Source organism: Lacerta agilis, chromosome 2 (genome assembly GCF_009819535.1).
Source record: "Lacerta agilis isolate rLacAgi1 chromosome 2, rLacAgi1.pri, whole genome shotgun sequence".
NCBI lineage: Eukaryota > Metazoa > Chordata > Lepidosauria > Squamata > Lacertidae > Lacerta > Lacerta agilis.
The window spans coordinates 11,877,322-12,020,482 of NC_046313.1; the positions used below are offsets into that span (position 1 = coordinate 11,877,322).

Consider the following 143,161-nt stretch of genomic DNA (forward strand, 5'->3'; position numbering starts at 1 on the left):
TTATGGGGATGCAGTGAGCGACACATAGTGCTTGTTAATATTTATGGGCTCCCACCCCCCTTCTCCTTCTCCTCCATGCTGGAGTTCATGCGCCTGTTTTACCCAGTCCTCCAAACAGCTTTATCTTTCAAAAGGAGTCTACACAGGCTCAGGCGCCTGCTGGAACACTCGAGGCAGTCAGTCAGCCAGACGGCTTGTTTCCTGTCCTCTGCATACGAAGCTGAAAGCAGCACAAGTGTTTATTATCACTCCAACCTGGATAAGGCAGTGGGTGGGTGGGGGGCGTGAAGGAAGGAAGGAAAGTAAATAGCCTCCACTGTCCTTGTGAGGGGCTCCATGGAGGAGTCTCGGTGCTGATTCTCCATCTCTGATGGATGCACAGGTGACTTTAAATTGTGGGAGCTGCCCTCTCTATGGCTCCATACTCCCCAACATTTCTCCGATGAAAATAGGGACGTCCTATTCAACAACAACGGGACACGGGTGGTGCTGTGGTCTAAACCACTGAGCCTAGGGCTTGCCGATTGGAAGGTCGGCGGTTCGAATCCCCGTGATGGGGTGAGCTCCTGTTGCTCGGTCCCACCTCCTGCCAACTTAGCAGTTCGAAAGCATGTCAAAGTGCAAGTAGATAAATAGGTACCGCTCCGGCGGGAAGGTAAATGGCGTTTCCGTGCGCTGCTCTGGTTTCGCCAGAAGCAGCTTAGTCATGCTGGCCACATGACCCAGAAAAACTGTCTGCACACAAACACCGGCTCCCTCAGCCTATAGAGCAAGATGAGCGCTGCAACACCAGAGTCGTTCGTGACTGTACCTTACGGTTAGGGGTACCTTTACGTTTTTATTCAACAACAACAGGAAGAAATTTATTATTTATACCCTGCCCATCTGCCTGGATTGCCTCAGCCACTCTGGGTGGCTTCCAACATATATAAAAACATAACAAAGCATTAAACATTTAAAAACTTCTCTATACAGGGCTGCCTTCAGATGTCTTCTAAAGGTTGCAGAGTTACTTATCTCCTTGGCTTGGGGGTCACATAACTCCATAGCCTCTAACATTTCTCCAATAGAGATGTCCTAAGGAAAAGCAGGACATTCCAGGATCGAATCAGAAATCGGGATGGCTTCTGTAAATCCAGGACTGTTCCTGAAAAATAGGTCTGTGGCTCATTTGTAACTCTGGTGATTTTCTCCACGTCCTCAAAACCCTCACACAAACTTTTCTTTCTTTCTGTGTGACCCTCCATAGCACATTGGAGGAAGGCATGGGGAGCACATGGTGTGAGTGTGTGTGTGGGGGGAGAATGGGAAAACCCCTCTGCGATAGTGGGAGTCCTTGTGCTGTCTTCTACCATCTTACCTGGTTAGTTGAATGTGGCCTGTAATGTTTGTCTCAGGAAGAGTCCTTTAAAGGAGCCGTTTCTACATTGGAGGTTGGAAGAAAGAACCAGGGTTTAATTAGGGAATGTATTCATTATAAATCATAACAGTATATAAACATAACATAAATCAGTAAATGTGGGGCTTGATCGATGGATTTAGCAAGGCCTAAAAAACGTCAAGCCAGCTTCCTCAGGAGGCTGGCTGAGACTGGTGCCATTAAACAAGCGATGGCAAACCCTGAGCAAAGGTGGGACATACAGTGTCAGACAAGAAGGAGGGATGGAGTCCTTCTCCCAGCTGAGTGTTAGTTAGCAAAAGACAATAGTAGAGTTGGGAGGGAAAGGTTGCTAAGGTTACAGGGGGCATGATATCACCACAGAAAAAAGTGCCCTTTTTGCATGAGGCTTGGGTTGCATTTTAGCAAGGGCTTGGGAGAAGAAGAAGGGTGGGACCAGAGACACAAAGATGTTTTGGCTGCCCTTGATGCTGCGCCACTGTGGGAAGCAAGCCTCTCTTGAGATGTGATGCTCAGAACCCTCTCTCCATCCAGACTCCAGGTGTATAAAAACCGTATTTCATAAAGGCACTACAATCTCCACTGTGCCTAATTTTCCAATGAAAACACAAACCCAGGTCAAGTGCTGAAAGCAACAACAGAGAATGTTGGTGGTATTTGCTGGATTAATTTCCGTTGCGGACATGGGATGAAGAAGTGAATATCAGCAATTTCTGCTCCCATCAGAATTCCTCAGCACCCCTGTTTGCACAAGAGGTGACTGTTCCAGATGAGGTCAGGAATTTCTGTGATTTTAATTGTCTTTGAAATGGGATGCAGGGACAATTTGTCACAGAGAGGTGGAAAAAAATCAGGCATCTGGTCACCTTCCTCGTTCAGTATATCATCCGTTGCACCAAAAGCAATATTAGGCTCCTGAGGAGTCAACAGGCATTAGTGTTCTATAGAAAGAAGCTCTGTTTGATGTCATTCCTTCCATTGTCACAATGTCAAATTCCAGACTTGGCCTGTAATGCTCTCGCTAGCTTTTCTTAAAGAAATAGCTGTTATGTCCCACCCAACCTTGCTTGATTAGCTTTCCAGATTTTTGCCTGCCACTGAGGAGAGGGGGGCGGTTTGCAGGAGAGAGCAGCCACTTTTGCCCAGATGAAGCCTCTTTTCATCTGCCTCTCTCCTTCCAAAAACAAACATTTTTCTTATGAGCGGGCTGTTTTCATCGCGCAAGTCCCATTTCTTAAAAGTAAGCAAATTACACCACCATCACGGACCTTTAAACCCTCTCTATCTATCTCATTCATTCTCTTTTCATCTTCTCGGAAGGGAAAGATTTAATGTACTGTATGCACCAGAAAGAGTGATGTAAAATAAGCTTAAGAAACAAGCAGGATTGGGAGGCTGAAAATCCTAGCCAGCATCTTACTTAGATGAAGAGGAGGAGGAAGAGGCTGGGGATTTGGACTGTGGACAACATGTGGTCTTCCATGCCAAGAAAGGCAAGTTTTAAAACACAGCATTTAAAGACAGTGTGGGAATTGCTGAATGAATAGGTGGTCAATCTCAGAGCTGGTGGATGGCACTGGAGAATACAAAGGTGGATTTATCCCTCGCTCCGTATGAAAGGCAGTTCACTATATTCCATTATCAGGCTCCAAAGAAGCCTTCTCTGACGTTAAGCCCTCCAGATGTTTTGGCTGACGTGACCAACGGTAAACTCTTATTTCCTGGATCCAAGAAAGCACCTATCCACAGAATCTCTGCCTTGTCAGGATTCAGCATCTGTTTATTGGCTCTCATCAGTGGCAGACTTTGGGCTCTCAAATTTCAACAGCACCCTGTGCGACGCTAAAATTTGGCACCCCCTTCGTACTCCATTCTACAGCATCATACCCTCCAACATTTCTCCAATGGAAATAGGGACGTCCCATTCCACTCTGGGCAGCTTCCAACATTTATATTAAAACATAATTAAACATTCAACATTTTAAAAAAACACTTCCCTATACAGTTACAGGTAGGTAGCCATGTTGGTCTGCCATAGTCAAAACAAAATAAAATAAAAAATTCCTTCCAGTAGCACCTTAGAGACCCACTAAGTTTGTTCTTGGTATGAGCTTTCGTGTTCTCATACCAAGAACAAACTTAGTTGGTCTCTAAGGTGCTACTGGAAGGAATTTTTTATTTTATTTATTTCCCTATACAGGATTGCCTTCAGATGGCTTGGTGTGTGTGTGTGTGTGTGTGTGGATAACTCCATACCCTTCAACATTTCTCCATTGAAAATAGGAACCACAGAGCCTAGGGCTTGCCGATCAGAATCTCTGCAATGGGGTGAGCTCCCGTTGCTCGGTCCCAGCTTCTGCCAACCTAGCAGTTCAAAAGCGCGTCAAAGTGCAAGTAGATAAATAGGTACCGCTCTGGCGGGAAGGTAAACAGTGTTTCTGTGCGCTGCTCTGGCTTCGCCAGAAGTGGCTTAGTCATGCTGGCCACATGACCTGGAAGCTGTACGCCGGCTCCCTCAGCCAGTAAAGCGAGATGAGCGCGGCAACCCCAGAGTCATCTGCAACTGGACCTAACGGTCAGGGGTCCCTTTACCTTTACCCTTTAAGGAAAAGTGGGACATTCCAGGATAAAATCAGAAACCGGGATGGCTTCTCTAAATCAGGGACGTCCTTGGAAAATAGGGGCACTTGGAGGGTCTGCAGTATTGTTCTGGCACCCGCTACAGTGCAGAACCCAGTGTGGCCAACTAGCGGTGGTACCCTAAAACAACCTCCGTTCTCACCCACCCCAGCAATGCCTCCACACACTGGTCTGTCATCTGCCAGACTTCACCTGATCCAAATGGCAAGGAAAAATAGAGATGAGTGTCATCCTCATATTGATTTCATTCCCTGGCTGGCTAGTTGCGGTGAGAACAAGATTCTGGACTAGATCCTGCAAAGCTGCTATTTTTATGTTCTTACTCTTCAAACATGATGGCTAGCCATAAATTACTCATTGCGATCTCCCTGAAATGCTAAAGGGGCACTTTGGTGTGTGCTGCCATACTGACACATGACATAATTTCGTGGGTCTATGCTCAACTGATGCAAGTCTTTCTTCTCTTCCACTACACCGTAAGTGGTATTCCTACAAATGTTGTAATTAATAGAAGGTTTCTACCACCAGAGGGCTCTGTTACACTTGAAGGTACTAACGCGGGGGTCAGCGAGAGACAAAGAGGCAGTAATTTTTAATTTTAATTTTTATCCAAATGAACGCCTAGTCGGTGTCTTTCCATACCTCCATTCCCAAATGCTTTTGCAGGAAATGCAATGTTAACACTACAACCAATCAGGGATATACAATTAAGATATTCCACTAACTCAAAATAGAGTTTAAGCCTCAATCCACATTGTATGTTTAAAGCAATATTATACTGATTTCTGTTGTTGTTGTTGTTGTTGTTGTTGTATGGTATTATATAATAATAATAATAATAATAATAATAATAATAATAATAATAATAATGTACCATAATATTATTGCTCTGCTTTCCTTTGGACCACATCAGTGAGACCAATGGGACTCAGCTACCCTGGCAAAGAAAAAGTGCTTTACATTACAGTATATGCGTATATGCATTATAACACTGTGACACCAGATGGCGCTGTGGAGATCCATTTTTTTGCCAACCCGCTTTCTCATACAAAGTTTAACTGAAACGGTTGTGCTGCAAGTTGTTATTCCACCCAACTCTTCTTTCTGGGGAACGCTGGGAATTGTAGCTCTATGACAGGAATAGGGGTCTCTGATCAACTCTCAGCATCCTAAACAAACCACGGTTCCCAGGATTCTTTGGCGGAAACCAGCAAGCCTGTTTAAAGTGGTATAATACCGCTTTAAATGTAGATTACAGATAATTTGCTCTGTTCCCCAAAGGAGTGTACATTACAGCTGTTCTCTGTAATATTATAATGTAAGTATTGCCTTATTGGACTAGACTGAGGTCTATCAAGTCTATTTATCCAATCCAACGTTGTGTGCCAGCCAGCTTCTGCAGGTGCACAAAAGGGCATTAAGATTATGGGTATCCTTTTAACTTTCAGTGCTAATACCTAAACCTACTCATCAATGGCTCCAAGTTACAAGAAAGGAGATTCTGACTAAACATACAGAAAAAACTTTCTGACAGTAAGAGCTGTTCAACAGTGGAACGGTCCTCCATGGGAGGTTGTAGACTCTCCTTCCTGGAAGGTTTTTAAGCAAAAGTTGGATGGATGGCCATCTGTCATGGATGCTTTAGCTGAGATTCCCGTATTGCAGAGGGTTGGAATGGATGATCCTTGGATTCCCTTCCAACTCTATGATTCTGTGATTCTATGAATAACAGTGTGCACCACTGCATGACTGAAAGCTGAGACTATCTAGTAATACACTCAGTGACTTCTGATTGTTGCCATGGTTCAGCATACCAACCACCTGCAATGGAATTACCACGCTTGTTCAAATCAAATCAGGCTTTAAATAGCTATTTATGTGTGTCCACTCATACTAGCATGTGTGCATACTCCAAGTGCACATCGTACTGAAACTAAGGCAGTGAGGAGAGATGCACATCTACCCTTTGATGCATCCAGAACTGTTCTATGTACATACCCTTTGATGCATCCAGAACTGTTCTATGCATCCAGAACTGTTCTATGCATCTACATTCAGCGAGGGAAGCACACTTGCATTCATGAATCACCTTAGCTGGGAAGGCCTGAGGTTACTTGGCCGTGCCATTTTTGGACTTGCTTTACTTGACTGACCTGAAAGGGGGGGAAATTAAATATTTATGCTTCAAATTAAGTTCACACTAGTTTTGGGTTCTAAGACAGAGTGGGGGGGATACAAAAAGTGTTTCTTTCTGTCTTTTAACAATCAAAGGAATTGTTGTGTTCAGTAAACTAAGGCATGACACTTCCCGATGTATCTCAAATATACCTTTATTGATATTTGGGTCCTAATTGATTAAAATGTAGATAATCAATCAGTTAAAATTCAATCTCTTGACAGCCTTACCTCAAGCCAAACAAGTTTAAGACTGCATTTTCTTGCCTGCTTTGAATGTATGTCTAGGAGGATGGCTTGAATAATCGAAAAAGCTCTGCACCTGGACCCCTGTGTCAGGAATAATGTTCCTCAACATCTTCGCCTGTCTTTGCTTTTAATTATTAGTGATGGGCAGAGCTTTCTTCCAGGGTTGCTGTCTGGTGTAACTAAGCCCATGCACCTGGATCACGCATTCCTGAGAATACAGCAAAAATGTAGTGGCAGGAAAGTTAGCAGTGAGGGTTGCCAAACGATCATATCCACAGATACAGCGGCTGCATAATTTTTGGAAACACTCCCAGCAATCTAGGTTTTTAAAAAAGGTATATTTAAATCATGGGCAGCATGATGTGAGATGGCTCAACTTGCCCTCACTCCATGAATTTACCCCCTCCCCAAGAATCCTGGGAAATGTAGTTTGTTAACAGGGCTAGGAATTGTAATTGGGTGAGGGGTAAACTACAGTTCCAAGGGTTCTTAGGGGTGTGTGAATGTGCTTTAAACTTTGCCTGCCGTGTATGCAGGCAGCTCAGATAGGGGTGCAGGCAAGACCATCTGGGCCCTCACTCCAGATTCTGAAAGAGTCACTCTGCATGTACTCAGAGACACTCTCTTTCTTAGTACCTAGGTGCAAGACTCTATTTCTCCCAGAAATCCATGCAAGCCGACTGTGGAGCTACATATTCTAATTATAATTAAATCTCCCACTGTTCTCAGGTTGGAAATTACTGCTTGTTGATTTTAATGGTTTTAGGTTCATTGTGAATTGCTTTATATAAAATTATGAACAAGTTGCATATGAGGGTTTTAAAAATAAAAACAATAAAAGCCTAAATTAGTGTTACCATTATACCTTGTTTAATTTCCCTTGTATTTACAGTGCAGTCCTGGGTGTGTCCACTCAGAAGCAAGTCTCACTGAGTTCGTTGGGACCCAGGTAAGTGTGTATGAAATTGAAGCTTCAGACCCTCCAAGTGTCCCTATTTTCCAGGAACGTCCCTGATTTGGAGAAGCCATCCTGGTTTCTGATTTGATCCCGGAATGTCCCGCTTTTCCTTAGGATGTCCGTATTTTCGTTGGAGAAATGTCAGATGGTATGAAGCCTTATTGTTACTCTTATTTAATGTTACATATGCCTTTAGCATTCTATCCTTATACAAAACTAAAAGTTGCATTCTTGGTTTTTTAACATTCTTGCTGAAATGGAACGGTCTCCCTTGGGAGGTTGTAGATTCTCCTTCCTTGGGGGGCTTTAAGCAGAAGTTGGATGGACGGCCATCTGTCATGGATACCTTAGCTGAGTTTCCTGCATTTTAGGGGGGTTGGACTAGATGACCCTTGGGATCCCTCCCAACTCTACAATTCTATGAAATATATACAGAAGTCCGAAGGAGGAGCAGGAGAGAAAGCAGGTTCTAGGGCTGACTCCTGGTAGGTGCTGCTTAGTAAGAGCATTGCCTCTGAAGTGATGCTGAAATTTGGGGGGAAAATCAGAAATATCTCTGTGCTCAAGAGTTGTGCTGGGCCTGCCCCAGAGGCCACCTGGCCTCAGTTGCCTGGTAGGTTCTGACTTGCTGAGACAGGCAGATCCCACCAATGAGCTGCAAATCACTGTGCACAGCTGACGTTCCGCTACTGTGCAGGGTACACAGGAAAGGAAACATCTTGTGCACTTTTAGGCACCCTCCGTGTTTTAGGGCTTTCATCATTAATACCAGATCCATCCCAGATGGGCATATGTTCCCCAAGGTTCCCAAAGGTGAGTGAGAGCTCGGAGCAGACCCAAGGGAAGGAGGAGCTGGGAAGCACATTCTTTTTCCGTCTGCTTTCATCTTTCTTAAGCAGGGGCAAAGGTCTGAGGCTCATGCATTTTCCCACAGCGGCTTGGAGCTGTGGGATCTTGCAGCAGCCTTTATACCAGCATTCAGATTTCTTTCCTTTTTAAAATCTATGTAGGTATAATATTTAGAAAGTGACCCCCTCTCCTGGAAAAATGTTTGTCAAGAAATGCACAAAACTCCTGGAGCACAAACATTGTTCAGAAATCAATTCCTTCACAATCTCCAGATTGCTAGGATTGACTTGGAAAGCATTTTATTTATTACTGTGTAGTCTCGTGATTTATGGGTGCTTTCCTTTTTTTTGTATCTGTTCCTGCTTTGGCTCAAGCCAACTCTTAGGGATTGTGGGGGCTTCAGCCACCCCAATAAAATATTTGAGGGGTCCAGTCCCCCACAATGTTGATAGGCATTCTCATTCAAATGGGGTGTGTGCACTGCGTCATGTGATCGATTATGCAGGGCGTGCCTTACCTGAGCCCCCACAATATTTTATCCAAGTTGACACTCCTGCAAAGGTCAGATTCTGTTCGATGATGCCCAGACGTACATTCCCATTAAAAATGCTACTCATCATGTTTTCTCTTACGCACTCACGATTTCTGAGCCATCAAAATCTTTTTATTTTAAAAAATCACATTCATTCAGGTCAATTTTTTGGTGAAAATCCCCCTCTTCAGAACTCCCTTTGGGACAGAAATACCTGTGTTTTCTAAATGGATTTACATCATATAGACAAAACCTAGATTGGGTTGCCTGAGCACTGTTTCTTTGCCAGGTCGGTGAGCCAATGAAGGAACCTTTACCTTTTCAAAAATAAGTATTACTAAGAGTCTAGTTCCTAAGGAAGCTGTAGGAATTACTGGGCAAGAATAGGTGGGACAAACCAAATCGCATGCATGTATTAAGGGCAGATGCAAATGATATGTGAGGAAACCAGATGGTAGGAATGGATTAATCCAGTGGGTTTTTTTCTGTGGGGATGCAGGGATATGCATACCCCTAAACATTTTGCTCACTAGAAGGACAGATCCTGAAGTTGAGGCTCCAGTACTTTGGCCACCTCATGAGAAGAGAAGACTCCCTGGAAAAGACCCTGATGTTGGGAAAGATGGAGGGCACAAGGAGAAGGGGACGACAGAGGATGAGATGGTTGGACAGTGTTCTCAAAGCTACTAACATGAGTTTGGCCAAACTGCGGGAGGCAGTGAAGGATAGGCGTGCCTGGCGTGCTCTGGTCCATGGGGTCACGAAGAGTCGGACACGACTGAACGACTGAACAACAACAACAAACATTTTGTGAATCTAAATTTGGCCTAATTTGGCAAGTATTTCATTATGAGTAGGAAAATGAGAGTACCCCTAAACATTTTTTAAGAAAAAAGCACTGGATGAATCTGTCAATCGGTTTCTAATTTTTCCAGTTTGATATGCAATTCACCCCATACCTACATCAATTTTTTTTAACTCCGCAGAAAAAGCATTACAAATTGTTATGGACATTTCTCCTAACCTGTGCATTCTTGTATGCAGTTTGGACTAATATACTCCTTTTTTGCAACATAAGGAAGCATTGCTCAAGACCTTAACCAAGGTGGTACTTCCCTTCCCAAGAAAGGGTAGACATTGCCACAACTAGATATTGTACACATGGGACAGCCTAGCACCACACCATTTTTTTAAAAAAGTGGTCTGGGACAATAACCTATGTTTGATATAGATATATATAATAGGTCAAGATGAAGCGAAAAACAAAATTAAGAAGTAGAAACAGCAGCTACCCTGGACTGACCCCTACAGGGAATGATTGGTAATGGTGTAGAACTTGAAGATGGCTTCCCAAACTCCAAGGCAACACTGACAGATAGACTGCTCCTGCTATTCTGCTCCTCGGATACTGTTGGGCAAACAAGCCAACAGACCAAACACCCGGCTTCTGGCTGCTGCCACCCACTCAGCAGAAACTGGCCAAAGACACACGATGTCTCTCCAGCTTTTCGCTTTATCCCTTAACAGTGTTGAATGTGCTGTACTGTGTTAGGCCGCCGCCGCCAATGAGAGACTGCAGCTACCCTTACCTGGCTCAGTACCCTCACTAGGCCTTGGAGAAAGCTTGCCTTTTATTTTTTTAACCTACCACCTTGAAAATATGTGTGTTTATGTTTTTGAGGGAAGAAGCAGCAGCCCAAGCGGGAAGGAGTGCTGCTACCACATGCAGTTCACCTGCCTCAAGGGGGCTTGGTTCGCCTACTGGGAGAGAATGCAAAAGCAGTACGTTGCCTATGGTATCATCTGTGTTTTAGGAAAGTAGTTGGGACGTTTGGAATGTGGCACAGCTTCCTAGAGGATGATGAAAAGCCAAAAGGACCTCCTCGCAAGACTCGGGCACCCTTTCCCTTGTCCCCTCTGTGGGTGCATGTGGGTGCCACTCCAGCTTCTAATATGTGCCTATTTAGTGGGATGTCCATTTGCCTACAGCTGCATTTGCAGAGATTTTCCATGCCAGTGCTGTTGTAATGCGTTCTGAACTGCAGCTGCACAGCCTCCCCACTTCCTGCAGCCCTGCTCCAAGACTACGCAACAAAAATGAATGTTTGTCCAGTGCACATTTTGTTGTTGTTCAGTCGTTCAGTCGTGTCCGACTCTTCGTGACCCCATGGACCAGAGCACGCCAGGCACGCCTATCTTTCACTGCCTCCTGCAGTTTGGCCAAACTCATGCTAGTCGCTTCGGGAACACTGTCCAACCATCTCATCCTCTGTTGTCCCCTTCTCCTTGTGCCCTCCATCTTTCCCAACATCAGGGTCTTTTCTAGAGAATCTTCTCTTCTCATGAGGTGGCCAAAGTATTGGAGCCTCAACTTCAGGATCTGTCCTTCTAGTGAGCACTCAGGGCTGATTTCTTTAAGGTGGATAAGTTTGATCTTTTTGCAGTCCATGGGACTCCCGAGTGCACATACTATGGTACAAATACCAAGCACATGTAAGTGAAAACAATGTATTGAATGTGATGCATTATATGGCTTACATAAATGAGTATATATGGGTGGCAGTCAACAGATTGAGGCTGAATCCCTACAAGACAGAAGTACTGTTTCTGGGGTTCAGGGGGGGGGCGGGCTGGAGTGGGGGATTCCTTGAATGGGGTAACTGTGCCATTAAAGGACCAGGTGTGCCACCTGGGGGTCCTTTTGGACCCATAGGTGTCCATGCAGGTACAGGTCAATTCTGTGTCCAAGGCAGCTGTCTACTAGCTCCTTCTGGTATGCCAGCTGAGACCCTACCTGCCTGTGTACTGTCTCACCTGAGTGGTACATGCTCTGGTTGTGTCCCACTTGGACTACTGCAACACTCTCTACATGGGGCTATCTTAGAAGGCGAATCAGAAACTACAACTAATCCAGAATGTGGCTGCCAGACTGGTGACTGGGAGTGCTTGCCGGGACCATATAACACCGATCCTAAAAGATCAACATTGGCTCTCAGTACATGTCTAAGCGCAATTCAAAGTGTTGGTGCTGACCTTTAAAGCCCTACATGGCTTCAGCCCTGTATACCTGAAGGAGCATCTCCACCCGCATTGTTCAGCCCACACACCAAGATCCAGCTCCGAGGGCCTTCTGGCAGTAATAATAATAATAATAATAATAATAATAATAATAATAATAAATTTATTCCCCACTCATCTGGCTGGGTTTCCCTAGCCACTCTGGGTGGCTCCCAACAGAATATTTAAAAAGCGGTAAAATATCAAACATAAAAAAATTCCCTAAGAAGTGAAGTTATAGGGAACCAGGCAGAGGGCCTTCTCGGTAGTGGTGACTGCCCTGCGGAATGCCCTCCCATCAGATGCCAAGGAAATAAGCATCTATCTGGCTTTTAAACAACATCTGAAGGCACCGGTAAGTTTTTAATGTTTGAGTTTTTTGTGTTTTAATATTTTGTTTGAAGCTGCCCAGATGGGCAATAGAAAATAATAATAATAATAATAATAATAATAATAATAATAATAATAATAGAAATTTGCACCACATGCGGATCTGCAAATGTCAACAGGTGAAGCTTTCTGCAGCATAGAAATAAGCACTGTCACCTGCTAACCTCTGTAGGTCCAGCTGCTTGAAAAGCACAAGACCACCAGGGGGTTGGTAAAGTAGCCGGCAACCCTCACACTGGTTTTTTTTTTATAGAAGTTTAAATAATATCTCATTCTTTGTTAGCAGGAGAGGGATTTGCACGCACGCACCCTTCAGCCACCTCTGGAAGCCGTTGCCACAAAGCACATTATTCAGAACCCTGCATTCCATTCAGTCCAGATCTGCAAAATGGAGGACAAAGGGATGACTTTGTTGCTTGCCTACTGCAGACAGTGGAAGTACGGTATCTTTGAGGCAGGCTCTGAACTGGCCAAAGGGGGAGAGGGAGAGAGAAACTCATGAAAAGCTGAAGTGTGTGCTAGTGGGCAAACGTTGCTATGGAGTGGTGCGAACCTTCACCAGAAATAACCCACAGGGCTTGTCATAAAAAAGACCAGTGTGCTGCTTCGCCCATGTTTGGCCATGGATGCTAAAAATGTGCCCTATCGATAAACCAGCAGCAAAGCCATCCCATTCTTGTGCACACAGCTAGATGCATCTTCTCGCCGCACTGAATTTAAACAAGCGAGCTATTCTGCCAAGCCTTAGAAATAACCATAGCACTTGCCGAGTGCAGCTGCCTTTGACAGGACATCAAGCCAATGTGTGGTTTGTGCCTCCTATTTTTATCATCCCTTGCAGCCTGTCATTAAGATGTCCCCATTTAACTCACTACATCCCCTGGCAAGGAGACGGCCAGCTCCAAATTCTGGGACCAGAGCGCTTTGCTCACTTCCTGATCAACACTGTGAGAGAGGGTCGGAAACTAAATAACTACCTTTTAACTTTGGCTCCAGTGTGCTCCCACCCCTGGCGTTTGATGCTGAATAAACATGACATTAAGCCACCATCCATATCTATCCCGGAGTTTCTTGCGGTGTGCTGCTGTTTGATGCATTTTCCCACAACCAGCTTCCATCCGATTTGAATGCAAACTACTTCGAGTGAACATTAGATTCAGGTGCGGACAAGCCCTGGGCCAACACGCACACACTGATAGCAGAGATTGACTCAGGTCAATCTGAGAAAGCTGAACTTGGCAAGAGGGCATCTCTCAGTGAGTTCTGGGCAAGGGCCCATGTCTGCCGACTTGCCGGAGAAAAAAATGTCCTGGTTTGTTTCGTTAGCTTGTTTTTAGGTCAGTTGCTAGAAAACAAGGAGCAAAGCTGTTTGTTTTTTTCCTGCCCCAGCCTTTAAAAAAAAAGCTATACACTTTAGGTCAGGGGTAGGGAATCTGTCCCAGCCTGAGAGCTGCATTCCTTTCTGCGCAATCTCTTGAGGGCCACAAGCCAGATATGGCATCAGATGCAAAAGTTTTGTGCTGGGCTCTGCCCCTGGATCCATACTGAACTGCTCACCCCTGTTGTATCCAATCCGGCAGGCCCCACCACAGGTATCAGAAATTTTGATTTCATGAGTCTGCAGCTTAATATCAGGCTGCGCTCACCACCTTTGGAGCCACCCATTAATTCTGGACTCTGCTCTAGAATTAGCAGTTATGAGTAAGGGAGAGCGTTTCTGGGCATGTGCAGAGTGTGCTTCTGAAACCACAGTACATTGCATATTAGGGAGCATGACTTCCAGGTTGGACAGCACAGCTTTTAGGCAGCAGTGGACTGGCTATTATTTTGATCTGATCAGCATATATGGGATTATTTGCACATTGCTGAGTGCTGTGGTGCTGATAGGCATGAAACCATCTTATTTTTCTGGGTTGAAAGTGTCTGTATGAATAACTGAACTGTATATTCTGCTGCTAGATCAAAATAAACGCATTAGGTGATTTCCAATGTTAGTCACAGAGTAGACCTATTAAAATCAGTGGAATTAAATCCGTTAAGTTCAGTGGGCCTGCTGTATGACTTAGTTGGCTTTAGTGTTGCTAGTGTTTTACACTTGCCAAAAAGATGTGATAGGCAAGACCTCCCCACTCCCTGGGCATAGTGTGCATAGCACTGGCAATTTGGAAGTACTTTTTCTGGGGGTACTCAAGGGCACTTTTTATTCCAGAAGAAAAGCGCTGCTTATTATACGCCATCCTCCGTGCTCTCAACTCTGTGTGCCCACTGGATTGTTTTCGGTTCTCTCCCTGCTTAAGAGTCCCTCCACAAAGTTGTTCTGTTCTTTTTGCAAAGCTTGGGGTTCCCCCAAGTCTGCTGTTACTGCCCTCTTGTGCTTTGGCTACATTAGGATAAGCCCTCCGAGAATGAGTTTGTTATTATCATTACCATGTTAAGAGTGTCTGTGGAATCACTGACCATCGTGAACCTGAGTTTGGTGGCATCTTTATGGGAATTGTACCATGTCATTTTTTGTAATTCATTAATTCTCAGGATTTAAAAATCCATTTTTTAAAAAACCGAGCAGATAAAATTCCAGTGGTTGTAGCTTGACATATTCACCACAGTGGGGATGGCGGCACTCTGCTCACTCTCAAGCATACTCTTTTCTTTATTATTACTGTCCTGACTAAAGTATTGTGTTCATCCTTAAATGCAATGAAGAAATTCCAGTATGGAAAACAGCTGCAATTTGCTTTCAACATCCCATAGGCATACATATGTTCTGCATTTGCAAGGACAATTTAAATGAACTGGTTCCTAGCACCATCACCCTTGCCCATTTGTCTTCTGTTAAAGCAAGAGAAGGAAAACTCTGTCTGATCCTAAACCTCCACTCCTTTGTGGGATAACTTCAGGAGAAGAAAGGGCTAAGGAGTAAACCCTCAACAAATCTGGAGCCCGTGATTGATGGCACCTTGTATGCAGTGTTCAAAACTCCCATTATTCTAGGCACATTTTGTGACAGGGAATTTCATTAGCGCAGTTTCTGAGCTTTGGGCGCATTACTGTGCCTTAGATTTCAGATTAAAACTGCAGAGTGGAAGGAACGGAGAACCTTTCTCTGCCTCACCACTTCCAGCTACTCTCTGAAGACTGGAGAAAAGACCATCTTAAGAATATTAGGGGAGTGGGCAGGGGAAGGACAACACCATGTGAAAAATGAACATAATATTTCAGCTGCAATTCATTTTCAACTTTGTATTTTTGTTATTAAAAAAGGGTGCCTAGACATTCCATTGTTGCGCCCATAACCTAGGTTTATGGTGCCATTTAGCGCCTACCTTCTTGGGAGAAAAGCAATGACAAACCTAGACAGCATCTTAAAAAGCAAAGACATCACCTTGCCGACAAAGGTCTGTATAGTTAAAGCTATGGTTTTCCCAGTAGTAATGTACAGAAGTGAGAGCTGGACCATAAAGAAGGCTGATCACTGAAGAATTGATGCTTTTGAATTATGGTGCTGGAGGAGACACTTGAGAGACCCATGGACTGCAAGAAGATCAAACCTATCCATTCTCAAAGAAATCAGCCCTGAGTGCTCACTAGAAGGACAGATCCTGAAGTTGAGGCTCCAGTACTTTGGCCACCTCATGATAAGAGAAGACTCCCTAGAAAAGACCCTGATGTTGGGAAAGATGGAGGGCACAAGGAGAAGGGGACGACAGAGGATGAGATGGTTGGACAGTGTTCTCGAAGCTACTAACATGAGTTTGGCCAAACTGCGAGAGGCAGTGAAGGATAGGCGTGCCTGGCGTGCTCTGGTCCATGGGGTCACGAAGAGTCGGACACGACTGAACGACTGAACAACAACAAAGCGCCTACCTTTCATATCTATTTCTAACACTGCTTATATGCCTCCTTCTGGCAACTCCTGCAGCCAAGCTGGTTCAAAATGTATTGCTCTGCTTTCCTTTGGAACACATCAGCAAGGCCAAGAGGTGGGGTCTTGCGGTCTGGGCACCCCAGGACCTCCACACACACTGCCCAGGCTCGCACCCTGCGAAGGTCACTTTGGTGCTGCTGCTAATGCTGTGGTTTGACTTAACCCCCAGAGGCACGCTCCATTGCCTCTCTAGACAGATGGGATGCCAACAACCTATTCCAAAGGTTTTCAACCTTTTTGTGTCCACAGCTACCTTGACCAACTACATTCTTTCTGCAGCACCCCTGTGGGGCTCAGGAGCCCAGTTATGTCACCCCTTTGCCTGCAGAGCTGGAAGCCCCTCACCCCCACCCCTTGTGGAGTGTTCCTTTCTCCCCACTCCTTGGGAATCCCCTGGGCCTCCTCACACTGCCCTATGGGGCACCACTGGCTTGGGGAGTTTGTAGCCAGGGCGGCTGCAACTAACAGCTGTGCAAGCCTTTGGGAGGCAGAGACAGGAGGGCATCAGAGGAGGGAGGGAAGGAAAGAGGGACAGAGGCCAGTGTTGCCCGTGGCACCCATGCCCAACATTCAAGGCACCCCAGGGTACCACGGCACACTGGTTGAAAACCACTGCCCTATTCAGCCAGCATTTCCTAACGAGGGAATCTTCCCTCCATCCGCAAAGGCGGGTCTCTTTTGACGCGCTCTCATTGGATCCCTACGCGCCAGCCACGTGCGCAAGGGAATTCCGGGCTCGCGTTGAGAAAACAAAGCTCCCCTTGGCGGCTGCGTCCTGTAGGGCATTTGCGCAGCAACGCCGCCGAAAGCGGGGCGCGACGCACGCTTCTTTAGTAAGCACTTACAGGGCTGGTGCGATCCTGCGCGCGCTTCATCGAGAGTAAGCCCCTTTCTCAGAGGGACTTACTTCCGAGTAAACCCACGCATAGCGGTGTGGCGCGTGCGTTTGCACCGTCTTTTCCTCCTGCACCCGCCAGACCTCAACACCTCTCCTCTTTTTTTCCCCCTGCCCCAGGAGATTCCAGTAGCCTACCGGGGCGGGGGAAAGGAAGGAAGAGGCAGGCTGGGTTGGGGAATCGATCAATAATCGGACGCCGGAATCAAGGCACGAAGCCCCTTGTCTAGCGTCGCGCTTTAACAGCAGAACCCTGTGTCCGTCCCAATGATCTCAAGAGCTCTCCGAACCGGGTTTAGGATTGCCACCAAACATTTAAAGAGCGGGGGCAGAGAATGAGTGGGGCAGATCCTGTTGTCTTAAGGGAGTAAACCACCCTATTTTCACTACTGTGATTTGTTTTAACCCTGATTTTTAAATTGCTTGCAACCTGCCCTGCTGCCTTAACAGCAGCAACAACGATAATAATAATTATATATATCCGCTTATAATTATAAATATATATATCCGCCTGTCTGGCCTAGGGTTCGTTGCCAGAGACATAACTCTTCCATCCGTCGCCATGCAGTAGCGGCGCTGCCATGGATTGTCTTCAAGCTGAATTCCCGCTTCTGGTGGGAAGAGTTGTCCCGGGATCTTTGCGCGACCTGATCTTTAAAAGCGATCTCACACCTTTAGGCCAGAGAGCCACTATGCACTTGGTGCGTGTGTAAAAATCCTGAGAAAGGCAGAGTGGGAAGGGTCGATGGAAAGGAGGAGACGGTTGGATGGATCCGTATTGTTTGCAAAGCGAAGCGAGAAAAAGGAAATAGCGCGAATCAGCTCCGAATTGTGAGAGCGAAGAGTGCATTTGGAGGCTGGGGGTGAAACCACTGGGGGTGAGTGGAGAACGGGGTGTATTTGTGTAGTTAGGCGTTAGAAAACCCAGACCGCGAAGGCGGCAGGTGTTCCCCGCACTCCTCGTTGGCGGAAGAGCCGGGGAGCTGCGCCGCGCCAGGCTCTCTGGGAGAATTCGAAGTGAAACCGGCTGCAAACTCTGGAGCAGGTGCCGGAGGCGCAGCCGCCGGTGTTCGCCGAGGCCCCTCTTGATCCTGGTTCCGTGGCACCACCACGCACCCCTTTGCGTGGCTTTTCCCCGGGACCCCCCTCACCCACCCCGGGGGCACGCAGCCTCGTCCCTGCTTCTTCCCAGGCGGAGGGAGAGTAGCTTAGCGTAGACGAAAGTCCAGAAGCAGCCGGCTCTTGCGCATGCAGAAGGGGAGCGACCCTGGAGCGCTCTGCAACTTGCAGTCCCACGGTGGAGGGACTGATTAATTTCGGATCCGCCCGCCGTCGAGGTATCGAGATGGGTGTTTCGAGGGCGGGGGGAAGGAGCCGCAGACCCCACCCTCCCTCTCACCCGGTTGCCACCCGTTTTGGCTTGCAGGGCTCCTGCTGCACTTGAGGAGATGGGCCAGGAGGGAGGGGTCTCTAACGTCGGGGACAAGGCTCGGGGCTCAGGTTACAGCTCAGCTGGGGGGCAGGGGAGGACGGGGACCTGGGCATATACGCTGGCTGCTAGAAGGGAGAGGGGAGCATAAAGCCGCGGTGCCTCAGACCGGAGCACACGACGGCAGCAGCAGAGGGACTTTCTGCTGGGCCTCCGGGGGGGACTTTGGATTCTCCTGCTGTTTCCAAAGAAAAGGGAGGATCGGCTGCATGAAGGCTCGGTAGCCACTGGGGGAACTACCATCACCACCTTTTCCTCCTCCACCACCACCACCACCTCCCTCCTCCCCGCAAAGGTCCTGCATGTCTAACATTTAGACATGTTCAGCTTTGTGGATTCAAGGACTCTAGTGCTCCTAGCAGCCACGCAAGTCATTTTATTAGCAGTTGTCAAATGTCAGGATGAGGATATACGTAAGTTGCACCGTTCTTCTTCATCTTCTTCTTCTCCTGCTGCTGCTCCTCCTTCTGAAAGAGGGCGAAAAGAAAATCTATCCGGATGAGGTGGGAAAATAACAGGGAGGGAGAGGTGTTTAAAAAGAAAGATCTGGAGCAAAGACCGAGAGTTTGAGGGTTTGCACAATTAAACTTTATGTTCCGAGTTGGCCTGAGATGCCTTCTTGTGCTTGGATTTCTCTCCTTTTGCTCACCAGATTCTTTCCTTCCCATAAAAAGCTGCTCTCCATCATCTTCTTTGGTATGAGATACTGATATGCCTGTTGAGGGGGAGGCTTCACTGTGGTGCCTGCTTGGTTGAGAAGAGAGCTCCACTTACCACAATCCCAGGGTTTTATCATTTCTTCTGCCATTGGCCTTTAGGGGAGAGGGGTGACGTGGGGGATAAGGTTTCTTAAAGAGCCTGCCAAACCATTATATTCCATCCAGGACTCTATCTCCCCCCCCCCTCAATTCCCCAAAGTCAGAATGACAGATTCTGAGCTCACCGAAGAGGGCATCAAAGAAAGTGGTGGAAATGCACTTTCTGCCTGTGGTGGTAGTGAAAGAGTTAACTGAATGTGGTGGGGATGGGTTCAAAGGGGGATCCAGACAAAAGAGAACATTGGGGTTAGACAAGCAAGACTCATTGCATTCTCCCCCCCCTTTTTTCTTTTTTCTTTTTACAAAGAAAGATCTTTGTGCAGAAAAATCTGCCCTCCCTTTTTGCTCCCTCCCCCAGTTCAGTTAGGGATGTGGGGTAAGGTGCATATGGAGATCTCAGGGAATTTGATAGCTAACAGATTTTTTTTGTTGTTGTTGAAAGGAGCAGAAGGGAAAATTTCCCCCCAACTCAAGAGGCCACCTGAAGGGTGCAAAGCATTCCAGAGACACATCAGTCTGGTTTGCTCTCTTCATCTCCCCCCCCCCCCCAATATGCATGAACAGTACATGCATGCAAAATTTAAACTCGGGGAAAAACGTTTCTCTTAAATTAGGTGGTTGGAAGATACAGTAGTTTTTTTCCTTGTGGCAATGTCCTCTCCCTGCTCCTCCCCAATATATATATTCCAATGAATTACAAAATAATCACAAAATGTGATACTATGAAAGATGGCAACCATACAGTCAGGGCTGTCCCTTCCCCATTACCCAGAAAGCTTTTGTTGTCTGGGATATTATTCAGGGATGCAAGACGGAAACTTTATTAGGTAGAAAGAACTTTTTTCTTTTTTTAAGCTTGTTTCTTTGGGTAGGTTCCCTATTGCTCGAATTCCATGCCTGCCTCCATATGCTCCAGACTGTAAATCAATTGCAGGGAATAGAGCTCGAAAAGCAGGGTGAGGGTGGAGGGAGGCCTCTCCTCTTGCTTTATATCGCAGGCCATGCTTGATTTTTCTCAGTTCAAGCTTCCAGAAAAAGGAGAAAAGAAAAAAAAAGATGGGGAGAGGCCAAGGAGTTGAATTCCTTTTTGCTCATGTGGAGCAAATCTCCGCAGTTGAGTTTTCCAAGTTAGTAGCAGAAAGGGCCAGTTGTGGGAGGTGGGGCAGTGTACCTGGTCGGGGCAGCCAAGTGGTGGTGGTGTCACCAGTTCTGGTTTTCTCCCCATCATCCTCAGTGAGAAGATTACTGGTAAGGCTCTGCCACATGACCAGCCTCCCCTGGAAAGGGTTCTGGGTTCAGGCATGAGCTGGGGTGCCCTGTGGAGAGATGGCCTTGACCGTCTCTTTGGTAGGTGCTGTGCTATGTCAGTCAGGTGCCCTTGCTTCTCTTTAAAGTTTAGACAATTGTGATCAGCTGGCCTGACTGCACAGCAGTGCAGCTTAGCACACCCCTTTCCCTTCATTGTGTCCAGCGATTTCAGGTCAAGCCTTGCGTCTGAATTTCAGAGGTGCGTGGCAAGTAAGGGAGCGCAGATATCGCCCTTTACCTTTTAAATTCCTTTTTTTTAAAGGACCTATCGTTGCATTTTTATTAGCTAAGGAGAGAGTGGATTTGCCTATAGCGTTGCTTTTTCACTTACTGTAACCTTAGCATGCCTTTGGGGAGTCTTGTCTTTTATTTATGTCTTTTATTTTATTTTTAAAGTGTGCTCCCAGGTCAGGGAGCGAGCTCAATTCCCGCTTTATGAACATTTGTTTGCCTTTGGCGGCAATAGCTTCCAGATGCTGAAATGCTGCCCATATTTATTTAAACTAGTCCCTAACTGAGCCATGTGAATCGCGCTCTGTGTGCACTCGAGAAAAGGCCCATTCATGAGTGCATGGGTCCCTTGGGCTCCTGCAGGCTCCCCCTGCTCAGGGCACAATAAGCCCCCTGTCATCTTGCTGGTGCTGTCAAGCCTTCACTGGGATGTATTTTAGAAAGTGGGGGTGGGGTAGAGGAAAGCATGTGCCAAAGGGGCATATTTTTAATGGGTTTCTAGTGACCTCTTCCCCACCAATAATCATTTCTATTTAAGTCTCCTAATGGGGGATAAACATTGTCAGTTCTTCTGATGAGAGCACTGGGGTTTCTGCCATCTATTACTCGAGCCTTCCAGTTCCAGAATGCACCCCCCCTGCCAACTTCAAGATCTCACTTCAATTTTGTCTACCGCTGCTTTAAAAAACCCAAACCACTCACTATTTTTTAATTGGAAAAACAGCTTTAGTCCTCTTTTGCACACACAGAGAGTCAGATAGGGTCATTGCTCTTTCTTGGGTGCACTCTGCTGTCTGCGTTCCAGATGAGAAGCAGATGAGAAGCATTTTAAAGGGTCTCTAGCATCACCCCTTCCCCACGATTGCCAGGTGGTGGCAGTTGCCATTTTGGCCAGAGGTTACAAACCTGAATCGACTGTGTGGCCTAGTGTAACGCTGTTCTGACTAAGAAATGGCTGGTCTGTTTGACTCTCTTGCACACCAGGTGCATCCAAGAATTCAAAATGCAAAGCTAGTGCCAGACCAGGCTCAAGCTTTCCTGAGCATGTAGGCCTTCGGGAGGCTTTTAAACACCAGGGTTTTTTTTGGGGGGGGAGACTTGTTCCCCGCTGCATCCCCATCATCTGCCAATTCAGCATTCTTGCTGCTGTGGACAGAGGTGTGTATGACAATTGTTAAAAGATGCTCTGACGTTGAGGCTGAGGCAGAATTGGGCCTAGAATTTGCCAGATGCCCTCTCTGAAAGTGGCATTCTGCACGCCGTGCCCCCAGGCAGAGTGGCACAGCGGTCAGAGTGCTGTGTTTCACACTGTGGCAGAGCCAGGTTCAAAATCCTGTTCATCTCGCAGAGAGGCAACTGGGGAGCGAGTAGCTATGACCCTTGCCTAGCCCTTACCTCACTGAGAATTACCTCACAAAGGGTTTGTTGTGAGGAGCAACCAAAGTAAAGCTATGTCCTGTATGGAGCTCCAGAGATCATATAGGAAGAAAACCTCCATGATTCTACAGCAGGGATGCAGAAGAGCCCCTGGCCCTCCAGACATTGTTGGACTACGACTCCCATCATCCCTTATCACCATAAGGGGACATGCTAGTTTGGACTGTTGGGAAGGCCACAGGCTCCCCATTCCTGTTCTGTAGTGTCCCTTTACCTGGTAAAGGATCTCAAGCCAGCATTGTGAGAACTGAGGGGTCTGTGTGTGTGTGTGTGAGAGAGAGAGAGAGAGAGAGAGAGAGAGCAGATTACTAAAGCCCTCCCCCCCCTTTTTGTGCTTCTGGATAACACTGCCAAAATATCATAAATCTGGGGAAGATGGAGAGATGTCCTTGAATGGAGCCAGTCTGGAACAGAAGAGGCCACCTTTGTGCTCATTACTAGGATTGCTATAACCAATGCTGATGTTATTACCCTGTTTCTTTCTTTCTCCCCTCCTTTCTGGTTTTTTCTTCTTCCTCTTTGCCTCTTTTGTCCCCCTACCCTACCCTGCTCTTTCCCTCCCCTTCTGGCACAGAGGAGGCAGGCAGCTGTGTACAGGATGGGCAGAGGTATAGTGATAAAGATGTGTGGAAACCTGAGGCCTGCCGGATCTGTGTCTGTGATACTGGGACTATCCTCTGCGACAACATAATCTGCGAAGATCTGAGAGACTGTCCCAACCCTGAGATAGGCTTCGGAGAGTGTTGCCCCACCTGCCCAACTGACCAGCCCGCCGCCAGTGGTCGTAATTTATTTATTTCCATTCCATATAAATAAATTACTTGAGAGATAATAGCAACAAAAGGGGGGGGGGGCTTGTTTCCTAAAGGCCATGGATGCAAAACCCAAAAAGCTTTGCAGCATCCATGGAAAGGCAACTGCTAGGAAAGGCTACTTCTCATAGTTGGTAAAGCAGCTTCAGGTGCAGAAAACGTGGCTTATCCTCTTATTTGAGCCATAGTTTATGTGAAGGAACTTGGATGGGTAGCAGTATTGACAAAAGATTAACTTGTCCATGTAAGCAAGCCCATAAAAATATGTAGCCCACAGTTGTTTATCTGTGTTTGTGACACACTGATGGGCTAAAAGAAAAAGAAAAAATTATCTGCCAGTTTACAAAACATTTCCTGTCTGGTCCCCTGGAGAAGAGTTTTACTCCTTCGACGTGACCAGATAAATGGTTTATTTTTATTTTTAAAAGCCTGGTCTGGTAAAGTACCAGATCCTCAGACATGCAGCCTTGAATCAAGCTTTTCTGTGGCCCACTTGCCATTGCTGTATATATTTTTGTGAGTGCGAAGGAAATGAGAAGAGCATTGCAGTGCTAAGTATATGATACTCTCTCCCCCCCCCCCAAACTGCACAGTGTTTAGCTGTGATTTCAGTGTCAGAAATTACAGGGCGAGCTGGACAAGGACAGTTCCTTTACAGTTTCACTCAGATGAGAAAGGTCTCATTAAACCACCAAATTAAACCTTTCCCCCCTTAATGGGGTCTTTTAAATGTGAGTTGTCCCATCCTAAACACATTAGGGGCATGTAAAGCTCCACTTAAATCAGTGGGATTTGCACAAACTTTATTGTGTGCAGTGGCTGCAATCCAGAGAAAGCTAAATACAGTAGTGATGATAAGAATGTTGATGGTAAATTACTGTATAGTGCTTTAAAATAAGTGCCTCCAGTACATTCCCCCCCCCAGTAATAATGCACCTAAGTCCCATTGAAATCAATGGAATTTGAGCGTTTCTTAATCCCATTAATGTCAACGTGACTTTGGCATGCCTGCTTTTTCTGGATTGCACCCATCATGCATTGCTCTTCAGCCATTTCCATTTTATGTGCTGGCCAGAGATGTGAAAAAGCCTCTTGCAAAGTGTAGGCTTTGGAGCTAGTAGGAGTGAAACACTATCCTCATTTTTGGGGAACCAGCTGCAGTGTAAAACTATGTAAGATGTTGGCAGATACACCCCCAACCACGTTTTACTCCCTCTACTTTTGCAGCCCCTTGATGCTACTGCCTTAAGGGACTCTGAGATTTTAATATTTTTTTTAAATGGTCTCAGAACCAGCAGCTCAAGATTTAGCCTTGTGAGAAAATAGTCAGGAAGCGAGCGGGTGGGGGCTAGCTTTCATACCTGAGATACTGGGGGTGATTAATAGTGCTTTGCTATGTCTCAAAAGTGCTGCCCAGGAGGCATGGTTTGCAAAGTGACTGTGATTTTTAGTTGATGCAGGGAAAGAATCCAGCATTATTTCAGGTTCCAAAAACTGAGTTCTTTTTGTATGTGTGTGTAATGTGACCGCTCTATCCCAGGAGTCATGTTACAATTAGAAGTGGCCTTTTTTAACCCTTTTACCTTTGAGGCTCCTCTACTTCAAAAAGTAAAACAAATGACAGTGTGAGGCAGCCAGAATGAGTAAAGGGTTGAGCTTTGCAAAAGTTAACTGTGTCCCTTCCACAATGTTTATTTGCTGTTAAGTTGAATGTGGCTTTTAACTTCCGCATTTTGTGTCACTTTGCTTTTAAATATATATATATGTGAAAAGCATGCTTTCCTCTAAAACTTGTTCTGTGCACACTTGCAATGGCTTAACAGATCGATCCTAATCATGCTTGATTGGCGACGAGTCCAACTGATTTGTAATTTTGGTGAGGATTTTCTTCCAAGGAAGTGCGCTTAGGTTTGGAATCCATCTCACATCACTCAGTGAGACTTCCAGCTGCACCCTGTGCACATTTGTTTGGAAGAAAAATCCCACTAAGTTCTGTAGGACTTAGTCCCAAAGATATCTGCATAGGATTGCAGCCTTAGGCATGTGTACTTGTGTGCAGGATCATGGCCGAATGTATGCTGCTGCTGCTTCGATAAACAGAACACTTAATTCCAGTGGGGCAAAATGGAATTAAACTGAGTGATCTTGCAGTATGGCTTTGAACATGCAGTGATTGGTTTGGAATCCTATTATTCTGTCTGTGCTTTCCTGCTCTGCCACTTTGCATGGTGCTTTCATTCCAAGTGTGAAAGTCCTGTGCCTATAACTTTTCTGGGGCGGCAGTATCTCCAGCACAACAGATGGGTTTAGAAAAGCACAGCATCTCCTCACCACCACCATCGAGTCACAGAGCCTCTTCCTTATCTTCCTGCCCCCTTGTCTTATTGTGTGCATCTCATGCGTACGGTTGAAGGTACTATAATGCTCATATGATTTATGTTGACATGGTTCTGATGCTTTCTTTCTCTCCCCTCCCCCCGTTATTTCTTAACAGGGCAACCTGGCCCCAAGGTGAGGCAACTGAATGCTGTTAATAACCATGGCTTTATTTAATTGCCCCCTAGGGGTGCCAACTTTTACTAGCGCCCTCAGCTCCTGTTGCCTTTGACAGTGATCTGACCTGTAGATTTCTTTCATAGTTTCAGTGTTTCAACTCTTGCCTTTGCTTTTCTTAAAAAGATGGCATATCAGTGGAGGGCATTAACAGGGCGATAATGCTTACCACTTAAGATGTCCTAAAATAATTTGCTTGCTGGTTTCTGCATAACGAGATGCTGTCAAAGGCACAGGAACATGTCAGTCGGCAGCCCTTGCTGCACACATTCAATTGGCATATAGGGTGTACCTCATTTCCTGTCCCCTGCAAAGAACACAAGGAAATCTGGAGAAGCCAATGGAGCTACTGCAACAGATGGTTATTGTGAATTATTGCAGAGCCGAGTTGTCTCATGGGCATGAAATGTGAACTGCAGTTCTCATATCCCAGACCTAGTGAAAAAGCCGAAACGTTTCCTTAACTTAAAAGCAATGAATACTTCCATTGACTTAAATAAGGCTATTCAAAACTTAGGCTAAGTTTATGCATACCTCTTGTGCAAAATTGGGGCCCAGATGTTCTTTACCCCTTTCAAGTACATAGGCCTGCTTACAGTTGCACAGTGTTTCAAGCAGGGAGCCTAGATAGAATGTCAACATTGTGCATGAGTTGAACACGGCATCATTTGTGTGTAGGGGAAGCCTGGCTTTGGTGTTTTGTTCTGTTGTCCTGTTAAACCTTGTGCACACTTTGCATTTTGCAGGGACAAAAAGGAGAACCTGGCGATATTAAAGATGTAAGTGCTACACTTTCTGTGTCCGCCTTCCTCATCCCTTGAATGCTGGCAGTACAAAATGTGCTTGCAACATAACCACCTTTGTGTCCCCCCCCCTCTTGCTCTTTCTTGTCCAGGTTGTAGGACCAAGAGGACCCCCTGGACCACAGGTAGGGAAATGAGCTCTTCTGCTACGGTATTTAAATGTTTTGGAGGAAAAGGTTCACCAAAATATCTAACTGAGTCTCTTGTCTTTACCTGCTTAAGGGACCTTCAGGTGAACAAGGACCAAGGGGAGAACGCGGAGATAAAGGAGAGAAGGTAATGCCAACTTCTCACACATTGGGCAAAGGATTAAGATTGAGATCCTATGCATGCTTACCAGGAAGCGAGTCCCTTTGTACACCATGGGACTTACTCTCAAGGAAACATGTATAGGATTGCATTGTACATCATGACTGAAAGCACCTGACTGCCATTCTCAAGTCTTGGATTTGCTGGTTTTTAAAATATCAAACCTGTCATCTCTTCAAGTCAGGGGCATCTAGATGATTTACACACATTAAAGTAAAATAATAATAATAATAATAATAAAATTCCTTCCAGTAGCACCTTAGAGACCAACTAAGTTTGTTCTTGGTATAAGCTTTCGTGTGCATTCACACTTCTTCAGATTCTTCAGATTCTTCAGGTATCTGAAGAAGTGTGCATGCACACGAACCTATACCAAGAACAAACTTAGTTGGTCTCTAAGGTGCTACTGGAAGGAATTTTTTATTTTGTTTTGACTATGGCAGACCAACACGGTTACCTACCTGTAACTGGAACACATTAAAGTGTTGATTTTGGAAGGATTTTGGAAAGTTAGTTATAGAGGGTACAAGATGAGTGCTTAATAGTCTGCTTTTTGCGCTTAGTTGAGTCAGGGAGTAAGGTTTCAGTATTTTTTCAAACGAGAGTGAGTGATGAAATGGTTAGTGTTGGATTAGGACGGGGAAGAACTGGGTTCAAGTTCCCCTCACCCATGAAACTTACTGCCTGACCTTGGGCCAGTTGCTATCATTCAGTCTAACATTCCTCATAAGGTTTTTGTGGTGGTAAAATGGGGGGGGGAGAGGCGGGAGTGGAGCATGGTGGGAGAGGATCGTCTATGCCATCCTGAGCAGTGTACCTGGAGTATTAAATGTAAGATTTGTACCTATGTGAGATTAAAGCATACTGTTATGTGCAGTCTTGTAGTCCAATTTGCAAAAGTTGCATGCCCGCACAGTTGCTTTACTGCCTCACCTTTCCACAGACAACTATGACGGCTATTTGTGGTACGTCGAAGGTCTGAAGCAGAAATAAATACAACTCATTTCTGAATTCATAAGAGCTTTTCTGCCTTGTTGCCTGGAAACAGTGCTTGCTCACCATAGGCAACTAGGCAAATATTTTTGGAGGAATTCAGCATTGTGCTATGCTGATCAGTGCAAGCATTTTAGCTTGCTAGGCGGAACAATTTCCCCTCTTCTCCCCACCCTCACATACTGATCTGGGGGTTCCCCTGAACACCCCACTGTGCTGATTTCAGGGGGCACAGTGGAAAGAGTGGGGAAGCCTTGTTGCATAAGCACAAGTCCTTGTGTAGACTTCTGCTGATGGGACTCATTAGGTGAATCCTGCTCGTGGTGTTGTGGGTTTTTGTCTATTCATGGTCCAATGATCCTTTCTGGGTGCATTTCCTCTGTCGTGCATGACATACTCTCCCATTTGCAGTGACTTCTCAGTGTGTTGCTAGGGAGGAAGTAGTATTCTTTTGTACATCTTTGTTCCTTGGCTGTCTCTGTTGGATGGATAGGGCCATCCCTAGCATGTGAAACAAGTCCCTGTGTGCATCACATTTTTGATCGGAGAACATGTTTGTATTTTAGGGTGACTCAATAGGCCCATAGTTTTCAGGTCATGAGAAGTAATCGTTCGACTTTGCTCTGTACCAGCCTCATCTTAACTACTGCACCCAATGTTGGGTACTATACTCTAAGAAGGAGGTAGACAAATTGGAAATGGGTTTAGAGGATGGCAGCAAAGGTGATGAGGGGGTGGAAATCACATAGAAGGAGGCAAAGGGTTGTTCTCTGCTGCCCCAAAGGGCAAGACTAGGGTCATATCTGCACTATACATTTAAAGCAGCATCATACCACTTTAAAACAGTTAAAAATCCTGGGAACTGTGGCTTGTTAAGGGTGCTAGGAGACCCCTGTTCCCCTTCACAGGGCCTACAAATTCCCAGAATTTCCTGGGAAGAACAATCAACTGTTAAACCACTCTGCAATCTAATAGGATTATGTTACAGGGAGGTAGATTTTGCTAATGGTCACAGCAGTTTGACAGTGGAGCCAACTCCAGGTTCAGTAGGTGGGCTCTCTCTTGTTGGAGGTATTCCAGCAGAGGCAGGAGAGACATCTGTTGGGTAGTGAGAGGTGCTCTAGTTTGAATTCATTGTATTGGGCAGGGGCTTAGACTAGAAGTTTCAAAAATCTGTCTTAAAAATAAATAAATAAAAAAAGGCTTCCCAAAGCAGTTTACACAAATGCGCACAACCAAACAGTCCATTATGGCCCTCTCCTGCATCCTAAATAGTTTTTTCCCTTAGAAAATCTGACTGTTGTACCATCATAACTATGCACAGGCCACAGATTGCTACAACAGAGCAGTAGCATGTACTGGCATCACTGCTCGTACATCACTGAGCATTTTTATGTGTGTGAGCATAACAATTATTAGGACTGGGCTGTTAATACACAGATGAAATTAATAGAGAAGACTTAGCAATATTTTAACTAAGTCTGCAGTCCTGTGAACCCTTAGGCCAACTCAGTGAGATTTACTTTTGAGTAGACGTGTCTAGATTCGGACTGTATAAGATGCATAATACAGTGGTACCTCTGGTTATGTACTTAATTCGTTCCGGAGGTCCGCTCTTAACCTGAAACTGTTCTTAACCTGAAACACCACTTTAGCTAATGGGACCTCCCGCTGCCACTGCGCCGCCAGAGCACGATTCCTGTTCTTATCCTGAAGCGTTATTTCTGGGTTAGTGGAGTATGTAACCTGAAGCGTATGTAACCCGAGTTACCACTGTACCAATTATGAGGGTTAATTGGACCATGTGCTGTTGTCGTTTTAAAACATTATTTTCCCTTGTAATCTTGGATGAGCTGATACAATGCTTTATGATCTGACTCCCTTGGGACATTTTTCTTCCTTTTTTAAAAATAGGGTGCTCCTGGCCCACGTGGCAGAGATGGCGAACCTGGTACACCTGGCAACCCTGGGCCTCCTGGACCCCCAGGTCCCCCAGGCCCCCATGGCATTGGTGGAGTGAGTATCCTCTACTTGATTCACCTCCCCCCCCCCCCACAAACACACACATTTCTTGTGTGGTTACAGAATGAAAAGAGCTCTTTCACTGTGCTACCTACCAAGAATTCCTGGTGTTCTAACTCTGCAAAAGCCTTAATTCAGCTCAGCATACATAATATGCTACCTTAAAAAAATGCCACATATTCAAAGTACAACAGACTGCTGGGTTTTCAGTGGCCTAGATTGCCTTTGCCCTCTTTTGTCATTATCTGCATTAGAGTTGTGGTTTTCAAACCTTGTTCTGGGGGGATCCTCTGGAAATACCCCCTCCCCACAATAACGTGTTTCTGCAACAAGTCAGAATCTCTTGAAACATGTTTTACTCTTCACTGGCAAGCTTATTTTGCCAGAAGTCATCTGCAAGGGAGTGTTGGGTAGAACACGCCACCCCTATCTCTGAGCAGTGTGAGGTTCCAGGCATTTACCCAGGCATTTCTGTTTCCTTTGAAATGAGGTACAGTGGAGATTGTAGTGTCTTTATGGCATATGCTTTATTTACACATGTACAACCTGAGCCTATGATGGAGGGGTTCACAGCATTGACACCTCAAGCGGGTCTTGCTTCTCCATAGCCACAGAAATCAGGCATGTCTCTCTTTCACAGGCTTCAGTCTGCTTCTTCCTCCATCTTCTAGCTTACCCTTACACAACTCTGTTCTGGCCTTTGCCTTTTCTAACTAACAAATAGTGAGTTGAGGGAGCCCCCCCCCCATTTGTCTGGCACAGAGCCACTTCCTTTGATACCTTAAAAGGTAAAGGTACCCCTGACCGTAAGGTCAAGTCATGGGCGACTCTGGGGTTGCGGAGCTCATCTTGCTCTGTAGGCTGAGGGAGCCAGCATTTGTCCGCAGACAGCTTCCAGGTCATGTGGCCAGCATGACTAAGCCGCTTCTGGCGAACCAGAGCAGCGCACGGAAACGCCGTTTACCTTCCCGCTAGAGTGGTACCTATTTATCTACTTGCACTTTGACGTGCTTTTGAACTGCTAGGTTGGCAGGAGTTTGATACCTTAATGACCTATATTTACAGGGCCATTATCAAAAAACTTTTCTGGCCATTCCAACAATTTGAATCCTTCCTTAGATTTTAACACTTGCTGGATCTAGGAATTAGAACGGTCTTGGCACACAGCCTGCTCCTCCGGCCCCCCGACTCATAGCAATACATTCTCAGTTCATGCAAGTCTGACAGTGTGCTCAACAGGCTGGGCTATGGCTTTTTTCTAACTGTGAGATGTCATAGAATACTGTGGCAGGGACATAGATAAGTTCATAGGAGATCATAGAATCATGGAATTGTAGAGTTGGAAGGGACCCCAAGGGTCATCTAATCCAACCCCCTACAATGCAGGAATCAAATGCAGATCAGTTGATGTAGAAAAGGTTCCCCCAAGGTAGAAAACTACTGTGCTAGAGAATGGAGGAGGATCATCAGGGCTCATCACTGTCTATAGACTTGGATCAACAGCCCAATATAGAATTAGATGTGCACAAGCCCACTGGTTTCTGTAGTCTTAAGCATACCTATTTCCATACTCCATTGTGGGTCCAAAATACATTTGTAAATTCCTCCGCAAAGCACCTTAAATTCATTCCTAGTTAATTACACACAACTTGTCTAGGCAACTCTAGTTTTGAGAGCCATTAGGTCTGGTGGCCTTTACTAGCCCCAGCAGATTAATGGCTACGCCAACCAGTTGTGTCTATTTCAGGGAAATTGTTGGAACTGTAATTTTCAGCTGGGGAAGCTAGTTAGCAGAGGGTAGCAGTGACAGTGTTGCTAGGACTGAGCAAGTTTTGATTTTGTGTCAGGTTATGAAACAATCAGGCAGGTTATGAGATAAAGGCAGACATTCCATTAGTGCATTTCCTTAAGGTTGTATTTTAGAGTCGCTAAAGCTGTAATCCTATGCCCTCTTACCTGGGAAGAAGTCCCAGGGAACTTAGTGGTGCTAGACTACAACTCCCATCATTCCCAGCCAGCTTGACTAGTAGTAAGAAATGATGGGATTTGTGGTCAAACATCTGCAGGCCCATGTTTGAGGAACACTACACTGTAACATAGTTTAATGACTGTTTTTTGTTTTTTTTTTGCAACCCTCACTTGATTGCTATTAGGGGCGTGTGAACAATATCAAAGATTGGCATACTGGAGGATATTAATGTGTAGAATGTGTTCTTTGATTGCCATAACTAACCCTGCTTTTTGAATATTACTCCACACATAGGACACACTCACCAAGTCATATTCCTTTACTCCAGGTTCTTATAGGATAGCCAACAATCCACATTCTTTGCTGAGTCACTACTGGTAAACATTAGAGTTGCTACTCTGTATGGAAACACCTACTGAAAAGAGTGGAAAACGTCCATTCTTCTCATTCCCCTCAGTCTTTTGTGGACACGGAGGTAGAGTTAAAATGTTTTAAGGACTGGAGTAACTGAATTTGAGGTTGTTGCTCCGAGTGAGAAGGAGCTGAGTCTTGGCTGGGCACTTGTGCCCGGCCACAGCTTGGCCCTCGGGTCAGACTTGACCCAGGGGAGGAGAGCAGGAGAATGGGTGGCAACACCCACCCTCCTCAGCTGTGGTGCACCTTGCGCCCGGCTCCACCTCTGGGTCAAACTCGTGGGCATACGCTCCACCACTGCCTTTGGACAGGCATCCTTGTATAGAGGTGTATTCAGTGGTTTCATAATAGGATTAATAAATAAATCTGATGAGGTTGTTCTTCTCTCCTCAGAATGCATAACAGTCCTTTTTTGGAGCGAAGTTCAACTTGTCGGTGTCCAGTTTTAAGCCACACTTTCTAATTATTCCAAGTGCACTTGAATATTGTTTAGATTCAATGATGTAGCTCTGTGTTACAGACACCCTGTCTCTAGATATAATGAACAATGTTTTGTGTTTTCGATAACTTGTTGGAAACTTTGTGTACCACAAAGTTGATTTCTATCCTTGCAGACCCCCTGCTTGTTTACTGTCGTGGAAAACCCCAAAACAATGACTTGATAATAGGGTGGGCAAAAAAAAATACAACTTAGAAAGCCCCCTTCCTTTTCTCTCCAGATGAAATTCTGCCTAAAAATATCACCCTATGCCTGGAGGTATAGTCCCCAAGGAGAGTAAAAAAAAATGTAAAACGAGCTTGCCCTAATTTCTTCCTCCATGGTGTGGGCACACTTGCCCATCAGATACTACGGGAAACTCTGGACTTTTCAAAAGACTTCTTGTATTCCTCATTGTGTGAATGTTCTCTGTCAGATCACATCACATTCCACTGAAACTGACCATGTTCTCTCTGCACTTTATCTTTGCAGAACTTTGCTGCTCAGATGGCTGGAGGATTTGACGAGAAAGCAGGCGGTGCTCAGATGGGAGTGATGCAAGGACCAATGGTAAAGACCACAGGAGAGTCTCCCCTAGTTGTTTGAGCTCATGTCTGCACTACAAATGTATATTGCAGGGGTGGGTATGCTGTGACTCTCCAGATATTGTTGGAATACAACCCAGCCAGCACGGCCAATGATCAGCAACAATGGGAGCTGTAATCTATCAGCAACCTACATCATGGGTTGCCCAACTTTTTAGACTAGTGGACACATTTTGAATTTCAGGAGAGTGCCGGGGGCGCTAGACACAAAATGGCTGCCATGGAGGGAGTGTGGCATAACACAAAATTAGCAAGGCAACTACTCCCCGCAGTGATGTCCTGCTGGCCCTGATTGTGGAGATCTCTCTCTCTTTTACACACACACACACACACACACACACACACACTGTTGCTGTCTAATAACAACCAGAAGCATTCCTCAGTATCATGAACTATATTCAAGGTAGTTACACCATTTTCATTGCACAGAAATTGCTTAGAAAGTACCTGCACATTTCACCTCATAACTTACTTTCTTGAAGGGCTAGAGCTCTTTTAAAAAATGAAAGCTCAAAGTCTCGGGCACCTGCCCAGGGGTGCCACTGAAAGCCTTCTGGTTTGGCGATCTCTGACGTAGAGGTCCATAGGTTCCTCACCCCACATATATTGGTTTTATGGCAGTTGGCTGCCGTGGGATGATGTTCCATGAAGAATCCTGGCAATTGTAGTCAGTGGCGTAACATGGGTTGCCAGCACCTGGGGCCCATGCAGAGGAGGTGAATGGAAGGCAGTGTTCGTGTCACCCAGGAGATTCCAGCCCCACAAGTAAGAAAAGAGCCATTCCGTTGTCTAGAGAGGTCACCTCCTAGTTCGCATGGAGAAGCCATCAGCGACGAAACCATGCACCTGTATTGAGGCAGCACTGGGTGTTGAAATTTTGCACCCCTAACAAATTTTCACCTGGGGCTACTGCCCCTGTGACCCCTCCCATACTATACCACTGATTGATGTTTAGTGATGGTGAGAACTCTTTTAAGAGACTTTTAGCTCTGCTCGCACAGCGGTATTTTCCTAGGTTCCCTGCAGACAGTGCCACCTGCAGGGTTACGAGGCTCTCAGGCAGGACTCAGGGCTTCATTGGCCCTTAGCCTGAAAATGGTGGGTGCCTCGGGGCTTCTTGGGTGGGTGCCCCATACAAAATGGTGGCACTGTTGAGTAGCACTGATGGTGGATCATTCATTGGTCCTGTGAACTTGGCAAATGCCACCCTCTGGAACCAGTCTATCCTGGGGAGGGGGAATTGTCACGTTCAGTTGATCAGAGATTGGCCTAGTAAACTGAGATAGGTATGAGCTTCAGGCACCTGCACACAGCTGTGTCACTCCTTCCTCCGCGTGAGTGATGAAACAAGAAGCTATAGATAACCATAGCTTCAGGTCATGTCCGAGCCAGGACTACGGTTAATGACTTCCAAGCTAGCCAGGCTTCAGAAACCATCTTCGAATGATGGCTTTACATTTTGGCTTGTGTGAAAGCCATTAACTCCAGTTTCCTCGTTCAGATGTAATAGGAAGCTATGGTTAACCGCAGCTTCCTGCCTTATGCCGGTATCTGAGACTTATTCATAATATTGGCTTTTTAAGACAACAGTTGATTGTTGGAATGTGACCAGCTACTAATGGATATTATATTTATGCTAATTACTACATTTATATCCCACTGTTCCTCTAAGGAGCTCAAGGTAGCATACATGCGTCTTCCTCTATTTTAACCTCAACCACAACCCTACGTGGTAGTTTAGGCTGACTGGCTTAAGTTCACCAGTGATCTTTGTGGCCATCTGTGGATTTGAACCTGATCCTAGTCCAGCACACTTAACCACCACACCTGCTTTTTATTAAACCTGTGAGAGATATGTGCTGTAGGCTAGGCCAAGAGCCTCATTTTACATTGAAGAATGCTTGACAAAAGATGCCTTTTGCAGAACAAAATAGAGAAATTACGAAACCTAAAGACATCAATGAGACCAGTCAAGGTTCTGGCTTCTTTAGAACTAGGTATGCTGTACACCTGGGCCATAACCCTTAGCACATTTTGGGGCTGAGTTGCATTGAAAGTGTGGTACTTCCAGTGAGTAAATGTTACAGGATGGTGGCATTTGAGCTCTTCCAAATGGCCCTTAATTTGTAGATCTGGTGTGGTGCTATGTGTATTTGATTCCTCACCTCTGCTCCAGACATGCAGAGAGCTTTATAGCCCATACTAGTTTCTCTGACTGAGCTACAGTAAAACACACAAGCAGACACGCCATGAGATGGAGGGCCTGTTGTTGGCTCTCCGAGGGTACAGTATGAAGCCACCTGAGGCCACCATCTGGGTTTTGTCAATGTCTGGATGGGGGACTGCATGCGAACCCCATGTACAGTGCCTTGGGTTCTGTGATGAAAGGAAAGTGGGATATATAAATGTTAAGAAAAGTCAATAAAATGTTCCAAGGTAACACTGACATTGTGTGTGTATAGATCTATTGATAGATAGCTAGATAACATTTTATTATTTGATATTCTTATTTTTAAAAATAAATCTTCTGCCTTTCAATCCAGAAAGATGCTCAAGATGGTTTGAATAAAATAATATACTACAATAAGGAAGGGAAAACTTGTGACCCTCTGGATTGTAGTTGGACTCCTGCTGCCATCAGCCCCAAACATCATGGTCAATGGTCAGGGATGATGGGAGCTGTAGTCCAGCAGCATCTGCAGGGCCACTTGTTCCTGATCCCTGCACTTCTATAACACTGGGACTGTTTCTGTCCCCTTCGCAATAGGGTAACCAAGTCACCAGCACAGCTCTATTTGGCACCAAAGGAGCTACACCTTTTGCTTGCAGCACCTCAACCAGCGTTTTATTGAAGCCCATAGAGTCCAATCCATTCCTGATGTTAAGCCAGAGCGATGCCATCAAAGTCTCATTGCCGCCACCTTCCTTTGTACCCAGAGCTCCAGAAAACCACATTTCTTTTCATTATAAATGAATTTCTTTGCTTAACTTAACTTTCTAAGCGTTTGTTGACCTGCTATTCCAAGATTGTTCAAGCAAGCCGCTTTAACGGAAAGGCTGACTTCTAACAAAAAGAAGAAGAAGAGAGAAAAGGTCTTTGGGCCTTTGCATCGCTTGCCAGAACTTCCCAAGCCATGTGCCAAAATAGTTGAAACAGATGATTATGGACAGGGAAGTAATAGAGAGATTTGTTTTAAGGGGCTGGGTCACTGTTGCACTTGGATCGAGAGCTGAAGTATGCAAAGACAGACAGCAGCTACTGTTCTTCAAGATCCCACAAGACTTCCAGCAGGAAATTTCTACTCTCTAGCATTTCTTGGCAAGCAGTAAATGAAATTCGGGCTTAGTAAACATGGACAGTTTCCAAGCGAAAGCATGTGTGTGTGTGTTTCCCCCCACCGCCGAATGACTTCTATAAATACAAATAGCCCTGGATGGTACAAAGAAAGAGAGGGAGAATTAAATAAGAAGAAGCCATGGAAGAAGCTCTGCTCTGGTTCTTAATGCCTGTACAGCCAGGGCCTAGTGTATCCTGTGTTGGGATTGAATCTTCCTTTCTTTTTTGGGGTAATGATTGCTTAATTTTATTTTTTTTCTATTATAGGGACCTATGGGACCACGAGGACCTCCGGGACCTCCAGGATCTCCTGTAAGTATCAAAACCTTTCAACTCTTTTTTTGGATGATCTCTCATGTTTGGGGAAAAAATGAGGCAGGTGGAAGAATTGCCTTTTTCCAAGGGGACCACTGTGTATCTCTCTATGCCAGGGTTCCCCAAACTAAGGTCCGGGGGCCAGATGCGGCCCAATCGCCTTCTAAATGTGGCCTGCAGACGGTCTGGGAATCAGCGTGTTTTTACATGAGTAGAATGTGTCCTTTTATTTAAAATGCATCTCTGGGTTATTTGTGGGGCATAGGAATTTGTTCATATTTTTTTTTCCAAAATATAGTCCGGCCCCCCACAAAGTCTAAGGGACAGTGGACCGGCCCCCTGCTGAAAAAGTTTGCTGACCCCTGCTCTATGCTCTTCTTTTCAGGGCCCTCAAGGATTTCAAGGCAGCCCTGGTGAACCTGGTGAACCTGGTACTGGCGTGAGTATCTAGGAAGTGTACACGTTTGCGGCACAATTAATGCGCTCATGTTTTCCTCTGTTCTCTCTTGCCATGATGCACCTGCAAATCCCCTCTTTGCTTCTGGGATCCTCGACCTCCCGAGGAAGCCTGTCTAAAGTATCAATCAAAAGTACTTAGCTTAGGGGTTCTCAAAAAGTAAGGGCACAAGCAAACTGAAAAGATTTATTGAGCTTTGCAGTTGAACTTGGGTCTAACAGTTATCCCATGGAGAGACTTTGCAGCTTTTTAGTTGTGGGGGAATGACGAAGGGTGGACATGATGGGGTTTTAGTGGATTGGAGAGGAACATAAAAAAGATAAGAACAGCCATGTTTGATCAGGTTAAAACCCCATCTAGTCCAGCATCCTATTCTCCCAGTGGACAACCAGATGTCTCTATAGCAGTGTTTCCCAACCTTGTGTCTCCAGCATAGCTGTCAACCTTCCCTTTTTTGCGGGAAATTCCCCTGTCAGTACTATACTATATAGTACTGATAGGGGAATTTCCCGCAAAAAAGGGAAGGTTGACAGCTATGGTCTCCAGCTGCTTCTGGACTACAGTTCCCATCATCCCTGACCGCTGGTCTTGCTAGCTAGGAATGATGGTGGCACCTGCTGTGGACAGTATGTTACGTAGGAAGGCTTATGAACCCCAATCCTTCATGAATATGCCCTCATGTCCTGCTTGGGGGGTTCCCAGAGGCATCTGGTTGGTCGCAGTGAAAACAGGATGATGGACCACTAGGTAGGCTTTTGGTCTTCGTAATTTTAGAAAAACGGGGAAAGCTTTTTGAAACATTTCAGATTGCTTTTTGGAGGCAACCATTTGATTTGCTTGTTCTTAAGTTTGTGTTTACTCTTAGTTGTTTGTGGCTGCTTTGATACCTTGTTGTTTAAAAATTTGGGGTTTTTTGTGGGATGACGTGTTTTTAATGAATTTTTATCAAATGCCACCTTGAGTGGCTGCTCCCCCCCCTCTCTCTCTCTCTGTGTGTGTGTGTGTGTGTGTGTGTGTGGTTTGTGTTGTGTTGTGTCCTTGAGCTTCAGTAAGAACAGACAATGATACTTACTAGTGGAATCTAACTGTTTATTTTACTATAAAACACAGTTGAGGCCTTGAGCCTCCAAAAGTGATCAGTTTTCTTATCATTAATGCAAAAAGCAACCAGAGGCGGTCCTTCCTATTAGCAGATGCCCCCGCTACAATTATTAACTCTTCTCTCACCTAGCACTGTTGAATTACTACATTACTCTACATTATTGCATGATCTTGATTTTTCTTTTCAAAAATAAAACAAAAACTTCTGTTTACTTTTTCTGAACGCTTTTAAGCCACTTTGGGTACATCTTAATGGAGAGAGTTGGATATAAGTGAGATTAACATGTCCTCAAAGCTTCATTCACAGCAAAATCAGCTGTGAAGTAGGGCACATTTTAAAGGCCTTTAAAGATGCTTTCTTGAAACAGCATCATTTTCAGCCTTTGTCTAAAAAATTGGGGAATGAAGGCGTGTCTCCTGCGGGAGACCATTCCACAATCTGGGTGCCATACCTGAAATAGCAAGGTATTTCTTTATTTATTCAAGTTGCATCCTGCCCTTGCTCCCAAAGAAGTCCAGACTGGACCAATGAATCTATCTGGGATAGGGTAGAATGGTAAAATGGGTAAAAGAGTTGCTTTTACAGTGGCAAACAGATGCTTCAGGTTACAAACGCTTCATTTTACAGACTCCACTAATCCAGAAAGAAATAGTACCTTGGGTTAAGAACTTTGCTTCAGGATGAGAACAGAAATTGTGCTCCGGCAGTGCAGCAGCAGCGGGAGGCCCCATTAGCTAAAGTGGTACCTCAAGTTAAGAACAGTTTTTCAGGTTAAGAATGGACCTCAAGACCTCCAGAAGTTCTTAACCTGAGGTACCGCTGTATTGGGGTGGTTTCTGCTGGTGGCTAGAACTACAGTTTCAGAGTTTTTGAAGGCTCATGGAAAAAAGAGTGCAGCAACCAGTGGGTTAAAGTGTGTGACTCAGGAACTGCCGAAGATGACTCTCGCCAATTTTTAAAAAGCATATTCTAACTGTCTGGGGTGTAGTTAAAATACAGCTTAACTGTACTTCATATCAGTGCTGCTCAGGAATATTATCTGCACATCCTGCATTAGTACAGCACAATGCCAGGGGCCTTGTTGCATGTTCTGTTAAATCACGGTTTAGGGCTTTATGCATAAGTTGGAAGGAGTTGCCGTGAGCCTTAATCTCACACACTCCACCTTTTTTCAGGGCAGCCACCAATTTCAAGCTCCCCTGATGCTCTAGAATCCCATAACCTGATACACAGCAGCCACCGTGCTGCAGTACAGATCCCCGTGCCGCCCTAAAGATCTCCGTGGTTCCCTATGACACCCCCTTGCCCAGCCCAGCCCAGGCCGGGTCAGACTGCCCCCCCCGGCCCTGACTACCTACACTACTGCTGCCTCCCCTCTGCTCCTCCCATGTCGCTGGGAGGAGGAGTCTGGTAGGGTTTAGTTTTCTGATTCCTACAAAGCCTGGGTTGTCTTGAAACTTACCAAGTTTGTTTTCAGCCGCAGTCCCTGGCTTGTATGCAACGATTCAGGTCTTGTGGGAACTGAAATGAGCTGTATGGGAGGAGGAGAGGGGGCAGTCGTGAGCCCAAGGCTCACGGCACATCTGCCTTGCTTGTGCAAATAACACTAAACTGCATGTGTGCCAAGGGGAAAAACCCTTACGCTTTTGTCATTCTAATTGTGAATGCAATATGGTAACTAGAAACCCTAGTTAAGAGTGGGGGCGAAGCAAAAGCCATATGATGCCTTCTTTTAGAAGCTTCCTCTAGTTTCTGCCCTGTGCTGTTGGCCTCTGGAACTGACCATCAGCTGTGCCACAGGTTGGCAAAAGACATGCTTTGGATCCTTTGCTCTGCCTGCTAAGAGATATAATGAATGGAAGGGAATGAATATATGAATGAAGAGTGAGGGAGATGAATGAACTGTTTTGCCTGCCTCCTGAACTCTTTCCCCGAGGGAATGTGGCCCTTGAACCCTGTCCCAAAAGATGTCCCATTCCTGAACTTTGCAGTGGTGTATTAGCATGCATGTCATGGAACTCTCTTAGCCAAAACCTACGCTAGAATAGTTTTCTCCTGATATGGAAGGACAGATTTCAAGAAGCTGCATAGATGGGGATACAAGAAGCACCAACATGACTAGTGAATTGGGGAGTCCACAGTTACAGAAAGGATGGATCCCTGCATATACTGTCAGCATATTCACCTTGTTAAGACTCCCTAGCCACTAACAGGTGTCAGCAGGTGGTGAACAGGTAGAATATACAAGAGGCTGTATCTCAGACTTCTAATATATTTTGTTTCCCCCCCCCCTAGGGTCCAATGGGTCCCCGTGGGCCAGCTGGGCCACCTGGAAAACCTGGCGATGATGTGAGTATTCTATCTCTTGACATCTGCCCATCATGATGTTGGTAGACTTGAGCAGCTTAGCAAATACATAGCAGAATGAGGAGTTTGCTACAAAAGTTAATGCTAAAGTGAAATACAAAACAGTTGATGTTTTAAGGCACAGAGTGTTTATGTCTCTCTCTCTCTCTCTCTCTCTCTCTCACACACACACACACACACACACACACACACACAATATCACTCAGGCTAAAATTGAAGTCATTCTTGGAATGTGGGTCCTAATATACAGCCAAAATAGCACATGCTGCCCACAAGAGGAAAGGTATCAAGTAGGAAAACTCAAGGTTTGCAAAAGTATTAAAAAATAAACCTGAGGAAAAGAAGCACTACAGATTTAAAATGGTTTAACAGTCATTGCTTCACAATTGGGAATTCTGGGAGCTGTAGTTCTGTGATACAGGGCTTGTAATTTCTTACAGACTTCTCAGCATTCTCTTCAGACTACAATTCCAAGGATTCTTTGAAGGGCTTGTTAAACTGGTATAAAATTGGCATGCCCTTTGTAACAGACCTGCAAGGAATGGGGGCTTTTTACTGTAATGAGAAGGTTATATTTTGTTGCCTGAGTTACTGAAGGTGATTTGACCAGGGTAAATTTGAAAAATCTGAATCTAGAAGGGCAGCTTCGGGGGGGGGGGGGATATATGTCAAGGGAGGTATAAAACGAAAGAACTGAAACTACTTGTACTGTTTTCTTGTGGGTTTTGTTGGGTAGCTGCTGCTAAGTAGGGAATTTTTTACTTATATCATTTATTTGAACCAACTATTTTTAATGCAGATTTCTACTCTGCTATTACATCAGGGTCGGAGAACCTTTTTTGCCCTCCAGAGGTTGCTGAACTACATCTCCCATCAGCCCTAGCAAGCATGGCCAATAGTCAAGGCTGATGGGAGCTGAAGGGCCAAAGGTTCCCTGCTCAACCTGGTGTCCCAATATGTTTTTGGACTGCATCTCTCCTCATAACAACCATTCCATTCCGGAAGTCCATTTGACTTGCAAAATGTTTGGAAAGCAAGGTGCGGCTTCCGATTGGCTGCAGGAGGTTCTTCTAGCCAATCAGAAGCTGCGGAAGCTGCATGGACATTTGGGTTCCAAAAGAACGTTCGCAAACTGGAACACTCACTTCTGGGTTTGCAGCTTTTGGGAGCCAAAACGTTCAAGTCATAAGGCACTTGTGATTCAAGGTACGACTGTAGTTTTTGTTGGAGACAGAACAGCAAACTAGGAAGGACCATGGAGTTAACTCAGCAGCTTTAAGTTATTCAATTCTGATGTCTTCTTCTGACCTTGACATTTGTATAAATGTCATCCTTTTCTTAAAGAGTATGTTTTAATCACTTTTGTCTCTTTCAGGGTGAATCTGGCAAACCTGGCAAATCGGGAGAGCGTGGGCCACCTGGGCCTCAGGTATGGCTTTGTCCAGCATATCTCAGATATCTGTGCGCGTACAACCAGATAAAGAAATGCAGCAGAATTCACATTTATTCTGAGAATACATTTAGTTGACACAAACAGGCACAGTTTTGGAGGAAATATTCTGTGGTTTTGGATGAAGCGATCTCCTTAGTCTTCCTGAAGATGAGCTTAGAATTTCAGGATTCTCCACCAGAGCAAAGCCTTGATTAAAAATAAAAATAGTATGTTGGATTTCTGGCTTAGGCTACTGGATATATGTGGGAGTCTCTGCTGAATTTGACTTTGAAAACCACCCTGGCTCTCAGGTTGTTTAGAGAGCCAGAGAATAACTAACTCCTGTAGCAGGTAGGTAGCCGTGTTGGTCTGCCATAGTCAAAACAAAATAAAATAAAATAAAAAATCCTTCCAGTATCTGAAGAAGTGTGCATGCACACGAAAGCTCATACCAAAACTAACTTAGTTGGTCTCAAAGGTGCTACTGGAAGGATTTCTTTTATTTTTTATTTTGTTTTAACTCCTGTAGCTCATTGCCACATGCCAGTCACCAGGACTTTTATTGCATTAGAAACAGATTGCAGACAAAATTATCAGTGTTGAACAACATTAAGACACACAAGATAAAATTCTGTATCTTATTAAAAACTATTTTTTCCGATCTGTCTGCAATATTCAAATTAAATAAATCAACGTTTATTTTACATTTTTATGAATTTTATTCTGCTTCTGCCAGCCATTGAAACTCTGCTCCCTGATCACTAGAAAATCCTCCACTGCCATCATTGCCTGAACACTTTGAAGCTATAAGAAACTTGTTTTAAAAGAAACGATCTGCATACGGTTATTTTGCTCTGCATACAGAGACTTGCGTAAAGGGTTAATCACCCCACTATTATTATCTCACCTGGGGTAACTTTTCTCCCGGAGGAACAAGATAAGCTGGTGACAGCAAAGGCTGCAATTTTTTAGCTATTGCCATTAAAATAAGGCCCACAATTTTGTTCTCTGAGGTTTAAATTGTATACTTTTTAACATTTTTATTTTGTTTGGCAATTTTATCTGATCTGTTCTATACCGTATATATTTGGACTTTGGTATACAAATTGCAACAGCAAATATCTACCTATATATCTTCGAAGCCTATCTTTGCAGCCGTAGGAAGCTTGGTTTAAAACAAAATTGTAAATTCTGTGACTAGTGTGGAATTGCACAAACCTATCTGCAGACGGTATTAATTTGAGACTGGGCTGTGTGTGGAGAAAAGGTTAGGGCATGCTTGAAACTTAGCAGTCACTACAGGTGTCATGAATTGGCATTATGATGTCAGCAATTTTGCTTGCCTCCCGTTTTAAGAGGGTCACTGAATCAAAGCCTAATGAAAAGGGGGAGTGAGTGATGGGGAACAGAGAGCTTTACATTCTGAGTATAGATAGAGATGGAATAAAGGGCTAAAGAGGCCACAGCTTAACATGAGCAAGTTGGTTTTGCTTCCTGTTTCCATACTCTAGTGCAGACTTATCCATGTATGTGTTTTGGTTAGGTCTTCCTTCAATGTAAATGACTGATAGGCCAGAAACCTGGCCGTTTGGCTTCTACAGTGAGCTGTTCAGTAGTCCAGCTTTTGTGCAGTTATCAGCATCTGTTTGAGAAACTTTATTTATTTACCTGAACTGATCTCCCGTTGACTCTTAGGGTGCTCGAGGTTTCCCCGGGACCCCAGGTCTTCCCGGCGTAAAAGGTCACAGAGTAAGTATGCAAGCTTTAAATAGGCTGGATTTTTAGTAAAATTCTCTGCCAAGGATATGCAATGAAACTTCTCCATGATTTCCTCTCTTTTTCTAGGGTTATCCTGGATTAGATGGTTCCAAGGGAGAAGCTGGTGCTGCAGGTGCTAAGGTAAGGAACATTAGATTTTAGTAGCCATGGGCACCTATGGCTTTCCCATGCCTCCCACCCCAACCAATGAATACCGTTTTAGTTTTTTTCTAAATATTGTTAAGGTCCCTTTGCAAACTCAAGTAACTTCTTCCAATCAACGCCCCCTTACCAAGTTTCAGATTGTAGGCGCTTCCAGACTATCACTATTTTCAGGTGCGATTCAATCACATCCCTGCAAATTCAAGGTGTGCAATTAAAGCTGACTGAGAGCTTCTGTTCCTTTAAAACAGAAGCCCTGCACATCAAAACCAATGTAAATTTGCTTGCCAGGGTGAAATTAAAAGTTCTTAAGTGAATTTATTTCTACCAGTGTACGGTTTTAAAATTTCCCTGTAGACTTTTCTTTTCAAAGTAAAACACACTGTATTCCCCTCCCCCCCCCAAAGAAATCATTACAGGTAGACCAATTGATCTAGATGTGTCAGGAAAAGAAAACACTTTCTTTATATAATAATAATAATAATAATAATAATAATAATAATATATTTATACCCCGCCCATCTGGCTGAGTTTCCCCAGCAACTCTGGGTGGCTCCCAGTCGAGTGTTAAAAACAATACTTTAGTTGGTGTTAAAAATCTGTTCTCCAGGGAAATAAATGGTGCACACCAAAGAGAGCAGGATTTTCAAAGCAGGGAGCTGTTTCGGTTTTCAGCAGCACCCAAGAATGCTGATGCTGAAAATGACCATGTTCTCTTAGCACCCAAGTGCATAATTAGCAGATTGCTGTTTTCCTGTAGTAATTAAGCACACAGTATTTAAGAGCAATGAACAGCTGTACGTAGTCTATCACTATCCTTGTCTCCGCCAACTGGTATGTCTTTTGCTAACTGCTGTTGTGGCATCATGGATGCCCACTACACATGACACCTCTAAGCTTCCTAGTCTGCCTGGAAGCCTGCTGCCCCCCCCCCATGCCTAGGAGCCTAAGACAAGAAGGAGTGGGGGAAGCTGTATGAGGATTCCTAACGGTAACTTAGGACCTTTTTATAGTATATGCTCATTTCATTGCATGGGATCTAGACGTCTTCCCTTTCTGCAGCCAGCAAGTATCACAAGAACTTGGAGGACTTTGCACTCAGCTTTGTATGGGTGCTGAAACTGAGTAGGCTCCTTACAGCTGTGCAGCCTCCTCATTGGCAGCAATAGTTCATCCCACTCAATTCCACCCCAGCCTTTCTGCCAGAAATGGGGTTGCCAGTTGAGATGCATCTGCAGGCAACCGTTTGCCATTGATACAGTTGTACAGTGGTACCTTGGTTCTTGAACCACTTAGTTGCCAAACAAGTCGGCTCCTGAACGCTGCAAACCCGGAAGTGAGTGTTCCAGTTTGTGAACCTTTTTCGGAAGCCGAACATCCAACGCGGCTCCTGCGGTTTCCGCTTGAGTGCAGGAAACTCCTGCAGCCAATCGGAAGCCGCGCCTTGGTTTTTGAACAGTTTTGGGAGTCGGACGGATTAAGTTCGAGAACCAAGGTGCCACTGTATGTGCTAGTGGAGTGCCCTCTAGTGTTCAACTAAGTGGAATGGCAATGAGAATTGTTTCCACAGCATCCATGGTGCTCCCAGACTATCACTGTTTTCAAACACAGACCAGCAAATTCAGGTTGCCAGCAAACCAAGGACGAATGCTCATTAAATAACCTGTGTTGTCCTCACAAACAAATCAGAATAAAGAGGTCATTTGGAAGCTCCTTCAGAGTCTCATCTCCCACCCCTGACCCACACAGGTGTGGGGTTTGGTTGTTGTTGTTGTTCAGTCAATTACCATGGTCTCTCTTACTCTAGGGTGAAGCTGGCGCTGCTGGAGAAGCTGGGTCACCTGGTCCAATGGTGAGTATCCACTGCTCAACTTCCTTTTAATCAGTAATAACAGCACTCTTAGCCCTGCAGGGTGGGCATTGCCTGTCTGTATTTGACTAATAATAATAATAGTAGTAATAATAATTTATACCCCGCCCATCTGGCTGGATTTCCCCAGCCACTCTGGGTGGCTCCCAACAGAATATTAATAATAAAAAAGCAACAACATCAAACATTAAAAACTTCCCCAAACAGGGCTGCCTTCAGATGTCTTCTAAAAGTCAGATAGTTGTTTATTTCCTTGACATCTGATGGGAGGGAGTTCCACAGGGCGGGCGCCATAACCGAGAAGGCCCTCTCCCTGTAACCTCACTTCTCGCAGTGAGGGAACCGCCAGACGGCCCTCGGAGCTGGACCTCAGTGTCTGGGCTGAATGATGGGATGGAGATGCTCCTTCAGGTATACTGGGCCAAGGCCATTTAGGGCTTTCAAGGTTAGCACCAACACTTTGAATTGTGCTTGGAAAAATTCCTGAGAGTTTGTGCAACTCAAATGTACATACTCAAGACCTCCCTGGAATTTGCGGTGACCTGTGCCAGGTTCACATGTGGCTCCGCACTCATCCAGACATGGATCAGACCCATGCTCGCTTAGCTGCAGCAAGTGGTGATCTTTTCAAAGCCAGGTACAAACCTTTTTATTATGCCAGGCTGTCTCATTGTGCCTTAAACTAGCCTTGGGGTAGGTGTGCCTAGTGTGCTCTAAATTCAGGCTATATAAGCTATTGATGGTGTCTTGTCACGAGGAATGATTTGGGGGGGGGGGATGATTGTGCTGGATCAGAACACTGGCCCATCTAGTCCAGCGTCTTGTTCTCACAGTGGTGTTTGGTGTCTCTTATTGTTAGGGTTTATATTTTATTTTTGTAACTTCATATTGTATTTCCAGTATTGTCTTGCTTGTAAACTGCCATGGGGGATATTTGCAAACAGACAGGCAGCTATTGAAATGAAATAAGTAAAAAGTGTATGTCGTGTGCAGAGTGCTTGGATGCGGATGGTGCTGTGGTCTAAACCACTGAGCCTCTTGGGCTTGCCGATCAGAAGATTGGGGGTTCGAATCCCTGCAACGGGTGAGCTCCCGATGCTCTGTCCTGGCTCCTGCCAACCTAGCAGTTCAAAAGCATGCCATTGCAAGTAGATAAATAGGTACTGCTGCTGCGGGAAGGTAAACAGTGCTTCCGTGCGCTCTGGCTTTCATCACGGTGTTTCATTGCGCCAGAAGCGGTTTAGCTGTCTGTGGACAAGCACTGGCTCCCTCGGCCTGAAAGTGAGATGGGTGCCACAACCCCATAGTCACCTTTGACTGGACCTAACCATCCAGGGGTCCTTTACCTTTACATTTACATATGAACAAAGCGCGCACACAATCTCTGTAATATACAGGCCCTCCCTTCATGCACCACACCTACTCACCTGTCATTTATTTATTTATCATTATCTGTAATAGCCCACCTTTCCTCGACAGGTCAGGGTACTGTACATGGTTCTTCTCCTTCCTATTTTATCCTCACAACAATCTTGTGAGTTAGGTTAGGCAGAGAGACTGTGATTGGCCCACTTGGCTTTGTGGGGATTTGAGCCCTGGTCCACTAGAGCCTACTGCAACCCTTTTAACTGTTACACCACACTGTCGTGCTGATGAGCATTTCACTAGCCATAATGTTGAAAAGTAGGTTCCTCCGCACTCTAAAATCTGCACTCTGGAAGATTAGGATGTTATAATGATGCCCTTCTCACGTTTGTTATTGTTTTTTCCCAGGGTCCCCGTGGTCTCCCAGGCGAGAGAGGACGTCCTGGCCCATCTGGTGCTGCGGTAAGTAACAACTTACTTGAATTAACTTGAACACTGCAAGTCCTTTATCTTGGAAGTGTTGCTAGTGCAGAATAAATATACATACCCATGACTTTAGTGGAAAACCTCCTGCCCCTTGCGATCCCCCTACCCCATTTGTCATGGCCTACCATGTTTCCGTAAAAGTAATGATGGAATTAGATTTCTTTGCCCTTTTCAGTATACTTGCTGTGGCTTTTGGTTGTTGAACATCTGGAGGCAGAGGTGGCTGGTGCCTATTGGGCCTGGTAGGGCAGAAGGCAAGAAGGCCAGCAGTAGGAGGCGCTATAGCCAGCAACAGGCAGAGTCAATTAGCTATAGTTTTCTCCCCATCCACCTCCCTGCTGAGTTCTGCTACAGCAACACTGACAACCAAGGAGGAGGAAACAGAAAGCCAGGGTCACGCCCTGGACTGGTTGTAAGTAAGAAGGGCAGGTGGGCTTGGTGGAACCAAGGTTGGTGGGGCAGTGCCCCATTTGCCCTAATGGACTAGTTTCCAATGCCTGGAGGGCATAAGTTGGCAAAGGCTGTTTAAGTTGCTGTGCCCTAAGATGCATGGTAATGGTCTTTTGCCCACCAGCCAGCAGATTTTTACTGCAGTGGGCATCTCACGAAAGATGGCAATGGGCATCTCCCTAAAGGACATGTCATGCTTTATTATGTTGACTGTGGAGGAGAGAAGCAGAAAGCAGCCTCTGCTTAGTAGCACCGAATGGGGCTAACTTCTAGTTTAAGTACAGCTTGGGGGGGGGGGGAACCAAACTTTTGTTTTGTTAAGTGCAGAATTTCTTCTACACAAATTGCTGTGAACATGGTGGTGGGGATCTAGAATGGGAATTCAGGGCCTCTAACCTTTTGCCCCCTGCTGTGGTTCCAATCCGGAATGTGCCGTTTGCTTTGCAGAGAAACATGCATTTGCTTAAATGGGATCTTTTTTCCTTTGCAAATAGAGGCAGAGGTGGGGAACCTGTGGCCCTTGGACTACAACTCCCATCATCTCTGACCCTCAGCCTTGCTAGCTGGGGCTGATGGGAGCCAGAGTCCAACAACATTTGAAGGTTCACGGGTTCCCCATTCATGCTGTAAAGTTGTAGATATGCTGTGCAGGAAAGTGCCAATGCTTTTCAAAGGATAGGAAGTAACTAGAGTTGCCATCTTGGGATTGGTCCAGAAGCTGCAGCTGATTCAGAATGCTGAGTCCAGGTTATTGATTGGAGCACCTGGGCATGCACACATTACACCTGTGCTGAGGTGCAACTTTTTGTATGCCTTGGATACCGGCCAGCTATTGGGCCACGTTCATCATATTGTTGTTAACTTAGTCCTGAGTTATTCAGGGCTTTATATGTTAAGTCAAAGACTGTCAGACCGTTTAGATCATTGATGGCCAAACTTGGCCCTCCAGCTGTTTTGGGACTACAATCCCATCATCCCTGACCACTGGTCCTGTTAGCTAGGGGTGATGGGAGTTGTAGTCCCAAAACAGCTGGAGGGCCAAGTTTGGCCGTCACTGACTTAGATCATCTGGAGAAATTCTACTTGTGGCACCACACTGTTTTACTGGTTTTAGGTTGCATTTTTGTTTTACTGATATATAGCTTGTTTTTTTACGTGCTATACCATTTAGAGATTTTTCGACTATTAAGCAGTATAGAAATGTTTTTGAATAAATAACACAAAACCTTGTAACCTGGGCATCAGATGGAGCGGATAGTGTGGTAGGGTGCCTCCACTCATAGAATTGTAGAGTTGGCTCGAACCCACAACCCTGGGATTAAGAATCTCATGCTCTACCAATTGAGCTATGTTGCGCTCACTTGACCTCTGATTGGTGGTGATGCTGCTGCTTACTTTGGGAGTGGGTAGAGGGCGATGGATGAGGTGGTGGTGAGATCAGCGCAGTGCAAGTGCACCAGCAGAGCCTGTCTGGTGCTCCTATTGGTGAGCTTCCACCGTGCTGACCTCACTGCTACCTCGCCCCTCCCTCTCCAGCTCTGGATAAGCAGTAATAACATGATTGAGTGGAGGTCAGATGAGTGGCTAAGGCAGGAGCCGAAACAGGTCCTCCTGCCCACATGTTGCATGAGTCTGTCACCCAGACAGTTCCTCAAATCTGTAGGTATGCCATATACACAGAGCCATATAGTGCCAGAGAGGGGAAGAGGAGGCAGAAGGAACTGTTCCTGCCTCTTCTCCCACTTACTTCCACTGTAAATCTAAAGTTCAGCATTGGGTATAAGAGAGGTCACAATCCTAGAGGCTATGTTTAGATCAGAGTTTTCCAAACTTGGGTCTCCAGCTGTTGTTGGACTACAACTCCTATCACCCCTGAGCCACTGGTCCTGCTAGCTAGGGATGATGGGAGATGTAGTCCAACAACAGCTGAAGATCAAAGTTTGGGAAACTTTGGTTTAGATGATTGGGTGCAAAATTCAGGGGTTTTGGTTAAACTGGAAAATTAGTTTAATTGATTGGATCATGGGGGGAATGTGGATGCCGAGAAGTGTCACACCAGTAGTGTTTGGTGCTGCTCACCTGACCTCCCTCCAGCTGCGTTGCTACTACATATTGGGATCGGGGGTGGCGGCAAAGAAAGCGCAATGGAAACACTCCTCCAAAGCCAATCTTGCTGTCTTGCCAGCATGTTAGCCCTGTGCTGACCAGAGCCGTCTCATCCATAGAAGCCGGTGGCGCGGTGCGCCAGGGCGCTGGGCGCCCCAGGGGCGCCCCCGCGAGCCCACCGGCATACCGGGCTCCTCCTCCCCAACCCGCCCCCACGGGCAGGCGGGCACTCGCGCGCCGGCGGGCGGGCTGTAAGCCGCCCGCCCTCGCCTCCTAGAGCCCCAGCTGGAGCGCTGGAGCGGCGCGGGGCTTTGCGCGACCTTCCAGCACTCCAGCTGGGGCTCTGGGAGGCGAGGGCGGCCGGCTCGCGCTCCCGCGCGCAGCCGGCCGCCCGCCCAATGCAGCGCGAGCTGCCCAGCAGCGCCGCGCCGTCCAGCTGCGCGCGGAGCGCGAGCCGGCCGCCCTCGCCTCCCATCCCGGAAGCGCTGGAAGGGCGCGCAGAGCCCCGCGCCGCTCCAGCGCCACGCCCCTCACCCCCCGCTCGCCCACCCCCCTCCCAAGGGGCGGCAAGCGCGGGAGGGAGGCGGCGGAGAGGCGGCATGGCGGGGGCGCCGGAGGGATAGCCGCGCCAGGGCGGCAGATCCCCTTAAGACGGCTCTGGTGCTGACCTTGCTGCTACATTCCCCTCTCCATCCTGGTATGCAGCAGCGACCCGTTTGGTGGGAGGTCAGGTGAGTAGTGCAGCCGTCCACTGCTGTGTCACAGTCTACTTAGCAAAACTATGTGAACATCCACATGTTTGTTGATTCACTTTGCTTTTGTCCTGCCCTTCAAGAAGCTCAGGGAGTTGTGTCCTACACGGCTTCCTTCATTTTATTCTCCCAGCTACTCTACATGATACATCAGGCTGAGAGTTAATTACTGACCCTGTGTCAACCCATAAACTGTGTGGTTGCATGGGTATTTGAACCTGGGTCTTTTGTGAAGCAAAGCTAACAGGAATGGCTGTGCTCAGTTTAGCAAACTAGCAAGCCAGATACATCATGCCCGGGCCCATTTCCAGCATTCCATTCTACGTCTCCAGAGATTTCAGCCTTCACTTGATACTGTAATAAACGTAGCGTGAAATTCCCTCTGGCTGTTTATTGAACAAATGTCAAAGCCCCCATAGGGCTGGCTGTGAAGCTCAGCGGGAGCGTTTTAGCTCAAAGCTCCAGTCTTCATATTCTTACAGATTCAGATAGTTGAGAGAATTAAGGAGATAAAGTAACCAAGACTGTTTAACAGCCTTGAAGTAACCAGGTTTAACTTAGCAACTCTAAACATGTTCAGTGAGCACCCATTGGAAGGAATCAGCTCCCCTTTCTGCCTCAAAGTGTCAGCCAGACTCCAATTAGTGGGGAACAGGAAAACAAGTTATCCAATTACAATTTAGTGGCGGAGGGGGCTGCAGAGAGGAGGAGAGGAAGGAGATGCCCTGTTGCCTGAGTGGATGTCTGCTCCTGTTGTGTTGGGTCTCACACAAAAATGGCATTAATTCAGAGGAATACACATAGCCAACTTCCTATATGCAGTGAAGCTGTTCTTTCCTCACCCCTCCAAAAAGCAGCCTTGTGCACTGTTTGACAAGCTATTTCTGTCTGTTTGCAACTTCATGGGGGGGGGGGGGAGTTCAAAAGTGGTTCTTGATACAGGCACAGCGGGGGCGGGAGTGAAAAGCTTCTGTGCACAGACAAAAGTTATCTTGAACATCTGAGTAAGCAGTGTGAGTCACAGATTTAATTTCTAGCAAAGCTTTTCTGTAGGAAGAATTATGCCACATTAACTATCCCATCATGTTGTTTTTGCAAAACATATATCAACCAAGAAGGCTGTGTCATAGAAAAAAGGCCTAAAACTTCATCACATGCACACAGTTATTTATTAGTTTATTACATTTGTATCCTGCACTTCCCTGCAAGTGAGTGCAGGGTTGCAAATGTCAAATCAAATCAAACTTTATTCATGTAGCCAACATATAGTCTGCAAATGTCAAAACTATATGTGTAGTATATACATGGCAGCAAACTCATCTTCCATTGCCCTCATTGGATCTCTGTCTTATGAACAGGACAGGGGTGGCAGGTGTAGGCTTATCTTGCTATCCTTCACCTCCTTCCCCACCTACTCTAGATTGCTGGGACTTGGTTGTGCATTAAACTAAAGGGCAGTGGGGAGAAATGCAGCCATAGACCATGGAGGTGGGAATAAACCCACCAGGTTGATGCTTGCAATGAAACACTGCAGAAATTCCTGGTGAATTGGGGAGGTAGTAACTTTAGCTGGATCCAGATCTGATAATGGAGGATGTCTTGAATGCACAAATGATCCCCTAGCCATCTCTCTGGAACTGAGGCTGTAAAGGCAAGTCTTATAAGGGGGTGGGGGACCACAAGCTCTTCCCTGAGCATGTGCACACCCAAATTCTGCATATGCTTTGGGACTCAGTATTATTTATTATCTTATTTCATTTATGCAACGCTTCTCCTATAAAAAACGCAGAAAAGCAATTTCAAGTCCAGTATACAGTACCAGGATTGTGGGTGGGGGGAATCTCCCCATGGCTATGTGCCATTCTGCTTGCACAGGAGACTAAAGAAGGATTTCCTAGACAAGGATTTGAACCTGCAATGCTGCCTTGTACTGAGTATGACCATTAGGTTGGATTAGACCCACGGATGCACAACGCAAAGCCTTTTCTGATGTGACTACAGGCACTATTCTAAAAAATGTGCTTAAGTGCCACCTATAGTTCTTTGTCACACCTTTGATGGTTAGTGGGGCCTGTACCCCTTTACCCTTGTATTTTATTTCTGGATTTATGTTTTGATTTTTGTGTTTTGTTGCTTTGATTTGCTTTCATGCTTTCAGTTCTGTTTTTCCTGTATTATAAACACATGTAAACTTGTGTTTGTTTATATGCATTTTAACACCAGAAAACATTCCGTTCAATCTCTAATTGAATCGCCAAAGAATGTCCTTTTTTAAATTCCATTGCCATTTAACTCCTACATATCCCCCACTTTATGCTCATGTTTGTGTAAACCTGCCACCTGAGGATTCCATTTCATACATCGAGTCCAGTCCACAAAGCTCTCGGCATAATACATATTAGTCCTTAAGGTGACCCAAGACCCTTGGTTGCTTTCACAGCAGCAGACTAGTTAGTGCATTTATGTCTCCTGATACAGTCCTATGCAGTGGCTTCTATATGTTCCACAAGATAGATTTACCCAGGGCTCCAATTCAATTTGGTGGCATAATTGGGAGCACAGCTGCAATGCTATTTGATAACACTTACTTTTGTGACTCGTGATCTCTTGTTCCCACAGGGTGCTCGTGGTAACGATGGTCTCCCTGGTCCAGCTGGTCCACCCGTAAGTAAATTGCTTTTTGAAAGATTATAAATTGCTTTTTAAAAGATTTCTGAACATGCATTTATTTTTAGGTTTTTTTCCTGCTAAAATGGAAACTTACGAATTGGATATGTTATTGTTCAGTCGTTCAGTCGTGTCTGACTCTTCGTGACCCCATGGACCAGAGCACGCCAGGCACTCCTTCATGGATCACTGCCTTGTTGTGGCGAAGGGGCTTGAATAACTCAGGGAAGCTATGAGCTATGCCATGCAGGGCCACCCAAGATGGACAGGTCATAGTGGAGAGTTTAGACTAAATGTGATCCACCTGGAGGAGGAACCGGCAAGCCACTCCAGTATCCCTGCCAAGAAAACTCCATGGATATGTTATTACTGAAATACTAAATAGTTCTAAAATTATTAATTTTTTAAAAAAGAATTCCTGTTCTCCCCTAAATTGTGTGGCGTTTTTTTTTTAAAAAGACATAGACTTTACAAAAAAAAAAAGTGAGGAGACAAAAGAGAGCTGGCATGTATATGTTCTGCAAAAGACTTTCAGGCATAAGGGGCCATTACATAACTTGTATGGCTGCCATGAAAACTGTGGAGGCTAAATAGTTAAAATAACTCTGTCCTCCTTTTCTCAAAGTTATTGAAACCCTTTTCTCTTTCTTCAGGGACCTGTTGGCCCCGCTGGATCTCCAGGTTTCCCAGGTGCACCAGGTGCAAAGGTAAGTAGAGCTTCAAGGCCGAATGAGTGTGTTTGCAGCCGCTGGCTTGTCATGACACACACACACACACGCACACATACACACGCACACACAAACACACACTGCTTTTTCTAAGCAACTGTGAAACGCTTTCCTCCCCAAGCCCACTGAGTATTTTGCTCCTTTTATCACTTTGGAAAGAGGCCTGAAGCATTTCATCAGGTCTTCCTGCCTGCAAAGTAAGGAGAAGGTGGAAAGATTGACAGCCCCCGAGAAAAAGCAGCCTGTGAATACATGTCTATGAACATCTGTGTGAGAGGAAAGGATACTAGGAAAAGGAGTTTCAGAAGGTCTGGAAAAGGCCTGGATAGAAATCAACATATAGGCATTTGTGAAGGAAAATGGAAGCCGAGTGTGTGGAGAGAAGCACAAGTTATAGGAGTAATGTTGCAGAAAGTCCTAAAACAACACTCCTGTTTGCACTCGTCTTGTTAAATCTTGACAAATTAACTGTCTGTAGATCTCTTTGGAAAAATGGTTTGTGTGAATTGTTCTTCGAATGTATTGCTTCCACCTCAACAGAAAACTGAATTACACTGAAGCAGTTTGGGCTTCTAATCCATCATTCCCTGGAGATTTAACTACTTTTTTGTGGACCATTATTTAGCGCTGTGAAAACCCAGTGACACCAAAACAAACCCATTGCAAGGAAAGCACACAGGGTATATGTGCATCATGCCCAGAGGACTGTGTAATTTCCAAGGGTGTCAGAAATACCCTTCTGCTATTAGTGAAACCATTTAAGATGGGGGCTAGTATAAAATTTGTTAATTCCCTGGAGGGCCAAATGCTTGTATATTGCTTTAAACTAGGAGCAGGGGTTCCATTTCAGAGTTCTTTAGGAGAGAGAAGAGCTTTGGGTTGGAGGGGAGCAAGATTCTCCGCACAGCTTTAAGACTCGGGTATATTAATGATGAAAAGCACAACCATATGCCTATCTACACTGAAGTAAGTTCTACTGAGTTCAGTGGGACAGACTCAGGTGTATATGTGTAGGTTTGCAACCTAAACTGATGTGTTAAGAGAACATAGGTCCAAATGTCACTTCTGGTTGCAAAGGGATTTCTGTTGTTCCTCTGCTTTCCTTACACAGGACTGTTTTTACTACATTGTAGTCAATATGGCGCTGTGGGTTAAAGGTGGCGCTGTGGGTTAAATCACAGAGCCTAGGGCTTGCTGATCAGAAGGTCGGCGGTTCGAATCCCCGCAACGGGGTGAGCTCCTGTTGCTCAGTCCCAGCTCCTGCCCACCTAGCAGTTTGAAAGCAGGTCAAAAGTGCAAGTAGATAAATAGGTACCGCTCCGGCGGGAAGGTAAACAGCGTTTCCATGCACTGCTCTGGTTCGCCAGGAGCGGCTTTGTCATGCTGGCCACATGACCTGGAAGCTGTACGCCGGCTTCCTCGGCCAGTAACGCGAAATGAGCACCGCAACCTCAGAGTCATCTGTGACTGGACCTAATGGTCAGGGGTCCCTTTACCTTTAGTCAATATGTGGAACTAGTAACCTTCCATAATAAGTCACATGTGGTCTGAAAAACATGTTGAGAAGTCCCCTTGGCCTCTCTTGCCCATCATTGACTTTGATTTGAGGACATACAAGGAATATATCTGGTCTTGGATGTTTTCAAAAAAACGGTGACAACTGAATGCCTTGTCACTCACATTCAGCTGGTGGTGTTTATTGTATGATTTGTTCTTATTCTTTCTGTGTTTTTGCCTGTGCATGCTCCCATTTAAATATTACAAGAAGCCCCACCACCTGATTTAAGTAATGAGTGCGCCTAGCGCCTAGCAGCGCTTGTTTCGATGACGTTTGAAGCCCTTCTCAGTTAAAATGCCACCTGGGCAAGAGATATCGTGGCAGTCAAATTCCGATTGCATTTTGCCATGGTCTTGAAAGGAGCTCAGGTTTTGTCCAAAGGGTCAAGTCAAGCATGGGGGGGGGTGGGCGGCACTGCTGTGCTTCTCCTCTGTCTGGGGCATGAGTGGTATGTGTTTCAAAATCTCAGGACAGCATATCGGGTTTCCTTAATGGTGGGGTCTGTTAGGGTAAGGTGGAAAAGAGGGAGATGGGAGGGAGAGAGAGAGAGCTTCCTTTGGGAATTCCCATTGCCACTGGTGAGTATGGGTTTGGGTTGCTAATCTCCCTGAGGACTGGTTTCTATGGTAACCAGACAGTGAAGAGGCAGTAGGGGAGAGGGGGAATGAGGCCTTTTGTGGGATATCTGACAGCAATTGACAGTGGGCCTTCAATAACAATCAGCGTCCTCATTATAAAAAGATGAAGTGGGGAGCCTTCTGAAGAGGAGGGCCGCACATTAGTAAGATGCACAAAGCAAGAGAAAGTGCAGAGCGCAAGTGTTCCACAAGGAATAGCTGTTTTCACTGAGGGTTGCTTCTGAGAGCAGCTAAGGCAGGAATCGATACTGAACAAAATAAAAATAAAGTGAAAAGTAAAGGAAGGAGCTGTCCATCTTCTGTACAGTGCAGTGAACTCTTCATCCCTGTAACAATAGCAGGAGATAGCATGTAGTGGCGGCCACTTAAAATCGGCTCCCCATTAATATGGAGTCCCAATGGTGTAAAATCTGGAAATGCAGAAAGGTGGGATGGAAAGTGTCGGGCCTCAAGGACACATAGCTCAAAGACTGAGAGTGTTAGGCAGGCTGCTTGGATAATAGCTCATCATTTGACAGTCACCATAGGTTATGAAGCATCCGGTTCTACTTCTTGTGGCATCCTCGTGGATACTTCTGTCATGTTTCCCTTTGACCTCTTAATGTTCCTTCTCATATTTGTGCAGGGTGAAGCTGGCCCCACTGGCGCTCGTGGCCCTGAGGGCGCCCAAGGCTCTCGAGGTGAATCTGGAACCCCCGGCTCCCCTGGACCATCGGGAGCTCCTGTAAGTACCTGGTTCTTCCGGCGAGAACCAGAATTTCCAGGGGGGCATGGAGATGGTTTAGCTTGATTAGGGCATCATTAAAAGATTTCCACATCTTTTCCTTCTGAGGTCCCCTAACTCAAAGTTGGCTAACCTTTCTCAAGCTGAGGGCCATATTGACCCATGATCAGCCCTTCAGAAGTTGTGGGTGAAACTGAGCACGGCCAAAGTGTAAAACATGGATGTGGCCAAAAGCATTAATTTTGTTTTCAGAAACAAATTTGGGTGCCCTGGGGGCATGTCACAACAACATTTTCACATCACAGAACCACAGCAGGGGAGCAGGGGGAATGCCCAGTTTAAAATTATATGATTTTAATAATAATAATAATAGTAATAATAGTAATAATAATAATAATTTATTTATACCCCGCCCATCTGGCTGGGTTTTCCCAGCCACTCTGGGCGGCTTCCAACACAATATTAAAATACAATGGTCTGTGAAACATTAAAAGCTTCCCTAAACAGGGCTGCCTTCAGATGTCTTCTAAAAGTCTGGTAGTTGTTTTTCTCTTTGACATCTGGTGGGAGGGCGTTCCACAGGGCGGGTGCCACTACCGAGAAGGTTCTCTGCCTGGTTCCCTGTAACTTGCCTTCTCGCAGCGAGGGAACTGCCAGAAGGCCCTCGGCACTGGACCTCAGTGTATTACTGTTATTATTTTTATAAATGACAAAGGGGAGGCAGCACACAAAATCTTTAAGCTGGCTGTCTGTGTTGTCAACGAACAGCACGGTGGCGCTTTGAAGCCCAGACTGTCAGCTGGTTGTCACTTCAAAGTGCCATGCACACCACGTGTTGTGCAAATAGGTCACCTGATGTCATCAGGTGACTGACAGCTGGGCTGGACAGATCCAGTTCTTCATGCTGCATTACAGTATCACAGTGGGAGGCTATGGGAGCAGTCAGTAATTTAGAGAGAGAGAGAGAAGAGTTGAAATATGGAAATCTTTTAGAGGAGCATTGAGAGCCACACACACACACAAAAAACACCTGTTGGCATCACATTGTGGGACCCATTGGTGCACTCAAAAATAATTGTTGCTTTTAAATGACAAAACCCCATTGTTTCAATGGTGTATGAACTTATTTGACCTGGAAAAACGTGCCTTGGGGCACTGTTCTGTAGAGTATATAGAATAATGGTAATCCAGCTCTATGATCCTAGAATGGTGGAGTTGAAAAGGACCCCAAGAGGCATCTAACATGATTGGATTTTTCTTTGTGACTAGCTTGGTTGACACATTCCACTTAGCAAGTGGAGAAAGGCACCCGCTGGATAATGTTACCTCACCTGAATAAAAGTGTTGTCCAAGTACTTCTACCGGGATGCAGGTGGCGCTGTGGTCTCTAAACCACTGAGCCTGTTGGGCTTGCCAAGGTTGGCGGTTTGAATCCCTGCGACGGGATGAGCTCCCGTTGCTGTGTCCCAGCTCCTGCCAACCTAGCAGTTTGAAAGCACGCCAGTGCAAGTAGATAAATAGGTGCAGCAGGAAGGTAAACGGCATTTCCGTGCGCTCTGGCTTCCGTCACGGTGTCCTGTTGTGCCAGAAGCGGTTTAGTCATGCTGGCCACATGACCTGGAAAGCTGTCTGTGGACAAATGCCAGCTCCCTCGGCCTGAAAGCGAGGTGAGCGCCACAACCCCATAGTCGCTTTTGACTGGACTTAACTGTCCAGGGGTCTTTTACCTTACCTTTACCAAGTACCTCTACCTGTGGTGTGAGGGCAAAATTATCCTTGAGGGAGAAATCATCCTCATTTTTAACTTACAAATTATTTCTAATCGGGTATAGGGTTCAACTTGATTATTCTGTGGTTATTTCCTCTTTTCCCCCCTCAGTAGATACATGCAAAAATATTCCCTGATTTCCCAGCTGCATGTGTTTTAACAAGCAATGGGAAGTGAGCTAGGTGTAAATACAGGAACCACCAGCAGATGGCAATGCCAAGTCAGGATTTGCACAACCTTTCTCTGCATGAGTACTTGTTGCGTATACAGTGGTACCTCTGGTTACAGGTGGGTAGCCGTGTTGGTCTGCCATAGTCAAAACAAAATCAAAAATTCTTTCCAGTAGCACCTTAGAGACCAACTGAGTTTGTTCCTGGTATGAGCTTTCGTGTGCATGCACACTTCTTCAGATACCTGAAGAAGTGTGCATGCACACGAAAGCTCATACCAGGAACAAACTCAGTTGGTCTCTAAAGTGGTACCTCTGGTTACATAAGCTTCAGGTTACATAGCCTACGCTTCAGATTACAAACTCCGCTAACCCAGAAATAACACTTCAGGTTAAGAACTTTGCTTCAGGATAAGAACAGAAATTGTGCTCTGGCGGCACAGCGGCAGCGGGAGGTCCCATTAGCTAAAGTGGTGCTTCAGGTTAAGAACAGTTTCAGGTTAAGAACGGACCTCCAGAACAAATTAAGTACTTAACCAGAGGTACCACTGTATTTCATAGCATCATAGACTTGTAGAGTTGGAAGTAACCCAAAGGGTCCTCTAGTCCAACTTCTGTGTGGGCCACCAGCCAAAATCAGGTGCAAAAATATGCTGAACCATGTACATTCACTAACACACATTCCATGCCCCACCTGTTAAAATGTGGGTACAAAAAGCCCATCTACTCACACATGCACATAGTTAACTACAGCTGGCCACTTTTTACTTGCCTTTTGATAACGGGGCAATCTACATATTATGGATGGCAAGACTATATTAAGGAAACGGAGGACAGGAAGCAACTGGGAAATTCTAGACAATTAGGTTGTAGTAGCCAAAGTCACATTTTGCCTGGGGCATATTCATCATGATTATTAATCTTGCCCTTGCCTATATTTGGTGTGATGACCCTAAGTAATATATCATTTGAGCCCTTGTGCATGGACACAAACTTAAACCAACACCATACCAGGGGTATCAAAAGACAGTGTGCTGGTGATTGGCCAAAATGAGTCTTTTGGTGCCTTAACAACTAATCAATGTTATTGTGGCATACATTATTATAGGTTAATGTTTCTTTCACCATATGCATGAAATATAGTCTTTGGTTGCAGGTTTGCACTTCATGCATCTCATGAAGCGGATTCTAATTCACGAAAGCATAATTAAATTTGCTGGCTCTTTACGGCGCCACAGGGCTCTTTGCTGATTTGGCTGATACAACCTTACAATAATAGAATTGTAGAGTTGGAAGGGACCATAAGGATAATCTAATCCAACTCCCTGCAATGCACAAATCTTTTGCCCAACGTGGGGCTCAAACCCATAACTCTGAGTCTCATGTTCTACCTTGACGTGTTCTTCCCCCTGGTAATCAGTGTTTTTCACCTGCTAGGATAGGTAAAATAATAAGTGAGCTGTGCATCAATAAGGTCATGTGAAGCAGGTGTCTCTTTTTCCCACCCACCTGGTTAAACTGCAGTTGTAAACTTAACGATTGACAATTTGCTAGCCTGTGGTGCTAAAAACGTTGCATAAGGGGGGCTGTCTCATTCTACTTGCTAGGAGGGAATCCCCACCCAGCTGCTACAGTGCCACTGTCCTTATTCATGCTTCTAAATCATATCTGTCTAGATTTCTAAATGATACCTGTCTAGACCAGACAGAAGCTCTCCGCTGTGCTCCACTCCCATTTTAGGCTTGGTTGCCCTCAATTTCTCCTTGTATATTTGTAGTTCAAATATGCTTCCTTCTCTCAAGGGTGTGGATCTGGGTCTTGCTTTTCCCCCTTTCCCCCTTTTAAAGCTAAATTTGTGCACTGATAGTGGCACGAGCATGTGCACATCAAGAACTTTGCTTTTAGTTTTATGATTGTGGAGCAAAGCAGAGAATTTTGGCATGTGGTTGTGAAATTGCTGGGGCTGTGCAAGGTAACAAACAACAACAACCCCTTTCCTCAACAAGAAAATTAGAAAAGTGTCTATAGTAAAGTTGGTAGATATATGCGAAATGTGTTCTATCTTTTTTTTAAAAAAAGATGGAAGAAAATGGCTCTGATAGTGGGCAGGATGAGGGAAGTGCAATATGTTTGTCTAAACATAATGCAGGGAGACTACTAAATGTTTGGTGACCTACTAACTTTCCCCATGAAGAATATGGATGTACTTTCTTTCCAGGCTCACTATTCTTGGTACTCTTACCCCTTTTCTGAAAAAAACACCATTTGCCCCAAGACCCATGCTTTAATAATCTGCCCATTAATATATTGGGTAGCTCTCTGGGAAGCCAACCATTCATTGGAGGTTTGATCAATGCCTTCTTTTTGCTTTTAGGGCAACCCTGGAACTGATGGGATCCCTGGTGCCAAAGGATCAGCGGTGAGTGCCACATTACTTGGGTGCATGGAGATGCATTTGAAAGGTAGAACTGATGTTGTCTGCCGAAGATCTAGTGAATGTTCAATAACCTCTGCCCATCACATGAACAGTATCGACCAAGAAATCTGTACAGTAGTTTGCTGAGTAATTTACTGTTTCTCAGACCCCCTGCACTTTCCCCCTCCTGTCCTTAATTGCTTTCTCGATTCTGTCCATAGGGTGCTCCTGGCATTGCTGGCGCTCCTGGATTTCCTGGCCCACGTGGGCCACCTGGGCCCCAAGGTGCAACTGGGCCTTTGGGTCCCAAAGGCCAGGCGGTAAGAAACTCAAACGGATGCAGAGCTAATGTGAAAATTTAAGGTGTCTGGCTCTCCAGACTGATAATCCTGTGCTCAAAGTGTCCTGGTTACTAGGCACAGCCTCTCCCTGATGCCGATATTCACATTTTAACTAAGCTTTGGGAAAGTGGATAATAAGATGTGAAAGTAGCTAGGAACCCACAAATTTTGGCTGGCTTTTATAGCCAGTCATTATCGATGATCAGCCCTAACCCCACCAGTCCCCTGAATTTTTTTGCCGTGTGGAGAGGTCAGTATTTCAGTGCACATGGGGCTTCAGAAACAGTTGGGTTAAAGGACATGGTTCAGTTGTAGAGTACCTGCTTTGTATGCAGAAGTTCAGTCCCCAGCATCTTCAGATAGAGGTGGGAATGTTCCCTTCCTTAAACCCTGGATAACTGCTGCCAGTCAGTGTAGACAATACTGAGCAAGATGGACCAACGGTCTGACTCAGTATAAGGCTGCTTCCTATGTTGGATGTGGTGAGAAATTGTTTTGGTGCATCTGACTAACTTCTTCCTTAGTTCCCCTTAGTTCTCTGTGCATTACAGAGATCTTGCTTAGCAGGGAAGGATCACTCTTTCCCACCCAGCAGCACGAAGGGAGAGTCCTTGGACCTCAGAGTTCTCTGTGACACAAAGAGAAGCGGAGGGGCCTTTCACTCTGTGGTTAGCAATGAAAAGCAGGCAGCCTCTAGATCAGGCATAGGCAAACTCGGCCCTCCAGATGTTTTGGGACTACAACTCCTATCATCCCTGACCACTGGTCCTGTTAGCTAGGGATGATGGGAGTTGTAGCCCCAAAACATCTGGAGGGCCGAGTTTGCCTATGCCTGCTCTAGATAGAAAGTATATTATGGAAGAGTTTGTGGGGGAGCCTCAGCCGAGATGGAACAAAGCAGCCCAAGTGATGGACTGTTGAGAAAAGGGTGTGACAACAGCATGGAAGAATTACTAAAAGAAGCTAAGGAGATTGCATAGAAGCTAAATGAATGCTTTGCATTGGTCTTCACTGCAGTAGATGTTAGAAAGAGACCTACATCTGAGCCACAGTGGGGTTGGGGGCATCTGAAAGACAAATGCTTCTGTCCTAGACACTTACACAGGAGCATACTTCCAGCTGAACTCAGAGGGATTTAACTTCTGAGAAAACATGCTGAGGATTATTATACTGGTGACAAAGAGGTGCTTTGACATCTGAAACCACACATGTCAGTGGGTCTTGGGTGGCAGATGCCCAGGTATTCTTAAAGAGTTCTCGAATGTGAAGATTGCTGGGCTCAGGGTGGCTAACAACAAATATAAAACATTAATTAAAAACGACTTTAAAAACAGCTTAAAAACAGCATAAAATACAACATACCGGTAAATGTAGCATCGCCAGGGCTAACTGGCCAAGTTAGTCGTGCTAGGGCCAGCAAGGAGACCAGGGAAGAGTTTAAATGTGGGTTCTCAGAAGGGTTTCTTCATAGAAAATGGAAGGGGAAAAGGAATGAAGGATCAGGCTAAATTGAAGGCCAGGTGGAATAGCTCTGTCTTACAGGCCCTGCGGAAGGAGATCAAGTCCTGCAGGGCCCTAGTCTCGTGGGACAGAGCATTCCACCAGGTCGGAGCCATCACTGAAAAGGCCCTGGCCCTGGTGGAGGATAATCTGGCTTCTTTAGGGCCTGGGACCCTTAAGCTATTATTATTCATGGACCTTAGGGTCCTCTGCAGGACGTACCAGGAGAGGCGGTCCCGTAAGTATGAGTAAATCTTCTCTTTCCCACGCCTCCCAATTTTCACTCATTAGTGTTTCCCTTCCTATACTCCATATCATCCCAGTCCTTCTGCCTCTTATCTGCTCTTCTATTCAACGGAATGCACTGTTGAAAACCCTTTGGATCAGACACACAGAGGATGCTGAGTTGGAAGTTCTGCTGACCAGATCAGCGAGTTGCTTGATGTGATAATAGGAGCTCGACTACTCTTAATATGTTTCCTTTTCTTTCTCTGTAGGGAGAACCTGGGATTGCAGGCTTCAAAGGTGAACAAGGTCCCAAGGGTGAACCTGTAAGTATTTGATGACATGCCTTTATGCCTGGCATGCTGTCTCTTCTTTGGATGTGCCATATTTACTCGAGTCTAATGCGCCATCGAATCTAATGCGCACCTCAATTTTCAGAACCTTGAAACAAACAAACAAAAAAGTATTTGCTGGCAAATGTAAATTTGCCATCAAATCTAATGGGCACCTTAATTTTCGCAGCATAATTTGGCCAAAAAAGGTGAGCATTAGATTCGAGTAAATACGGTATCAGTCGCTCCCTGTTCGTCCTCTACACTAGGAGTGGCTAACCCTTTTTGATCCGGGGGCCACATTGACTTTCAGCCACCCCTCCAAAGGCCATATGTCAGTTGTGGCTATTTATTTATTTTATTTATTTATTGAATTTATATACCGCCTTATAACTGGGGGTCTCAGGGCAGTTCACAGAAAAGATCACAATATATAAAATAAATATAAAAACAATAATCCAATAATACCCCCCCAAAAAAAAAAACAATAACACCTTCCAGCTACCCCCTGCTCTGGGCATTAGAGTGGATGCACTGAGCAATCTGATCCGAGTTTCAGGGCCATCTGCCAGCTACTGTGGTAGCCTGTCAATAGCCCACGTCATGGTATGTGCACCTAGGGCTTCTGGTAGAGACGAAATTCTGCTGCGTCATATTCCTCTCCAGCTGCATGTTTCAGAAATTAGAATTGCTTTGTCCCCAGACTACATGTGGCAAGGGAGCAGGTTGATGCCCACCTTTCCTCCTTCTGGGCTTTGTACTTTCATGTCTGGGTGCCTTGTTCTATGAAATCCTATATAAAAATCTGAAAATGACTGCAATTCAGTTCTACTCTTGGATTTTCCATGCTATTCTCTGTGCAAATGAAATGCTTATATGTGGCTGTCTGGCAGAGCCAGACATGGGACAGGACACCAGCAGAGGGCATGTGGGTAACTTTGGATCTCTCACCGTAGCCCACCTCACAGGGTTGTTATGAGGATAAAATGGAGTGGACTGCCTTGAGGTCCTTGGAAGAAAGGTGGGATATAAATGCAGCAAATCAATAAACAGTTTGCAGAAAGGAGAAAAGGGTAGTGACCTCTGTTTCCTCCCTTGTAAGCCAAAATTACCTTTCTGTTGCCATGGCTATTTACATTGTTCTCTCATCAGACTCTGAGGTCACTTCCTGGTGATGCCTTATTGTCTCTTTAAAACAATATAGTGGGGTGACCATTGGTAGGGCTTGGCATAAAATGATGAAGGGGCTCAGAGTGACTAAGCCTGTATTTTCTGTTCCCTGCTGACCCCAGGGACCTTCAGGCCCACAAGGAGCTCCCGGACCAGCTGGAGAAGAAGGCAAGAGAGGCGGCCGTGGTGAGCCAGGAGCTGCAGGGCCCATTGGGCCACCTGGAGAGAGGGTAGGTGACATCGTTTGGAGGGCAAGGAACCTTCCTACATGAAGAGCAAAGGGCTGTCTTCTTTGTGGGGGGAAAGCCATTGAGCCGTACGGCTCGAACCCCTGCCAATAGGCTTACTTTGGAACTTGCAGTGTGCCCTGTGGGGTGCCCAACATAATGCAGAAGGTGATGGGAGAACTTTGCTTTACTGGCATCTCTGTGGCATACCAGGGGCAAGCTGCTACCTCTTGCTCAGCTTTAAACAGGTGTGGTAATGGGGAAGGTGAGTGGGCGTTGTAATGGAGTATAGAGTAAGGTTACCAGACGTCCCTGTTTCCCAGGGACAGTCCCTGGATTTACAAATCAGTCCCCTGACAAAATCCATTGAAGTTGAAAAGTGTCCCTGGATTCATTGAAAAAAAATCTGGTAACCTTAGTATAGAGCTGTATTGAAGAATTGCCTGTGGGCTCAAAGGACCAGGAAGAGATAAAAGAAGAGCTAGACAGGGGTCAGCAAACTTTTTCAGCAGGGGGCCGGTCCACTGTCCCTCAGACCTTGTGGGGGGCCGGACTATATGAACGAATTCCTATGCCCCACAAATAACCCAGAGGTGCATTTTAAATAAAAGCACACATTCTACTCATGTAAAAACACGCTGATTCCTGGACCATCCGCGGGCCGCATTTAGGAGGCGATTGGGTCGCATCTGGCCCCTGGGCCTTAGTTTGGGGACCCCTGAGCTAGAGAGTGTGCCAGGAAGCCATTAGAGAGGCAGGGATCACAAGTAGGAGGGGACAGACTCTGAGACATGGGGAGCTGAGCACAGAATGGTGGGATGCTGCTGAGAGGTGGATGAGGGACTGTTCTAGGCTCTGGAAGTGGGAGGTGAGATGGAGCACGAATGAAGCTTGAAAGTCAAGCAAGGAATGATTACACTTTGAACGATTTCCTCATTAAGATGCATGCGGGTGGGTGAGTCCTGACCCTAAAAGTGCAGCAGTCCCTTGGGAACTGTAGCATAGCCACCACTGCAGTGCACAGTCCAGGACCCAGCCTGATGAAACGCCCAAGTGCAATGGCTTGCACAGTGGATCTCTGGGAGATGGCACAGAGTGTACCCTCAACAGTTGAGCTGCAGTGAGTCACGGCTGTTTGATGAGTGAACCTCTCTAACACTCCTGTTTGCAAATGTGTGTGTTGTGTTTACACTTCACATTAACAAAGGACACTTGCAGACTTTTGACTGTTTTGGGGTGGGGTTCAGACACATACCGACAAATTCAAGTTGCACGATTGCAGCTGATTTGGTGCTCTTGTGCAACTAGCCTGCTTCCTCTAAAAACTGGACTTTCTGCAAGAAGGAAAGTGATGGGGAAATGCCCTGGGAAAGTGTGCCTAGTACTCTATAGTCTAACCTACTTGCAAACCTTGTGCAGACCAGGATGAATGCTCAATAAACAGGAAGTGGACTTTAGAGTATTAAGAATTCTGTTGCACAAACCCTCTTTACCTATAATGGGTTATATTATATGAATACAGGACAAGTCCCTGCAGAACCTTAGCAAATACTGCAGGACTGTGTCACCTGTCTAAGTGGTTGTATAATATTGGGTCATTTGGTGGCTATAGCACCCCTAGTGGTTCTTGTTTGTGCTGCTTCCTTTTGCTAATTGAGCCATGCCTTTTAAATTGAAAATGTCCACAGTTCCTGGTTTACTCCTTGCTATTGGCAATACTTCCTATTGTCCTTGCCAGCTTCCTGAACTGTTGCACTCCTTGATTTATTAGGTTATGTTATCATTTGTTTCTTGTTTTTAGGGTGCTCCCGGAAACCGTGGCTTCCCAGGTCAGGATGGATTGGCCGGTCCCAAGGTGAGCGTTTGAACTTGCTGTACTTCCATCTGAATGAAAGGACAAATTTGGGAGGGTTAAGAGTGAATTTAGATGCCCTTTTCTGCTTCCTTTCTCTGTGTTGTATAGGGTTCTTTGACTGCTTCTTTGAAGGAGCTATGTTTTTCCTTGTGTGCTCTTTGCCGTAGAGTAGACATAGGAAACCTGTGACCCTCCAGTATTACTGGATTACAACTCCCACCATCCCTGACTGTTAATATATGCTTGCTTGGACTGATGAGAGTTGGGAATCCAGAAACATCAGGGGTGGGGCAGGACACAGGTTAGGTCAACTTTATTCTGTAGCAAATGGAATTTTGAGATACTTGATAAGAAATGTTAAGCCGCTGGGTTGGGGTTTTTTTTTTCTAAGGTCTCAGAGCATAAGTTTCTGTGTTTCTAGTAAAGCTTTCTTTTAAATGTTTTTGTAATCTCAAAGATTATTTCATCAAAGCCATGTTGGAGCTAATTTTTAAAATTTTATTTATTTCATAAAAATTATATAATTATGATCATAATTATAATCAATTTATTATACCCTGTCCATCTGACTGGGTTGCCCCAGTGAAACATCATACATTAAAAACTGTCTTCAGAAAATCATGTAATTGTTCATCTCTTTGACATCTGATGGGATTGATTGTAGAAAATGGTTTACAAAAATAATAAAATGATCACTAAACTGTAATTTAAAACATACAGAAGCTTAAAACCACAGTAAAATAGACTAAAACAAATTAAAGCTCCTACAAACCTTTTAAACATCTGGGTAGGCTTGTCTGAGTAAGAATGTCTTCAACAGGCACCAAAAGGAATGCATTGAAGGCACCTGCCTGATATCAATAGGCAGGGAGTTCCAAAGTTTTGGTGCTGCCACACTAAACAATTGAGTTCTTAAAGATGTGGTGTGGGTATTATGTGGCACTTGTACCAGTTCCGATGGAAGCGGTTGAGTGGGCACATATGGGGTAGATGACTCACAGAAGTTAAATTTGAATGGTCTGCGAATAGTCAGAGCAGCCAAAGTTAATTGAATGAATCAAAACAAAATCAAAAATTCTTTCTAGTAGCACCTTAGAGACCAACTGAGTTTGTTCATGGTATGAGCTTTCGTGTGCATGCACACTTCTTCAGATACACATGAATGAATCAAGATCAGCTACAGCACTGGAATGCATTGGTTGCGCCATGATATGGGCAGCCCTATAATGAAAGTGCAGATAAAGGACAGGTGTGTCTAAATTACATATAAACTAGTTTTGAAATCAGTCATACGTGCCTGCTAAAGAATTTTGGAAATGTTAGTTTGGTCAGCATGGTGTTAGTTTCCTCAGCCCCAACCCTTTCACAGAAGTTGCAAAGTTCACTGTTAAAACTGGTTTGAAAATGGTTCATCGAGTGTATAGTTATAGCCATTTCCAGAGATAACCATTGGGTGGTAAACCATTGACCCAAGCATCACAGGGTCTAGCCTTGCCTTCCTGATTTCTCTGAGTTAATGCATTTATTGCTTGCTTTTTCCTGGGCAGGGTGCTCCCGGGGAACGTGGACCTCCTGGCCTTGGGGGTCCCAAAGGAGCCACTGGAGATCCCGGCCGTCCTGGAGAGCCTGGCTTGCCTGGCGCTAGGGTAAGACACGCCTTTGCACACAACAGGGGTTAAAGTGGTTCTTGCTTCAGTCACTTTGTACAAATCCCACATTGACTAGAATGTTCATTCTCAGTATAAATAACTCCCCTTCATGTTAACAGAGACCAGAAGTTTATATAAACAGTGTGAGAGAGCCTCAAGGCTGTGCACTTGTCATCTGAGGCCCTTCTCTGTGTTCCCCATCTCGGAGAGTGGCAACATGAAACACAAAACAAACGGGCCTTTTTGTGGTGGCTCCCCGGTTGTGGAATGCTCTCCCCAGAGAGGCTCGCCTGGCACCATCATTACATATCTTTAGGTGCCAGGCAAAAAAATTCCAGGCCTATGACCATTAAATAACCTATGGCCTGTGAAAGTGTGGGGGAGAGGACTATTACGGTATATTATATTTTTGACTGTCTGCCACTATCCTTTTTATTATGTTTTTATCATTGGTGTTCTGTAATGTGTTTTTAATGTTGTACACTGCCCTGGGATCTTTTGGTAAAGGGCAATATATAAATTGAACAAACAACAAATAATAGCAAAATATTTAAGTGCCACTAATCACTCCACCATTACCATTGGTTGGGTGGCTGGCTTTTCTGCAATTATGGGACAGTTTTTGATGTCTAAAGGAGGGCCGAGTCCTTTTGAAAAAGCTTTACTTCATTCTAAAGTCTCTTGAGATTTCCTTCATTTCACGCACGCTCTTCAGCCTTCATCACAGTAATAGTAACAGCAAAGAGACCCAGATTTTCCACTACTTCTCAGCTTAATTTGCATTCTGTAAAATGGAAATAATAATGATAGACTGCAAGTAGGCTTTCCAACTCGCTTCTGTCAGGGCTCCTATACCAGTGTGGTGTAGTGGTTAAGAGCGGTAGACTCGTAATCTGGTGAACCAGGTTCGCGTCCCCGCTCCTCCACATGCAGCTGCTGGGTGACCTTGGGCTAGTCACACTTCTTTGAAGTCTCTCAGCCCCACTCACCTCACAGAGTGTTTGTTGTGGGGGAGGAAGGGAAAGGAGAATGTTAGCCGCTTTGAGACTCCTTTGGGTAGTGATAAAGCAGGGTATCAAATCCAAACTCTTCTTCTTTAACATTTGGTAGATATTCTCCAGGTGAATATTTCCTCATCACAGCACCTGCATGCTGGGAGGAACCTCACCAGCTCAATTTCTGCTTGCCACATGCCATTTACAGACTTGGAAGCTTGACAGAAACGTTGGACCACAACTGTACTGGACCATGAGTAAACTCTGCTAGACTTTGGGGAGGGGGAAAGCACTTGATGCGTTTTGTGCTCCCAATTCCCACCAGCCCCAACTAGCATCAGAGTATGGGAAGGTACCACATTGGCAGTATCTCTTATTTTTAGGATGCCCATATTAAACTCTTTCTGCATGCAGCTGTCCATTCTCAACAGCAGATGGCAGTAACAATTTAAAGCACATTTTTATTTGGCATGTCTGTATTTATTCCATAAGACTGGAAGGGTTGGAGAGCACCTAACAGTCTTGGAAGGAAAGAACAATCTTTTAGGATAACGTGTTGAAAGTTCCTCTTATCTGCAAAAGTAAAGAGTCCCATCACTGAGAACAATACGCTTCTCCCCATTTTTGCAAAATTCAATCCTCTTTTTAGACTACTGGGCAGTTCTGTTACCTCCTGTGACCCAGGACAGAGTACCTGTTTTGAGTATCTGAGCCTGGGAGATGTCTACCAGTGGAGCTTCTCCCCGCACAGACTTGCTACTAATGGAATTTTCTCCATCTCATGGAGTAAGCTGAAAATCCAGTTGAGGGTGGGAAAAGTGGTGGGCAGCTAGCTTGCAGTGGCACCGCTAGAAAGCCTTGAATTTCCTTGGTTTCCCAAGGCTCAGTTCGTTATACTTTAGCATGGTGTGCAGTGATTATCTCCTTCAAAACTTTATCATACATTTGCTCTTCTCTCTTTTTGAGGAGCTCAGAGTGGCTAATATAATTACTGCTAGGTAGTCTCCCATCCAAACAACTTGTAGGACTTGTTAGCCTCTACGGTGGTACTACATCATTGACCATTTTATTCTCTGAGCCCATTTTGGGTGCTTCAAATTCAGTTTAAAAGTGGTGTGTTTCAGATTTATTAAATTTAGATTAGGAATATCCTTTGAGGAAACTTTATCATGTCCTAAGCCTCTTTAGTTTCTCTGGCTTGGGTTGAGCCTTTGATCACAGCAAAGGTGTTATAGCTGTTCCAAAGAAAGTAAATTAAGGTCGTGTTCCACTTTTACCTATTGAAATTAATGGACTTAGTTTAGTCATATTCATTAATTTGAGTGTGTTTACTTAGTTGTCTACCACCATTAGTATCTAAAATTTATTTGGCTGACGGCTGCTATTGAACCAATAGCAGAACTGATTGTTGAACCAGCATCAAAAAATAGATTAGATGAAACATTTTGGAGATATGTGTATAAATTGTATGGTTGGGGAAAGGTCTTAATGGTCTGCCTTTTTCTTCTTGCATCTAGGGTCTCACTGGTCGCCCTGGTGATGCTGGTCCACAAGGCAAACTTGGCCCATCTGTAAGTAAATTCCGTCATTTTCTTCTCGTGTCATCAAAATAATAGGGGTGCTGAGAGCTTTGAGAAAGGAGTGATGGATCTACTATATATTTTGGGAAATAGTTGGCTTCTTGGCTGTGCATTTGGCCACATCTAAAGATCTTGTAACCAAATTTTGCTTGATGGTTCTTGAGATGTAGGAGCAGGCTTTTCTTGATATTTGGATACAATTGGACACCATTTTGAATCAAGATGATGGACAGAACTTTTCAAAACTCCACTGATTTCAAAGCCACATAGTTTTTGTTTTGTTTAGTAGAATTCCTGAGCAATGCCAGGTAAAATACTGCGAGTGGATAATATGTAGATGAGGGGAACAATGGTCGGTAGACAATTTGAGGAGATGGGATTCAGGAAATAGGTGGGTGCTGACTTGCAGAATTTCTGGGGTTTGTTTCAAAGGCAATGCATAATACAGAGTTTACAAGAGAAGTGGATGGTGGAGTCAATGGAACCTTGGATATTGTATGGGTGCAGTAACACTGAAGTGTTTATATGAGCAGCATTACTGAATGGCGAGTGGGTGTGAATGCTGCATTGGTGAGCTTTTAAAAATCAGAATCACATTTGGGAATTGGAATTATCAAAGGGCACAAAAAGCTCTAATATGCACCAATATGCTGATTTTCCACATGGGAACAAACAGAAAGACTTGCTCACTAATTTGTGACATTTTGCTTGGCATAATAAAAGCATTGCCCTACAATAGATTCTGGATTTTTATTATGGGTTGGTGCCTTTCCTTTGCTTTTTGAGGTTCTAAAAGACATCCAGCATGTCTGCGTCAAAGTAGCGCTTCCGTAAAGTTGGGTCCACTCTATATGGGATATGTTACTTGTCTTCCCAGCATCATTAACAAAGCATGCCTGTTTCTCGATCTCTCAATAGGGTGCCCCAGGTGAAGATGGGCGACCTGGCCCACCTGGTCCACAAGGTGCCCGTGGCCAGCCTGGCGTCATGGGTTTCCCAGGCCCGAAAGGTGCAAATGTAAGTAAACCTGCACTCAGCAACCCATTGACACTGTGACCCGAGCAGTGTCACCAGGGAAGATGTTTGAGGGGAAATGGTACAAGGTTGTAACATGGAATAGTTCCACTTTGTAACTAGCACAGCAGGGAAGTCACTTAGTTATTGTCCAGGTTGGGTAATATGCTTGCTCCGCTGGTCCCATAAAATCATATACCTATACCCAGTGCTTTTTTTCTTTAAAAAAATGTTTAGGGGTACTCTCATTTTCCTACTCATATTGAAATACTGCCCCTCAATGAGGCCAAACTTAGATTCACAAAATGTTTAGGGGTATGTGTTCCTCCGTGTCTCCCCCGCCCCCAGAAAAAAGCACTGCCTATACCTTGGTTATAACAACAGAGAAGGAGAGAGCTGGACAGGAGAAGTAGAGCTGGCTGTCCTCACCAGATTGGAGGGCTCCGCTTTCTTCCAAATGCACACCAGTGACCACTTCTGTTTTTTCTTTCCATCTAGGGTGAACCTGGTAAAGCTGGTGAGAAGGGACTTCCTGGTGCTCCTGGCCTAAGAGTAAGTGGGGTTGATTATTGTTTCTTCCTCCCACTGCCATGATGAAGCTATCTTCTCCCCCACCCTGTCCTGCAGCAGTGAGAAACCCAGCCTCTCTCTGCCTGGCTTGAACAGGATGCCATGACTTGGTTCCCTCCACCCAGCTATTGGGGTACAGTCCAGATGACATGGGGGTGGTGCTTTGGAATGCAGAGTGCTCACAACCAACCACGTGAAGAAGCCACTGAAGGCAGATGCTTCATAAAGTACCATGTGACACCTTAGTCCCAGTTAAGGCCACTTTCAGTTGCAGAAAGTCTGTTGAATGACTGTGTCTTAATTTGTTGCATAGCCACAGAACGATTGAAATAAAAGGGCTTAAGCTCTGAGCCTCCTAACTTCAGTGCTGCTTTTGCAGTGAGCTCACCTCTGACAAACCTGACATAGCTTCTAATCTAATTTCGATTGGAACTATTACACCGGTAAAGCAATCAGACTTTCAGAAATGTTAGGAAAAGAATGCAGAGCCACGAGCCATTTAGAGGATGAGAATGGCAGAGGGAAATTTACTTAATAATAACTCTGTGAGTGCATCTTAGAGACCTCAGAATTTAGCCATGAGTCTTCTTGGAGGCTCCCATCCCTCTTGAAAAAAAATTGCACCTTCACATGGAGTTTTGACGTACCCTGTGCATTCCTGCAGCTTTTCTGTGATCCGTAGCACAGGGAGTGAACATCAGAGACACCTACTGCCCTCAGGGGAGGAGGAAGGATTGCACACTAGAATCATGCCACCCAGCAATCATTTCCTTCATAATGAGCACTTCAGGCAGCTACCCTTTAAACTTAGCTGCTTAGTAAGAAACTAATACAAGAAGAAAACCCTTTCCTTCTGCCAGCTCCCTGTACTTGGGGGCAATTTTTGGTCTGTGGGAGGGGAAATTGCATTGTTCATCAAGACTTTCCTATCCTGTCTCAAATGTATCACTTTTTCTCATTAGGGTCTTCCTGGCAAAGATGGCGAGACGGGAGCAGGTGGACCACCAGGGCCGGCTGTGAGTATGAGTGTTTTTCTCCTGGCAGGCAGGAGGTTGGCTGAATCGAAATCCTGCATTTTCTTAGGCATAAGGGAGGAACTGAATATGCCCCAAAGATTCGGGTGTCTGGAGAATTTTGGTGACATTTTCTGGGGTGTTGGTGCTTCCTCTTGCTTTATAAGATCATGCTTCTTTTTCTTCCATTATACTTTTTTTAATGCCTTGCACACACTCATAGTAGCCTTCTGCTAGCCATGGGTGGATGTAATGTCCTCCTGTAAGCATTCCAGGAAGTATGACCAGCCACTAGAAGTGAGTAGAGACAGCAGAGAGCCTCGTGCTGTTACAAGTGGATGCAAACCTGGATTGCAGCTCATGGTTTGTCTGCAGCAAGAAAAAGCCATGAGCCTGGTTTCAGGCAACATTGAGGCAGCTACAGTCTCCTCTCTGGGTTCTGGTACATTCACACATTTGTACTAAGTCGTGGTCTGGCTTAGTGTCACGTACTAACTGAGCTGCAAAATCATTCTAATAAATGTGATTTCTTTTGGATTTTTTTTAAAGTTCAGAGCAGTTTTACCATTGCATCTTTCCTGTGTGGAGATAATTGGTGTATACTTACTATGGCTAAACGGACCTGTGTGCATTTCTTCACGCTTCTGTGTCCATGAGATGCCCACACTTCCCCCACCCTGAAGTGACACCTGCGGCACTTACTTTCGAATATATTTAGAACGGAGGTGCTATCTTACTAGCCTTTCACTTTGCATTTTAAAGACAAGCAACAGTGCTGTAACCTCCTAGTCTACCTATCTATCTTATTAGCGAGCCCTTTTCCTAGTTCCCTCTCCCATAGAAAAGTTGCTCCCATTGAGGATCATTTAACACATTACATGGCCAAAAAAACCAGCCCAATGCATCCTTGAAAACTGAATGAAAATGGAGAGTGCACTTGACACAGCTGTAGGCAGTTCTCTAGCTCTCCAACTAGTTGTTTTAAAAAATAAATTTATTCTCATTTACACATTAAATCAAAAAAGGACCTAAAAGTTTAATGCATGAATCAGCTCTGAGTTTGTACTCTTTGTTTGGGCCAGCATAGAAACTTGTGAGCGTGCTGGAATGTGCAACTTTTCAAGGTTTAGCAGGTAAATGGAAGGGGGGTCCTTTTTATGGCGGCGGCTTATTTGCTAACAGAGGAAAGTGTAGACTTAAGAAACCTTGTATGTGTTTGATTAGGTGATGTTAGATTTTTCACGTGAGAGCTATACTCTTTGCCCCAGACAGCACACCCCACTGTTAGGCCTGTCCTTAACCTATTGTTTCCCCCTCTTCTTCTTAGGGGCCAGTAGGAGAGAGAGGCGAACAGGGTGCCCCAGGACCTTCTGGATTCCAAGTAAGCAGAGCAATTCTCTTGTGCTTCTTTAAGGGCAGTACCCACCATTGTTAATTCTCCCTGTGCTGGGGAGTGAAACGGTTTGCACAAGTAACACTAACTGAAAATGTGGAGAGAACTTAGGGAAAGGACCCTGCTTCCCGCCCCCAATCCCAAATGACTGTCTAGCTCCGTTGGAAGGATATGACAGGGAAGCACAGTGTTGTCATAAACTCTTAACTGCCCATGAAGAATGAATCCATGTTCTCTGGTCTTGCATGTCTTAGTGGTGAGTACCTGCTAAGCAAGATGCCTAGATCCAGGTTTTCTGGCAGAGTTATCCATGAACCTGTGGGGGGGGGGGGTTAAACTGTCCCAACTACTTGGGTCTCAAGCTGCATTGAGTTCCTCACACCTCCCCAGGTGCCTCACTTTAGGAGCTCCTCAAAGATGTGTGCCTCATTTGAGATTTGCAGGGATAGCATAGGGCTGTTTGAGATATGTCGGCCTTCCCCAAGCTGCTGTCCCCCAGATGTTGTTGGGCTGCAGCTCCCATCATCGCTGACCATTGGTCATGCCAGCTGGGGATCCATCAACATCTTGGAGGAGGTTGATTTTGTATTAATCAGAGGTGCTTGGGTGGGCAGGCATAATTTCGTTGCAAATGTCTAGGGGTTGGGGTATTCATTCCAATATTTTATTTCAGGTTACTCCATTATCTGAACTGTGGAATCTGTTATCTCCCTTTGCCAAAAAAAATTGTACATATTTACACCCCTACCACATGTGAACATAATTCCCAGTTACCTAGCATCCCTTCCAACATAACACCGAATATCCTTTATTTAGTTGATTTAATCTGACTAGTGTTAAATACCATCTTCAAACTAATTTATAATAATTTTCTTTTATTCTTATAGACAACATTTTCAATGTACGTTTCTCCCATATTTCCCCCCAGATTTGACTATCTATCTGTCCTGTTGTCTCCTTTTCCCACACTTCTTTTAATTGATGTTTCCTGCTTGGCAGGGGGTTGGACTGGATGGCCCTTGTGGTCTCTTCCAACTCTATGATTCTTGTTCCTCCATTTCTACTAATATTTTATAAATTTCACTGGTTTCCCCTTTTATAACTGTATTTTCTTCTTTATCTCCCCTTTTTATAATCATTTTTTTCAAATTTTGTATATTCTTTGCAGTTCTTGTTTTCCCTTAACCACTTATTTGCCCATTGCTCCAGTTGTATACAGTTAAACCAAGTTATTTTACTTCCTGTCTGATAAAAATTTAACGGCAATCAATTTGGCTCACAAGACTTCCCTTCCTGCCCTGGACACTATTGGCGTTTATAGGCCGGCACTTCCCCAAGAGTGCCATGCTAACACTCTATTTCTTGTTTTCAGGGACTTCCAGGGCCCCCAGGTCCTCCAGGTGAAGGTGGAAAGCCAGGTGACCAGGTAAGTAATGAGAAAGAGAGAGATGGGCATTGAGGATCATCCTTGGAATAATCTGGACAGAATAAGAACTCAAGTCTGCAGAGTGTTGACTTTCCAAGCTTAAGGGTGTCCTGCTGCAAAGGGACTTCCTTCCAATCAATAGTTTCTGTGTATATGAGGAATAAATCAGCCACAGGTGTTTCGGCCATGCAAGGTGAAGCCCTGCTTGTTCCAGATAGAAATGCTTGGCAGCTGAACTGGGCAGGGAGGGTCCATATGTATTCAGAGCAGCAAGCTAGATAAACAAATGTTGTTTTGAAGCAAATGCATGCATGGGCTCATTTAATTGTTGGCAGTAATGTTCACTGGATGTTTGGAATCAATGTTCTGGACATAACAGAGGAAAAACTGCATGAGATGTGCAACAGAGGGCCCGCCTTTCTCACTTGAACATTGGGAGTCTCTTTCTACCTCCCCTTTGCCCTTCTATGCATAGGTATTTTTAGATTATTCTCTGCAAATATGAGTTTAGCAACACAGTATATTTAAGTATAACGGTTGAGAAGTATTTGATCCAAGGGGGAATCTTAATGGTTGTTCAGGGGACTGTAAATTAGCTAACCTCTCTCCTTCCCTCTTTCCCTGCTTCTAAATATATATGTATATCTTTCTTTCAGGGTGTTCCTGGAGAGGCTGGTACTCCTGGTCTTGTTGGTCCCAGAGTGAGTAGCGTAAAATTAAAATCCAAGGCCTAGGGGTGGGTAAATCAGTCTAAATCCACTGTCACTTTCACATTGTGGTAAATTCATAGATACCCACTTGACTACACAGATCTGCAGAACTGGCACTTTTACCACTGCCCCATATTATCCATTCCTTACTTGCAAGAAATTAAATCTTTAGTGTGGCAGCAGCCATGCCCTTTGAAATTAGTAAGCAGTTGCCTTCGCTCTATTGTTTTTGGTGCCTGCTAAAAACATTATGGTTCCAGTAAGCCTACCCAGGCATGTAATTTTGGCGTGTTATTTTAGTAAGCAAAATTGTTTTTAAATTACTGATTTTTTAATGTTTTAATTTATTAATGTAACTTGTTTCAGTGTTTGCTTTTAATGCCTTTTTGGATTGTCTTTTGTCAACCATTTAGAGGTCTTTAGTTTGAGTCAGTGGTATATAAATTTAGTTACGGTACTAATAAAAAATCGTAAGTCAATTTTATTTTTGTATCAGTTGTCATATTTTTTTAAAAAAAGTGTGAAGCATGCATTGGTTTTTAATATAATTTTCTTCCACAAAATGGACATTTTCCCATGCATTTTATCCTAAAATACACACTTCTGTGCCCTATTAAAAAAATACTCATTTTTATTTGTATTTTGGTGTTTTTGAGCTGAAAACTCAAAATTCAGAGAACTGTAATAAATGAAGGATTCCAACCTGCATATTAAGTACAGGGTGTTTGCTTTAAAATGAGGAAAGTACAAAATCCTCAACCATTACGATAATCATGCCACTCTATGGCGGAGCCCTCTAACTCATCCTGAGCTGCCACCCCAGCACTAAAATGACCTCTTTCCTCTCTAGGGCGAGCGCGGCTTCCCAGGGGAACGTGGATCTCCAGGCTCCCAAGGCTTGCAGGGTCCTCGTGGTCTTCCCGGCACTCCTGGGACCGATGGACCCAAGGTAGGTGGCAACTTAGCATTACTTCCTGTTCTGCAGTGCAGCCTGTATGCCTTTCTCCCACCTCCCAACTCCGGTGGCTGCCATTCAGAAAGAGGCTCATAGCACCTGAACCCCCAGGTACATTATGAGCTCAGTTTTTTTCAGAGAAAGAGAATAATAGGGAAATCAGCTGAGGGACCGTTGGCGGGGAAGATATTGGCAAGCCTCCTTGTCAGGGCGCTGCTTCTTTGAAGAGACTTTGGGCAGCAGAGTTCAGCGGCGACTAGACTGATTGTGGAAGGGCGGCTCAATAGAGAAGGTTGAGAGAGCGGTTGTCATGCTTTCCACTGCCTCTAGTGTTGGTCTGCCACCTTAAGTTCCTTTTATCCAGTTTGTTGAATACATGGCAATCTTGTAATGTGGGGGACATCTTCTCCCAGAGAAGGGAGGTGTGCGTTCAGCACATCGATCCCATGTTGGTGCCTCTCTCTGTAATCCTGCAAGTCTATTGTGATGGATGCCCAAGCAGCTGCATAGTGATTGTGACTAGGGCTGGGCAATACCTGGTTTTCAGCACTATGACATATCACCAGCTAAACATTGTGATATTTCAGACATCTTGACATATCAGTATAAGGATGTTGCTATGTAGAGGCATTGGCTGGCTTCACGTTCTTTCCTACATCATGATTTTTGCCAGCACCTGCTCTTGTAAGCCGCTGCCTTCTTCAGGAGTCGGGGGAAAGCTGAGCCAGCAGAGTTAACAGGTGCTGCAGGAATCGAGAGCAGCATTGGCTGGCTTCACGGTTTCCCCCGCATTGTGATTTTTGCACAGCGCGCGCACACACACACACACGCACCATGACTTGTCATATATTGCCAGGTCAAAAATTATGAAACCGGTACCACGATACGGACTTCAAACCGAGTTTGGATGATATATGGAAATGTTGCCAAGCTTTAGTGGCGAGCCTTATTTTTCTTTTCCAGGGCGCAACTGGTCCTGCTGGTGCCGTTGGAGCACAAGGCCCCCCAGGTCTTCAGGGAATGCCTGGTGAGAGAGGAGCTGCAGGTATTTCTGGACCAAAGGGAGACAGGGTAAGTTGAGACGTCACCTCCTCCTCCTCTTCATGGAATACTTGAAGGGCTGTTTTGTCAGGGGTTGGGTGCTACCTGCCAATTAGCCGGGTGGAATTGAAAATCACTTTTTTAATATTTTCACTCTGGGGCAATTATCATAAACAAAGAGGGTTCTCAGAATTGCCAGCTACTTACTGTCTTTCCTTCTGCTATCCTCCAACAGGGTGATATTGGTGAGAAGGGACCAGAAGGTGCTCCTGGCAAAGATGGCGGCAGAGTAAGTGGCCAACTTACCTTTTTCCTTTCTTAAGACATCAAGCAACTGGTTTAGTCAACTAAGAGGTTGATGGTGGGGAAAAACACATCTACTGGGAAATTACCTACAGTACCTCCTCTATAGGGATGCGGGTGGCACTGTGGGTTAAACCACAGAGCCTAAGGCTTGCCGATCAGAAGGTCAGCGGTTCGAATCCCCGCGATGGGGTGAGCTCCCGTTGCTTGGTCCCCGCTCCTGCCAACCTAGCAGTTCAAAAGCACGTCAAAGTGCTAGTAGATAAATAGGTACCGCTCCGGCGGGAAGGTCAACGGCGTTTCCGTGCGCTGCTCTGGTTCACCAGAAGCAGCTTAGTCATGCTGGCCACATGACCTGGAAGCTGTACGCCGGCTCCCTTGGCCAATAAAGCAAGATGAGCGCCGCAACCCCAGAGTCATCCGCGACTGGACAGGGGTCCCTTTATCTTTACCTTTATCTATAGAAGAGAGGGAAATGACTTGACCATTGGGGAACTGTGATCAAGGCAAGAGTGGGCTTTTGGTTAGAGCTGAGCCTCTGAAAACCTGGCAAGGGCAAAAGAGAGTTTAGGTAAAAGGCCTAACTACAGAATATTCTCAAGCTGCCAAGGTAAGAAAACCAGTACTGATGAATAAGTGTCAGGTGTTCCCAGCTACTCTTCTGAAAGTGCATCCAGTCCCATCTTCTATGAGCTTCAGAAAGAGCGGGGGGGGGGGTAACATTTGTGCCCCATTTTTAGGAAACCCTGTGCTAACGTCTTAGTTCTGAAACTGCCAGTGAAGCAGGAATGCCTTTGATACAAATGGGATGCTTTTCACCACCACACCTAATTCTTTCCCCCCCACTTTGCCAGGGCTTGACTGGTCCCATTGGTCCTCCTGGCCCTGCTGGCGCCAATGGAGAGAAGGTAAGAGTCTTCTGCGGATGAGTTGTCCTTGGTTAGGCTATGCAGCAGGCAGAGGTGGCTTCTAAGTCTTGTGGGTATATTTGTCTTGGTAACAGCCTGTTCCACATTTTGTGTCAAAAATGGGCGTATTTCACTACAGACTAAAATGGTTTAATGGTGACTTCCTGTCTGTTGTTGCTTCTAGCGTATTTTAATGCCTTTCATGGTGGATCAGTCTGTTTCTGGTCCATGCTGTTTCATTCACGTCTATTCCTAATTCTGTTTTGTTGAATTTCCTCACTGATTTGCAAAGCATGAAGAAAACTACAGTTTAAAACAGATATTCACAAAATATGCATTTTTCTACATACTTGATCCAAAAAATGTACATTTTGTATGCATTTAATCTTAAAATACACATTTTTATCTTTTTTTAACAAAACCTCTAAGAACTTTTTTTCAAAATAAGAAAAAGTTAAACAAAAAACAGAAGATAATTGCACCAGGTTGGTTTGAGAAAAATGTGGATCATATAAAATCCTTGATCTTCTACTGAGTTAAGATTTGAGGTATGAACTGGAGACTCCACTGCCTCACCATTTTCTCTTTTTTTAATTCCGCCAGGGTGAATCTGGCCCCCCTGGCCCAGCTGGTGCTGCAGGTGCTCGTGGTGGCCCCGTAAGTATGTTACGACTATGAATTCTTTTGTAGAAGGGTATCTGAATGGGGAAAGATTCAGCTTGGCCTATAAAATCTTTGAAACCCTAATAGGGGTCTCATTCAGCTCCTATCAGTAGCACAGAGGGGCAAACAAGCACATTTCTTGCTGTTTCCGTACTGTGTGCTGCTGTGGTGTGTGAACATCATCTCAAGAGAGGGGCCTTTGTTGCTTTGACTGGCATTTAGCGATGCCAGCCAGAAGCCTGCTTTGGCTTAGCTGCAGTCACATTTTCTTTAAATAGAGCAATTGTGAATTAGTGCCGCTTAACATTTCACAAATCTTTGACCTTACATCTTTGACATAAACAGTTCTCATTACTTGAAGATGTGAGCCTCGCTATTATAAGTGTAGAAAAGACAGGTCCCAACTTCATGCCCCAACAATGTAAGGTTGTGGAAGTCTTTGCATTGGGCAGAGAATGTGAGTTGGTGGCCTAAAGGCCGCCCATTTCTTTGGTGACCTACTCTTAGGTGTAGAATTGGTGGGGGGACGGGACACTGCTCACAGTTCTACTTATAAGGAAAATCAGCAGTGAATCCCCCATGACTATTTCATATTCCAAGTGCCACTAGCAGTCATTCTCTCTCCCTGTACTCTCTTGGGTGCCTTGGGAAGCATGTTTGTTCCTAAGGCTCCCAGTTAATGACCTCATCCCATTGGGTGGAAGGAATCCTCTACCAGTGGGTGATGCTGACTTAATTATAGATCACTGTGTGTGAGAGGCCTGGGGAGTTCCAGCCCTAGACTAGACTAGTTCCTGGAGAATAGAACTGACCTTGAGAATGCAGGTGTTGGCCATACCTGGCATAGGGCATCCAGATGACTGGGTGGATGGTGTTTTCTTTATCTCCAGTTCTTTCCGCAGCTGATGACTGTTTCTGTTTCAGGGTGAGCGTGGTGAACCTGGTGCTCCTGGCCCTGCTGGATTCGCTGGTCCTCCTGTGAGTAATTCTCAGACTCCTAAACCTCTTTCCTCCCATAGCCCGGCATGCCTCTCTCTCTCTCACCATGAATGTTTTTGCCTTCCTCCCCAATATAGGGTGCTGATGGACAACCTGGTGCTAAAGGCGAGCAAGGGGAAACTGGCCAGAAGGGAGATGCTGGGGCCCCAGGCCCACAAGGTTCATCTGGTGCTCCTGGCCCACAGGTTGGTAAATCCTGCATTGCAAGGGGTTGGACTAGATGACTCTTGGGGTCCCTTCCAACTCTAGGATTCCTATCTTGGGATGGTAGCCAGTGACTAGTAAGAGCCGGGCAGGGGCTTTTTTTAAGATGCTGGAGGGAAGATGTCTCCCCTTTGAAAGAAGATTGGGGATTAAGGTTCATATGAGGGAAGTATTGGAGCAGAGTCATAGGCTGGATAGAACGTCATTCATATGGGGCTATGTCCTCCCCCCCAAACTTAGTCAACTGGAATTAAACACATTCATGGAGGACAAGTCTGCCAGACAGCTACTGGCTGTGGTACCTCCAAGTTCAGAGGATGTGTACTTCTGAATACTAGTTTATGGGGTACAAACAACCAGGGCATGTTGCACTGCACGAGAACTGGTAGGAATGGCTTCTGTAGCATGTTTTCACGTGCCAGGGGCATAGCTCCTATTTTCATGTATTCTTACAAAATAAAATAAAAACACCCAACCCTGTAAAGCAGAGATTTGCTCTGTGTGGCACACATGAGTTCACATCATGTAGAAGAGTGGCAGAGAGTAAACATTGAAAGATGAGGTGGAGGTCTGTTTCTGAGCTAGAATGAGGCTGGTTGCGTCTTTCAGATCTGTGCTATAGAGATCTCTGGCAGAAGCTCAGTGAGAAGGTTAACTTTGCCTAATCCAGATTTTGTTTTGTGTCTCTGTAGGGTCCAACTGGTGTGACTGGTCCAAAGGGAGCACGTGGTGCACAGGGACCTCCGGTAAATATTTTATGGACAATTTGCTTCATTCCTTCTCTTACTCGTACCTCTGATAACTGTGCTGTGATACAGTTTTAAAAATAATCATACTTGACTTGAAGCTTTTGCTGTAAGTCACCCTGTTCAGCACCTTGGAGAGCAGAAGTCAGCGCTTACACCACTTGGATAAATACCGTATTTACTCGAACGTAATGCCCACCTTTTTTGGCCAAATTATGTCGTGAAAATTAGGGTGTGCATTAGATTTGATGGCACATTAGATTCTATTGCAAGCTTGTAAAACGCCGCTGACATAGCAAACACTTCCTGGGTTTCAAGGTTTTGAAAACTAAGGTGCGCATTAGATTCATGTAAATATGGTAGCTTTGATCCAAAGACTACTGGCAGTGAACCTTAGCCTGCCACCAGTTTATCCAGTAACTGTAAAACCTCCCCATGTGCTTAGCCATAGCTACTTTCTCTTCAAGAGTTTCATCAACTCAATGAGGGGAGAAGTTTTTTAAAAAGTATGTGCACAGGAGGGAATGTTGAGGTGTGTTTCTGTGTGAGAAAAGTGGCCACTTTAAAATTGGGAATGTGGACCCGAGGCAAAAAAAAGGTTCCACGCTCTGCTGTGGGCAATTTACCTGGCTGTTTTGCTGCTTGAGGCAAAACAGGAAGTGCTGGTCCACCACACGGTCCTCACCAAAGCATCCCTTACCTAGGTAGGTTGGGGTGGTAGGGGGGCAAAGTGGCAGCAACAATGACAGGTTCCGGCAAGATATTGCTGGAAATTGGCACCAATGTGGGAGGCAGTAGGGCAGTCAGGGAGCCCATGGGAATACCGCCTTGGCGGCTGGTTCATCCCACCTCATGGGTGGGACGGCCCTGGGCTGTTGTGTCTCATATAGCTCAGTGGTACAGCACAACTTCGTCTATATAAAGTCATAGGTTCAGCCTCTGCTGTTTCCGCTTAAGTCTCTTGGGTGGGAGACGTGGGAAGCCACTGCCAGTTAGTATAAGACTGGCCTTTTTCAACCTAGTGCCCTCCATATGCTGTTGGACTACAACTCCCATCAGCCCCAACCAGCATGCCCAGTGGTCAGGGATGATAAAACTTGTAGTCCAACAACACTTGGAAGGCTACAAGTTGGGGGAGACTGTCACTGTAAGACAGTACCTTATACTGTTGTTCAGTGGCACCCGCCCTGTGGAACGCCCTCCCATCAGATGTCAAGGAAATAAACAACTATCTTACTTTTAAAAGACATCTGAAGGCAGCCCTGTTTGGGGAAGTTTTTAATGTTTGATGCTGTATTGTTTTTAAATTTCTGTTGGAAGCCACCCAGAGTGGCTGGGGAGGCCTAGCCAGATGGACGGGGTATAAATAATAAGTTGCTGTTGTTGTAATTGTTATATAAAAGACAGGAGGATCACAGTCTAAGCCAAGCTAGCTCCTGTCTTCAGAAAGGTTTTTTCAAACTCGATTATTCTTTCACGATGGCCAAGAAGTGGAGAAGCTAAAGTGTAAGGGCTCTTTCATAAACGGGTCTTCCAGGGAACCATCAAGATTTGCACGGCTTTATTAGAGTTGAGGTATCTGCAGCCTAGTCTCCTGCCCATCTGTGGGCCAGCTATCTCACTTGTTGCTTTCTCACGTGGGCAACCACGAGCTAGAACAGACATCGGCCCAAGAAATGGTTGTGTGGTGAGCTGGGCTTTGAGTGCATGGTCAGTTGGTGGAATCAGTACCAACCGTGTTTTAGTGAAGGGTCCTTGCCCCCAGGCGTGTAACGCACCAGCACTGACATGCAGCAGGGGAGAAATAGAAGGACTCCCTCATTCAGTCTGGCCTCTTTTTTGACCTCAACAGGTAATTCTCGAAGCCAAAGAGGGTTTCTTATATGCTTTCCAAACTTCACCAAATTGAAACCTTTTTTTTAGGTGGAATCTACACACATATAAAAAATGTTCTGAAAAAAGTGCTTTTTAAAAAAAAACACTTTTGAAAATACATTGAATTTTCTGTAAAGCTCACCATCACCATCTGGTGTCACATTGTATATTGTACTTAAAACACACTTGAAATGTTTTATTTGCAGCTGTATAGCAGAGTCTTCTGTGAAACAGGCTGAAAACAAAGGGGGTGGTCCTGGAGTTTCCCTAACCACCCACTGGTGCCTCGAATGTTCCTGGGTGCTCTGTTCATAATCCTTTTTATTTCTTCCCAGGGTGCCACTGGATTCCCTGGCGCAGCAGGAAGAGTTGGACCACCAGGCCCTAACGTAAGTTGTTGGTCATTGATAGGCATTTATTTTATTTTAAATTTGTATTATAGGCAACAAAAAAGAGGTATTAAATGGGAACACATTCAGGTTTGTTTGTTTTTTAATAGCTTTATGTCTTTACCAAAGAGGTAGCTAAAAGCCTGAAGCAAGAACCAAGTGGGTTTGTGAATAAAACAAAATATTTAGGAGATAGCAAATCAATTTATTTTTTGCAGAGTGGTAGACTGACAACAGTGTTGGGGTGATTCAGGTTAAATGTGGCCAAGGTCTCTCTCTCTCTCTCTCTCTCTCTCTCTCTCTCACACACACACACACACACACACACACAGTGTTTAAAGTGTGTTTTATGTGTTTATAGCAATTGTTTTAAGAATAAAGGAGGAAATCTTAAATACATGGAAGCTAGTAAGGGATAACTTGATATAAAATCCCACAGGAGAGGGATATAGAAGTGGCAGAAACTGAGGCTGCAGGCACCCACTTATGTGGAAGTAAGCCCTATTGAACAGTTGGACTTACTTTTACAGTGCAAGCCTACTCAAAACTAAGACTAAGGTGGGTAGAAACATCAAACGCTTCTGTTGGGTTGCCTTGATAAAAACACTAAAACTTAAGTCACATGAAAGTTCCTTCTTCCATGGTCTATTATTTTACCTGGTTAAAAAAACCAGAGATCTGACTAGTAACTGAGAGTAGTCCCTTGAACCTGACCTGTATTAATTGGTTAGAGGCCTTTTTTTTCCTGCGCTCCCTTTCCCCACCATCTGGGACCTGCCAAGTTCTAAATCACTTGACTTCTACTTGCACAACAACCAATGGGGCTCTAACCTTGAATGCCTTCAACCCTAGGAGGTTACAAGATGCATTTAAGTTCTCCTTTCACTTCCTTTAATATGAGTCTGTACAAGGGGGCGGGGGAGAGACAACTCAATCGGTCTTAAATGACTGATGTGATATTTTATCTCCTGCAACTGGAGTTTGTTTTTTCACTCCAGGTGTCTGGTTTAGATGCTTTCAGGTGGGATCATCAGGACATTGGGCCCCTACTCTGATTAAATTGATGACCAACCTGCTCATAGATTCAGGCTACGTTGTAGTTTAGGGTTCCCACCTTTGGTCAGGCGAAATAAGGGACAAGTCGGGGGGAATTGGGGGGAGCTAAAAATTACTTTACCTGGTGCAGAATGAAATGACCTCAAAACAATTTTGATATTGGTTGTGCGCAATATAAGCATGTTTGGGTGAGCGCACAAATGCCTATTTTTATTTTTATGACTTTGAAAAGGGGACAAATTTGGGGCCAAACGGGACAGGGTACTTTGTACCCCAAAATGGGACAGTCCCGTTTTTTAAGGGATGGGTGGTAACCCTAGTTGTAGTGCATGCAAGAAAAAGTTGCACCTGATGGAACATCTTCAAAATTGTGGACCTCTGGGGACCTTTTAACTTTTGGGAGGTATAAATAAATCTGGAGGCTGACATGAAGCTTTTGTCTCAATTCACGTTGCACCCAAAATAATCTTGCTGTGTCCTGAAGCCTAGCAACTTGCCATTCTCTTGCAGATAAGGTGGATTCATGTTTTCTCTCAACAGTATAACTTTTAATGCAGAAAATCAGTCTCTGGGGATCTTAATGGCTCTCCCTTTCCCCCATAGGGCAATCCCGGTTCCGCAGGCCCTCCCGGTGCTCCTGGAAAAGATGGTCCCAAAGGTGCTCGTGGCGACGCTGGCCCCACTGGGCGTGCTGGCGATCCTGGTTTGCAAGGTCCTGCTGGTCCCCCAGGCGAGAAGGGAGAATCTGGAGAAGATGGTCCTCCTGTACGTATTCACCCTGCCTTCTTTGCGTGTACAATGGATCCGGCTTGCTGCCTTGTCATTTGCAAATTAACACCCATCTCTGCCATTATCTTTCCCCTCCAGGGTGCTGATGGCCCACCTGGACCTCAAGGCTTGGCAGGTCAGAGAGGGATTGTTGGTCTCCCTGGTCAGCGCGGTGAGAGAGGCTTCCCTGGTCTGCCGGGTCCTTCCGTAAGTGAACTGAGGAGCTTAAGTTAGCAAAAATGTGGAGGGGAATGCAGTACTTTTGGGTTTGAAGCACGAGGAGATAAGTGTCTGTTCCTCAAGTATATACTGGGCCTGTGGCCTCAGCACCATCCATCGGTGATAGAACTACAAAAGCTGTCAGGGGTGCAATTTACTTGGACAATTCTGAGTACTTGGACTTTTGTGGAATCGGCATCAGGATTTTATTTTATTTTGCCATATTCTGAAATGCCAAATGTGTTGTGAGAATTTGTCTTACAGACTCATAAATGACCAGTTGGCATCACAAATAAGTCTCTTTAGCTTACCAAGTATGAAAATGGAAAAGTTTTTGGGAAAACTGATGTGTTTGGGCACCCAACGGGGGAGGGGGGGAAGAGATCTAGATCCGCAGAGAGTGAGACCTGATTCCCAAAGTCCAGTCTCTACCATCTCCAGTTAAAGGAGTTAAGATTGCCTCCGTAGGAAAAGCCCCGAGATCATGGAGAGCTGCTAGTTGGCAGTACTGCGCTACATGGACCATCTGCTCTGCACTTGACACACATTTTGTAGGCCTGGGTTTGAGCGGTTTCCCCCTCGCCCCGCTCCTTTCCCAGGGAAAACCTACTCTTTTGGCTCTTAACTGGAACAAACAGCAATCTGTGGAAAATCCAAGTTGCTATTTGCTTTGATTGAGCGCTAAAGAGCAGCTTCCCCTGGACGAAAGCAGTGGGACAAGAGGATAAGCCCATAGTTGTGTAAGACAAACTCTCTGATATACTATATTATTTCAGATGGCAGGATTCTAGTGCAGGCATAAACACAATTCTGCAGGCTTTTTGTGGGAATTCAGTGCACAGAAACTTTTAAAGTGGAAAGCAGGATTCTAGTCCCCTATGATTGTGGAGTGAAACTGAACTGAAGTTTCCACTCTGGTACATAGAGCAGGAATGGGAAACCTGTGAGCTTGAAATCCAAGGGTCCTTGGACTACAGCTCCCATCAGCTCCAGTCAGCGTGACCTATGGTCAGGGATAATGGAACCTGAAGTCCAAAATAAGTGGAGGGCCACTGGTTTCCCACCCCTGGCTCAGAGGCTTCCCTTTTCACTTTGCCTAGGTGACAGTCAAAACACTGCCAGGTCTGCTCTGAGCAAAGTGCCTGCTCCTTACCTGAGCTGATTTTTTTTCTTCCCACCTTCTTCTTTTCAGGGTGAGCCTGGTAAACAAGGAGCTCCCGGGGGCCCTGGAGACAGAGGTCCACCTGGCCCAGTTGGTCCACCAGGCCTGACTGGTCCCTCTGGTGAACCTGGACGTGAGGTGAGCATACTCAACTTGTTCTGTGTGTGGCCTGGGGAAAAGGGTAACATATCCTATTTTAAAACTGCATTCCTGCAGCAAAAAAATGTCAAGGGCCAAAGGATTGGTGGTGGCGGGGGGGGGGGTGGTGGAATGAAAACTTATTATTTTCTTTCAGTGCCCCAGGGTGGGACAAACTTTTAAAAATAAAACACCCTGATAATATTTTAAATCAGCCTTCCCCCAACCTGGTGCTCTCCAGATGTTGTTGGACTCCAACTCCCATCAGTTGGCATAGTGAATGGTCAGGGGTGATGGGAATTGTAGTCTAGCATGGAAGCACTGGGTTAGAGGATGTTGATGAGATGGCATTTCCAATACTGTATTTGTAGCATTTCCCATTACAGTGATTGTTGGTTTTGATTTATGCTGCAGCAGCCTCAATTTAGTGATGCATTTCCAGGAATACTCTAAAGAGCACATGCATCCTTCTTCAACCCTGATCCTAAACATAATTTCCTTCTTGGCCTTTAGTGGGAATTACTTACTTTCGATTATAATAATAGCCATTAATGTAGTTTAGAAGTTATCAACTGCCTTGTAAGGGATACAATCTACATTTTTTTTACACATGGACCCCTTTTGCTTTTAAGGTTGGTAAGGGATGGCTGTATTTAGCAGCAGCCCATTGGTGGTCAGGGAGGGGTGCAATTAAATAAGCTTTAGATGACCCCCACTGTCTTCTCCAAGTAGGCCTCCAAAAACTTTGTTGCTAATCAGGAATCTAAAGCTACGATCTGTGTTGCAATTTTCCTCCACTTAACACCCCAGCACTCACTGAAAACAAACCCAGTGTTTCTAAAGTGGCGGCATTCGCCAGAAAAGTTACCAACCGTTCAAGGAACTGATTGCTTCCAGCCTATAGTGAGCTGGGCTTTTCTGCAAGTGGGATTCCACTGGGTAGAGGTGACGGGCAATTATAACTGCAACTTGGGGTAGTTTATAAGCAGTATTTAAAAGAGGTGAATTTGGGGGGGTGCTGAAAGGTGGTTCCTCAGCAATTCAAGAAAGCAGTTCTTCTTCCAGTTCTGGGTTACCATCTCCTCGCCTTTGCCAGCCAGTGGTGACTGGGCTTGGCTTGAGGGTTGGTTTTGCAAGAGGAGCTGCGAAGAAGCTCTTTCAAATGCTTGGTCTAGGATCTGCTAAACCTGATGCCCAAGTTTGCTGGGAGCAGGGTGTTAGTTTCCTGCAAAAGTAGGTGCTGATCAAGAAGGAACAGTCTCCAAACTCACTTGGAGGGGGGAACTTGCATGATTGCGATGAGTGGTATATTGGCAAAGGCTGCTTGTCAATATGAGGTTGTGAATCGGTAATGATTTTAGGAAATGCAACCCACTGTCTGGGGCGGTTGGCTGTGCCTTCTTAGAAAGAGACACACAGCCACTTCCTTGGCTCCTAAGGATAACCACCTATCATTCTTATTCTCAGGGCAATCCTGGCTCAGATGGTCCCCCAGGCAGAGATGGTTCCCCTGGCGTGAAGGTGAGTGTCCCATCTCAAAGGAGCATTAACCACTGCTGTATTTAAATACGATTTGCTCAAGGAACGTGTGTCGCTCAAGATTCCAAAATATAATCCCATGTGGGTATAATCTCAGGGCATAATCCAGGTGGGAGCAGCTCACCTGCTTAATCTTTCTGTCCACATTCTTAGCCCTTACCTTCCTTGTTCTTAGCCCCACAATTTTCTCATGCATCTCTTCCACCTCTTTCCCTGAAATCTGAGTAATGCCATTTACCCTTACTTAGACAATTTATTCCAGCCACATAATATGCATTTTGGGAGGCTGGAAGAAAGGCTGCTCTCTCTCCCCCTACTCCCATGTCCTATGCCAGTGCCTTGTTTGTTAGTCTGTTCCTTGCTGTTCAACCAAAGGTTTTCCATACCTCTTCACCAAAAGTCTTCTGAGATCCTTCCCAGATTGCTCCTTCAGCACCTGCCACATCTTCTAAGAGCATGGAACCAGTCAGGAAAAAAAGAGAAGGGGGGGGGGAAGGAAATGTCCCATCAGTGGGGTTGCTGTCCCTCACCACATCCCATACATATTTAGTATTTAATGCATCTACTTTGTCCCCCTGACAGGGTGATCGTGGTGAGACTGGTGCTGTTGGTGGTCCTGGAGCTCCCGGCCCACCTGGTTCTCCTGGTCCTGTTGGTCCAACTGGTAAACAAGGAGATAGAGGTGAAGCGGTGAGTATCCAGTAAACATGCCCTAGGTGATGGCGAGTGGGAAGCCATTTAATTAAAATTGTAAAATTGTATGAGGAAGGCACTTCTTAACCCCAAATTAATACCAAATTAATGGTATTAATTTGTAATAATTTGTGAAAAATGGGTTGCAATTTGGAAAATCAATAAAAATAATTGGCCAAAAAGAAAAACACACCATGCACTAGGTGGGTCCCCAGATGTTGTTGGACTACAATGTCCATAATCCCTAGCCAGAATGGCCAGTGTTCAGGGATGATGGGATATGTAGCCCAACAACATCTAAGGACCCAAGATTGGGAACTGGTGCTCCGGTTGCTATTAGCCATGATAGCTTGTGAACTTCCTGAAACATTAGGTTGGAACAGAATGCTGGGCTAGAGGGGACTTCTTAATGGAATGCTGTAAGAGGTTGATCGAATTGCCCTCTGACTTGCTAAATGGTTTTCCCTTTCCTATGGCTTTGCTGAATCCTATCCTTCCAGAATATTTAGAATTTACAGGATTTCCCAGTTTGGGCCAAACTTAGAATCATAGAGTTGAAAAGGACCCCAGGGATCTTCTAGTCCAGGGGTCAGCAAACTTTTTCAGCAGGGGGCCAGTCCACTGTCGCTCAGACCTTGTGGGGGGCCGGACTATATTTTTTTTGGGGGGGGGGGAATGAACGAATTCCTATGCCCCACAAATAACCCAGAGATGCATTTTAAATAAAAGCACACATTCTATTCATGTAAAAACACGCCGATTCCTGGACCGTCCGCGGGCCAGATTTAGAAGGCAATTGAGCCACATCTAGCCCCCGGGCCTTAATTTGGGGGCCCCTGATCTAGTCCAACCCCCTGAAATGCAGGAATATGCAGCTATCCCGTATGGGGATCGAACCTGCAACCTTAGCATTACCAACACCACACTCTAACCAACTAAGCTATCCAGCTACTTAGCTTCGGCCAAACAGCATGTTGGGCTCAGTCACAGTAGTCCCTCACCCTTTGAATGTTGGTTACAGTGCATAAGTAGATGAATGAGGAAGGCACTTCTTAACCCTTTCCCCTCTAGTGGGACTTTCTGCTACAAATATCCACCTCAGTTGCTGTGTGGTTTGGGTCAGGCCTTGAAGGAGAGCCCTGAGCATGACTGTACCATACTAGATTCGAATTCTGTTGGTCAACACGGAGAGCTGTGGCCTCTGATCTCATCTCAGCATGGATAAGGTGCCCAGTCAGCTTATAACTTTTGTATTCATCTTTCTCCAGGGTGCTCAAGGTCCAATGGGTCCTGCTGGTCCTGCTGGGGCACGTGGCATGCCTGTGAGTATTTCTCCTTTGCCCACTTTCATTTTTCCTGGGCTCCCAATAGAGGCTGTTGCATTTACTGAGCATCCCCCCCCCAGTCACTGCTGTGTACATCCAAAAGAGGAAGGCTTCCTTCCAATTTGTGCTTTTGACACAATGAATGAGTGCTTGAAGTTCTCGCTCTTAAAACATGACCACCTGCCATTTGAACAAAAATGTTGTATTCATCTGACACAGAGGCAAACAGCAATAAGTACTCTGTGTGTGGTCATTCAGGAGCAATTGCCTCTTACCTGTAGTAGTCACAGGAGTACCCACCTTCCCTGAAAAGAGAGTCCTAGCTACAGCACTATGAAGATTTCCTCTGCTTTCTAGAAAGGAAGCATAGTCATCCTAGCAATCGCAGCCCTAAGGGACAGGTAAAAGCCCTGGGGACTTGTGCTTTATTTACTGCCTCCACCAGAGAGCAATGGAGAACATCTTTCTCTGTCGAAACAAAATAGAAAATTGCATGCACACGAAAGCTCATACCAAGAACAAACTCAGTTGGTCTCTAAGGTGCTACTGGAAAGAATTTTCTATTTTGTTTCGGTATCTGAAGAAGTGGGCATGCACACGAAAGCTCATACCAAGAACAAACTCAGTTGGTCTCCAAGGTGCTACTGGAAAGAATTTTCTATTTTGTTTCGACTATGGCAGACCAACACGGCTACCCACCTGTAATCTTTCTCTGTATTAGTCAGTGCCACTTCCCGACACACACACACCTCTTAGAAGCACCAAGTGTTATATGTCTGTTTCCGCATAAAGGTTCTAAGATCAGCCAGTTCATCCGCAGAAGCATATTTCTTAATCCCATGCCGTAACTGCACTCTGCTTCAGGTCAGATGCTCATGGACACTGGGATTCAGAACCAGAAATTAACTGGTTTCCGCTAACTGGTCAGCTGCTGCCTCGAGGCTTGCACAAGGCACTAGGCAAATGAGTTATATAGGCAGTCACAGGGAATGTGTCCCCCTCAGGCCCTCTGATGTCATAGAGGGCCTTGCCAGCACAGGACCATGAAGTCAAGTCACTTGCAGGAGAAACAGAGGCCCTTTGTGACATCAGAACATAGCAACCAAGAGATGTTGGCCAAGCGTAGAGCTGCCAGGAGGGAAGTTGTGTTCAGATCTGCAGGCAGCATCACCACCCCATACTATGTTGCCAAACTTTGCGCATGACTCTCTTGCCCTGAATGCTGATTGTGTTCTCTCCTTCTAGGGTCCACAAGGTCCTCGTGGCGACAAGGGTGAAGCTGGCGAGGCAGGAGAGAGAGGTCTGAAGGGTCACAGGGGATTCACTGGCCTGCAGGGTCTTCCTGGGCCTCCCGTAAGTTTTGGTTTCCGTATCTTTACAGAGTAGAATTCGGTCCATGGTGTTCTGTTCTAGGCTTGTCATGGGCTCAGGGGAGTTTTGGGTTTGAGCCTATCTGCTGCAAGCAGGGATGTGAATGAACTTCTCCCTGCAGGGATGCCTGCCTGTCTAATTAGTATTTGTTTATTTATTAACTTCCCTTTACAGTATTTATCCCTGGGTAGTTGTTAAATGCAGCATTCAGTTGAAGATAAAACATCATCAGCACAGTACAGGTTTAGCAATTAAAGCATTAAAGTAAAAACGCTAAGGAGGTAGAAAATAATTCTGGCATGGAACGTCCTTGAAGCCATTCTCTACAACTCCTAAACTCTTTCGGGTCCTTCCGCAGAGAGGCTGAGACATGGCTGGTATGTAACTATGGCTTTGCTTCCTCCCCCCCCCACCTTTTCCCATAGGGTCCTTCTGGCGATCAAGGTGCATCAGGTCCTGCTGGTCCTTCTGGTCCCAGGGTAAGTCCAATCTCCCTGATCAAGAGCTCCTTTCCTTGGTGAAAGACCAGGGAGTGTTGTGGCTGGGTGTTAAGACTCTGCTGTGTACACTAACTTTATTCACTAGGTGTCTGGTGTGTTGCTCAGTTTTTTCAGCTGGCAGAATGTCAGATTGTTTTACGTAGAATTCCAGGCCCCAGTTTCTGGATGCCAGCTGATTTGGGGAGAAATTAATGTATTACAAAGATATTTTAGTGACTAGAAATCTGGGGAACTCTGCTTTTTGTATTGTGAGATGGACATTTGTTTTGGCCTGGTGGGTTTTGAAACGCTGTCAGAATTGTGAGAGTGCGTACATGGCTGATAACTGAAGAAGGTTCTTGGTCAATTACATGGTAAATGTCATATGTGGTGTGGGATCCATTGTTCTGGGGGAAAGCGTCAGATGCAATCCTACTGCACTGCAATACTACCACTTGTAGTTTCCTATGCGGTTCTTTTAAGAAGCCCATCCCAGGGCTTGTTAATGTTCATGGGCAGCTAGGTGTTAACTCATGTGCATTGCCTCTCTCCTAGGGTCCCCCAGGTCCAGTTGGCCCCTCTGGCAAAGATGGCTCTAACGGAATGCCTGGCCCCATTGGCCCTCCTGGTCCTCGTGGTCGTAGTGGAGAAACAGGCCAAGCTGTAAGTAACTGAAGGAACGGCATAAATGTAGTACAAGAAGCTGCACCCCCAGTGTTAGAAACTAAGATATGAAAGCTAGGAGCTAAATGTCACCTTAAAACCTAGGTTATGGGCACAACAACAGAACGTCTCGGCGTGATTTTTTATAACAATAATTCAAAGCTGAAAATGAATGAACTGCAGCTAAAATATTATGTTCTTTTTTCACATGGTGTAGTCCTTCCCCTGCCCACCCCCCTAATATTCTTAAGAGGGTCTCTTCTCCAGTCTTCAGAGTAGCTGGAAGTGGGGAGGCAGAAAAAGGTCCTCCTTCTACTCTGCAGTTTTAATCTGAAATCTTAGGCGCAGGACTGTGCCCAAAACTCAGAAACTGCTAGAGCCAATGAAATTCCGTTGCAAAATGTGCCTAGAACAAGGGAGTGCAAATGCTGTGCACCCTGTGTGTAGGCAGTCCCCCGCCCTTGTGCCCTTTACCCAGCTGGGTTGACTGCCTCCGTGGAGCTTGCCTAGTTATTAATCAGTGGCTCAAACCGTTCTCCTTTTGAGGGTGGCCTACAGCCCACTGTGCTACGGAAGGGCTGTGCTTTGTCTCCCTGTGGGAATTGCATGGGGTGCTATGAGCAGGATCTAATGCACAGCCTGACACTTCTAATTATTTTAAATCAATGAGAGTTATCATTATCAAATATATACCACTCTCATTTAAAAACAACAGAGCAGTTTACGGAAGAGCACCATAAAACATCTAAACTAGGGTTTCCCAAACTTGGGTCTCCAGCTGTTTTTTTCAACTACAGTTCCCATCATCCCTGACCACTGGTCTTGCTAGCTATGGATTATGGGAGTTGTAGTCCAAAAACCGCTGGAGACCCAAGTTTGAGAAACACTGATTTAAACCATATAATCCATCTCCAAAACAGCAGCATGTATGATAGCCTCTGTTAAGTCATCTTCCAGCAGCAGATGTACTACGGAGCTGGAAAGCATGAAAAAGACTTCAGATTCAGCCCCCATTGCCCAAGAGTGGAACCATCTGGAACTTAAACTGTAGGTCCTATCGGGTCAACTTAGTCTGATGTCAGTGATAGGAAATGGAACGTGAGGGCCCAGGTGATGGGCTACCTCCATAAATGCACCTACCATACAGCAGGGAGTTGTTTTTGTCCAACAGCAAGCATTTCAGGGCTGTCTCCTTTCCTTTAACCCTGTAGGGTCCTCCTGGAAACCCTGGACCCCCTGGTCCTCCTGGCCCACCCGGACCTGGCATTGACATGTCCGCCTTTGCTGGCCTGGGTCAGACGGAGAAAGGCCCTGACCCCATGCGCTACATGCGATCCGACCAGGCTTCTAGCAACCTGAGGCAGCATGATGCAGAGGTCGATGCTACCCTGAAGTCGCTCAACAACCAGATTGAAAGCATCCGGAGCCCTGAGGGCAGTAGGAAGAACCCAGCTCGTACCTGCCGTGACCTAAAACTCTGCCACCCTGAATGGAAGAGCGGTGAGTGTATTGGGGCTTGCCACTGCCTGGGTTGTGGGCTCAGGGGCCTTGCTTCCTATTCTGCAGCATAGCAATCCCAGAGAGGTCTCTGCGTCTCACCACCCAGAGCATCTACAGGGGCTGAGGCTACTGTTTCAGCACTTCCGATTCCTGCCACCGAAATGCATGGGAAACGTAGCCTCATCCACACAGAAGGCGGCATGACTGCAGGAAGTCAGTGACTAAGACCCAGCAGCGCAGGACAGCGGTGTGGAGGCATGTGGTGAGAGAGAGAAAGAGGAAAAACACCGTACTAACTGCTTCTTTCTTAATTTTGCAGGCGACTATTGGATTGACCCCAACCAGGGTTGCACTTTGGATGCCATAAAGGTTTTCTGCAATATGGAGACGGGAGAGAGCTGTGTTTACCCCAAGCCTAGCAGCATTCCCAAGAAGAACTGGTGGACAAGCAAGAGCAAAGACAAGAAGCACATCTGGTTTGGAGAGACAATCAATGGAGGTTTCCACGTAAGTGGGTCAATTTAGAATAAGCTCTTTTGATATTTCATCCAAGGCATGCAAATCCAATGTGAACCCATGCAAGTAAGGATTACACACACACACACACACACACAAACGTACTGTGTCATTCTCCAATCTGCTCTGGAAGGTTGCAGTGGGGTGAGTAACCTAGAACAGGGGGAGAATATTCTCCTTGCACTTATGGAATGTTCACCTTGACGCTTAACGTTCTGTTTGCCCATTACTGACCACTAATTGTTAACGCTGACCCTGTTTTTATACTTACATAGAAATAATAATAATAATAATAATAATAATAATAATAATAATAATAATAATAATAATAATAATTTATTTATACCCCGCCCATCTGGCCGGGTCTCCCCAGCTACTCTGAGCGGCCTCCAACAAATACCAAAATACAATACGAAGTCACAAATTAAAAACTTCCCTAAACAGGGCTGCCTTCAGGTATATAGGAGTACATCTCACTATTCTTGACTTGGAAATGTCTGTGTGAAGCTTATTCTCCAACTTTGGGAGAAATGAGAAGAAATCAAGCAACACTGAGTGTTGTGACCAGGCAGCAGAAAGGAAATGGGGAGACTTTAGAGTTCACAGCAATGAGATATGGTTGATTACCACTAGCTTAGATTGCTCTTTTAAAGATTTAGACGAATTTGGGAATGATAAACCAACCACGGCGGCTGATGTTCAGAGGCATCACCCTAATAGCATTACTCAGCTGGTGAGTACAGACAGGACAGTAGCCAAAGTAGGGTCACTGTGAGACAGGAGGGAGGTATTGGCATGCCCAAGAGAAACCCACAATTTACAGATGTACCAGTTTTTGCTTTCTGCGGTCTTTCTAAGAAAGGCGTCTCTCAACCTCTGTCTTCTTCTTGGTCCCTTTCCAGTTTAGCTATGGAGACGAGAACCTGGCTCCTAACACGGCCAACATCCAGATGACCTTCCTGCGCCTCTTGTCTACTGAAGGCTCTCAAAATATCACCTACCACTGCAAGAACAGCATTGCCTACATGGATGAGGCTTCCGGGAACCTTAAGAAAGCTCTCCTGATACAGGGATCCAACGACGTGGAGATCAGAGCAGAGGGCAATAGCAGGTTCACATATAGCGCCTTGCAGGATGGCTGCACGGTAAGTTTGAGGGGTTTGCTGGGGCTGCCACAGCAATATGACATTGCTGGGTTAAAGGCACAGAACTATGGCAGCTGACAGTAGCAGCCAGCCAGGCTTGGCACTTTCTAAGGCCCAGTCTGGCCATAATGAGAGGACCAGGTATACTTCCATTCCATGTGAGAAATCCGCTAGATTGAAAAGTGCAGCCCTAGCCTGAGTGGGACCCACAAAATCCTTTGTTTGGCCCTATTGCCACCATTTGGGAGGGCACTTGTAGGGTGAGAGCAGTGTTAAGAGACCCTGGAGCCAGCCCCACAGGGTTGCTTCTTTGCTTCACTAAATAGCACATCATTCGCTGACCTCGTTTCACAGAAGTGATCAAAGAGACAGTGATTCTCTCTCCCTGTCCCCTCCCACGGTGTGGCACTTCTCAAAGTAGACAGGATAAGTAGAGGAGACATAGCTGTAGCAAGAAAATGACCATTAGGCTCAAGAGTTGTAGGAATCTCAAAACAGATTCAGAGGATCATTCTGCCTCCTTTAGTTGGTTGATGTGTATGCTGGCAGCCACTATCTACTTATGCTGAACCTGGCATCCTGCATCCCCATGCACAATTTCAGTTTCTGCTCATGGCACATGAAATCAGAAATGACCCTTTTGTCGAAAAGGAGTTGCCACCACAAAAAAATATTTTTATTAATGGCCATGAGCATGTGGGTTGTTAGTACTAGGCTCCAAAGTTGCATAGCAACCTGAGCAGGACAGAATGCAGATCTTAAGATTTCCCGGATAACAGCAGCACAGTAAAAGCTCTTGTGCTTTTATTTGTATGTTTAGTATCATGGTTAATCCTGCCCCGCTTTCCAGAGCTTTGATTTGTTCCAGCCAGCCACCCCCAGCAACTGATCCCAGCTGGGAATCTTGTGGCACTTAAAATAATGCATTCTTTTGGGTGGTTTTTCCTTCCATTCCAGAAACACACTGGTAAATGGGGGAAGACAGTCATTGAATACCGTTCTCAGAAGACCTCACGCCTGCCCATCATTGACATTGCACCTATGGACATTGGCGGAGCTGATCAAGAATTTGGTGTTGACATTGGCCCGGTGTGCTTCTTGTAAAGAGGAAAAAAAAATTCGGAAATTAATATTTTTTTAAAAAACCAGTCCATTACCATACAAAACCAACCCAAGGAACCCAAGTGCTTCCCAAATCACCTTGTAGGACTTTCTGCACTGAAGAGTTGAACCAAACCTTCTTCCCTTCCCAAAATTCCATCCGTTCCCCACGCTTACATTTTGGACTCTTGTCAGTTTCCGAGGCAACCATCACTTGGGCAGACCACGAAAGCAAGCAAAGGAGAAAAAGGAAAAAAAGGAACAACAAATAATGGTATTATTTATTTATTGTCTTCCTGTAAGACCTTTCTTGGAAGCTAACTAGCATGCATGAAGGGTCCTCCCCTCCAAGGTGCTGATGCCCCAAAATACAGGTTGTAGCCAATTCTTTTCCCCCCACCCATCCATCCAACCCTGGGTGTGTATCACAAGCAAGATTACTGTGTATAATACTAAAAATGGTGCTATTATTATTGTAAAACAAGTCTGTATTTTTTAACATCAATTGATTATAAAAAACCTTCGTTGGAAAGTACAAGTTGATCTGATTTTTGTTGTTTTTCTTACTATTTTTGCTTCTGTCCACCGTTCTGAATTCTACCAAGCCTCATCTATTCTCTCTCTTTACAAAATGAAGGAAGTCGTAGGGTCAACTCTCAAACGTCCCTGGTTTTTAAGCTACCTCACACTAAGGAAACATTTGTCAGTATGATCTCACCGCCAGCCACAAATGAGATGAGGTGTAAGTTCGGGGACTACCACCCCCTTCCCACAGAAACAAATGGTGCTTAAGACTGCCTTCAACAACCTGGTGCCTTTCTGAACTACAGCTCTCAGACACCAGGTTGACTTAGGTTATGCTAACACACAGCTTCTCCCTTCAACTCCCTCGCATAAGTAAGACGACTCTTTTGTTAGCCAGCTTTGGCTGATTGTAAGCATAAGTACACTTCTGAGTTACACAGAGCTCTGTTGGCCTAATAAAGGATAGCTTCTTACCTATTTTATATTTCTGGGAATGACGCGGCAGTTACAACCTTTTTGTAAAGTTGGTCCCACTTTTGCATTCTCTCTCTCTCACCACCTCTTCTGCTTCAATTTGTCTACTTTCAGAGTTAGTAAATCAAGAGAAAGGAGGAGAGTTTCTGAAGTGCAAGGTAAAAAGAAGAGCAGGTGGTTGTCCTCCTTTAAAAACTAAGGAATGTAAAATGGCTAAAACACAGTCAGGCCCATAACATCACACACCCCATATTCTATCCTGATCACCCCCATCACCATCAATACCAGTTGCTTTCTTTTATTTCTGCCCCCCCCCCCCACCCTTGCACTCAAGGTAGAATGCTTTTCCTATTCCAAATAAAGACATCTTTGTTGAAGTTGTTCCGTGTGTATTAATTTTCACCCTAAGAGGCAATCTTTATTAAACAATGTTTATCTTCCCTGGGGAAACATTTCCAAGAAAAGCAGAAAAGACCAGAATTTCTTTTTAAAAAGTTGGGGGGGGGAGAGTTTTAGTCTGTGTTTTTGAATCAAGATAATTCTTCTTACCTTACAAAGAGGTAAGAACACAGTAACATTGGCAGCAGCTTTCCTTCACTCTGTCAATGGTAATACTCATTTCTCCACATTTAAAGATTTAAGCAGAAGCCCCATTGAAGCACTTTTAACTTCTGTTGATTTCAGTGAGAGATATTTAAGTTCATACACAAAATCTCCTTCATACATACAAGTCCTTTATTTTGAATGGATTGTGCCCTAACTTCATTTAAGGCTGCAATCCTAGTATACATGCTTACTTAGGAGTAAGGTCTATTGAACTAAAAAGGGACTTACTTCCTCGCAGATGTATAGGACAGCAGTGCAGTACATTATTATTAACTTGGCTAATTTTCCACCCTTCTTCCTGAAGGAGCCCAGGGCAGCAAATATCCATCGGGACAGAGTATACAAATAAGTAACTGCATGAGTGGAACTACTTCCTTTTGTGCAATTGGTCCTTCTCCCCACTGCCACCACTCTGTTGTCTCCTCAGCCATCACCAATCTGCCCCAGATGGTTGGCTGAACCCCCAGAAGAGATTTATGGGGTGCACAGGAGGAGGGGAGGGGGGAGTCCTGTTGTGCATGCAGAAGTAGGTCCCTTCACACAGAGAGCTACTAGGTTGACTACAACCCTAACAGGCTTGCAAGTTTTGAGTTGTAAATCCCCAAGTTTGACAGCCACATTTTGTTCACCGATTTGTTTTAATTCATTCCAATTTTTTTAAAAAAAAATATACAAAGTTTTTATAACCTGCCCTGCAACCTCATGGTCAGGGGACAGGTAAGGGGGAAAAAGGCTCTGTAGCCCCACAAAACTATGTTAGAAAGAATTATTAACTTAAAGTGAAACCAAAAACAATCCAACTTTTCTAAAGGTCTCCTGCTTGGTCACTCAGAAATGATTTTTTACTTGTCGCCACCAACCAGGCAAGTAACTATGCATGAGCCTAATACACAGCTTTTCCTTTGCCTAAGATCAAAACAGCTTACAATAACACCAGGAACATCAAAGGCCACAATATTTCAAGATAACCAGGAAAAGGTGGGCTTTTGCTTCAAGAGGGCACGTATGTACATAAAAAGCTGCCTTATACTGAGGTAGCCAAGTATTGTATATACTCTGGGTGATGAGCAACCTGTGCCCACCCCTGCAGAGACTAACACTCATCTCTGACCATTGGTCATGCTGGCAAGGACTGATGGGAGTTTGAGACTAAAATAGGCAGAAGGCCACAGACTCCCCATCATGAGTCTACACTGAGCAATGGCATAAGGCTTCCGAGTGATGGTGCAAGTTCTCTGAAAGAAAATTTTCAGAACTTTTATGGTTTTCAACTTTAAACAATGCATTCTTCCATGACCTGTTTTTGAAAACTCACAATCTTCAACTTTGGCTAAGCAATTTCCTTCAGAGATCAGTAGAATCACAGAATTTAGTGTCCTTGCAACTTAGTTTATTTGTAAACCGAATGAAAAACTACCTACCTCCCCCAGATTCAAAGTTTTTAACAAAATTATTTTCAATAAAGATCTAAACATTCATTTACGAAAAAAAACAATTAAATTGGCAACAGGAAGCATTCTGCCGGTTACCACCAGTTATTACCACCTCGTCGCTCGCAAAGTCTTTCTTTTTAAAAATATATCATTATAATTTATGGAATAACAGAACATTCCAGTTTAGGAAACTATGTACGCTGTGGTTACACAACTGCGTATGAATAAGTCAGCATTCACATCAATGGCAGTAACAGCTGTGCAGGCACAAGAAGAAGTATATGATAGTGGAACAATCCCTCAACTGAATCATAGAGTTGGAAGAGACCACGAGGGCCATCCAGTCCAACCCCCTGCCAAGCAAGAAACGCCATCAAAGCATTCCTGACAGATGGCTGTCAAGCCTCTGCTTAAAGACCTCCAAAGAAGGAGACTCCACCACACTCCTTGGCAGCAAATTCCACTGTTGAACAGCTCTTACTGTCAGGAAGTTCTTCCTAATGTTTAGGTGGAATCTTCTTTCTTGTAGTTTGAAACTATTGCTCCGTGTAAGCTTCTCTGGAGCAGCAGAAAACAACCTTTCTCCCTCCTCTATATGACATCCTTTTCTATATTTGAACATGGCTATCATATCATCCCTTAACCTTCTGTTCTCCAGGCTAAACATACCCAGCTCCCTAAGCCGTTCCTCATAAGGCATCGTTTCCAGGCCTTTGACCATTTTGGTTGCCCTCCTCTGAAGTGAATGGCAAAGGGTACCATGGAAGGCAACAGGATAAATAAATGGGCAGTCCTGAGAAAGCACATTTCAGGTCCCTGGCAACTCTGCTTTAGAAGCATCTAAGGGTCTTTGACTGTGATACTGGAGAACTCATCAGTCAGACTATGTGCACCGGCAGTATGAATAGGTAACTGTCTTTTAAAAAAGAAATTAGAAGGAGCTGCCAGTCAAGAGGACTATCTGAAACACTGCCATACGCTTCAACTTCCTTTTCTCTAGATCGAACCCAACATTATGAAATGACAAAAGGAAAAGGGAGGGGGAGAACCCAAATGAAGGAGAGTCCACCAACTTGTTCTACCATAAAACAGCTCAAACTGTTGGGAAAGACCTAATTTTTAGCCTAAGTCCTTGTGATATCAACCCAATGGTTTGGGTAATAGCCTCTGGAGCAACAGAATCATTCTTGCCATTGGCGGGCTCCAAGAAACAGCCCTTCAAATGTGTGAAGATGGCTGTGACTCTTAACCATTCTATCCCCAGATTAAGCCACAACCAACTCCTTCAATCTTTCCACCATGGAATTGGTCTCCTGCCGTGTTCCTCATCTTTGTTGCCCTCTTCTGGACAAAAAAGCAAGCAAAACAAAACTTCTGGAAGGAGGACAGTCAGATAGTCAACAAACAAGCCAGCAAAACTCTTATCAGCAAGTTTGAGCACTGTATGTCTTGGCAACTGCTCACCCCTTAAGGTTCAGGATTCAGTGACCATCGAATCCTCAACGTGCCGCTTTCCAGATGTTGGAAGTCCCGTTATCCTTGACCACTGGCCATGCTGGCTGGGGAGGATCTGAGATAAAGGCCAACAACATCTGCAGGGCTACCTCTAAGCTTTTGCAACAGACCACAAAAAGGATGCTTAGCTGTTTCTCTCACCCAACTATGCTGTTTTATGGAGGCAGATCGTTGTGAACTGTACAAGTGCTCTGGCTTTAACTCTTGATCAAAAACAAAGGCTGTACTTTCAGTTATTAAATTGGGCCTATCTTTCCTCTCCTTATAAACTGAAAATTCATCTGCCTTTCCATTCCATCTGGCAAAGAGCTCTGAACAATTCAAAGGTTTGCCTACATCTTCAACAAATTAAGATTGGTTCGGTAAAAAGTCTTACCGTAACTATAAAATGGCATGTAATAGCCACCAGGGGGCACTTGGGACCATCAAATGATTAAGAGACTAACCCACCAGGCAAAAAACACAGGAACGTTCAAATTCAGTGACACAGCAAGGAAAAATAATGCTTTCAGGCTTTCTCACACTGCCTGCAAACCAGTGCTGTCCTGTCCTTTTTCACCCACCAACCCACACTGAGGCAAAATGGGAAGGTGCCACCCACCTCACGGCTGCTGTCCCTCCACCGAAGTCTCGTGTACTGAGGTTGCACGGCTGCAGCTTCTGGCAAGATCTCATGGGAAGTCCACAAGATCTCAACAGAACTCAGAAACTGAGGCCGCTTCTCCTTGCTTCTCCAGTGAGTGGAAGGCAGCAGGTATATCCCCCGCCGCCGCCATGGGAAAAGCAGCGGTGATATCTCTTGTGAGATCCACAATATCTCGCCAGAAGCTGCAGCCAGTTCTCCTTGCTTCTCTGGTAGTGGCAGCAGGGGACAGTCCTGCCAAGATTTCTCCACCTGATACAACTGCCTCAGTCCAATTCATGGGCAGGCAAGCCCTGCCCCAAACCTATTGGTTCTGGCACAAAACATCACTTTTTGACTGCGAGATGGCCATTATACAGCAGCATCTTTATTCATGTGAATGTTGAGGACCATGCACAGTTAGGGTGTCTTATACAAGGAGTGGTGAAGCTGTTGCCTTCCAGATGTTACAGAACTACAACTCCCATCTGCTCCAGCCAGCACGGCCAATGGTCAAGGATGATGGGAGCTGCAGTTGAGAAACAACTGCAGGCTCACAGGCCTTTAGCCTTTCCAGTTTTGGGACCTGCCTTAAGCCACAAATTGCCACTTAAAAAACAAACAAAAATAACATTCCCCTACCTTTTTTAATTGCTTACCTGCCAGCTCTCTGTTCTTCCTATTCTCTCCTCTTTCCCTTAAACAACAAGGCTATGTTGGCTGGGACTGATGCGACTCGTGGTCCAATAACATCTGGGGACCCAAGGGTGAAGAACCCTGATTTGGAATGTGTTGACGTTAAAGGCAGATGGCCTAATTATTAGGCTCTGATATCAAGAAACCTAATAATGGGGGGGGGGGGTTGCAGGCACAGGAGATACAAGCACTTCATCCTATAATATCAACTGCGAGACCCCGAACACAGCTTGCAAGGGTGCAAACGGACCGCATGTCCCCCTCTTCACCTCGTAGTGCTGGGTCCCTCTTACCACAATGGCACCAACCACTGACCAGCCAGGACCCTTACTATTCTTTCTCCAGTGGCAAAACCCAAGCCCCACTCTGTGGTGCTCTCCAGAATGAGGCAGTTGTGCCTCATTCTGGTGGTGGCGGCAGGTAGGCCCCCCCCCCACACTTGTGAGTCTGGCTCTCCTTTCCGGAACTCATAAGAGCCACTCTATCCCCTCTCTTCTTCCCCACCACCCAGGGTCCAGGTCTCCCCACCCTAGTGCATCAAGAGCACTTACTAAGCATGAAACCGCTTCACAGCACATGGAAGGCTTGGGCCTCTCCAGTTTGCAGTAGGAAAACGAGCAAGCATAGGATAGGCCAAGCGGTGCCACAGTAAGCCAGACTTTGCTTCTCAGCACACAAATAAGAATGGTTCCTCTGCCATGTGCAAGACCCCTTGTCTGGCAAGTGTGCATGCACACACACCTTTGGGGATTAAAAGAAATCTCTTGGCTTGTGGCCTGCTCAGCTCTTGTTGTTTTTTCCTGCGTAGATGGCCCCCTAACAGAGGCACTGGTCTTGTCCAAGGATGGCTGGGCTGGGCTGGGCTGCTCTGCTCAAGGGTCACATGCCAAGCATCGGCCCTGCACCTTCTTCTCGGTCTGCAGTGTAGTACTATTGGTCCTCTCTGGGGCTTCCCCCCGAGGGCGGGGCTGAAGATGAGCAGCATTCTCAGGCAAAGGCGGGTGGTAGCGATACCTGTAGCCGTAAGCGCGAAGGTGGTAGCACAGGTATTCCAAGGTGTACATCAACTCTGAGCTCACGTAGTGAAAGGAGACAGCCAAGTCAGAGCAGCACTGGGGACCCTAGGAGGAGCAAAGGAAAACCAGGGTTAACTGTGGACCACACAGCATACGAGGAAAGCTTCACTGTTGCTTCGCTAGCTGAACAGCTGTCCTTTTCCCACAAAGGCAAAGGTAAATGACCCCTGGATGGTTAGGTCCAGTCAAAGGTGACTATGGGGTTGCAGCACTCATCTCACTTTCAGATTCAGGTAGCCGCCGTTTGTCCACAGACAGCTTTCCGGGTCATGTGGCCAGCAGGACTAAACCGCTTCTGGCGGAAGCCAGAGCGCACAGGAACGCCGTTTACCTTCCTGCCACAGCGGTATCTAATTATCTACTTGCACTGGCATGCTTTCGAACTGCTAGGTTGGCAGAAGCTCACCCTGTCGCGGCGATTCAAACCACCAACCTTCTGATCAGCAAGCCCAAGAGGCTCAGTGGTTTAGACCACAGCGCCACCCGCGTCCCTTTTTCTTCCATATGCCACAAGAAGCAGAAGTGACAACCACAGAGAAAGGCAGAAGCCGCAGACAAATCTGATGATGCTCTCACCGGAAAACTTGCGGTGCGATGGAGGACCCTGCCTGCTTGCCTATCCAGCAGGGTAACCTACAATATTGGTACAAAGTTTTGTGGCTACAGATGTAACAAAGCTGCCAATCCGATTGCTGTTTGCCGAATTCATCCTCCCTGCAATAACTCTGGAACAACCTGCACGTTGATCAAGGATCTGGTTTTGCGATCAAACTATGCATCCTTGATTCTAAGCTGCGGTTTTGTTATCCGAGGACCGATTACCCAATGGGCAAAGGGTTAATCCCCCTGTGCCGAATCAGGACTCCAAGTTCATCCCACGTGTTGGTCGAGCACACAGGCTTGTTTGCAGGTCAGGTGTGATCGAGGACACAGGGTGACACGAGTCCTTCTGCTGAGACAGGTCTAGCGTTCCAATGGCCTGCTCCTTCCTCTTTCCCTTACATCCATCTCAGCAGGCATAGCCTTTTGTTTTGCTGTCCACTCCTACCATCTATGTATGTCGCAGGAAACCTTCATCCCATTACTGACTAAAGCAATAGCCTTAGTAGGATTAAGGAAAAGGGGCATAATAAGCTTCAGAAAACATGAGGTTGGGGGGTGGGTGGAACTGGTAAATGGCCTCCTAAAAGGGTCAGGCAACGCAAAGCTCAGTGCCAATCATTCCTTTATATAAGAACCCCACGTGGAGAAATGCATGCTTATCAGAAATGCCAGGCGTTCTCTAAGCCAGGAATGGAGAAGCTGAGGCCCTCTAGATTCTGTGGGGCTCCAGCTACCATCACCCTTAGCCAGGGGTAATGGCTAACCGTCAGGGGTAATGGAAATTTGAGTCCATCATCCACAACCCCCGGCCATGCCAACTGCATGATCCACTGAGTATAGGGCTGGGTGTGCACTCTGCATCATAAAGAAAGAAGGAAAATTTGTAATCCTGCAACATTTAGCAAGCTGAACAAATTATTCAAATGAATATGTACATACTTGCTTATTTTGCAGAAGATATTCCACACCGGACAGCAGCTCTCCAAAGAATCTGGGTGTGTTTGGCAATGGACTCGGGGATTTATTTATTTTTTTAATATTCATTTATTAAATCAGGATTGGGGAAGCTGTGGCCCTCCAGATGCTGTTGGACTGCAACTCTCATCTTCCTTGACCACTGACCATGCTGTCTGGGGATGATGGGAGTTGTAGTCCACCAATATCTGGGTTGCATTTATGTCCTCCCGACTTTCTTCCATGATGGAGCTCAAGGTTCCAAGTATTCTCCCATTCAGCTATTGGCCAGTCCTAGGTCTGCTTAGTTTCAGCAGAGCGGCCACTTCATTCCCCTTCAGTTTGGGCTATGAAAAATGGAAGGTGGTGAAAGGCAGGCTAGAAAAACAGAATGATGTCTGGTGACCGGCATGTGGGTGGCCACACCCACCTGTAAAACTTGGCCCACACTGGGCCATGGAGATAAGGACCCTGCCCACTGGTCAGATCCAGTTCCTTATCCCTGGTATTGGAGACAGTCTGCCGATAAGGCAGACTGAGGCAACTGGCAGCGCAAGCCCTAGGGCAGCATCTCCGAGGGCAGCCTGCCTACCCCAGCACCACTGGTGAAGAAGCAGTGCTGGTTTCCAGCGAGATCTTGCAAGATCTTCCCGAAATCTTTCGGGATCTTTTTGAAATACCGAATGTTTGTATGTTCTCCGCAAGATCTTGCCAGAACCTGTCGTCACCAGCGCTGCTTTGTGGGTGCCACTGCACAACCTAGTGTCGGTGGGGGAAGCACAGTGCAGAGGCAGATTGGAGGGTGACACCTTTCCCTTTCGCCTCAGGCGGCAAAACAGAACATGCCACCCCTGCCTGCCTGGTATGAATGAAGTTTCCAGAGAACAAAGAGCCCAGACTCACACTAGGCAAAAAAAGTCTCCCTGAAGCAGAGCAATCCTGTTGGCTCTCTTTCATGCATGTCACAGCTAAACACAAGTTAACCTAATTACTTAATCCCCCTTGGTCTTCTCAGTTCTCAGGCCACTCATATTTCGGGCAACTTTACCTTCTGTATTCCGAACATTCCCCTTTTCCGACTAAGTACCTGAGAGCCTCTCCTCATATATGCCACTCAAATAAAATTAAAAAAGGAAAACCAAAGGTGGGATGGGGAGACCCTCTTTGCTCCTTCCCTTGCTACATCCTCCTGCATAAAGCAGGGCAACGTGCCTAATGCTATTAACTCTATCACCTTATCCAGAGGGGTGCCACAAATTGCTGCCGTCAGAGAAACTGCCAACCGCTGAAAGCCCAGGGTGGAAAAACATGTGTTAGGAAAGGAATGAAACCAGGTTTCCTGAAGAAGTAAGCATCTCTCACTGGGTAAAATCCACACATCACCGACAACTGGAGGGAAATGCTTTGGGAATGGCTGGAGCACACAGACCTCTTGCCTCCGTTAGAAAACCACATGAATCTGGGGTCGTACCTCCAGAATCTCTCACCAACAAAAGGCAACTCTCCCTAACCAAACAGCAAAGTCTCACCCCTGTCCCTATTGTTGAAGGTGCTTCTCCTAGCTACGGCATGCACAGGATTTATCGGAGGAGACTTCGGATTCGGGAAACATAAGGCCAGCTGCCCGCCAGGAGCTGCCATGCCCCACCAACAACAGGCACCAGGACTGAATGCATGTCCTGCACTGATGTAGCAAAGAGGATGTTTGCTGTTCTGGTTAAATAAATACCAGGAGTAGGTGAGAGCAGCAAATATTGCCCTATTAAAACGTTATCAGCTCTTCAACACAATCTCTGACAGCTGCAATTTGTGAAGGAGGAGGTTGGGCCTTGATTATAAGTCACTTTGGCCTATTGCCATACACACACTTACCTGGGAGTAAAACCCACTGAAGTTGGAAAGGACTTAACCTCAGAGCAAACATGAATAGGAGCTCAGGCTGCTTTCAGGTACATAAACTCTCATCCATTCACACTAACTAAAGTTGAAAGGCAAGCAGCTGCCTGCTTGGAGATCTAACTTCAACTCTCATCAGTCCTAGCCAGCACAGCACTGTGTTTTTCTTTGATTGCTGACCTACTCCTTGACTCCAGCTCCTGACAGTTCAGCACTGTGAGACAGGGCTGTGAAAGATGATTTCCTTCCTGATACGCTGCCCCAGAGCTCTGTCCCAGGTTCAAAACCCAGCATCTCTCCTTTCTGAAACCCCGGAGAGCCACTTCACCTTCCCTGCCCCTTCCCAAAACAGGATACAGTCACCTACCTCCACAATGGGGTAATAGCAGTAGTTCCAGTACCAGAAGCTTTTCGAGAACTTCTCCGTCAGGTGAGATTCCGGCACGAAAGGATGGAAGGTCTCTCTCCCCTCTGTGTCCCGCGAGTCCCCAGCCTCCACGCCCATCTTCTCCATGCACTGGCCCAGGGCAAGGTCCTCCACCGAGGTCGTGTGGCTGCACACCTTAGATTCAAAGCCAGCCACAAAGCGCTGCAGGGCCTCTTTGCTGAGGACATAGCCGGCTCCCCCGCTCATGTAGCCTTGCTTGGCAAAGGGCCGGAAGCGCTTGCCAAAGTAGATGGGCCTGTCGGCGGTGTAGTTGGAGAGCAGCCACCGGAGGTTGTCCACCACCACAAAAGTGTCGTCATCGGCCTTGAGGAACCAGTCTGCCTGATCCAAGTGGTGCTGATGTACGTACTGGAAAGCCCGGATGGTTTTCCAGTAGAGCTGGTCTCGGCCTTCCTTGGTTCCCAGCCCTACAGTGGGGAAGTTGTCGTCCTGCACAGAGCTCATGAAGAGGACCACGTTGCAGTGGCGCGACCAGGTGGCCTTGACATGGCGAGCCTTCGTCTCCAAGTTACTGGGGCCTGTCATCACCCAGCACAGGATCCGCACCTTATCATACAGCTCGTCAGCCACGCTGCTCTCCTCACCTGAGAAAGAGGAGGCCACAGTTAGCATATTCCACAATAGACCCTTCCAGTTATAGGGCTCGCACCACACACTTTGTTTATTTATTTATTTAAGTATTTATAGACCTCCCTTTCATAAAACATCAGGGCTTCATATACCAACACAAAATCATTAATTGAAAGTGGAGACAATAGAGGAACCTTTCCGTTTATCTGTTTGTTTGGCCGCTCCCTGCAAGTGAGTCCTGAAGAGCCCAGACTCACTGGAACAAATTCTGGGGTTGGGGCAAATGCTGAAAATGTTTTTAAATGTTTTAAATAGTTTTGAATCTGTGGCTTTTTAAATTTTGGTTTTTTGTTTTGTTTTCGCTCTGTTGGGGCTGGGGATTAGTTTAATTTTAGTATAATTGTAAATTGTGCTTTTTTAATTATTAGCTTATACTGTTTTATTGGTTTATTGTATAGTTTGTATTCTGTTCTAAAGGGGAGAGGGCCATGGCTCCCTGGGAGTGGGAGGGCTTAGCTAACTGATATAGTGAGGGGATCTAATAAAGAGAGACCCCGAACTGTAGGCAAAGGAGAGGTTAACCCCTGAAGCCCTGAGCAGAGGATATAACCGGCCGCCGCTGGACAGGAAAACTCCCGTTACTAAGAAATTCCCAGATTATTAATCAAAGGGACGGACCTCAGAGGGACAGGTGGGGTGCATTGTAGTTTGACCCAGAACACCTGATTAAAAATTCACTTAGTAACAAGGGGAGAGTCTGAAGTCGCAGGAATCCATTAGCAAAAGGTCAATAACCTAAGGCGAGTATAACACTGAGACAGAATGACTCATTGATGGATGGCCTTGTCAGTTGCAAGGAGAGACAGGAAGGCAGTTCTTATCACAGGTAAGATAGAGAACCTACTTTATATGAGCTCTTAGATACCCCATAAGGGAAAGGGAGCAGTATTTTTCTTATAACACTTGCCCCCCTCTCCCCTCCAGCTCTTACCTTCCAGGTGCGGGTGTGACACGCTGAAGAGAGCTGATCTATCGACAATCCACTCCGGGTCCTTGTAGTCACGCGGCAGCTGGGTGCCAAGGCGTGGGGGCCCTTCCCACGTCAGGTTGCCCATGAGGTAGAAGGTGCTGAGAAAGCCAGCGATGAGGCCCAGGTGGAACGCCAACAAGGAGCTCTTGGAGCCAAGGAACCCCATGGCCACCTGCGGCCGGTGTCAGGGGTGGAGGACGGGAAGAGCAGAGTGCTTCATGTGGTCTGTAGCGGAGGGAAGGGAAGACAGAAGAATAAGAGCAAGGGGGCTTGCCTAGAGATATGGCCGCTCTGTTCCCAGTGACAGCCAATGAGTTAATAAACTCTGGTCTAGCAGCTCATAACCTCATAGATACCACATTGGCTGAAAACAGAGGCATATTTTATTTATTTATTGGATCTTACATGGTGCTCTCAGAGGCCTCCCTATCTAAGGGAAAGGTCAGGTCCACATCAGCTTAGCTTTAGCAATGCTGTAGAACAGGTGTGCAGAGGGCCCCAGGTTCAATCCCTGGTATTTTCAGGTATGGCAGGGAGAGACTGTAATCAGAAAATCCTAGAGAGAGCTGCTGGCAGTGTTAGAAATTCAGATATATTATCTAATTGCCAAATGGCACCTTAAACCTGGGCTGCAGTCACCACAATGGGCTGTCTAGCTCTGTTCCACCCCCTCAGGAATAAAATAATAATAATAAGAAGAAGAATAAATAATTCCTATACCGTTTTATATTTTAAAGAAAAAAATCTCAAAGCAGTTTACAGCACATTAAAACATCACATAAAGCAATCCAGAATAAAACTGATTCAGGCTTCAAGGAAAATATTTCAGATCCTTCTCTAAGTGACATTTTGCTTTCCCCAGCCACCAACCTGGCATCCAGAGATCTCCACGTGGTCGCAACTGGACTGACATCAGTCACAAAACGTGGTGCCTGTCTAATTTCGAATCGTGGCTGCTGCCCGTCAGTGTAAACAGTACTGAGCTAGATGGACTACTGCTTTGGCTGCATAGAGGATGTGTTCCTAATAGAGCACACCTATTGATTTATTTTAATTTCCTACACTGATAGCTGCCTTTGTTCTCCAAGGAGCTCAAAGTGGCCGACATGCTTCTCTCTCCACCCCCTCCTCATTTAATCCCCACAACAAGCCTGTGAGGTAGGTTAGGCTGAGAGGCCATGGCATGCCCAAGGTCATCCAGAGAGCTTCATGGTTGAGTTGGGATTCGAACCCTGGTCTCCCAGGTCCTTGTGCAACACTCTAACCACTATGCGACATGCACCTCGTTCTTTTCCTCTTTTCTTTTGACTTGCTTAGCCACGCTCCCCTCTCCACTCCAGGAGGGCTGCAGGATGCACTGCACCAAGGGTTGCTGTTTTAATGAATTGCTTAGTAGGTGGCTGCTGGCAGCGGTTACAAACCTAGCTCCATCTATTATTAATCAGTTCAAAGTGACTGCTAATTAATCCCTTGGCCCCAGAGGACTTAACGAACTAATTGCCCAAAGAGTTGGCGAAGTGGCAGCCCTCCAGGCAAGAAAAGGCCGATGGCACCACGGAAAACTCTTGTACGCTGGGGGATAAATATTAGGGCCGGAGGCTAAATTCCAGGGAGGCTTTTGCCAAACTGGGGCCCTCCAGATATTTTGGACTGCAACTCCCATCAGCCACCACAGCTGTCCTAGTTTGTTGTGGGCCACATATAGATGAGGGAGTATTATTATTATTATTATTATTATTATTATTATTGAATTTTTATACCACCCTATACCCAGAGGTCTCAGGGCAGTTCACAGAACAAAATCAAAATGTAAAACCACAAAATATATAATCAAAATTAAAAACAACAACCCAATTAACCCCCCTTGTAGCAGGCTTGCAAGGGATGACAGAGAAGAACAACTCAGGAAAGCAGCCTCGAGAGACAAAATGTGACAGATTCTTCTTTTACTTCTGCTGCTCTCATTAAAAAAAAATGGAATGCAGGAAGGGGAAGACGAAACAATGAAAGGGGTGGGGGATTTGTTATAAGGACTGACTGGGAAGAAGTCAAGTACGGTACACCAGAGGGAAAATGTCCCCTTCGTGCTTCCTTGGGTGGAAAAATGGGTCAGACTCCCAAATTTATTTTATACCCTGGCACATGAGCATAGCCAAGAGGGCAGGGGGGCAGCTTCCGCCCGCCCCCCAATCAAGTAAATAAATAAAAATACTTAACTGGCCAATTGCGTTGCAGATAACTTGGTTCTGCCCCCCCACACACACACATAAAGCCTGCCCCCCTCCAAAAAAATACAGCAAATCCTGGCTAAATATCAGCCTAAAACCCAACAGTTTCCAGGGCAGTATTGTTCCAGTATAATATGAACAATAAATTTTAAAAAAATCATTTTTATCACGTATTTTATATTTTTATATTGCGATTTTTATCTTGTGAACCGTCCCGAGACCTGCAGGCATAGGACGGTATACAAATTTAATAAAAAATAATAACAGCAATCACCTTACAATTGTTACAATGGCATCAAATAAGAAATGTGCCCTAGTTAGAAGGAAACTGAGCCAATATGAGCAAGGGATTTATTTATTTATTTTTATTATTGGGGAGGGGGGGAAACGCCTCATGAAATAATTTGTCTCTGTCTGCACTGCAGACAGGGCCACAGGTCTTCATGACCCAGGCTCATCTGTCTGGAACCTGAGGCCTCTTCCCCACCAGACATTGTTATATTGCTTTATGGCTTCCTCCAAAGAATCCTGGGAACTGTAGTTTGTTAAGGCTGACAAGAGTTGTTAGAAGACCCCAGTCCGCCCCTTGGAGCTGCAATTCTCAAGAGTGGCTTAATCCCTCTTCCCATGGAACTTTGGGAAACGAGGGCCTCTTCATGGCTCTCCATACCCTTAATGAACTACACTTCCCAGAATGCTTTGGGGGAAGTCATGATTGTTCAAGTGAGACGGGGTGAGCTCCTGTTGCTCTGTCCCAGCCTTCTGCCAACCTAGCAGTTTGAAAGCACACCAGTGCAAGTAGATAAATAGGTACCGCTGCGGCAGGAAGGTAAACGGCGTTTCTGTGCGCTCTGGTTTCCATCATGGTGTTCCATTGCGACAGAAGCAGTTTAGTCATGCCGGCCACATGACCCAGAAAGCTGTGGACAAACGCTGGCTCCCTCGGCCTGAAAAGCGAGATGAGCGTTGCAACCCTATAGTTGCCTTTGACTGGACTTAACTGTCCAGGCGTCGTTTACCTTTTTACCCTAATAGTGCTTTAAATATCTGGTGCAGATGTGGCCTGAATTTATTCTCCCCTGCTGTCCAAGGTGATCTATAGGTTGGTTGCTAGGTGGACAATGCAAGAATCAAGCCAAGTGGCCATTCCCCCCCCCCCGGTCAGTACAGTGTTGTTGGCAGAAGGCCCAGTAATGTATTTAGTGGGAACACAATCAGTTATATGGCAGTAAAATGGGGAGATAATCTGACACATTTCTTTCTCTCTCTCACACACGCACACATTTTACCCTTGTCTTACACATGAGATAGCTTCTCCTCAAAACCATCACTAACTGAAAGGGAGAAACATCTGATCAGACCCAAACAGCCTGTTGTTGGGGTTGCAGAGGGGAGTGTGAATGTTTAGTAACAATCAAGGTTTTATCCACACCCCCAAATGCTTCTCCTCCCCAGCCCCCAGCTAGTGAAATTCTTTGGAGAGCCAGTGGTTTGCCAAAACACATCACCGGGAGAGGTTTCCATAGCAACAGAAGGGACATCTCTCAGCCCAACGGAAAGCCAGGCCCAGGCGACAGAGGATGGAGAGGAGCCCCCTCTTCTGCATGCTAAAAGGACACTTTATGCAGACTAATCACTCTTTCATATCTCTACCACCTTTTAGAATTGCCATCAGGGGGATAAAAGGACAGATCATTTTCTCTTTCTCCATTCTTTCAATGCATCCATGCTTAAGAACAGAGTAAAAATTGGTTTCCATGTTTGTGGCTGCAGGACCATCAGTCCAGATGAAGGCTGCAATCCTAAACATACTTTATTTAAGAACCTAAGAAGAGCCCTGCTGGGTCATCTTGTCCAGCATCCTGTTTTCACTGTGGCCACCCAGATGCCTATGGGGAAACCTCAAGCAGGACCTCACTCCTGCCCCTTTCTAGATATCGCTGGACTACAACTGCCATTGTCTCTAACCAATACATGTTGGATGAGACTGATGGGAGTTGGAGGCTCACATCATCTGAAGAGCCACAGGCTTCCCAGCCTAGCCCAAGGACCGTCAACATAACATTCCCCGTGTGGGTGCCTGAACTGCAGAAGCAGCTCTCTCTCTTGTAGAAATTCATACCTACAAACTTCAGCAAGATACCTCAACTCTTGGAAGGTGAACTTGTGAGTGTCTCCCAAAGTCCTGCCCAGCTCTTCACGTGGGTTCAAGAGTACCTCAGGCCAGGAATGGACTGGAGTAGTTTTGCTTAACCTGTCCACCCCCATTTCACTGGTATTTGGCAAAAGGATAACCCAGCTGAGGTCTATGCATGTATATATATATACACACACACACACACACACACACACACACGTGCTCGAAGCTGCTTTCAAATCACAAAACATAAAACCAGAAGAGGTAGCAGTTCAGTCAGTTGTCGGGACAGATTCAATACACAACTTGCATTGACTTTCGAGCTTATCACCATACACCTAGCCCATGTCAACCTGCCGGCAACAGGACACACTTCATGTTAGTGGCCAGTCTACAAAGACTGGCTCCAACAAACCTCCCAGCATTGGAGTGACCAGGCCTGGCTCTATTTACGCACTCAGCAATTGCATAGATAACATTTTGAAAGCAGGTAGCAAATAGAGCTTGTTGGGATTTAACCTTCACCGCTGCTGTGCTCCTGGGATTTCAGGTGGAGGACATTCCTAGTCCTACCTGGCGATGCCAGAGGTTGAACCTGAGACCTTCTGCTTGCAAACCAGAGGCTCAACCACTGAAGACAAGCAGGCCCTGGGACAGCAGCTCCACAGTAGACTGCTGTGTACGTTGTGTGTGGCAAACTGGTATACAACCAATGTTAAACCCATCCAGGTGGCCAGTTCAGCATTCTAGCACATCCACACTGGGACTAGGAAGGCAAAATCAAGGTGCCTTTGACTCTTCTAATGTCTAAAAGGACTTGCTGCATTGTGCATTCAACATTGCTTTATGTTTTCGTTGCATCACCGTTGTAATCTTAAAATAGATCTCATTTAATTTCTTATGTGTGACTTAGAGGAGTTCTTTTATGGGTAAATAAGTAAGCCAAGTCCCTTTCATTCACAGTGGAAAGTCAATGAGCACATAGCAAAGGTTGCTCCCCAACAGCTGCCACGGGTAAGTGGAACCAGACGCACCCTGTCCTTGCCTATCGCAGGGCAAGGATCAGATGCCTCAAAGCTGCACATTCAACCCCATTTTATAGTTTTACAGAGCCAATGCAAGGAATAAGAAGCTATTGGCAGTGGATAGGCTCACTCAGGGAGCTTGTGCTACACACCACAGGTGTGGCAAGTAGCTGTGATCAAAAGGGATCTCTTAGCAATCCGGGGATCTAGAAAAAAAAAAACAAGCTCCAGAATTAAAGGGACTAACATACATTGTTTTCTGCCCACCGTCCCTGTTGCTAGGACCAGAAGCAACTGTGAAGAAGAAACAAGGGTTGCAGAGACAGAACTAATTTTGATTCTCACGCCCCCCCCCCCAAAGCAGGTATCTGGGAGGGAGGGAGATAGAGATGTGGAGCTTCTTTCTCCCCCACCTAAGCAACAATGAGAATGGAAAAGAGGGAGGGGGAGTTACAGTGCAGCTGAAGGCATGCCTCCTCCGAAGCCTGCACCCTTGAGATCAATGGGACTTACTTCCATGTAAGTGTGTATAGGTTGCAGCCTTGAAACAGACACACAAGCAGAGGAAGCTGCCTTGCAACCTTGATCCACCCAGCTCACCAGTGTCGACTCTGACCCGCAGCGGCTCTCCGGGGTATTTTTTTATTTAGGATAGGGGGACGGGCGACATTCCCTGCCCTGGAGATGCCGGGGATCGAACCTGAGACCATCCGCATGCCTGGCAGTCGGCGCTCCCCGACGCTGAGCTAGGCTCCGCCGGAGGGATTACAGGAGATAAGAGGGGAGTGATAGGAGCCGATTGGGAAGGCTAAGGGGACTGGAAATACGAAAGGGGTATGGGGGGCACGAAGAGGAATAGGGTGCCGCAAGAGGGTTTGCTGCTACATCTCTGAGCATCTCCGATTGGGAGCTACAAGGTTAAAGCGGGGCGGGGAACCGCGATGAATTAGGATGCTGAGATGGGCCAACCAGCCTCATATTTATCAAGGAGAGCGCGGCGTGGGAAACCCTGGAGCATGCAGGAAATTGCTCGACGTTACCTTTTATTTTTTTGCCCCCCAGATGCACCGATTAGGAGAGAGTGGAAATCAGCCAACAACTCCGGCTACGCTCTTCTTCATGATGCCTCTGGCTCGGTCATCGAGGAGCCACAGCGCTTCTCTGCCCACGGCTACCCTAGCCGGCCTCCGGGTTCGCCCATTGGCTGAGAGATCGAATCTCCTCTCCCGATTGGTGTGCTTGCTCCTCCCAAAGAGGCATGCAGACGCTGAAGCGGCAGAGCCCGGGCACAGGCGGGGGCGTGGCTACGGCTGCTTTGCCCGTTTGTCTGGAGATGACGCGCTGCCTGGGTGGTGGGGGGGGGGTCCTGGTGGGGGTTGGGGTGGGCGAGGGTCTGGTTTGGGTATTATTGCATGCCAGCATGGACGCAAGGCCTCTCGATCTTTGCGCCTGTGCTTCTGTAGCTTAGTTCAACACAATGGCTCAGCCCTGTAGAATAGTAATAATAAAAAAAGCAGAGAGCGCTCTTCCGATCATGTGCAGAGCGCTTTCCCCTGGACGCGGATGAGAATCCTGAAAGCACGTCGGCCTTTTCTCACGCTTGCGCAGGATGTAATTCTCAGCGGGATGATATAGGTGTGTGTCTGTGAAGGGAGGCGAATTTAAGTAGCAATTTTTCATGAGCAATCAGTACAAACTGATTTTGCAGGGTGGGTGGGTGGTGGGGCGGGTGTTAAAAGAAAAAAGTATGCTTAGCGCTGCCACTTTTCCTTAGGAATAAAAAGTTGTCATTGCACTGGTTAGAATCCTAGAAATGTAGAGTTGGAAGGAAGCCTGAGGGTCATCTAGTCCAACCCACCCTCTTGCAGTGCTGCAGTATGCAGGTGGCCCGAATGGGGATCAAACTCGCCACCTTGGCGTTCACGCTCAAGCCATCTAAACTGACACTCCTGATCGGGATTAGGGCTCCACATCAGTTTCCTGCCAAGAAACCTCACCTTTCAAAGACACCCCCTTTCAAGGACAAAGGGCAATGTAGGTACAGTCACAAGTACACCTTCTTTGAATTATGTGGTTTTATGTATCAGGACAAGGGACCCAGGTGGCGCTGTGGGTTAAACCACAGAGTCTAGGGCTTGCCAATCAGAAGGTTGGCGGTTCGAATCCCTGCGACGGGGTGAGCTCCTGTTGCTCCATCCCAGCTCCTGCCCACCTAGCAGTTCGAAAGCATGTCAAAGTGCAAGTAGATAAATAGGGACCGCTCTGGCGGGAAGGCAAACGGCGCTTCTGTGCGCTGCTCTGGTTCGCCAGAAGTGGCTTTGTCATGCTGGCCACATGACCCGGAAGCTGTCTGTGGACAAACGCCGGCTCCCTTGGCCTATAGAGCGAGATGAGCGCCACAACCCCAGAGTCGGACACGACTGGACCTGATGGTCAGGGGCCCCATTTACCCATTTACCATATGTATCAGGACATAATAACAATCATCTGTTCCTTAGCTGGACTTAAAATTAGGCGAATGCAACCTCACCTGTGCTACTTATCCTCTTCATTCCTATGGAAGCAGTAAGGGTGTACTTAGTTTTTCACACAAGGCTTCTCCATTATGGCTTTATATTTGTTAAATAAAGCATGACACAGTGTAATATGTCATGTGTTGTTGTTCTTCAATAATAACAACAACAGATGGTACATAATATGATAGAATTCAAAGAGGGTGAACTTTCTTTTTCCCATGACTGTATGCTCCCTAATTTCGCTCTCTCTCTCAAAGTAAAAGCTCATTTTATTACAACAGCAACAAAACAAAGATTTCGATAACTTTCTTCCTGTTGTACATGGCTGTAAAAGTTTTACAATTTCGCTTCTAAGTTTGCAATCTGCAGGCAACCCTGTTCCAAGAAGAAACCATATAAATCCTTCCTTATAGCTTCCAAAACTCTCTGCTCCTAACTCTCTCCTACTTCAACCTGACCAAGAAGATAATTTCCATTTTTAAAAAGCAAAACATGCATACTCTAGACCTAGAAGTCTGGTACATTCAAAGTGCCTCAGCACAGATCCTCACGGCTCCTGCTGTTTTTCATGATTTGTCGAAAACCACAAGATTCCTTTAACTTCAGTATCAGGCTCAATTCACAGTGAACCATGTGGGGGGGGGCGTGTTTCCTTCTTGCATTTACATCCAGCTGTTATAAGAAAAATAGTGCTCCCTTTACCTTATGGGGTATCTAAGAGCCCATACAGAGTCCTTAAGTAGGTTCTCTATCGGTAGAAGAAAATAACAGAGGCCAACCAGAGAATATTGAGAAGCAATGCAGGTAGTAAGCATGATCTTTATTAAACTGTTGCAACAGGGTCCCCACTCACCACATGCAGGAGGGAGGAGAACCCTGAACAATGGTACACAAGCTTTTATATAGACATTTGAAAATTGCCTCCACTGTAGCTCAAGACCACCCCCAAAACATCATACATACATCACTGAAGGGGTGGTCTACAGCTGAAAACCTGTCTGCCAGGATACCTGATAATGGCCACTGATTGCTTTTACCTGGGCATCCTGGCCATTCCTTTGTGATGGTAAATACTCAGTTCGTGAATCCAGGTCACAGGCTCACCCTATTCATACACAGATGCCCTTAAGACAGGATTTGTGAGCAAAGAGACAATGGGGAGGCTTTCCCATTTCCTTCCTCCTTGCAGAGAAATATTTGAGGTCAATTTGGGAGAGTCAAAATGGTTTCAGGATTGCTCTCCTGTACTATTTCAGACACATAGTTTATATACTTATGTATGTGTTTGCCTTGTAAATTTAAACATTAGGAAGAACTTCCTGACAGTGAGAGCTGTTTGGCAGTGGAATTTGCTACCAAGGAGTGTGGTGGAGTCTCCTTCTTTGGAGGTCTTTAAGCAGAGGCTTGACAGCCATCTGTCAGGAATGCTTTGATGGTGTTTCCTGCTTGGCAGGGGGTTGGACTGGATGGCCCTTGTGGTCTCTTCCAACTCTATGATTCTATGATATATATGAGACCTTAGAATTCCTATAACACTGCCATTTCTCCAAGGAGATCAAGGCACCACACAAGGTCACGTACCATCACCATTTTATCCTCTCAGCAACACTGCATACAGTACACTGTGGCTGCAATCCATACCACATTTTTAAAGCACAGGACTTTCCCAAAAGAATCCTAGTTCGCCCTTCACAGATCTACCATTCCCAGCACACTAAACCAACTACAGTTCCCATAATTTGTTGGGAGAAGTCATGTGCTTTAAATGTACGGGGTGGAATTCAACATGGCACTAAGTGGGACGGATGTGTGGTGTCCGCTTGCGCAATGGGACTTGCCCCATATCCTCCCCCAGCACGCTGCCCCCCCCAGACCTCCTAAACCTGATCTGTGGTTTCCCTCAAACTCCCCAGAGCAGATTTAGGGGACACAGAGGTGTGCAGGGGAGAAGTCCTGCTGTACCAGTGAAACCTCAGTGTGCTCATGCAACAATTTATTTGAATCCCACTCATGATGTCTGTGCAGCCATTGGGAGACAGCAAACAGGCTGACAGATAAGTGACTCTCGCAAGTTCGCTCAGTGAGTTTCACAGCTGAGTGGAAATTTGAACCCTGGTCCTAATCCAACACTCTCGTAACAACGACTACATACCTCCAACATTTCTCAGATGAAAACAGGGACATTCTGTTCTATATCAGGAAGCTTCTCCCGTGTTTGACCTCCTGCACACATGCGAGGGAAGGGATCGCGTACAACACCTTCAACAGATAAATGGGATGAAATAAAAATTTAGCTGTAAGTTGCCTTGAGTCCCTGTCAGGGGGGAAAGGCAGGATATAGGTGGGCTAATAATAATGGAAACTGTGAGAATGATCAGGAACATACTAGAAAGTAAATTCAGTGGGTCTTAGTTTTGAGTAAAAATGCTTAGGATTGCAATGTAAGGCTGTACAGTCTTTACCCAGTTATCTGGAAGTAAGCTCCATTGAATATAGTGGGATTTACTTTTGAGTAGACATATAAGGGCTGGCAGTGTAAGGCTCAATTTACAGTAAAGGAATATTTTTCCTTTAAAAAATGGCTGGCAGCCGCAGGATTACAATTAAATAATTTAAAATGGATTGGAGACGTTTCCCTTCAAGATTATAGGAAGGGCTTCATGTGCCAGCTTCAACTTTCCTTCATTTGGTGCATTTTATTTTCAGTATGATCAGGACTCCGTTTTTGCACCACACATAAACACACAACCCCACACAGAGCAAAGACTCCCGTTTCCAAAAATGACATGTGTGTGTTTTTCTGAACTCTCCACCACTTTTAATTGTTCTCTGAGACATGGAGGGGAGGAAAAATGAAAACCAGGACATTCTGGGATCAAATCAGTAACCAGGATGGCTTCTGTCCTTGGAAAATCAGGACACTTGGAAGGCATGCTGCTCCATACTGAACCAGGGTGCAAACGGGAAATCAAAAGAGAATGCTTAGTTGGCAGAGTCTGTGGCAACATGTGCTTTGAGGTGCCTATCTTTGATTTCAGGGTTTCAGGCCTACGGAATGAGGAATTGTATCCTGGAGAGCAATGACGCAGAAAAAGGAAGCAGATATTGTATGGAACAAGTATGACATCAATATATTTGCTAAGTGTGGCAAGAAAAACCAGCTTTTCAGCTAGTTCAGGTACAGAGAGCAAATAGCACAAGAATTTTCATCTCCTTCCCCCACCTCAACAAACAGAGGGTGGGAAACATCTTAGGACTTGTTACAGGTAGGTAGCCATGTTGGTCTGCCATAGTCAAAACAAAATAAAAAATAAAAAAATTCATTCCAGTAGCACCTTAGAGACCAACTAAGTTTGTTCTTGGTATGAGCTTTCGTGTGCATGCACACTTCTTCAGATACACTGAAACAGAAGTCACCAAACCCTTATATATAGTGAGAGAGTGAGGAGGGGTATTACTCAGAAGGGTGGTGGGAATGGGTGATTGGCTGATGGATGTGGAAAACCTGTTGATGACTGTTAACGACTGCTTTTTGTTGTTCAGTCGTTCAGTCGTGTCCGACTCTTCGTGACCCCATGGACCAGAGCACGCCAGGCACGCCTATCCTTCACTGCCTCTCGCAGTTTGGCCAAACTCATGTTAGTAGCAAGTCCTAAAGGAAAAAGCAAGGGGTGAGATGGCTAAAGATAGCTTTGTCATGTATAATGAGATAAGAATCCAATGTCTTTGTTCAGACCAGGTCTCTCAGTGGTTTTGAGTTTGGTAATGAGTTGCAATTCAGCAACTTCACTTTCCAGTCTATTTCTGAAATTCCTTTGTATTAAGACAGCTACTTTGAGATCTTGTATAGAATGTCCTGGGAGATTGAAGTGTTCTCCTACTGGTTTCTCTGTCTTGTGATTCCTGATATCAGATTTATGTCCATTTATCCTTTGGCATAGGGTTTGGCCTGTTTGTCCAATATAGAGAGCTGAAGGGCACTGTTGGCATTTGATTGCATGCACAATGTTAGAAGATGAACAATTAAATAGTCCTGAGATGGTATGTTTGATGTTGTTGGGGCCAGTAATGGTGTTGTCCGGGTTTATGTGGCAGCAAAGCTGGCATCTGGGTTTATTGCAGGCTCTGGTACCAGTGTCCATGTTGAGTCCTGTTTTTGTATTATTGTGGGTGAGGAGTTGTTTAAGATTGGGTGGCTGTCTGTAGGCGATGAAAGGAAAGGTCTCTAAGGTGCTACTGGAAATTATTTTTTATTTTTTTGTTTTGATTAAAAATATGTTTATTAGAAAATCGGAATTACTTGGCAATCAAGCATAAAAAGAAATAGGGTGTTTCAAAATCTGGTTTTTAAAAGGAAGCTCCCCCCAGTCACCTGGTGGTATGAAAGTTATGAATCTCATAGCTGATTAACTGCAGAGTCCAGAAGTTAGTCCATTTTCTAAGGCTAGCTCCAGGTCATATAATGTACCCAAACAAATGCAATGCAAGGTAATTAAAGAATATACAGATAATTTTGCCCCATTGAAGTGATTCTCAACTGCATTCTGAATCTCCCAGCCACTAGTATCACACCCTTGAATATTTGGAGTTGCCAGGACCAATCAATGTCTCAGAGGTAAGATTGTGAGAAGCTAGTCAGAAAGTTTATGCTGTTTGGCCATACTGCTAAGGAAAGGGAATTTGTACCAAGGGCTGTTCTTGGTACAGAAGACATCAGGTGTGGGGAGACTTTGGTCCTCCAGATGTTGCTGAACTACAACTCCCACCAACCCCAGCAAACACAGCCAGTGACCTGGGATAATAGGAACAGTTACAGGTAGGTAGCCGTGTTGGTCTGCCATTTGTTGTTGTTCAGTCATGTCTGACTCTTCGTGACCCCATGGACCAGAGCACGCCAGGCACCCCTATCCTCCATTGCCTCCCGCAGTTTGGCCAAACTCATGCCAGTCGCTTCGAGAACACTGTCCAACAAAACAAAACATTTTTTTAAAAAAATTCTTCCAGTAGCACCTTAGAGACCAACTAAGTTTGTTCTTGGCATGAGCTTTCATGTGCATGCACACTTATAGTTCAGCAACACCTGGAGGGCCCGTTATGTATATAAAATAAATTTTGACGATAAGCAGAGTAGCTTACAGCTAGGAAGATAAATAACTCTTCTAGGCAAATGACAGCTTCTTTGTAAAGACAATACAATGTCCAGACTCTTTATATTTTATTTTATTTTTACTTTCATAAACATATAACTGAGAAGAATATATTTACAATTGCATGCTTATTCAAGCAGGGGTACGTCCTCACTTGAATTGTAGATTGAAGTCTTAGAATTATGAACAAAACCGTGTTGAGACTTCAGATCGGATAAATCTTTCACCTAGAGACTTGGACCCAAGTTTTAACTCACTAAGGCCTTATAGTTTCTTATGAAAGGTTTTTACTTTTACTTCAGCAATATTCTCTTTGTTCCTTACAGAGAGCTCCTGCACAGGTTTCTCCCTATTAACATTTAGGGATCTTCCTCTGTCTGTTTCACTTCAGACAAATCACACTGACACAACACTGTCCTCAGCAGTATCCTGAGAAGTCTCTCTCAGCTGCCATTCTCCCTCACACAGAGAGACAGAAGCAGAAAAAACAACAGATAAAAACAACAGTTGCAGGAATAACAGTCACAACAGAATGGAATGCCTCTCTCATGTGACTCACAGTCAGCCAATCACATGAGAGCTACTGCCAAAGGAAAAAACCCCAGGTTAAAAAGTACCGGTACTGTGCGCTAATTTAACATAAGTAAACCTTCCCATTTCAGCAAATTAAATCATTATCCATAGGTTCCCTACAACTGGATTAGATGGAATTCTATGGGATATGCTAGCTCTTTGACACCTCACATTGTGCTCTGAAAGGAATTTTAAAAATCCTCTGAAGTATTTACAGGGTCCCTTAAGGTTCAAGGACCTCCTCACTCATTTCACTTATCACAAAAGACTCCTTAGGTCATCACTTCTCCCCACTCTGGTAGTCACTGCGACTTGTTGCTGTATTACCCTTTATTTGCTCTGGTCCAGCTTTGTAAGTTTATCTCCTGTCTCTTCCGATACTGTCAGAACATCAATACTTTCACATATATACAGTGGTACCTCGGTTTTCAAACGTCTCTGTTGACGAACCTTTAAGAACTTGAACGCAGTAAACCCAGAAGTACCGGTAAATGCTTCGGTTTTCGAACGTGCCTTGGAAGTCGAACTGGAAACGCAGCTTCCATATTGAGATTTCCGTTTTGAGTTTTCGGTTTTCGAATGTTTCGGAACTCGAGCAGTCTTCCAGAACGGATTACGTTCGAAAACCGAGGTACCACTGTATATCTTTTTGTTTGCTGAGCAACATTGTATGTTGCAATGTATTCGTGCAAACTTCTCAGTATTGACGAAGAGTTTAAAAAAAGGAGTTAGGGCAATATGAGCTAGAAAGAGCATGGGAGGGGAGAGAAGAGAAAGATAATGTTTTTGTTGCCATGGGAACAGCCAAAAATACACACGAGCCTTGAGGCTTATTCACTTATTTACTCCACACATAAGAGGAGCCTGCTGTTTCAGGCCAATGGTCCATCTACTGCAGCATCCTGTTCTCACAGCGGCCAACAATACGCCTGTGGGAAGCCCTCAAGCATAGTGTTGCCATACATGGAGGAATTCCCAGGCATGTCCTCTTTTGGGAGTCCTGCGGTTTCCATCAACTGGCATTCAGAATCATACTGCCTCCAACAGTGATGGACAGGCAGGGAGAGGAGGTGTGATATATTGCAAGCTCAAAAGGTTTGAAACTGGTATCACAGCTGAACTTCATGCTGGTTTCGGGCGATGAATTTAAATATCGGCCAGCTCTAGTGGCAACCCTGACAAATGCACTTAAAATCCTGCTACTATTTGATCCAGGGACACAGGTGGCGCTGTGGTCTAAACCACAGAGGCTAGGGCTTGCTGATCAGAAGGTCGGCAGTTCAAATCCCCGCAACGGGGTGAGCTCCCGTTGCTCGGTCCCAGCTCCTGCCCACCTAGCAGTTCGAAAGCACATCAAATGCAAGTAGATAAATAGGTACTGCTCCGGCGGGAAGGTAAACGACGTTTCCGTGCGCTGCTCTGGTTCGCCAGAAACGGCTTAGTCATGCTGGCCACATGACCCGGAAGCTGTCTGCGGATAAACACCAGCTCCCTTGGCCTATAGAGTGAGATGAGCGCACAACCCCAGAGTCGTCGGCAACTGGACCTAACAGTCAGGGGTACCTTTACCTTTACCTTTACCTTTACTGTTTGATCTACTTTCTGGGAAGAGTATGTATTTGCCAAATATAGTGAGGTTGGTGCTGTGAGCTTTTACTGAATCCAGAAACTACGCAGCCAACAAGCATCGTTCAGGAAGCTGGCTGCTCACAAAGAAAAGATTAACAGCACTGGTACACTGGACAGGTGTGTCATTTAAAAATTTATAGATCCAGGAAATAAGATAGGAGAAATTGATGGGGATAGAAAACAGGCCATGGGTCATACTTTAGTGGTTTCAGAATCATTTCCTGCTTCTTAAAAGAGGAAACACCCACACACACCCAAATCATTGAGTTAAACAAATCTTAATTGATAGCGTAAGTTGCACGGCTATGCTAGGCCAGATCTGGTGATGCTTCCTATCCAATTGGGCTCATCACAAAGAGCCATAGCTGTCAACCTTTCCCTTTTTTTGTGGGAAATTCCCTTATTATAGCATTGGGAAACAGCAGGGAGGGTTGACAGCTATGCAAAGAGCACAACCCCAGTGACAGAGCACACAACTGTCCTGATTTTGCCAAGACATTCCAGAATTACAGAAGCCATCCCACCTTCTGATTGGATTCCGGAATATCCCATTTCCCCTCTCCAGTGCCGCCGCCGCCAAGCTCAGCAATGAGGATAAGCTTGCAGCCAGCACTGATGCTTGCAGTGGTGCCATGATTACGCAACTGGTTTCCGCAAGAGTGCAGAACCAAACTATGTGCATATTGATTTTATTCAACAGAATATTGAAGGGTATGCACAGGCCCTGCCTCTGCTTATCCCTACTGGAATGGAAAGCTGTGGGTGTTCCACTATGTATTAAATCCAACATATACAGGCTGTAATGTATGTATTATCATTTAAGTATCAGCCACGTAGCCCTTTTAAGAGAAACAGGTATGACCCAGGAGACCAACTCCTAGACAGCCAACTCAGAGGTGTGGTCTAGTTGGAGAAGTTAGTTTGTGCAGGCTTCATTTAATGTCAGACTACAATACAGCTTAATTTACTGCTAACTCAGCTTGTAGTGTGCTTATACAAAACAGCAGAAAAGAAGACCCAGGCCAGAACTGCACACTCAAGTTACTTGATCAGTAAAATTGTACTTCACAATTTTGACCTAAATGTGCTAGATGTAATTCACAGAGGTCATATGCAAGCATCTCAATGTTTTGTGGAGAGAACAGCTGTCACGATCATGCCATGCCACAACTGAATGATTAAAATAAGTACCATATTACAATTACCAGTAATAATATATTTTCATTATCTCTGACGCAAGGGGATTCTTGGGAGAGGTGAAACAGCTATAGCAAACAGGCCTGGAGCCCAGTGATCCCAGTTTCGAAGAGAAACCCCTCCTTCAGCTGACAATATATAAGAAAATGGTAGCAGCCCAAGCCAAACAATATAGTGTAAACTTTCCCAGACCATGAGCAGAGTGACTCACCTTGTGAGGTCCCATGTCGGGTACAAGTAGAGTCCTGTTTGCTACAGGTTCTCCGCCGCTCCCAATAATTCCCTTGCATCAGACATAATGAAAATATATTATTAATTGTAATATTGTACTTATTTTGATGATTCTGGAGTACCGCTTGCATGTGCTGTATGTCTTGCCATAGCGGGTACATTGTGACAAAAACATTCATTGCACTCTGCTTGCCATATATTGTGTCTTTCTGAAAAAGGTAAAGGCCCTTTACTCCAGTCAAAGGCGACTACAGTCGTACCTCGGAAGTCAAACGGAATCTGTTGGACTTCCGAAACATCTGGAAACCAAGGCATGGCTTCCAATTGGTTTCCGATTGCGCAGGCGTGTCAGAAACAATAGCGGAAGCCGCGCAGGACGTTCACTGAACCAAACACTCACTTCTGGTTTTCGATCATGCAGGAGCCGGAACGTTCGACTTCCAAGGAATTCGGGAGCCGAGGTACGACTGTATGGGGTTGTGGCACTCATCTTGCTTTCAGGCCAAGGGAGCTGACATTTGCCCACTCCACAGACAGCTTTCTAGGTCATGTGACCAGCAGGGCTGTCTTAAGAGTATTTCATGCCGTGGCGCGAAGATCCCTCCGGCGCCCCTCGTGCTCCGCTGGGTACGGCGAGCAGGGGTGTGGCGGGCACGGCATGGCGGGCATGGCACGGTGGGGCAGGGCGGGCACGGCAGGGCGGGGTGGGCACGGCGGGGCCATGGCACGCTGGTGCCTTGCGCCAGTCGGCTCTATGGCCAAGGCGGGCCTGGTGACCAGCATGGCTAAACTGCTTCTGGTGCAACGGAACACCATGGCAGAAACCAGAGTACACGGAAACGCTGTTTAGACCACAGCGCCACCCACTGAGCCTCTTGAGCTTGCAGATCTGGAGGTTGGCAGTTCGAATCCCCACAACGGAGTGAGCTCCTGTTGCTGTGTGCCAGCTCCTGCCATCCTAGCAGTTTGAAAGCACACCAGTGCAAGTGATAAATAAGTACTGCTGTGGCAGGAAGGTAAACGGAAGCAGTTGAGTCATGCTGCCCGCATGACCCGGAAAGCTGTCTGTGGACAAACACCGGCTCCCTCAGCCTGAAAGTAAGATGAGCACTGCAGCCCCATAGTTGCCTTTGACTGGACTTAACTGTCCAGGCGTCCTTTACCTTTTACTTGTGTCTTTGTATGCTGGCCTGTTTTTTTCCTGTTTGTGTATGTTCCTATACAGTGGGTTCCTTATTTTTCTGCTTACAGCTGAATGATTGGGCAAAAGGTGTTGCCTGACACATTTTCTCACCCCATCCCACTCTGATTGTCAACATGATACACCAGAATTATTATTATTCATTAAATTTGTTAGCTGCTTTTTCTTGCCATGCCAACTCAAAGCGACTTTCAACCAAATTCCAACAGAACCATCTGGGAATTGCAATTATTTTAGTGAGTGAGTGAGTAAAGTCTTCTATCATAATCATTCAGGGATGCACAATGAGGTTTACGTACACCATAGGCAGTTCTCAATTGATCTTTAAATTCAACTCAGCCCACAGAGCAGCAATGCTTTGACAATGACAAAGCCCCCAGGCCATGGCAACAACACGGCATTGACTGGGACATAAGCCACATTTAAATCTCCATTCCATTGATTAATAATGTTGGAAATAGAAGCTTTCTTCCAAAGCTGAAGCAAAAGCCAGCCTAATACCCCTACAAACTGTTTTTGAATTTTACATTTGCTGCTTCAGATGAAAAACTGGTCTGCCTAAAGACTTACAATTTTATTTGTTGTTCAACATCTTTGGAAATATTAAGAATGATGGACCCAGACAAAATCTAGACAAGAATTTCAGAATAAGCTTCATAATAATAGTCATGGGCTCTACTTAGAACGGAACACAAATCATAGAATCATAGGGTTGGAAGAGAGCACAAGGATCATCTAGTCCAGGCATGGCCAAACTGTTTTGGGACTACAACTCCCATCATCCCTAGCTAACAGGACCAGTGGTCAGGGATGATAGGAACTGTAGTCCCAAAACAGCTGGAGGGCCAAGTTTGGCTGCGGGGCTCAAACCCACAACCCTGAGATTGAGTCTCATGCTCTACCAACTAAATAAACTATGCTGGACTACGCTGAACATCTAGGAGGGTTTTACATGTACCCTTGTGGGGCTGGCCAGGTTTTCATACTATACAGTACCTTCTTTGAGATGTGGACTGGTAAACAGTAAGCAAGCTAGAAGTCTGCTGTTTTAAGGCCTATGTTTTCACAAAGCAAGAATCTTTTCTCAAACTGTAGTCTAATGTCTGTCTCTGGTGCTGTTCTCCAACTACAGTACTGGCAGGGTATTATTATTATTATTATTATTATTATTATTATTATTACTACTACTACTACTACTACAGCAGTAGTTCAGATGTTCATTGCTATGATGCTTATAATGTACATGCCAGGAACAAGAGACAATGCATTATTTCCCCCCTTTCGTCGGATGTTTCTCTCTTCTTTCTTGCCATGTGCTTGATGCTGCTTTTTCGTGATGTCACTGTTTAAAAACCAAACACTTGATTTTTTTAAATGTATGCTTTAGTATCAAAGCAAAGGCATATATCTCTGTTTCCCCCTACTTTATCATGGAAGGGTCTCAAGATTAAATGGTATAAAATCAACTTTTAAATCAACAAGTTTTAGAAGTTTAAACATTGGCCTCAGAAACCTTCTCTGAAGCAGGGGAAGAGCAGCGGAAAAGAATTAAGCAGGTAATGTACTGAGATTATCAGCTCAGGGTCAGGGTGATCGTGACTCTGTGTCATTAAGAGCCCTCCAGTGACTTTGCGTCCTTGACTGCTCCCAAGCAACTCTTCCTAACACAACCTTGCTGCAACCAGTCCAAAAAGGCTATCTCAGGTTGCAGGATCGCTCCAAGAATTGTGCCTCTGGATAGCTGTTTGCTACAAAACTGAGACTCTCCGACAACTTCCGCTGCTGTCCACCGTGGGGATTTTAAGAATGCAAGAAAGGATAAGCAATGAAAAAGCCGTCTCCCCAACAGGAAGTTCAGAGGGATCTCCCTACCTAGCTGCCTCTACAACTTTCCTCGTTTACACCACTACTTTCTAGTCACCTGCTCTCAAATTTATTTGATAAGTCCAAATCAGCATGTGCAACCAACCTTCATGTGCTATTTGTGGCAAAGGAGTTCCCTCTGCTGGCTGATCCAGAAATAATCCTCAAATTTACTAACTGAAAATCATTAAGTCAGTCTCATTTCCTGTACTGGGACTTCCAGTTGCTGGGTTGGGCTGGGCTGCATCTTCTTTAGCAGCTTCTCCTCAGTCTGCTACCCCGTCTTCTTCCTACCCTGTTCTGGCTGCTGTTCCTTATCTCCTTTGCTTATGGCTTTGTCTGGATTCAGTTTATAAATAAGCTTGTTGAAGGTAGAAGCCTGGGTAGCTTAGCAGCCAGTGGTGGCCAAACTTGGCCCTCCAATGGTCAGGGATGATGGGGATTGTAGTCCTAAAACATCTGGGGGGGGTGAGTTTGGCCACCACTGCTGGTTAGAGCATGGTGCTGATAATGCCAAGGTTGCAGGTTCGATCCCTGTATGGGACAGCAGCATATTTGGAAGCGTCATATGATAATCAGGGTCCCTTCTAACTCTACAATTCTATGATTTCCCCATTAGACTTGGAGACTTGCTTTTGATAAAACTCAACTTTTTGGTAAAAACCATTCTGTTTTCAACACCAAATTGTCCAGGAGAGTCTTCGCAACAGTATGGCAACATTTTTGAGGGAATTAGAGAACGTCAGATTTTTGGTGAAATTCTGACCGCGCGGGTTAGGGGTTTTTTCAAAAAACGTTTTTTCCGCAGGTCAACTTGTCGAGGTCTGATTTCCTTTCCTTGGATGAAAAACCCTTCTGTTTTCACCGCCAAATCTTCCGGGGGAGTCTTGGCAAAATTTTGGCACCATTTTTGAGGAAATTGGAGAACGTCAGATTTTTGGTGAAATTCTGACATTTTTTCAAAAAAAGTTTTTTCCGCAGGTCAACTTGTCAAGGCCTGATTTCCTTTCCTTGGATGAAAAACCCTTGTGTTTTCACCGCCAAATCTTCCGGGGGAGTCTTGGCAAAATTTTGGCACCATTTTTGAGGAAATTGGAGAACGTCAGATTTTTGGTGAAATTCTGACCGCGCGGGTTAGGGATTTTTTCAAAAAAAGTTTTTCCCGCAGGTCAACTTGTCGAGGCCTGATTTCCTTTCCTTTGATGAAAAACCCTTCTGTTTTCACCGCCAAATCTTCCGGGGGAGTCTTGGCAAAATTTTGGCACCATTTTTGAGGAAATTGGAGAACGTCAGATTTTTGGTGAAATTCTGACCGCGCGGGTTAGGGATTTTTTCAAAAAAAGTTTTTCCCGCAGGTCAACTTGTCGAGGCCTGATTTCCTTTCCTTGGATGAAAAACCCTTCTGTTTTCACCGCCAAATCTTCCGGGGGAGTCTTGGCAAATGTTTGGCACCATTTTTGAGTATATTGGAGAACGTCAGATTTTTGGTGAAATTCTGACCGCGCTGGTTAGGGATTTTTTCAAAAAAAGTTTTTCCCACAGGACAACTTGTCGAGGCCTGATTTCCTTTCCTTTGATGAATAAACCTTCTGTTTTCACCAGCCAAATCTTCCGGGGGAGTCTTGGCAAAATTTTGGCACCATTTTTGAGGAAATTGGAGAACGTCAGATTTTTGGTGAAATTCTGACCGCGCGGGTTAGGGATTTTTTCAAAAAAAGGTTTTTCCCGCAGGTCAACTTGTCGAGGCCTGATTTCCTTTCCTTTGATGAAAAACCCTTCTGTTTTCACCGCCAAATCTTCCGGGGGAGTCTTGGCAAAATTTTGGCACCATTTTTGAGGAAATTGGAGAACGTCAGATTTTTGGTGAAATTCTGACCGCGCGGGTTAGGGATTTTTTCAAAAAAAGTTTTTCCCGCAGGTCAACTTGTCGAGGCCTGATTTCCTTTCCTTTGATGAGAAACCCTTCTGTTTTCACCGCCAAATCTTCCGGGGATGTCTTGGCAAAATTTTGGCACCATTTTTGAGGAAATTGGAGAACGTCAGATTTTTGGCGAAATTCTGACCGCGCGGGTTAGGGATTTTTTCAAAAAAGGTTTTTCCCGCAGGTCAACTTGTCGAGGCCTGATTTCCTTTCCTTTGATGAATAAACCCTTCTGTTTTCACCGCCAAATCTTCCGGGGGAGTCTTGGCAAAATTTTGGCACCATTTTTGAGGAAATTGGAGAACGTCAGATTTTTGGTGAAATTCTGACCGCTGCGGGTTAGGGATTTTTTCAAAAAAAGTTTTTCCCGCAGGTCAACTTGTCGAGGCCTGATTTCCTTTCATTTGATGAAAAACCCTTCTGTTTTCACCGCCAAATCTTCCGGGGGAGTCTTGGCAAAATTTTGGCACCATTTTTGAGGAAATTGGAGAAGGTCAGATTTTTGGTGAAATTCTGACCGCGCGGGTTAGGGATTTTTTCAAAAAAAGTTTTTCCCGCAGGTCAACTTGTCGAGGCCTGATTTCCTTTCCTTGGATGAAAAACCCTTCTGTTTTCACCGCCAAATCTTCCGGGGGAGTCTTGGCAGAATTTTGGCACCATTTTTGAGGAAATTGGAGAAGGTCAGATTTTTGGTGAAATTCTGACCGCGCGGGTTAGGGATTTTTTCAAAAAAAGTTTTTCCCACAGGTCAACTTGTCGAGGCCTGATTTCCTTTCCTTTGATGAAAAACCCTTCTGTTTTCACCGCCAAATCTTCCGGGGAAGTCTTGGCAAATGTTTGGCACCATTTTTGAGGAAATTGGGGAACGTCAGATTTTTGGCGAAATTCTGACCGCGCGGGTTAGGGATTTTTTCAAAAAAAGTTTTTCCCACAGGTCAACTTGTCGAGGCCTGATTTCCTTTCCTTTGATGAATAACCCTTCTATTTTCACCGCCAAATCTTCCGGGGGAGTCTTGGCAAAATTTTGGAACCATTTTTGAGGAAATTGGAGAACGTCAGATTTTTGGTGAAATTCTGACTGTGCGGGTTAGGGATTTTTTCAAAAAAAGTTTTTCCCGCAGGTCAACTTGTCGAGGCCTGATTTCCTTTCCTTTGATGAAAAACCCTTCTGTTTTCACCGCCAAATCTTCCGGGGGAGTCTTTGCAAAATTTTGGCACCATTTTTGAGGAAATTGGAGAACGTCAGATTTTTGGTGAAATTCTGACCGCGCGTGTTAGGGATTTTTTCAAAAAAAGTTTTTCCCGCAGGTCAACTTGTCGAGGCCTGATTTCCTTTCCTTTGATGAAAAACCCTTCTGTTTTCACCGCCAAATCTTCCGGGGGAGTCTTGGCAAAATTTTGGCACCATTTTTGAGGAAATTGGAGAACGTCAGATTTTTGGTGAAATTCTGACCGCGCGGGTTAGGGATTTTTTCAAAAAAAGTTTTTCCCGCAGGTCAACTTGTCGAGGCCTGATTTCCTTTCCTTTGATGAAAACCCCTTCTGTTTTCACCGCCAAATCTTCCGGGGGAGTCTTGGCAAAATTTTGGCACCATTTTTGAGGAAATTGGAGAACGTCAGATTTTTGGTGAAATTCTGACCGTGCGGGTTAGGGATTTTTTCAAAAAAAGTTTTTCCCGCAGGTCAAATTGTCGAGGCCTGATTTCCTTTCCTTTGATGAAAACCCCTTCTGTTTTCACCGCCAAATCTTCCGGGGGAGTCTTGGCAAACTTTTGGCACCATTTTTGAGGAAATTGGAGAACGTCAGATTTTTGGCGAAATTCTGACCGCGCGGGTTAGGGATTTTTTCAAAAAAAGTTTTTCCCACAGGTCAACTTGTCGAGGCCTGATTTCCTTTCCTTTGATGAAAAACCCTTCTGTTTTCACCGCCAAATCTTCCGGGGGAGTCTTGGCAAAGGTTTGGCACCATTTTTGAGGAAATTGGAGAAGGTCAGATTTTTGGTCAAATTCTGAACGCGCGGGTTAGGGATTTTTTCAAAAAAAGTTTTTCCCGCAGGTGAACTTGTCGAGGCCTGATTTCCTTTCCTTGGATGAAAAACCCTTCTGTTTTCACCGCCAAATCTTCCGGGGGAGTCTTGGCAAAATTTTGGCACCATTTTTGAGGAAATTGGAGAACGTCAGATTTTTGGCGAAATTCTGACCGCGCGGGTTAGGGATTTTTTCAAAAAAAGTTTTTTCCGCAGGTCAACTTGTCGAGGCCTGATTTCCTTTCCTTGGATGAAAAACCCTTCTGTTTTCACCGCCAAATCTTCCGGGGGAGTCTTGGCAAAATTTTGGCACCATTTTTGAGGAAATTGGAGAACGTCAGATTTTTGGTGAAATTCTGACCGCGCGGGTTAGGGATTTTTTCAAAAAAAGTTTTTCCCGCAGGTCAACTTGTCGAGGCCTGATTTCCTTTCCTTTGATGAAAACCCTTCTGTTTTCACCGCCAAATCTTCCGGGGGAGTCTTGGCAAAGGTTTGGCACCATTTTTGAGGAAATTGGAGAAGGTCAGATTTTTGGTGAAATTCTGAACGCGCGGGTTAGGGATTTTTTCAAAAAAAGTTTTTCCCGCAGGTGAACTTGTCGAGGCCTGATTTCCTTTCCTTGGATGAAAAACCCTTCTGTTTTCACCGCCAAATCTTCCGGGGGAGTCTTGGCAAAATTTTGGCACCATTTTTGAGGAAATTGGAGAACGTCAGATTTTTGGCGAAATTCTGACCGCGCGGGTTAGGGATTTTTTAAAAAAAATTTTTTCCGCAGGTCAACTTGTCGAGGCCTGATTTCCTTTCCTTGGATGAAAAACCCTTCTGTTTTCACCGCCAAATCTTCCGGGGGAGTCTTGGCAAAATTTTGGCACCATTTTTGAGGAAATTGGAGAACGTCAGATTTTTGGTGAAATTCTGACCGCGCGGGTTAGGGATTTTTTCAAAAAAAGTTTTTCCCCCAGGTCAACTTGTCGAGGCCTGATTTCCTTTCCTTTGATGAAAAACCCTTCTGTTTTCACCGCCAAATCTTCCGGGGGAGTCTTGGCAAAGGTTTGGCACCATTTTTGAGGAAATTGGAGAAGGTCAGATTTTTGGTCAAATTCTGAACGCGCGGGTTAGGGATTTTTTCAAAAAAAGTTTTTCCCGCAGGTGAACTTGTCGAGGCCTGATTTCCTTTCCTTGGATGAAAAACCCTTCTGTTTTCACCGCCAAATCTTCCGGGGGAGTCTTGGCAAAATTTTGGCACCATTTTTGAGGAAATTGGAGAACGTCAGATTTTTGGCGAAATTCTGACCGCGCGGGTTAGGGATTTTTTCAAAAAAAGTTTTTCCCGCAGGTCAACTTGTCGAGGCCTGATTTCCTTTCCTTTGATGAAAAACCCTTCTGTTTTCACCGCCAAATCTTCCGGGGGAGTCTTTGCAAAATTTTGGCACCATTTTTGAGGAAATTGGAGAACGTCAGATTTTTGGTGAAATTCTGACCGCGCGTGTTAGGGATTTTTTCAAAAAAAGTTTTTCCCGCAGGTCAACTTGTCGAGGCCTGATTTCCTTTCCTTTGATGAAAAACCCTTCTGTTTTCACCGCCAAATCTTCCGGGGGAGTCTTGGCAAAATTTTGGCACCATTTTTGAGGAAATTGGAGAAGGTCAGATTTTTGGCGAAATTCTGACCGCGCGGGTTAGGGATTTTTTCAAAAAACGTTTTTTCCGCAGGTCAACTTGTCGAGGTCTGATTTCCTTTCCTTTGATGAAAAACCCTTCTGTTTTCACCGCCAAATCTTCCGGGGGAGTCTTGGCAAAATTTTGGCACCATTTTTGAGGAAATTGGAGAACGTCAGATTTTTGGTGAAATTCTGACATTTTTTTGAAAAAAAGTTTTTTCCGCAGGTCAACTTGTCGAGGCCTGATTTCCTTTCCTTGGATGAAAAACCCTTGTGTTTTCACCGCCAAATCTTCCGGGGGAGTCTTGGCAAAATTTTGGCACCATTTTTGAGGAAATTGGAGAACGTCAGATTTTTGGTGAAATTCTGACCGCGCGGGTTAGGGATTTTTTCAAAAAAAGTTTTTCCCGCAGGTCAACTTGTCGAGGCCTGATTTCCTTTCCTTTGATGAAAAACCCTTCTGTTTTCACCGCCAAATCTTCCGGGGGAGTCTTGGCAAAATTTTGGCACCATTTTTGAGGAAATTGGAGAACGTCAGATTTTTGGTGAAATTCTGACCGCGCGGGTTAGGGATTTTTTCAAAAAAAGGTTTTTCCCGCAGGTCAACTTGTCGAGGCCTGATTTCCTTTCCTTTGATGAATAACCCTTCTGTTTTCACCGCCAAATCTTCCGGGGGAGTCTTGGCAAAATTTTGGCACCATTTTTGAAGAAATTGGAGAACGTCAGATTTTTGGTGAAATTCTGACCGCGCGGGTTAGGGATTTCTTCAAAAAAAGTTTTTTCTGCAGGTCAACTTGTCGAGGCCTGATTTCCTTTCCTTGGATGAAAAACCCTTCTGTTTTCACCGCCAAATCTTCCGGGGGAGTCTTGGCAAAATTTTGGCACCATTTTTGAGGAAATTGGAGAAGGTCAGATTTTTGGTGAAATTCTGACCGCGCGGGTTAGGGATTTTTTCAAAAAAAGTTTTTCCCGCAGGTCAACTTGTCGAGGCCTGATTTCCTTTCCTTGGATGAAAAACCCTTCTGTTTTCACCGCCAAATCTTCCGGGGGAGTCTTGGCAAAATTTTGGCACCATTTTTGAGGAAATTGGAGAACGTCAGATTTTTGGTGAAATTCTGACCGCGCGGGTTAGGGATTTTTTCAAAAAAAGTTTTTCCCGCAGGTCAACTTGTCGAGGCCTGATTTCCTTTCATTTGATGAAAAACCCTTCTGTTTTCACCGCCAAATCTTCCGGGGGAGTCTTGGCAAAATTTTGGCACCATTTTTGAGGAAATTGGAGAAGGTCAGATTTTTGGTGAAATTCTGACCGCGCGGGTTAGGGATTTTTTCAAAAAAAGTTTTTCCCGCAGGTCAACTTGTCGAGGCCTGATTTCCTTTCATTTGATGAAAAACCCTTCTGTTTTCACCGCCAAATCTTCCGGGGGAGTCTTGGCAAAATTTTGGCACCATTTTTGAGGAAATTGGAGAAGGTCAGATTTTTGGTGAAATTCTGACCGCGCGGGTTAGGGATTTTTTCAAAAAAAAGTTTTTCCCGCAGGTCAACTTGTCGAGGCCTGATTTCCTTTCCTTGGATGAAAAACCCTTCTGTTTTCACCGCCAAATCTTCCGGGGGAGTCTTGGCAAAATTTTGGCACCATTTTTGAGGAAATTGGAGAACGTCAGATTTTTGGTGAAATTCTGACCGCGCGGGTTAGGGATTTTTTCAAAAAAAGTTTTTCCCGCAGGTCAACTTGTCGAGGCCTGATTTCCTTTCATTTGATGAAAAACCCTTCTGTTTTCACCGCCAAATCTTCCGGGGGAGTCTTGGCAAAATTTTGGCACCATTTTTGAGGAAATTGGAGAAGGTCAGATTTTGGTGAAATTCTGACCGCGCGGGTTAGGGATTTTTTCAAAAAAAGTTTTTCCCGCAGGTCAACTTGTCGAGGCCTGATTTCCTTTCCTTGGATGAAAAACCCTTCTGTTTTCACCGCCAAATCTTCCGGGGGAGTCTTGGCAAAGGTTTGGCACCATTTTTGAGGAAATTGGAGGTCAGATTTTTGGTCAAATTCTGAACGCGCGGGTTAGGGATTTTTTCAAAAAAAGTTTTTCCCGCAGGTGAACTTGTCGAGGCCTGATTTCCTTTCCTTGGATGAAAAACCCTTCTGTTTTCACCGCCAAATCTTCCGGGGGAGTCTTGGCAAAATTTTGGCACCATTTTTGAGGAAATTGGAGAACGTCAGATTTTTGGCGAAATTCTGACCGCGCGGGTTAGGGATTTTTTCAAAAAAAGTTTTTTCCGCAGGTCAACTTGTCGAGGCCTGATTTCCTTTCCTTGGATGAAAAACCCTTCTGTTTTCACCGCCAAATCTTCCGGGGGAGTCTTGGCAAAATTTTGGCACCATTTTTGAGGAAATTGGAGAACGTCAGATTTTGGTGAAATTCTGACCGCGCGGGTTAGGGATTTTTTCAAAAAAAGTTTTTCCCCCAGGTCAACTTGTCGAGGCCTGATTTCCTTTCCTTTGATGAAAAACCCTTCTGTTTTCACCGCCAAATCTTCCGGGGGAGTCTTGGCAAAATTTTGGCACCATTTTTGAGGAAATTGGAGAAGGTCAGATTTTTGGTCAAATTCTGAACGCGCGGGTTAGGGATTTTTTCAAAAAAAGTTTTTCCCGCAGGTGAACTTGTCGAGGCCTGATTTCCTTTCCTTGGATGAAAAACCCTTCTGTTTTCACCGCCAAATCTTCCGGGGGAGTCTTGGCAAAATTTTGGCACCATTTTTGAGGAAATTGGAGAACGTCAGATTTTTGGCGAAATTCTGACCGCGCGGGTTAGGGATTTTTTCAAAAAAAGTTTTTCCCGCAGGTCAACTTGTCGAGGCCTGATTTCCTTTCCTTTGATGAAAAACCCTTCTGTTTTCACCGCCAAATCTTCCGGGGGAGTCTTTGCAAAATTTTGGCACCATTTTTGAGGAAATTGGAGAACGTCAGATTTTTGGTGAAATTCTGACCGCGCGTGTTAGGGATTTTTTCAAAAAAAGTTTTTCCCGCAGGTCAACTTGTCGAGGCCTGATTTCCTTTCCTTTGATGAAAACCCTTCTGTTTTCACCGCCAAATCTTCCGGGGGAGTCTTGGCAAAATTTTGGCACCATTTTTGAGGAAATTGGAGAACGGTCAGAATTTCAGCAAAAATCTGACCGCGCGGGTTAGGGATTTTTTCAAAAAAAGTTTTTCCCGCAGGTCAACTTGTCGAGGCCTGATTTCCTTTCCTTTGATGAAAAACCCTTCTGTTTTCACCGCCAAATCTTCCGGGGGAGTCTTGGCAAAATTTTGGCACCATTTTTGAGGAAATTGGAGAACGTCAGATTTTTGGTGAAATTCTGACCGCGCGGGTTAGGGATTTTTTCAAAAAAAGTTTTTTCCGCAGGTCAACTTGTCGAGGCCTGATTTCCTTTCCTTGGATGAAAAACCCTTCTGTTTTCACCGCCAAATCTTCCGGGGGAGTCTTGGCAAAATTTTGGCACCATTTTTGAGGAAATTGGAGAACGTCAGATTTTTGGTGAAATTCTGACCGCGCGGGTTAGGGATTTTTTCAAAAAAAGTTTTTCCCGCAGGTCAACTTGTCGAGGCCTGATTTCCTTTCCTTTGATGAAAAACCCTTCTGTTTTCACCGCAAAATCTTCCGGGGGAGTCTTGGCAAAATTTTGGCACCATTTTTGAGGAAATTGGAGAACGTCAGATTTTTGGTGAAATTCTGACCGCGCGGGTTAGGGATTTTTTCAAAAAAAATATTCCCGCAGGTCAACTTGTCGAGGCCTGATTTCCTTTCCTTTGATGAAGAACCCTTCTGTTTTCACCGCCAAATCTTCCGGGGGAGTCTTGGCAAAATTTTGGCACCATTTTTGAGGAAATTGGAGAACGTCAGATTTTTGGTGAAATTCTGACCGCGCGGGTTAGGGATTTTTCAAAAAAAGTTTTTCCCGCAGGTCAACTTGTCGAGGCCTGATTTCCTTTCCTTGGATGAAAACCCTTCTGTTTTCACCGCCAAATCTTCCGGGGGAGTCTTGGCAAAATTTTGGCACCATTTTTGAGGAAATTGGAGAAGGTCAGATTTTTGGTGAAATTCTGACCTGCGCGGGTTAGGGATTTTTTCAAAAAAAGTTTTTCCCGCAGGTCAACTTGTCGAGGCCTGATTTCCTTTCCTTGGATGAAAAACCCTTCTGTTTTCACCGCCAAATCTTCCGGGGGAGTCTTGGCAAAATTTTGGCACCATTTTTGAGGAAATTGGAGAACGTCAGATTTTTGGTGAAATTCTGACCGCGCGGGTTAGGGATTTTTTCAAAAAAAGTTTTTCCCGCAGGTCAACTTGTCGAGGCCTGATTTCCTTTCATTTGATGAAAAACCCTTCTGTTTTCACCGCCAAATCTTCCGGGGGAGTCTTGGCAAAATTTTGGCACCATTTTTGAGGAAATTGGAGAAGGTCAGATTTTTGGTGAAATTCTGACCGCGCGGGTTAGGGATTTTTTCAAAAAAAGTTTTTCCCGCAGGTCAACTTGTCGAGGCCTGATTTCCTTTCATTTGATGAAAAACCCTTCTGTTTTCACCGCCAAATCTTCCGGGGGAGTCTTGGCAAAATTTTGGCACCATTTTTGAGGAAATTGGAGAAGGTCAGATTTTTGGTGAAATTCTGACCGCGCGGGTTAGGGATTTTTTCAAAAAAAGTTTTTCCCGCAGGTCAACTTGTCGAGGCCTGATTTCCTTTCCTTGGATGAAAAACCCTTCTGTTTTCACCGCCAAATCTTCCGGGGGAGTCTTGGCAAAATTTTGGCACCATTTTGAGGAAATTGGAGAACGTCAGATTTTTGGTGAAATTCTGACCGCGCGGGTTAGGGATTTTTTCAAAAAAAGTTTTTCCCGCAGGTCAACTTGTCGAGGCCTGATTTCCTTTCCTTTGATGAAAAACCCTTCTGTTTTCACCGCCAAATCTTCCGGGGGAGTCTTGGCAAAATTTTGGCACCATTTTTGAGGAAATTGGAGAACGTCAGATTTTTGGTGAAATTCTGACCGCGCGGGTTAGGGATTTTTTCAAAAAAAAGTTTTTCCCGCAGGTCAACTTGTCGAGGCCTGATTTCCTTTCCTTGGATGAAAAACCCTTCTGTTTTCACCGCCAAATCTTCCGGGGAGTCTTGGCAAAATTTTGGCACCATTTTTGAGGAAATTGGAGAACGTCAGATTTTTGGTGAAATTCTGACCGCGCGGGTTAGGGATTTTTTCAAAAAAAGTTTTTCCCGCAGGTCAACTTGTCGAGGCCTGATTTCCTTTCATTTGATGAAAAACCCTTCTGTTTTCACCGCCAAATCTTCCGGGGGAGTCTTGGCAAAATTTTGGCACCATTTTTGAGGAAATTGGAGAAGGTCAGATTTTTGGTGAAATTCTGACCGCGCGGGTTAGGGATTTTTTCAAAAAAAGTTTTTCCCGCAGGTCAACTTGTCGAGGCCTGATTTCCTTTCATTTGATGAAAAACCCTTCTGTTTTCACCGCCAAATCTTCCGGGGGAGTCTTGGCAAAATTTTGGCACCATTTTTGAGGAAATTGGAGAAGGTCAGATTTTTGGTGAAATTCTGACCGCGCGGGTTAGGGATTTTTTCAAAAAAAAGTTTTTCCCGCAGGTCAACTTGTCGAGGCCTGAT

General features: G+C 45.3%; 2 protein-coding genes across 3 annotated transcripts; one reads left to right on the forward strand and one right to left on the reverse strand.

Annotated features, from left to right (window-relative positions):
- The first annotated feature begins 18,611 nt into the window (after positions 1-18,611).
- COL2A1 (collagen type II alpha 1 chain) lies at positions 18,612-100,230 on the forward strand. Of its 2 annotated transcripts, XM_033138607.1 has the most exons (54): positions 18,612-18,971; positions 22,927-23,136; positions 25,659-25,675; positions 26,464-26,496; positions 26,613-26,645; positions 26,743-26,796; positions 29,737-29,838; positions 33,198-33,275; positions 36,915-36,959; positions 37,348-37,401; positions 40,817-40,870; positions 42,264-42,317; positions 44,016-44,069; positions 44,166-44,219; positions 46,048-46,092; positions 47,884-47,937; positions 53,889-53,933; positions 54,590-54,643; positions 57,486-57,584; positions 61,896-61,940; positions 62,159-62,257; positions 64,276-64,329; positions 65,628-65,735; positions 67,534-67,587; positions 69,135-69,233; positions 71,749-71,802; positions 72,730-72,828; positions 73,324-73,377; positions 74,358-74,411; positions 75,736-75,789; positions 77,174-77,227; positions 77,884-77,928; positions 78,788-78,886; positions 79,856-79,963; positions 80,169-80,222; positions 81,091-81,144; positions 81,748-81,801; positions 82,732-82,785; positions 82,884-82,991; positions 83,703-83,756; positions 85,967-86,020; positions 87,680-87,841; positions 87,944-88,051; positions 89,256-89,363; positions 90,831-90,884; positions 91,485-91,592; positions 92,864-92,917; positions 94,166-94,273; positions 94,717-94,770; positions 95,326-95,433; positions 96,645-96,933; positions 97,253-97,440; positions 98,352-98,594; positions 99,552-100,230. In XM_033138607.1, exons 1-54 carry the CDS (start codon positions 18,878-18,880, stop codon positions 99,696-99,698), a joined length of 4,476 nt encoding a protein of 1,491 aa, XP_032994498.1. In that variant the 5' UTR covers positions 18,612-18,877; the 3' UTR covers positions 99,699-100,230. The 2 variants fall into 2 exon arrangements, with proteins under 2 accessions (XP_032994498.1, XP_032994499.1); XM_033138608.1 differs by lacking the exon at positions 22,927-23,136.
- A 6,208-nt stretch (positions 100,231-106,438) lies between these two features.
- Positions 106,439-112,391, reverse strand: LOC117043027 (glycoprotein-N-acetylgalactosamine 3-beta-galactosyltransferase 1-B-like). Its single transcript, XM_033142651.1, has 3 exons — positions 112,105-112,391; positions 110,463-111,127; positions 106,439-106,687 (listed from the first exon to the last, which is right to left on the reverse strand). Exons 1-3 carry the CDS (start codon positions 112,307-112,309, stop codon positions 106,439-106,441), a joined length of 1,119 nt encoding a protein of 372 aa, XP_032998542.1. The 5' UTR covers positions 112,310-112,391.
- Positions 112,392-143,161: the final 30,770 nt, after the last annotated feature.

What these genes read in the sequence shown, in the direction of transcription:
- COL2A1 (XM_033138607.1), top strand. Translation starts at nt 18,878, where the DNA reads ATGTTCAGCTTTGTGGATTCAAGGACTCTAGTGCTCCTAGCAGCCACG. An exon ending in CTGGTCTTGTTGGTCCCAGA is followed by an intron (nt 77,929 to 78,787) that starts GTGAGTAGCGTA and finishes TTTCCTCTCTAG; the next exon opens with GGCGAGCGCGGCTTCCCAGG. An exon ending in CTGGATTCGCTGGTCCTCCT is followed by an intron (nt 82,786 to 82,883) that starts GTGAGTAATTCT and finishes TCCCCAATATAG; the next exon opens with GGTGCTGATGGACAACCTGG.
- LOC117043027 (XM_033142651.1), bottom strand. Translation starts at nt 112,309, where the DNA reads ATGGGGTTCCTTGGCTCCAAGAGCTCCTTGTTGGCGTTCCACCTGGGC. An exon ending in GTCACACCCGCACCTGGAAG is followed by an intron (nt 111,128 to 112,104) that starts GTAAGAGCTGGA and finishes CCTCTTTCTCAG; the next exon opens with GTGAGGAGAGCAGCGTGGCT. An exon ending in GCTATTACCCCATTGTGGAG is followed by an intron (nt 106,688 to 110,462) that starts GTAGGTGACTGT and finishes TGCTCCTCCTAG; the next exon opens with GGTCCCCAGTGCTGCTCTGA.